Here is a 144,179-nt window from a genome sequence, read left to right as displayed (position 1 = left end):
AAATCTGTTTCACAATGACCCTGATGAGTTGATATGGTTCCTCAAAAAATGACTTTGTTGGTGTCTCATATATTTTCTAAGCCAATAAAACAGTACTTGGTGTTAAACTCTTTTTTAGAACTGTTCCTGAACCAATAATTTTACAGTTTGCTTTCTACATTTATGACTGAGATAAATCAAAGTCATGTGTTGCATACACACAAGTGAAAAAGATTATATATTAATGGAACCAGGGATTATATATTAATGGAAGCAAAGAGATTGCCTGAACTTGAAAGCAATGTACCATTAAGGGCAGAATTAGGACCCTGATTTCATGCATGTACTTTGTGCAGTTTTAAGAATTCATTCAGTGTTTATGCCAAGACCTTGAGAATGATTAATAGTTTATTTGCTTTCTGTCATGCCAATAATTTTGTATTAATAGTAATTTTGATACCTTGAAAGACCCTTTTTTTGGAGATGCAGGTCCATGAAAGTGTATAAGCCTGGGACTCTGTATGACTGTCAGGCACATGTATATTTTGTATAAATCAGGAAGTGAACGGCCTAATTTTATAGTTTCTGTGACAAAATTGGATATATTTCCTCAATAGGATATACCTAGGATATATATATACACTATACTATAGGATAATAAGATATATATATATATACACTATGCTATATACATAGAATAGGATATATTACCTCAATGTTGCATATTTTATCCATTTATCTGTTCTCTACATGAACACTTTTATACAGATAGCTCTCTATGTTATCTTTTCCTTATAAAAATACTCTCTTTTGCACATGAAATTTTCCATATATTTTTCAGGGGTTTTTAATAAATCTTGAGTAGTTCTCATTACTTGAGAATTGGCAACTTTGATTCTTGCTCACTAGACTGTCAGAGTACAACAGTAGAACCCAGGCTAGCAGCAGAGACTGTTGTTTCTTACCTGAAACGTGACTCAAAAAGACTTTACCAGTGAAAAGGCAGAAAATGGAAAGTTGCATTGGAAATCTTCTTCCATAAATAGAATAATATATACTTCATTAATGGGATAAGCATCCAGAGCAGTTGCTCTCTTTGTTTCTCTTAGGAGACCCACAGGAAGAGGAAGATGACTTTGTTATGTGACAGTACAATTCACTCAGTATCCAACCAGAAGGAAAGAAATATACACACTCCTATTTTTTTCCCACAAATTCATCCCTCTTGTACCACCCCTTTATTTTCGCTAGAAGCCTTTGTGGAAAATTGCATTTGAAATTCTTTCTCAAGCATAAAATTGAGATAGTTGGAGGTTCTGCTCAACAGAATATGCCCTAGACTTCAAAAAGTTAGGATCAGTGATACTGTTGTTTTCATGCACGTGTAGTACAGAAACACAATTAATTTATCCCAAGCAGATCAGTGGTCTGATGATGGAGGGTGTTGGGAAAAAGCTCCCCTATTGCTTCTTGATGGATCAGAGTAGCTATAGAAATATAATCCTCCTGAGACCTAATATGGGGTCAGTACTGGGAAAGAGAGAAGGATTTAGTAGATTTATAGCTCCTGTTTCTCAAAACACTGCTCTCTTGGAGAGTTTTTAAAGGATGCACATAATATAATCAATCCCTTCCCCTACCATGTGCTTCAGGTCATTGGTTCTTTGCTCAAGGCCATGCTAAAAGTCACAGCCTTACCCTCAGTAAACTTCAAAATAGATTGCTCTAATAGGAATGTAGTCTTCCTTTCTAAGAAACCATTCTAAAATTCAGGAGAATGTCCTTCAGGTCTGAAAAGCTTCCTTTGTGAAGATTTTTCTGCTTTGTTATGGTATGCTGAGGAATATGAGTGGGAGGTTCAGGCTGTAGAACAGAAGTTTCCAAGCTCCTAGTAGATTAAAACCTGATTTGCAGTAAATATGTCCAGAAAGGAAGGGGAAAGAAAAACAAACTAAACAAAACAGTATAAACTATTTTTAAACACAAAAGTAAATAGAAATAATAACTCCTCAGAAGCTGTGTACAGTTTCATCTTCCATTTGCTCAGAATTTCTGTATAATCACTAAGACTGCTAAGCACTGGAAACCTCATTTGCAGGAGCACAGTTGTGAAGGAGATAGCAAGAAAAGGAGAGCTTAAAAGACAGTAGAGTTTGTGCTTGAAACTTTCACTTCCAGTTGGCTTCCTGGGTCACTTTACCTCTGTCTAGTATTCAGGTCACAATATGTTAATGGTGATAGCAGCAAAAAAACCCTCCTTTGTTCTTGAGGATTATTTCTTTGCAAACAAGCTATTTTGCATCTGTACCAGCGAGGAAAAACATGCCAAAGAAGCAGAAAGCTAACTGACAACCAAATAGGCTAATTTGAGTATGGGGTAATCATATAGCATTATGCTGTTTACTCCTTGCTTGCTGATTATGCAGAACTCTACAAACAAGAAGACTGAAGTTGCCCTTCTCTTCTGCTAGGACCCACACCTCAATGCCTTAATTCCTTATCTGACCTAATTCTGTAGAAGTATATCACCTAAAAGAAACTGAAAAGGATGGTTTTCATATGGGTCAAGTAACTCCCTAGACTCTCATTTCTAAAGGCAAAGAGTCTCTTGAACTTGCCTATTTAAAATAAATAATAGGATATCTGATATTGTTTTAATGAGGTATATTACAGAGCTGGATAATAAGTGTATCTTTGATCAAGATGTACCTGAGCCAGATAGAAGGGTTATATCACTATATTTAGTAGAAATAGTACACATTTTCCTCAAAAAGCCTTGCATTCATCATTCCCTCCCAAAGGAGGGATGTGACCACAGCTCTTTTTCATTGTGACTTGACAGAAAATGGAATAGTGAGGAAAATTCTTATTCTATATTCTTTTCTGAAATAGTTGTGACTCTTAAACACAGCTCTAACCTGAGTGTATGTGTCCACAGGTCTTCAAGGAACAATCTTGAATCTTTCACTGAGTTTATCCAGTCTCACTTATTCTAATCCTTCCTCATCCCCTGAAAATCAGCCATGAATGAAATGCCTTTGTAAAAGTACTTTCCCTATAGATTGAATTAGATTGGTGTTTTACTGGTCTGAGAAATAGTAAATATAGACAGAAATCAACATACACATTCCATCAGGCATCCAGATATTTTGTATCACTAATGAAGTTTGGTTTATAATGTTCATCATTGGCACAGTCATGCTCATCATCTTTGATGCTCATCAAAGGCACTGTCTGCCCTGATCCTGTTTAGAGGGAGTGTATATGACACATTTTAATCTAGAGACTACAAATTTTTAACCTAAATAATTTTATGATTCTGTACATCTATGATTTTGAATCAGACATGCACATATGTAATTTGATGGCAACTGATCCAGGATTTTTCAAGTGGTTAAAAACCTTCCTGTCAAACACATATGAGATAATTTGATTGTTTTATCTCAATAAATACAAAATAAATCAGAAAAAAAAATATATGTCTGATAGGACTTTAGAAACATTAATGATTTGCATTTGGACTTTTACAACATGAGGCACATTCTCTCCATCAATGTAAATCTCTAATGCCTCCTTAACTATTAAATCCCACGGTAACAAGTCAAATGCAAGTTCACATACACAAGCTGAGTACTAGTGGGAACTGAAAGAAAATGGCAGGGGAAAGGAAGGAAGGAAGGAAGGAAGGAAGGAAGGAAGGAAGGAAGGAAGGAAGGAAGGAAGGAAGGAAGGAAGGAAGGAAGGAAGGAAGGACCATCATCACACATCCTTCATTAGTTAATATCTATTTATCAAATAAATCAATAAAATATTACTGTAAAAATATTTTCATGATCACCCTTTTTGTTATATATTAGACCTGAAAGGCAATAATTATTTACAAAAAAATTAAAATGAGTTCCATAGCTTGTGCTAGTTGGCTGAACTTCTTAAAGAAGAAAATTAATATTCTAATGTAGTTATTAAAAGTACTCTGTGGTCTGATAGTCTTTCTCTACTTCAGAGGCAAATCTTCAAGTCTTGTTTTAGTCAGGAGAGCTTTTTGGAGTTACACAAAGTACAGACACACGTAATGTATTGCACATAATGTGTTGCAAATAATGTATTTTTAGTAATAAATAAGCTTTTTAAAATTCAATAAAGGAAAAATAAATTAAATGAAAACTGAAGAGATGAAAAACAGAAGTAGTTACAACAGTTGAAAGCAGCCTTTGTTATATTTTTGGAATTTTGTGATAACTTTAAAAAGAATGATATATTTGGCCAGAATAACTCCAAAATGTCTGTGTATCTGCTTACCAGTTATTTAAAACCATTACATGTTTTTAAAATTGCTTCTACCTACAAATATGCTAAGTGGTGTTGGACACAGTAGTAGAATCTGAAGAGAAGCAGATTGACATACAGCCAAACACTAAAATAAGACTCTGCTTCCAGGGAAAATATGTATCTTTTGATGCTTATTCAAGTCTTTTATGTTCTCATACTAGTGAAAAAAAATTAATTACCAAACATTTTCTTATCTTAGACACACACCTCAGGTTTAAAATGCTTAAAATATAAACAGGAAAATAAGACATGCTGCATATTACAAAAATATTTTACCCAGTAGCAAAACATGGTGGATGTAGCCAGAAGCCTGAAAAAAAGATAAAAAAGGCAGAATGTAAAATAAAATAAATTATTTTTCTGTCATCTTCCTGTGTATGGTATCAGTGTTTTATCATGACAAAGTTTTGGTTTGTGGTCCTAGTTCTCACGTTTAACTTCAGCTAGGATTTAAAGTCCAATGCTGTTATCCTGTCAGTGATGAAGGCCAGCAGCATGCTGGCTTGTGTCTGCATGGGCACAGCCAGTGTATTGAGGCAGGGCTTGCCCTTCCTGTCCTTGCCACTTAGACCACACTTGGGAGCTGGCTTGGGCCCCAGTTCAAGAAGGTCACTGAAAAACTGGAGAATAACAAAGAGCACCAAGATGTTTGGTAGTCTGGAGCACTTATCCTGTGAGGACAGTCTGAGAGGTGGACTTGTACAGCCTGGAGCAGAGAGAGACTTCAGGGGACCTAAGTGGAGCTACCCAGCAGCAACAGGGAAGATATCAAGAAGGCAAGTATTTAGTAGTCTGTGTAGCAGGAAAACAAGAATCAATTATTATAAACTGAAATAAGGGGAAGTTCTGAGAGTAAATACAGAAAAACATTCACTATGAGTATGTTTAGATAAGGGACCAGGCAACCCAAGGAGCTCTGGGATGTCTGCTCCCAGAGGTCTCCAGGACATGGCTAAAAAAAGCTCTAGGGAGCATAGTCTTAATTTGGTGCTGGTCTTGACTTGAGGAAACACTTGAACTAGTTGAGTTCCCAGTGTCCCCTACAACATGAATTGTCCTCCGTCTGTTTCTAGATCTGCTACATCTTTCATGATTGCTGTAAAATATGGCGCTGCATTTTACATAATACTTCCCTAATACATTAAGTCCCTGGAGTAAGAAACATAATTCAGATTTCCCCCAGTCCCTTGAGGCTGCTTTGTATTCTTGAGGGAATGGGACAGTTATCCCAAAAGACATATTAAGATAACTACATAATTAAAGTCAGTGACATAATGCAGGCTTTGACATGGATCTCCATAAAAAAATCATGGTTCTTCTTGAGTTCCTATTGTGTTATTTTAACATTCCTATTTAATCTCACCTTTTTGTATTCAATTTCTATGTTGTTGAAGCAGAAAAGCCTAAGACCAGATATTATGGAATACCCTGAGTGAACTGTGATTTTGCAAGAAGCCATCAGCCTCCTAGCACAGCCCTTTTTCATTTCAGGCAGTCAGAAGGGTGGTTTTGGTGTCAGCCACAAGGAAGTAGTGACACAGGTTTCACCATTGGGTTTTGCAGGACTTCACTGAGAGCAAGCAAACAATGACACTTGGAACAGCAGCAAACCTCACATTTGGAAAATGCGAAATCCATATGCCAGAAAAGTGGCAGCTTTATCTTAATGAGGATATGATTTTCACAGCCTAACAGGGGTTTGAATACTGGATGTCCTCAGCTTCTGTTTTGGAAACAGTGGTATTCTTTTGTTGAAAGCTTTCAGTAGCCCTGTTTTTGAGGCTCCATGGGAAATCTTTGACTACTCCAAGTGCAAAAAGTAAGAACCAAATCCCAGGATTTTACAATGGGAAATTTTAGACAGTATTAGCAGTACTGACTCCACCTTCAATGTAAAATGCTGAAGAGAAAATGTGCAAAAATATGGCAAAACTTATGTGCAATACTGTTTCAGAGTCTTGTGCCAGTTAAATATCTTCATGGAAACTGTACAAGAATTCTCCACTGTGGGTTTTACAACTGCTTCTGACAATTTTCATTGTTAATGTTAATTATAATTTGTCTTTTTACTGACAATCTAAGCCTATACTGTATTAGGACTTGGTTATGATAGGTGTTTTACATTGCCCAAATAATGCATTAGGTGAGAGCAAGTGAGAATAAGGGGGAGTAGAGCAGGAGCGGATAACAATAGAATGTGAACATTTCTTTTAGTGACTGCCTCACCAGAGAGATATATACAGTCTCAGTGGATGAATTTTAGCCCTAATTAGGACATTGTCAGTGGAATAGTTACTGTCCTAATCAGGAACTGTGGCAGACAAGTGGTTTGTTAGACAGGTTGTAAAAGATAGACAATGCATAATAAAGTCACCAGAGACCAGACAAGGTATTGATGATGATCCCAGTGCTCTTTCCAATGCTGCTCTTTGCATTGAAATTTTGGGCTTATTCCTCTGATAAATGTCCTCTTTGCTGTATGACTTTGACCTTTGAATGCCTTTGTTAACGTACAACACACATTTGATGCCAGGATAGTACAAAGAGCCTTACAGGAAGACTGGTGTTATTATTTTTTGTCATCTGCAGAATAATCATGCAAGTGTGCCAATGACTGTAATTGTTGAGTGGTTTATAGCCTGACCACTTGGACTCAGTTTTACAAGCGGTTTTGTGCTGTATTTCAATTTAGGAAGCATGTAGGAATCTCACAGTAACAGAAAAAAACCAAGAAAACAAACAATCAAACCCCAAAAATCAAATTGTTCCAATGCCCATGGCAATAGTATTTCTTACCAAGTTTCCTTAGGCAGAACTGTTTAAGTCTGGGCGCACCAAGATTCTGGGAAGTATTTGTCTTCTAGTTAAGGCTGCCTGACATTTTTCAAGTAGATCATACAGCTGAGCTCTGTAATGGCCTAATGTACTCAGAGCTTGCTTAACAACCTGAGGGTAGGAAAGCTCTACAGACAGACCCAGGCAGACTCCATCAGTGGGCTGAGGACAACTGCAGGAGGTTCAATAAGGGGAAGACTCCCACACTTGGGTCATAACAACCCCTAGCTATGCTACAGGCTGGGGGAGGAGTGGCTTGAGAACTGTTCGGCAGAAAGGACCTGGGGGTGATGGCTGAACATGAGCCAGTGTGGGCCTTGGTGGGCAAAAGGGCAATGCCATCTTGGCCTGGACTGAGAGCAGTGTAACCAGCAGGACCAAGGAAGTGGTCATCCCCCTGTACTTGGCATTATGAGGCTACACTGCATTCAGTTTTAGGTCACACACTTCCAAAGGGGTATTGAGGTACTGGAACATGTCCCGAGAAGGGCAGCAAGGCTCGTGAAAGGACTAGAGAACATGTCCTGTGAGGAACAGCTGAGGGAGCTGGTTTTCTTTAGTCTTGAGAAGAGGAGGCTCAGGGGGGACCATCACTGTCTACAACTCCCTGAGAAGAGGCTACAGTGAGGTGGGGGTTGGTCTCTTCTGCTGTGCCTGCAGTGAGAGGACAAGAGGAAATTACATTAAGCTGACATAGGGGAGATTCAAATTAGTTATTAGAAAAGAAATGTCACTATTGGAGTGATCAGGCATAGGAACAGATTGCCCAGGGAGGTGGTAGAGTAACCATCCCTGGAGGTGTTTAAGAGGTGCCTGGATCTGGCACTGGGCGATGTGTTTTTGTGCTTCAGGGGTTAAAATGGTTGTGCTGGGTTGATGGACTTGATGATCTTAAAGGTGACTTGCAACTTAGACAGTCCTATGATTCTAACATACAATAACAATGGTAATTTCAGCAATTGTAGTGGTGAGAAAATTAGTAATATGCGCCAAGGAAAGTGGGTTCATGCCCTTTTTCATGCCAAATACAATTATCCTGCAGCTACCTGAAACAGAAACAGAGGAAATTATCTGGGTAAAAAAAATGCCAGAGGAAATACTTTTTATCCTGATAGAATTGCCATGAACATTTCCCGTCTTGCCCTCTGCACATAGAAGGGTTGTGTACTTATTCGGAAGGCAGAATTTAGGTTAGGAAGTTTGTGGCCTTTAAGGCGTGCAGCTCATGGAGACTGGACTCCCATATCTCATCTTGTGACTTACTACTCATCATATAAGGACATTTCAGGATCTTACACATTTAATTGGTAACGGTAAAACACATGAAAAATACTATTTCAGGCAGGGTCATTCATCATAACTGGGAATATGGTCACATGGAATGTTGACATTGTCTGAACAAGAATGAATATATTAATTAAGGTGGACTTTTTAAATTCATCAGAATCCAAGAACATTGATCTACTTTGCCTTGCTTTATTTTGAAATTATGTCTCAATTTATGAAATGATTTCCTGTTTTCCTTATTTTTTAGTTGCTTCTTTCCCCCTTTTCTCTGCACGGCATTAATAAAACTGCTGCTTGACCTTCTGTCTTGATGTTCAGACCTGTGGGAAATCAGTAAATTGCCTAGCATGACAGCAGACCATCCACTAACATAGAGGAAATCCTAGATGAAATAAATTCAGCTTCTGATACCTGACTTGGCTCACATCCATCAAAAATTATGTGCAGAGAGTGTGGTCTTTCAGACAGATGAATCCAAGGTGGTGGAATAATTTTAGAAACAATTCTTCTGAGATAAATTACACCAAGGGCTGAATGAGAAACCATATGTTGTTAGGATTATGGAAGGCCGACATGGAACTGGGAGTTACTTTTCCAGTCTTGAGACTTATACTTCTAGCAGCTGGGAGCTGAGAAATATGAAGTGGAAGTTAGTAGATTGTCTTTCTGAGATTGATATCATCAAAGGTATTAGTGTGGATGTGTCCAGAACTCATGGTCCAAGTCCAGCATCCACACAAGGAAAAGTGCACAGATTGATTTTCACACTGAGATGGATTCAGAAAAGGCTACAAGGATTATCTGGAACCTAGAAAACTTGTCTTTACTGTGAGAAATTGAGGAAGACAACTGTATTTAATTTATCCTCTTGTGTTTTGAAAAATAACTTACTAAGGGTCCACAAATTTCCTCTTGCTTTGCAAGTATTCTGCCCTGGAAATCAAAAGTGTTTGTGTCTAAGAAGATTAAAGGTTTCTGATATAGGACATATTTTTAAAACAGGATAGTGAAAGAGCCAAGTCTGACATCTGGCTATCTGACACTAGAACAAATTCAAACTGAAGTAACTTCAAGCTTGTTGACATTGGGAAAGCAATATTTTTCAATCAAGGTTGACTCAGTAAATTTCTTAAGATTCTGTTCTAAGTTAAACACAATTAATTCAGACTCTGTAGGCGAAATCCTAGATAGTTAAAGAATGATGGTAAAGTCAGTATTACAAATATATAATTTATAAATAATTAATCTGCTAATTTCAATTTACTAGCTGAAAATAAAAAGTAGTAGAAGTAGATAGCTGCCAGCCTGCCCCTGCCTACCAACCTCCCACAGGTGGTCCCATGAAATCCTCTCATTAATACCTCCTTCAGGTATTATTTAAAAAAGCAGTGTAGAGATCCAGTGGAGAAACAAATAAGTCCTGCATTATCTCCAGAGTTAATGGTCAAACAGATCTTATCATGGAAGGTGACAGCCTCACCACTGTGAGTGACAGACTGTTGTTATTTACATACAGCTCATTTCTGCCTGGTGAAAAATCTGACATGGTGGTGAAGGTCTTCTAGTGGTTCAGTTGCTAAGAGATAGGAGGATTTGCTTTGATGCAGATAATAAACAGCTGTTTACACAGCATGTTTGCACATGCTTTAATAGGATCACTTTGCTTATTTGGATTTTTTCCTTACTGGTTGCACTGTGTTAGCATCTGTCAAACAACAAATAGCATTACCTGAAATGTATTAATATTAATGAATATGCTATTTTCATCATGGGAAGGACATGAAAGTAAATCTCATTTTAAAAAATATTTTAATATCTTTTCTCATTTGATGAAGTTTGCCTTTTCCTCACATGATTTCTTCACCCATATGTGTTTATTAGTGATTTTATCCCTTAACTCTAAATCAGACTAAGCATGAATAACTTGTAAATGGCTTCATGATTTCTTAAGCCTTGAGGCCACAGGGTATGATTGTGCTGGACGCAAGCCACACAATTTCATTAATTAGTTCATGGAATTGACATATTTATGTCTTTTGAGTGATCTAAAGCTATCTTTTGAGAATGGTACAGCCATTCTGGTATGAAAGGTCTTAAGTGAGAAAGAAAACACTGTATCTATAAGAAGTTGTTCCTGTGCTTATTCACACTTCAAATTTTAAAATGTACCTCTTGACTGTAGTATTAATTTAGCTTTGGTTTCAGACACTGAACACATTTTAGTGCCTTGATCTGACAAGTTAGAGCACGTGGTATGTGGCAATACAGTTGGAGGTGCACCATCTTGGTGCAGCTTTCTGGCATTGTTTAGGAAGTTTTAGAATTATAAGAACTATAATGACCCCTGTGGACAGTGGGTCACCGAATTTCTGGATGTCTTATCTTTGCTTCACCATCACCATTTTGGCAGTATTATTTCTCCTGGATACTGTGGTTATCAGCCTCTGGCCAATATTTATTTGTTGTATGTCAAGTAGAAATGTGCACTTGACTGCAATAGCTTTTGCCCATTTGGAGCTTTACATGAGCAGTTTAACAATACTCCTGCTTCAATGACTTTAATATAAAAGCCTGACTCTGTAATTCTCTGCTTCTAATGGCTACAAAAAAGCAATGTGTGTTATCTTGAAAAGAGCTATCAGTAGTAATTTAATATTGTACACAGTAAAAGATAAATTTTTTAGTGTTCTATAATATTAATAGTTTCCAGAGCTGACAGACCTAAAGTAAGTAAAACAACAGCTCTTTCCAGTTTTCATATGAAAGCTTCAGCTTTTAATTCCCATAGTCTATTTACATTATTGTTTTTAGCACAAAATAATCGGTTTGAAGCATACCAGTTTTTTCCCATAAACCTACTAAACTGTAATTCATGCATACTTACTACAGACAAGTTGATCCTTTTATTTTTTTAATTCAAAAGAAAATTTGATGTCAATAAGAAGGATTTTTTATAATTGAAAAGAATGCACGTATATATACACACTTTTCTATAAATGGATAAAAAAATTCTCAGTCTTTCCTCAGTCCCATAACTTAGTTTTCTGATAAAGATCACTGGAATTTTTAAAGGACTATTGGAGATTATAATTAATACTGTTTTCATGAGCACATCTCTTAACTGTATGCTTATTAGCCCTGAAATAAGCATTTCTGTTCTCTTTGCCCCTACTGATTCCCAGACATCCAGACTGTGATCCTTACAAGCTAGTCATTTCCAACTAAGAGACTTGACATCTCAGCAGTTTCCAGAAGTTAAATGCATCTTTTATTCCAATACACTTATCAAAAATATATGAAGTTGGGTTTTGGTTTAGCTTTTTTTTTTAATATCCATGTTCCAGTGTAAGAAGTTCCATATATTGCTGTAGGTAATTTTACATATTGCTATACAACAATTCATGAGCATTGTCATGAATTTATTATGCAGGAATAGAGATTTTCTATACTTGAAAGTTAGTTTAAGTTAATTTTTGGTGTAGGGTAAGGTATCAATTGCAAGTGTGATAACTATTTCTGTCCATGTGCTGAACAGTGAGAGTATGAGGGGGCTGGATATTTGAACACAGTATTTCCTTCAAAAGGTTTTATAATAGCAGGATGATGGTATGTAAAGATCTTATAAAAATGTCTGTAACTTGAATCAGTATCAAGACTGTTATTGTCTGTTTTAATTTTAAAAAAACATGTTATTGCTAAAAGAAAGTGATATGAACATCATGTTGTTGCAAGATGAATGTGTTTGACAGTACATTTAGCTAATGTCTGTGTCCTGTAACAAATACAGTGTACAGTTAGAATTACCTATATCTTATAGTTATCATTCTGAAATAAACCATAAATCAGCATGGAAATGATGCACAAAGAAAAGCAAAAATCTTTTTTTTTTTTTTTAATATCAAAAGAGGTAGCAAAGAGATGTGTTGCAGGACATGCTTAAACATATTATGATGGTGCAGCTTTACCCTACTTAGCAGGGTGGGATTGAAGCTTGTGGACTTGAAAACCTCATATATCTAGGCTCAGTACAAAGGTCAGGCAATATGATAGGGACCTAGAGCAGACTTGCATCAGAAGTACTGCTTTTAACTGTTTGATTGCCAGTGAATTTTTCAGCTTTATTAGCTGATCTCTGGAAATATAGCTCAACAATTCATGGCTTTGGATCTTTACTTTCTCACTGCTGAGGATGTGTGATAGCTTCAAAGAATACATTATAATTGCAAGAATTTCGAATTTTCTGCTGTCTCTAAACAGTAATGCGACCTGGGCTAATCAATGAGACGTAAAATGGCTTTCAGGAAAAACTTCAGTGAGCACCATTTTGTGTTCAAAGCAGGGTCTGACTCCAGCTTCAGCAGAGTTTGGCAGGAGGTGAGAGCAAATCAGAAGTGCCTTGCAGCTTTGAGTTACCAGCTCTGGCAAGTCCATTACCAATGCCAGAACAGAGCTGCCTCCCCTCCTTGCTGAGCTTGCTGGCTAAGGGAGAACATCATCAGCAAGGAGAGAGGGTGGCTGCTGAGGTCCTGCATTCTGCTGGGTATCTGCCAGCATCCAAACGCAAAGATTTTACTCTGTGACTGCAGAACGTGTCTCTGGATTTCCAGTGAGTTCAAAGTAATTGGGATGCAGTACTGAAAACCTGGCCTGGTAGAGAGCAAAGGCACTGCTGGCTGCAGATATAGCCTGCATTTTTGGAGAACAGCACACATGGAGACAGAGGCATCATAGTGCAGTGGGAATAACTGTATAAGGGACCTGATATGTTTTCCCTGAGTTTGTCTAGCTCCCTGCTCCAGGCCCCTGCCTCAGGGGTAATGCAATCTGTTTTTATACAGCAGTAGTATTCACCTAAATAAAAACCTTCTCAGAAATCACAGCAAATGTTCAAAAATTATAGCAAAAACTACCAGACTGTCTTGCAGAGAGGTTCTTCCACGTCTTGGTGTTAGACTTAGCTTCTTGTGAAAATGTTGCAAAAAAAAAAAAAAAATTGGCACTAATTTCTGAGTCTCAGCTGCAGTCAGGCTATGTGCCTGAAGCTGACACTTTCTTGTATCTAGTGTTTTGAGGTGTCTTCATTAAAGGTATATTTGGCTGTTGCATGCATGAAATGAGTTATACTGGCTGTGTCTATGCAATATGCCCTGAGCAAAGATGAATCCAGGGAGAAAAATGTCTTTCCTAGTTTCTAGAAGCTAAAGAACAATAAACCAGCATAATCTTCTTGCTCATTTCAATGAAAAGGAAAGTTGAAAGCAGTAAGCAGAGCCTACCTGCTTCTCCTGTGACACCATCAAAAGTGTTTGAAGACTGCATCCATTTACTCTCTTTTACTGGGGTGAGACTAGGCAGGGACTTGGCAGAGAATTGACTGCTTTCCTTTTGTTACCTTGGTGCTGAAATGAATGTCACAAGCTGGCATCTATTCTATTTGGGATATAACATTGTAATAAGCACACAAATGATGCATCTCTAAAATTATGTACAAAGAATTTACTCTGGTTAAATGCCTTTATTTGGTATTATGTGTCAACTTTAATTGTGTTGCTCTTGTCTTTGCCTAAATTGACTAAAATTGCTTTAACTGATATTATATAATAAATTTCAAAATAATCACATTTTGCTACAGCATTTAGTACAAAGTACTTTTCTGCACAGTGCAGCCTCTGTTTTTGTAAAAGCTATTTTCCCAGCCACCTGGCAGCTCATTCTCAGTTCATGCGCATTTAGTTACAGCTGGCACAAAAAGCAGAGTTTTCCAAGGACACTCTGCCGACTTGTCCAGTGGAAATTATAACCCCTATAAAATTTTTCGTGATCAAATTTTGTTTTCTCGGGCCTGTTTTGTCAGATCGTGGTCTTGGGTAGAAGTACTGGAGTCACTGATCTACTAGGGTGGCATGTCTAACTAGAATTACATTGAAGGTAAGCAAACAGCTTTTAAATAGCAGAGACTTTTCCTTCTGTTGATTCCATTGCACGGTCAGCATTAAGGACATTCAGATATTCTCATTGAGAGAAGCTGCCCACCTCTCAGCTTTTGTTTTTAAACTTCTAAATTTTTTGTGGTGTTTTGGAATTTGCTGGTTTTGTTGGGATTTTTTACCATTGCAGAGGTTTTAATGACATTTAGGATTTATCTGAGGGGTATATCCAGAGACTTCAACTCTCGAGAGTGTGCCTGAAAATTAGGAAAAGTGTTAAACCAGTACAGAATATCAACCTCAAAAATAGCATATACAATGAGGTTAAAAATAATGACTATAGCTTTAAAAAAAAAAAATACCTTATAGCTTTAGAATATGTCCTTGTCACATTTAGTAATATTTTTCTTCAGGCATGTGATTGCAGTAATTCTGTCAGGCTGCCACAAGGGTGGAACTGTTGCCCAGGAAGGTAACATGATTTGTATAGACCAGTCTGGGAGAACAGTGGCATCAGAAGAAACAGACTAGAGGCCATCAGAGCTCCAGGTAAATGTCTGAGCAATTCAGTGACAGATTTTCCACAGTCCTTCTGATCCTCACAGGAGCACTCAAGGAGGTAAGAACATGTGCAGTGCAAACACATTAGTGGAGTCCTCATTGATTACCTAAACATATTGACAAACATCTACCATGTTCTGCCACAAGTATCTTTTTACAATATTCTGACTTAAAACAACTGATATTTTAAAGTTTGGATTATTTGTACTGTTTCATATGTTAAAATATATAATTTGAGATGGTAATTGTGTGCATATGGAGTTGGATAATATGGATATACAATCCATCAGTCAGAAAGTTCTCAGGTTGTACAAACTGGTTCAGCTGCTGGGTCCAAGGCATTGTTTTGTTCATGCAGGTATTTAGAGATTCTTAAGTGAACAGCTTGATTCCTAAGTGAACAGAAATTGAACTCACAGTAGTGGTTTGCAGTCAAGTAGGGAGTGTAAGTTTGTGTTCCTCACTTGCCAGACTGTATAAGTAGTGAAAAAGGCTGCATTCCCAAAGAGAGGTGCAAGAAAGTTGTTAGGGCCCTATAAATCAGGCAATAGAATCAAACAAAATTAATGGAATCAGGAAACTCCCACTCCTTTGGTTTCTCTGATCATGATACAGTATTATAGTCATCACAACAGAAGAAGTAATGGCAACTTTATACAAAGGAAAATTAAAATGAAAATCTGCAATGGAATGTATTTTTTAAAAGGGGCCTATTTTAAATTGCAAAATCAGCCTGAAGTCTGAAGATGAACAAGTGATACCTTAAGTTTTAGCTTTCATATTTTTCAGATTCTGTATTACATTGGTGTGTAACTTGAGCTTCATATGAAGTGTAAGTCCTCCTCACAGTTTAGTCAGACAAAACAATCCTTTTCCAGCCTGAGAACCATCGCAGGTTCAGTCTCCAAAAAGTATTTACAAAAGCAAAACTAGGAGAATGTGACTTAATTACCTGAAGCTGTAATTGGACAATTAACCCCGATATGCAAATGAACCAAACCTATGAAAGTGTGAAAACTTGTGACCCCATCCTCCATCTTGGGTGCAGCCCTGGCTGGGCTCTTGTACTGCCCAAGGTGTATCCTTTGGAGGCCTTTTTAATAATTACCTACTTTATTCCTTTAACTCTGTCTAGCCTCTGTTCTAGGTAACTTCTCTAGACATCACAAGGAAAGGTAAGATTTCCTGCAAATACCTTGCAGGGCGCTTCTGCCATGCTGGGACTATTCTAAAAATCATATAATGTTATGCTATAGTGGTTTGCTTTGTGCTTCTGTATAATGAGCCTCAAATTAATAAACCCCCAAATTAGTAAAAAATAACCATTCAGAGCAAATAGAAATTAGAATATATTTTCAGTTGGGTGTTGGATTTTTTTCAAACTTGAAATGATGAATTAATATATTGCATTGCTAAAACTTCTCTCAATGACTGCATATGAAAACACTCAATTTATGTGATTTTTTTTATACCCAGTACTTCTTAGATATTATTTTAAAAACTATCTCCATCTCAGTTTCTCTACTTGGTTGCATAGATGTAAACCAGAAGTAACGCAGCTGAAATTAACAAAGCTCCAATTCTGTAAAACCAGCCTAGAAGACAGAAGAATTAACTTTTGGAGCCTCTTTCTCTTCCATTTCATGAGAGAGTAAAACCACTGCAAAACTATTGGATTAACTGGAAGTCTACATCATTTACATTAATATGACTAGAGAGCAGAAAATTTAGTTTTATTTTCAATAGCTGTGATAACTGTAGCCTTATGTCTTACTATATAAAACATATGCTCTCCATAACTCCTGTCCATACAGAACTGGAGTACATAAATTGCAGATTACAGTTCCAGTAGAACTGAACCTCTATTGCATAGGTACTACTACAGACCCAAGGCCATGATTTGCAATCAGATTCTTAAATTTAAGGACTGACATGTACATACTACACGCTTGAATTCTTATGCAGTTATTTTAAAACTATTCAAGATGATCGGTGGATTCTAAAGAATTATTCAGCTTATCAGCCATCAGATATAAATTTCAAAATGAGAAAAACTACTTTTCTAGTCTGTGTTAGATCTCCACTGAGAAATTTAGGGCTGTGTGTGCCAATATAACAGGATGGTTCAGTAACATCAAAGTGAAGCGTTTCAGAGACGTGAGGCAGCACTGCCTCCTCCTGTTCCACCCAGCACCAGTCTGGATGAAAAGGCCATTTGAAAAAGTAGATAGGTATTGGAGCTCATATACATTCTTTTCTCCCTCTTACACAGATTACTAATTTTTTATTAGTTTACCCTCACCTTGTCCATCTGCCTTAAAAAGAATGAAGTGTAGAATTCAGAGAGAAGGAGCAGAAAGGGAGAAAGAGGCTTTCAAGAAACTTCTCAGAAATCAAGTAAATCTAGCTAACATAGTCCCATACATTCTTTAGTCTCTCAAATGAATGATAGTAACTGTCCCCATACCAGGAATGTTGAGAAATTATTCTCTTTCATGTGATAGCAAATACGGATGAAATGGAATTGGAGCCACCCTGGATAAATCACTTCCAAATCACTTTGGAATAAACAGTCTTAACATTAAGGGATCCTTTGTACATAACACTAATAATGTATAGGGATATTAATAAAATCAAAAATTCCTGCTTGAGATTCCAAAAAATATATGGAATAAAAATATTTCATAGCTTATAAATTAAATTGTAATGCATAAGAAATGTAGAAATTATAGTATGAGAAGGACTCAAAAAACCTGAGTGTGTTTATTCAAATTGCCTATCCCACAAACCTTCAGATTGAAGTGATTACTTATTAGTCCATTTATTTTTAATGTGATTAGTTATTCTTGGTTGGGGTTCCTCATCCATTTCTTCATGAGCCAGTACTGAATATTTTTCTTCCAACAGCATTTAAAAAATGTCTGTATATGAAGTGACAGTGCTATTTTTTTTTTTAATTTTTTTCCCACAATTCTAAGGAAAAAAGCTTTGATTTGTGATTTACTGATGTAGTTATTTTTATGATGTAGTTTACTGATGTAGTTCACTATTTTAGGTTTCATATGTCATCCCACTTTCAAAATGTAACATTTTCTGTACATGTTATCAATGAGTTTTCAGTGCTTTTCTTCCAAAATATTTTCTATTTATCTTTATAAGGAGGTTTCTCAAGACTGTGATCTAAAGTCACACTACCAATAGAAAAAAAAATACGTTTACCTTCTCAGTGTTTATAAAAATTCTGCATTACTAAATCTAAGTGTTTAGGTTTATTCTTTTCTGAATGGCTGTTTACTAACTTAATCCTTTAGGTTCATCTGCTTTTCTTCAAGATATAATTTAGCAAGCAGAGCAACACTCTGCTCTCCACCAAACTGCAGAGTTCACCAAGGAAACTGTACAACATCCAGTGTAATTGCTTTCTCTAAGACCATTTCAAAGGATGAGAGAACATGCTGGAAACTTTAGGTCGTGTCTTATCCTGCTATCAGCAGCATGCAGACCCCAGGAACAGAACAGCCTTACTGGCCATAGCTATTTGATAAAGCCTAATCTCAGTCTATGATATTAGAGGTCTACTTATTTGATGCTTCACTCTTCCCAGACTGTGGTGATGGATGCCACACTGCATGACGAATTTGTTTCAGATTTCTGAAGAATCAACGGTTGTGTCTTCTACCTAAAGCTGATTCTACCTGCCAGGGCTTTCTACATAAATGTTCTGTATCACCTTGGTGACACTAAGATTCAATTTATCAGGAAAGTGGAAAATAAGGTCTTTTGTACTCTGAACATCTTTAAAGCCAATGGATACTTTCCATGGCTCTGACAATGTTTATATTTCGCATTTAGAGAATATCCTTCACAAGGATCATCTCAGCAGGCACTTTAAAAGAACTGCACATTATCACCACAGAGGCTCCATTCAGTCCACCTTGTTTGGGTTTAATCCTAACTGTGTCAACCATTCAGTTCTAACTGATCCAAGACTATATCGTGGTTTGTGTCTCCTGATGTGAAAGGATATGAAAAATCTCATCCATATCTTTCTGTGTCAGAATTAAGATATAGATTTCAGAAGAGGTGAAAATTTGTTCAAATATTGTACAGACGCTTCCCCTTGTTTTCAACACTGTCACAATCCCGGTGTCTCTTTTGTTTGCCTTCAGATTAGCTTCATTTTATAAATAAAGCTGTTCTGTATATAAAAGAAACTGATTTGCTGCACCAATATTATGTGGTTTTAATTGTATTAGGCTACAAAGTCAGAGAAAATAATGGCTGTGTTGTTCAGATTTGAGATTAAAGTTCTCTTTCCTTTCTTATGATAAACCCAATGACATGGATATTTTGTGAATGTATTTGCCCTCAGCAATTTCCTATTTTAAATTAATAAATACAGTGTACTGTATAAGAAAAACAAAACAAAACAAAAAACCCACTAACTTGTCCCTGTGACATATAGTACATATATAATACACAGGGTTCTCTGGAGGTCACCTGAAGTGCATGACCCATTTTGAATTCCTTCAGTCTGTATGATTTTGTCAGGCTTAAGCTGATGATTCTGACAATATTTCTCAGCTTCCTAAGCTGAACATTTAAAACTGGCTTCCTACTGCTTTTCATACTGATGCTAGCTTTCAACTTGATGAAGTGAAGTCATAATTAAACAAAAAACATCCCATAGATAATTATAAAAGTATCTCTCAGCCTATCATTTTAGCCGCCTGCAGGCATTTTAGATGCTTGTTTTTATTTGTGTTATGTAGCTTTTCTATAATAGTAATGGCTTTATTTTTCCTGTACATCTTTCTTTAATTCTTCTCAGATGATGTCAGTTTATGAGACTAGCTTAATTCTCTTAGATGTCTTTCCAGGACTCAGTGACCTCACTCTGCAGGATTGGACATTTGGAATGTGCAAGTGTGCAGTAAACTTCCTGCCTCTTGGTATCAGCTCTCCCGAGGTGCTTTCTGCAAGTCCAAGTCTGTGAGTGAAGAAACTGCAATGATGCCAGAAAGCTAATCTGAAGTGCTGACGATTCTCAGAAGCTATTTTTCTTGTGGGGTCATTCAATTATGGCTGAAATCAGTTCAGTGAATAATTCTGGTTTGCAAGTATAAAAATAGAAAATATTTCAAAATTGAGGGTTGTACTCAAACTGTAATTTGAATACATTGAAGAATGGTTCCAATTGTGGATCCGGGGGCTTTTCCATTTTTACCCAAATGCTGAGACTGCAGACTTATGTCAAGACCTCCCTGCTGAAAACTTCAAAGGCATTCCTTCCAGGCAGAGAGTTTATTCAAGAAGAGTAGAAGTTCCTCCCTGAGTTTCAAAGTGTCATTGCTAGAAAATCCATTATCTGTAGGGACTAGTGACTTGAGTAAAAATCTGAAAAATACTATTAATATTGTCCATGCTCATAAAGTTACAGGATGTGGGCATTAGTCAAGAAATTGAATAAGGGGTAGAAAATTTTTGGGGGGAGGAAGAGGGAGTGGGATGAGATGTGTGAATGTGCTTACAGTATAAAGAAAGAGATTTTTCAAGTATGGCAAAAATTTTTTATTCAAAGCATCTAAACTTGATCTCAAAGCCAAACCAAGACTGATATCAAAATTGTTTTTAAAGAGCTATCAAGGAATGAGGGAAGACTCCGTGTGGTTCAGAAAAAATTTAGAAGTGGTGGAAAGTCATCCAAGTATATATTCACTAAACTTTCTTTTTCTTGTACTCAGAAGCACTTATGTCAAAAGATCCATTAAAGTTATAGCGTAATTAACTTTGTTTGTTGGGTACCCCCACATACAGCTCCAGAACACAGAACAGTGAGACCATAACTTTCTTCTGCAAAATAGAAAACTTTCTCAGTCGTTGATACCATCTGACAGCAAGGCACAGAATGACTCGCACTGACCCAGCAATCTTTTTTCTCATGCATATTATATCCTTAACACATATCAGAAAATGAATGAATATATAAAAGTAAACAAACAAACAAACAAATTGAAAAAGCCTATCCCACCCTATTTCTCACAGACAAGGATAAGAAAGGAAAAATTCGGCAGCCATCAATCACAGTGCCTGTTCCTTAAGTCACTTGGTGGAAGTGAAACCTGTGAGAACCTCTGGAGTTCAGCACCTGTGAATGCCCAGGCCATATCTTTTCTCACAGAGCTACCTATCAGTGCTAAGTCTAGGGCACAGGTTATAATGACAGGCAGTCAGAATACTTAGCAAGTTTGTATGTACCTTAGAGAAGAACAATTTATGTCTATATTAGTCAGTTAAGCATTTCCAGGTACTCTTGTCAGTACAACAATATTTCTGGAATGACTGCTGACACTCTTTTGGCCTGAGTTTTTCCAGGCAACCTTTCCAGATTTTTTTTTTTTTTTTTTGCAAAATTTGAGAGTTAACATAGGGAAGGAAACATTCCCAAAAATCAGACTGGAGAGTGAGCAGAGACAGTTTGGTTCCCTTTAGTCTTGGGAAGACAGAATAGGTGCTGGCACTGTGTTAGTTAACTAGCAGAATGAGGTGTGTTATCTAAGTATGCTGATCTGTTAACCCACTACTGAGTCAGAAGGAAAAATATTGGCCATTGCATTTCTCGCACCTCCTATGTGGAAATGTGTATTTTTTGCACACTTGCTTTCTTCATGATCACAAAATGGTTGAAATGGTATTTTTTTCAGGTTTTTTTTCATTTTGTTTGAACCTGTTACTATATTCAATAATAAACAAAAGATGAAGAAAGATTATTGGCATATTTACATTTGTGTATGTATATAGTTCAGAATAAGTAAAGATGCAAATAAAACTGTCTCTTCAAGACCTTTGCTGTCAATGGAAAATGAAAGCTATAAGGTCATATTTCAAACTAATGAATATGAGGATTGTTTTTCTGGTTGTTATACCAGTAACAAGTAACTGGAGTACCAGTAACTACATGGGGATATATCATGTGGTTCAAGGATTTATGTTAGACCCTCATCATGATAGTATCACAATTTATTAAAAAAGAAATTAGATTGAAAATGTGATTTCTGATTGAAATTAATTTTAAATATAATTATTATCATCCATGGGAGACCAAAAGGGCTTCTCACCATTTACATTTTGAGTTGAGATGGAAACACTTTTCTTCCACTCAAGTTTTTTTTACATTCAACCCATATGAATGTAATTACACTCATGGGGATCCTTCAACTTCTATATTTTGTTCCCTCAACTGCAGCCATAATCTTGATATGATTTTAATAATATTTGTTCTATGTAATAGCTTGTAATAGGCTCCAAAATGATTTTACAATCTAAAATGTGCTCCTCCAAATGATCCAAAAGCAAAGTGCAACTATCTGCTACATGGAAAATAATTGCCATAGAGTCTAAAGCTTTTAAAGTTAATGCTATAATACTAAAATATCGGAGTATTTCACTTTATGACAGAAAAGCCTTTATCTATAGTATGCTAACACTGCAATTACTTTTAGTTAAATGATAATGGCTGCTGGTTGTCATTGTTTCTTGATTGAATTGTTATAGAATGTTATCCAATTTTTATGACTTTTTAAATTTATATTTCTCTTTCATGTACTAAAGAGCAAAAAGAAGTATAATCTAAAATCAACAAGTTAAAATAAATGCTCTATAACTCTAACTGAAATTGATTCTTAAAACTCAAATGTTTCCCAAGGGACTTGAAAAATTACTTGGAAAATGTAAATGGAATGTCCTGAGTATAAGACATAAATATTACCCACATATTTTTATTTTGAAGTTTGAAAGAGAAAATATTAAGGATTGCGTGGTATTGTCATAATCAAAGTCAATTTTTTCATGTTTTCCTTAGTTTGTATTTAATACACCAAACTTAATTCTCAGAATTCTTGAAATTTATTGTCAGTTGGATCTACACATAGATGAGAGTTAAAATTTTATATGTGGCATCTCAAGATTAATCTTGCTATGTCCTCACAGACGGCCATGCTTGGATTTTGGACTGGCAGGTTCAAGACATGTATAGTGTCATGGCATTGGCAGTCAGACCCTCACCCATGTGCTCTCTCACTGCCCCTCCTCAACAGGATGTTGGAGGTAGAAAGAAAGGTGAAAAAGCTCAAGGTTAGAGATAAATACAGAACAAATCACTTGCCAGTTACTACCACAGGCAAACCAGACACAATGTGGGGGCAGTTATGCTTATTGTGAAGTAAAAATGATTTGTACAATGAGAAACAAGGATAAACTAAATCAACATCTCCATCCCACCATTTTCTTTTCCCCTGTAAGGCTCAATCTCACTCCATTGCCAAGGCCTTTGCCTCTCCTAGCCCATGAGGTACAGGGGGATGGGGAAGGAGGATTATGCTAAGACCATAATAGCTCTGCTTGACACCGTGTTCACTCACACTTTTCCCCTGCCTCTGTGTGGATGCTTCCACAGCTGCCAGGAAACACGTCCTTCACCACGGTCTCTCCATGGGCTGCAGGGTGATCTCTGCTCCAGTCCATAGAACATCTTCTCCAGTTCTTTCTTCTCTCATCTTAGTGTTCCCAAAGTTGTTTCTTCCATTTTTTTCCCCTTGCTTCTCTCTGTCATCTGGTGATTTTGCCATTTCTTAAATATTTTCCCCAGTGCCACTCCCACCGTGTGTGTGGGGTTCTGCCGCGCCCTGTGGTGGGCGGTTGGATTTGGCTGGAACTGGCTGTATCTGGCTGGAATTGCCTGTATCTGGCTGTATCTGGCTGGAACCAGCTGGAATCAGCTGTATCTGGCTGGAACTGGCTGTGTCTGGCTGGGGCAGCCCCAGCTCCCCTCATGGAGCTGCCACTGCTGCCAGGGCCTGGATGGCTGCAACCCATGAAAATGTCCTGTGCTTTTAAATGATGAAGTTTAAATATTCATGAGGTTTTGTTTCTTAAAAATGTCTAGGTACAGTTGAATTTTCTTTTGCATTGTTATGAAAGAATGAAATATCTATATTTGTTATCTTTTTTTTTCACTTGTTAACTCTCTTTTTTTTTCTTAGAAGTTCATAAAGCCTCAGAAAAAAAGAGACATTATTTTTTCTCTAATTCAGCCTGGACATTCTGAATGATCACAGGATCCAGAAATGAATGGATGACACTGCAAGATGGTGTAGTGTCTTAAAACCAGAAATGTGATGCAGTCTATGATTCTATGACATTATAAAATAACTGTGTAAATATCAGCTGATTAGCCATGATGTTTCTAAAACTTTCCACCCTGAGAACTTCTGAATGAGTTTGAAATCCACAGGCACAACCAACACAAAACAGCAGAAAATTTTATTGAAAAGGGTATGATTATGAAGGTATTTATTGTGCATCCTCTATTTAAGTTTCAAAGAACTAAAGAAGTAATTCCATGCAGATACAGGGCTCAAAATTGCAATCACATGATACATTTCTATCTTTGATCACTAATTAAAGGGTTTTGTTTCTTTTCATTCAGCACTAGTTTCCTTCTCAATTTCCTGCAGTCATTCAGGTTAATCAATGATTTAATCATGTTATCCTTCCATCAGTTTAGTCTCAAATCCTTTTGTGTGATTTTTGCCGTTTAATAGAGCTAATTTTCAAGTTAGAAAGATCTGAAGAGATGGAGATTAAGATCTATCAAGAACCCACATAACTATCCACTATTGATTTGCAGTCTTGAATGTAAAATCTCTGACTTTCATTTGAGATCTTTCTGTCTGTTTTCATGACGCCTTCCCATTCTGTCTGAGAATGTTTAGGGAGATCAGTTTTCCCTTGCTTTATTTCTCATTTTCCATGACAATCTTCAGCATTGTAAGAGCAGGATCAGATGCCTAATGACATTCAGAAATTGCACTGAATTCTCAAAATTTCCAACTGCATCTGCACTATTAAAGGGCCCTGATAATCTCCTGTCTAAATGAAACAAGATGTAGGACTTTCAATTCACACCTATTTCTGCCACCCTTCCTTTAAACACTCTTCCTCAACAATAGATGATACATGGAATGTGACGTTCATACACTGATGCAATTATATGAAATAGAATGAAATAATTCTGAAATCATTTATTTGAGGCTCAACATTTTGACAGTAAGAGGCATTATTGGATAAATGACAACACAATCGTTACTTACCTTAGGATCAGACCTTGCATTTCCCAGTGTTGCAGAAAGCCACGTGGGGTTTGACAGTCATTTTGATATTTTACTGTGTTTTTTTAATCTTTCTCATGTCTTAATAGTGGGACAGGATAAATAGTTACATCTAATAAGAACTATGTATTTGTGTTATAAGCAGTGGTAATGATGTTTTCTTTTGACTTTCACTGTTTGCTTTCTGATAATCCCTAATATTTATTTATTATTATGTTTGTTTCATAGAACTATTTTCAATATTATTAGAATCTCATTTTTGAATGGGAATAGTAAGAGTAGAGCTCGTCAGTCTATATGTATATCAAAGCTTGTTTTACTCCTGTTATATTACTTTTACTCACCATTCATCACCATCCAGTTTTGGCTGTCAGATTATTGCCCAGTCACTCAATACTATAAGATATTCCTGCAAATTTCCACATATGACTTTTAGTTTTATCACCCTGAATAATACATAAATAAACTTAGTCACTTCACTATTTGTTCCTTTTCTGCTTCAGTATAATCAAAACCAAATCCAGGCATAGATGCCACTGGGGTCTAACTCGGACTTCTATTGACAAAACCTGTCATTGATTTCTATCTTTTGCTTTATCCTTCAACCAGGAATTAATTCAATTAGACGTTTGAAAAGACTGTTAATAAAATAATCTTCCACGATTTCAGGATTTGCTGCTGCTCACTGGATTATTTATTTCTTCCAAGAACACTTAACACACCTGCAACAAGTGATTCTCCATTACAGTATCCAAGCTATTTTTCCCCTCATCATATCATAGTTACCTAACATGTACTAATTCTACTAATTCTTATAATTTCAGTCATTTTATTTGGTATGGAAGTTTTACTTAGTTGATTTCTTGCTCCCTAGACATTACTTTACAATTTGACACCACATTTATTACCCTCCAATCACCACATACTAATGCTGTTTTAAGTGTTAATGTGCTCTGAAGAACTTAGTGCTTTGATGGTTTCTTCAAGTTTTTGGGTGACTTATGTTTTTTTTTTCTATTCTTCTTTTTTTTTAATTGAAAAAAAAAATTTGTTCCTTTTGCTGTTCTTCTGGCTAGCTTCATTTAGAAAACTATTGCAGTCTGGGAATCCTTCCTTATATCAAGGAATTAATTTAGATTTTCTAGTATGAGCCTGTATTTTCATTTAATTTAGTTTCAAATTACCATATATCTTGGTGTGCAATATATTTCAATTAAGTACAGATCACAGACTGCTTATGTATGTGTTAAACTGAACCTTCAAAAGATAAAATAAATTGCATAGATGTACTTAAATATTTAGCAGAGCTGGTAAAAAGTAATAAATACTTATGATAGGAAATTTCCTTCAAATCTAAAATCTGAAATGAAAACTACAGAATACATGATTAAATAAAGTAAATGCCAACCAAGTCTAGCTTATATATGAATTTTAGTTTTGAAAGAAAAAAACAACCTAAGCTTTTCAGGATGTTTCTTAAAGGATGGCAATTTCCTCTTTAAGCAAGCAATTACAAGCAATTCACTGACTTCAAGCAATTACACTGACTTTTGAGACACCTCTTAACAAAGTATTTCCCACAGGTATTTTACAGAACTGTAGGTTTTTCAGGCTGTTGCATTCGAGTTTTGCTCTGACTCCCTTAAGCTAAAAGCTCATGAATCATTATTGTACCCGCCTGCTGAGAAAGGCAAGAGGAACTGATTCCGTTTATGTGGGCTGATCCATCCTCTCCTTCCTTATTCCCTTTCCATAAATAGGCCCCAAAGTATTGTTTACTCTAATTTCTTCTCAAATTCTCCCCTATAATCCTGCAGATTTGCTCCTAGTAGAGGAGGAAATTGAAAGGGACAAGAGGTTGACTCATTGGGGTTTTTTTTACAAAAAAATAATAGAGGGGGGTTGCGCATGAAAGACTGAGTAGGAGGGGAGAAAAGCAAAGGATAATACTAGGAAATTTGAACCATGTGAATAGTGACAGAGATAGCTAGTGCCTACAGGTGGTTTTTATGCAAAACTTGAATGCTCCAGACAGCACAAGAGTGCCACGAAAAAAATAAAAAGGGAGGTGGGGGAGGAGGAGGAAAAAGGGGTCACTTAAAAGTAATTAAGAAAAATCTCTTTCTGGTTTCAGTGGAAAAGCCTAATTCTTTGCTGCATCCATACTGGTGTCGTCTCCATTTCACTTTGTTTCATGAACTTTTAAAACTGTATTTTGTTTTCTGTTCCTCAATTCAAACACACAGAGAGAGTGACTGCTAAATACATTGTGAAAGTTTTAATTGGCAATTAGAAGACAAATATGGACAGTTAGAATTAACACCTATTGGTTGTCAGTGTCTTTCTGTTAGTTTCTGTTGCGTATAACTTGATTTCCTGTCTTTACCTTCCTTAATATACATAAAAATCCCTCTTTTTGTCTTAAATATTTTTACATAAATATTCCATGTTTCATACAAATTATTATTCAAAGCCATAGTTTATTTCTTCCTGTGCAGTTAATGGACAAAGATTTCATCATTAACAGGTGCCTACAACTGTGCAATATTAATCCTCTTTCAACTCAGAGCAAGAAGACAAAATTCACTGACTTTTACAGATGCTAGTTTTGAAAGTGTGACACTTGGAGTGACACAGGTCTTTTAAACTGGCCTTACAAATGCTTTATCCTGCATCATGGTGTCAGAACAAATTATCTTGGGTTTTCATACAAATTACACAGTTGAGTAAGCTGAGAGTACATCAACAGTCTAATTTTTGTGTATCAATTAAAACCTGTTAGCTGGATTCAAATATGTTTGATTTTTTTTTAACTTTAAAGATGCATTAATGTAATAGATTTGTGCAGAACTAGTCGCATATATAACATTAGAAACCTCACACTGTTTTTTTTTCTTTCTAGGTTTTGCTTTGATGATGCTGAAGAAACAATTGATGAATGCAAATTTGTGCATCTTTTTCTGCATCTAATTAATTAAGCACATCCATTTCCCTTGAGAGCCAACTGTCAACGCTGATAAATAAATAATACACCAGATATTTCATGCTGTCCAGTATCTCTCATTTCTATGTATGTTTATAATCATATATGTATAAATATAATTTTCAAGTGCCAATTCCAGTTGCTAGGTTTTAAAAGTCCTATGAAGACAGCTACTAACTAATGTTTTTGTAGGAAAAACATGTTCTTTTCCATTTTCAAAACAATATAACCTGGGCATGCAGTGCTTCTCTTTTACACTTCTGAAAGATTTTATTCCATACACATATTTTTGTTCCATAGGAATTATTTTTAGAAAATATAAATGCCTTGAATATTTTGTGCACACTCTAGACCTATATTGTATTTGCATGGTCTGATTTTTGGCAGCAGGTGAAAAGTTGCTGGAAGCATCCACCATGTCCAGTAGAGCCAATCCCTGATGGCTCTGAAGATGAACATGCTGCTGGCCAAAAGTGGAGATGTTGGTAATGTCTCTGTGATGACATATTGAAGACGAATATCAAAACAGTCACACAGTGTTTCTTCTAGTCAGAGAAGAGGAGGAGGTGAGAACATGTGAGGGAAAACAATATGGAGACACCAAGGTCAGTGCAGAAGGAGGGGCAGGAGGTGCTCCAGGCGCTGGAGTTGAGATTCCCCTGCAGCCCATGGGGATCCACAGGGAATGCAGAGATCCACCCTCAGCCCGTGGGGGAGGTGCCCATGCCGGAGTGGGTTGATGCCTGGAGGAGGCTGTGACCCTGTGGGAAACCCAGTGGAGGGAGAGGGCCCTTGGTTCCAGGCTGGAGCAGCCTGTCCTTGGAGGACTGACCCCATGGAAGAGTGACCCACACTGCAGCAGCTGAGGAGGGCTGTGTGCCTGTGGGAGGGAGTTCATGTTGCAGCAGGTGTGGTTTGGCTGCTGCTCATGAGAGTGGACCATGCTGCAGAAGTTCACAGAGGACTGTCTCACATGGGGAGGGACCTCATGGTCTCACAGGGGAAGGACTCCTCTCCCTGAGCAGTGGAAGAAAATCTCAGTGATGAATTGACCAAACCCCCCTGCCCTGTCTCCCTGTGATGTCGGTGGCAAGGACAAAGGGGCTGGGGGGGGAGGGGGGGAAGAAGTGTTTTAAGGGCTTATTTTACTTCTCATTATCCTCCTCTGATTCTGTTAGTAATAAATTCACTTGCAACCTTATGTTGAGCCAGTTTTGCCCTTGAAATGTTTTCTCCCGGTCCTTAACTCATGAACCCTTCATTAATTTTTTTTTCTCCTCTACCCAGCTGTTGCAGGGGAAGGTGAATGAGCAACTCTTGTGGATGCCTAGTGTTGAGGCAGCGTCAAACCATGACAAGACCATACTGAAACTTTGTCACACTTATTTGCTAAACTTGGGACCTCACAAATTCAGAGAAACCCACTGAAAAAGAAAATATTTTCTGCTTTAAAAAGAAATATGTACCATATACTTTTACAGTATCTTTTCTGGTTTTAGTGCCTCTTGAATTTATTTCTCATAAATGACCTCATGAAACCTATCTGAGAATATTAATGATGAAAGCTATTTGAAACAGTGACACTCGTCATGTTCTCATCATCCTCCTATAAAAATGCTGTTGACACAAAAGTCTAAATAATTTCCTGTGCCCAATTTTCTGGAATATCCATTTTTCCCAAGGGCTAAGTCATATTCTAACTTTCTATTTTTAATGCTAAGAATAAAGGTCAGGTTGAAGTCAGTCTCCATAATTATATTTTAAACTGTACTTTAGAAACTGTAACTGAAATGGTTAGAAAGATTTGGTTTTGGTTTAACATGGGGGTAAAAGAGGACAACAAGTACTTGGAATTTTCTGTTTAAACTGTCCTAAGCACAATGTGTGATAGACACCGATGCAGAAAATGATCTTTCTATTTCTGCAGATGCAGATAGAATGTACCTAGAAAAATATACACAGATCTTCTGGAATTTCTAAGGCTCAGAAGGTTGTAATTTCAGGCTGTGCTTAAGGGGACTTCCTAGTGGAAAAATCTATAGCCTTGTAAAGATGTTTAATAGATGAGCTGCCCATCCTTGCTCCTTTGCAAAGCTGTTGTTTTAAAAATCTCTCACTTTGGTGCTAATCAGTTCTAGCTCTGCTGAGCTTAGTAGAAATAGTCTCCACCTCAAGGCTAACAGTGAGCTGAGAGGCAGAAACATATCTTGCTCTGTTAGTTGCATTTTCTGCAGGATGAAGGGGTCTCAGTTATGAGTAGTACATAGGAAGATTCACTGTTGAGGAAGGACTGCAGCACAGGGAGAATCAGGACCATTCCAAGCAGGCTGCCCTCAAAAAGTGTGTTCCAAGGATGTGTGGGAGAGAATGAGAGTATTTGGATGATGGCTGGTGTTGATCAGTTTATCCTGTGTGATGTTGATCATTTGTATGAGATGTTAAAGAAAATAGTCCCGTAATAGTCAATGTATCAAAGTGCTTATTCGGTATTTATATAGTGGGTGGGATTAGGAGTCCCTCCTGTCATATTTCCTAATGGTGTCTTTTTCTGTTTAACAGAAAACAACTTTATGTAAATAACCATTCTGTGTGAGAGAAGTGCATGAAGATCAAATTGCAATTTATAGAACAGAAACATATAACCACTAATATTGGAAAAGACTTCCAACATCATCAAGTCAAACCTTTGACTGAGCACCTCCATGTCAATTAAACCGCTACACTAAGTGCTACATCCAGTAATTTCTTGAACAATTCCACAGATGGTGACTCCACAGGTTGATGATTATTGTTTTCTGGGTTGGATTTTTTTTCCTCTCTGGGATTCTGTTTCCAGTAAACTGTTCTTAGGCCTGTCTGCCTCCTTAAATCTCTCTTCTGTCTGTCTGAGATGACTGTAAATCAGAGGAGACCTTGCCAGGGTATTGTGTATCACAACTCACACAATGAGGCAATTCCTGTTATTCAGCAAGGCTGTCCGAGAAGAGCGCTAGTCATGGCTTACAACTTCTCAGCCTTCCCAGATGCAGTGTCAGACAATTGGCCTTGCAGGGCACTGAGCCAACTTTTCTGTCAGCAGGGCTGTGTTCATGCCTAGGAGCAAGATGCAGAGATGAATCACCAGTGTGTCCTGGCAGCCAAGGGGGCAAACTGCACCCTGGAATGCATGAACACAGCATCACCAGCCTGTCAAAAGAGATGATTGTCCCTCTGCATTCAGCGTCGGTGCTGGAGTGCTGTGTCCAGGTCTGGAATTCATGTAATGCCCTGGTCCACTTGGTGGGTTATGGGGAAGCTTTTGGGGAGGCACTGAGGCGTTCTCCCTGGTATCCAGTGACAGGACAAATGGGATTGGTTCAGATCTGCCCCAAAGGATATTGCCATTATGAAACATTTCTTTGTTACAATGCTGAGCAAACACTGGAACAGGCTTCCTAGATAGGCGATTGGTGCCCTGAACCTGTCAGTGTTTAAGAGGCATTTGTACAGTGTTTAAGAGGCCTTTTTACAACATGGTTTAACTAATGGTCAGCCATGAAGTAGTGAAGCAGTTGGACTAGATGATCATCGTGGCTGCCTTCCAACTGAAATATTCTTTCTATTCTATTCTATTCTATTCTATTCTATTCTATTCTATTCTATTCTATTCTATTCTATTCTATTCTATTCTATTCTATTCTATTCTATTTACTAAATTCCAGGCAAAAGTCACATGCAGGTTTTAGTAAGTACAGCCTCGACTGAAGACTCCTGAAAAAATGCAACACTGTACCTCAACTCTGAGTGGTTTGTTACACATGTCAAGCTGCAGGTAAATTAGATATACATTTTTAGTCTGTTTCCTGTTTGATGGAAAGGTTTTGTTTTTTTTACCCAGCAGAGATTGAATGCTGAAAAGAACTATGTTAACAGCAGGAGTGAGTAATAGGAGTCTATCTTTTTTTTCGGCAATACCTACTTACTTTGGCCACAAATATCTTCCTGACCTTTTGATACAGCTCATCCAACTCTCAAAAATTAATGAAAATGTTCCCTAAGTTCTCTATCTTTTTATTGTCTGTTTCTAGTGAAAGCCAATAGATATTACACTGGTGGCTGAAGGATGCATGCTTTTCTCTAGGTTTTTAAAAAGAATTCACTGCTGTACCTAACAGTGTGGAAAACTGGGTGTATGCTGAAGCCTGCTGCTTCTTTTGGCATTCAGCAGACACCTAGATTCATATTTCCTTTATTGTCATCCTGTATACATGCTAGGGCATTTCTGAGTCCTTGCATATGAATTAATCCATCTTGTTTTCAGACGCTGGAAAGAACACAACACAAAACCCCCCTAAACATCAGAAATTTAAGTAGGAGGAGACATTCTGGAGGACATGAAATCCAGCCTCCTGCTCAAAGTGGGGCTAGCTTCACAATTAGGCTGGATTGCTCAAGTAGTTTTCCAAGTAAGTATTGAAAATCTCCAAAACAGAGATTCTGAAACTTCTCTTAGAATGCAGTGCTCAACCACTCTCATATAATATTTTTTTTCTTACATTTAATTGGAATTTCCACTGTTGTGACGTGTAACTCTTACACCTTGTTTTTACTTCTGATGATTTCCAAGCCCTCTACAGATGTCGCTTGAGCACCTTGGGGTGGAATAGGCTCTTCTATTTGGATAAAGTCATGAGTTAAATTACTTGTTCAAGACCAATCATCAAGTAAAAGTCAGAACCCAATGTCAAGCTGTGTAATTATCCATAGACAAATTGGCATTTCTCATTCTGTTTTAAAATAAAGAAATTAAAACAATAAAAACCCACAACATGAGTGACTTTTTTTTTCTTGAGACATCTGTGATTACTTATAGTAAGAGTTGCTCAAAGTGTAGTTGTCAAACCAAAAAAAAAAAAGATATTTCAGCTTTTCATTTTTTTCCCTCTGGAATAGTTTCCAAACTATTTCCATAAAGTGAGAATGTATTTGGTATTTGTAAGTATTTGCTAAGTCTTTTAGACTTTTCAGATTTAGCAAATTGGCCAGATTGCATTTTGTTTCTGAACTGTTCACCTCAACTTTTTACTTCTGTGAATGTCTGATTGTTTTTCTTTCTGAAGGCTGTCAAATTGCAGACAGTAAAATGACTGGCAATCTCACTATAGTGAATAGGAAGGAAGTGACATTCATTACGAATTCCTCAAAGTGTCAAGATTTACAAACATACTCATGAATACTCAGCTGTTATCTGAACATCTGCTAACTGTATATAGATTTATTCCATGAACCCACTAAACAGAAATTATTCTGGTTTTCTTGGTCAGTACCATTAATGTCACCAGCAGAGCATTCACCTGAGGCACTGGCTGATCTCAGACTTCTCCTAAACACAGCTGAGCCCAAGTTCCACCTAGGGTGAAAAAAAGGCTAGAAACTTTCTCCAGGAAGATGAGGCAAATATTTATAAATAACTTGCTCAAAAATATCCAAGAAGCATTTACCAAATCTGGAAACTTAATTCTACTGATCCCAGCACAGGGCTTTGCAAATAATTTCAGATGCAATTTGTGTTCACCCTAATTTTTAATAGCTTTCTCCCCAAAGGTAGACCATTTCTATTTGCAAAAATAGACACAATGTACAAGTTTCCTGTGGATTGTACCCAGCCTGCTGGATTTGTCAGACAATATGTCAGACTTGATACTACAAGCCAGCAGTTTCCAGTCATTCCCCCTACAGAAATAGTATTGTTGTTGTTGGGTCGTGGTGTGTTTGTTTGTTTTTACTAGGGAATGGGAAGGAAGCATTATAACTGCTGGGATAGAAGGACAGAGATCTGTGGTGAAACATTAAAGCTGCCAGGCAGGGTACTAAAAAGCAAACAAAGGTGCTTTTCAGTCTGTGGGATTGGAATCCAGTGTCATGTCTCAGAAGTCCCTCAGGGTGGGGCAGACATACTGCTGCAGAACCACACTTGCTGAACGCCATATACCACAGAGATGTTCACAGAAACTGAAAGAATAGGAAGTTTTTAAAAGTAATAAAAAATCCTACCTCTGCACAGTCATGCTTCAAATTGCTGCAGTGTCCTAAGCACAGCTGCATTTTGAAATTCTTTTCAGAATATTGCAGTAGCTGGAGAAAGTAAAAAAAATGCCAGGACTGCTTGTGTTTCTGTTAATTTCTTTCTGATAAATACTGCAATGTAATGATTCTGTCCTGCATTTGTGTACAGTGTAAAAGCCAACAGACTTTTGTTTAAGAGGCAACCTCATATTCCTTTGGGTGGAAAACCCAGGACACCTTCAGGTCCTGCTGCTGTCAATCTGCTGCAAGGGCCTAGAAGTTTAATTTTTATTATATCTGTATTAGTTCAAATTCTGAGACGAATTTAATTTGTGGTAATAGTTAATCTAATTCAGAATTCTATTTTAACTTCCTCAACAGACATGAACGCTACAATAAACTGAAGTGGAACTGGTTTACTTCATTTCATATAGGAGAGTTAAGTCCAAAACCAAACCAGAGGTCCAAGTGATGTCAAGCTTTGTCCACATAAAAATCCTAAATTATGGTTTTTAGAATATAAAAAGAATTTAATTTCATAATCATTAACTAGTAACATACTTTCGTGGCGGGAATACTATTTTTCCAGGTGCTCACATTTCTTTGACATTCTGCAAAGTCATCTGTATCACAGAAGGGATATTTGCTGTCTAGGTCACAAATATTTCCAGGTAGTAGCAGAACCCCAATTCCTCTACTGTATAAAAGCTACAGAAGCAAGCCCAAGCTAAAGGATGTTCCTAAATCAGCAGTATCAGTTATAGGTCACTTAACAGCTTCTGTTGTCAAAATGAAAGAGCTCTGAGTCACAGGCATGCATACACAAGCACAAGTGTCATGTCACCATAACCTCTTTATATGCTATGCCTGGAATGAAGAGCAAATGTATCCATACTTCATCCTCTTTTTCTTGAGAAAATCACAAAGGGACCAGAGATACTGTTGAGTGAGAAACTATTACAACTGCTAGGTAGATTTGACTTTATACTCCACATTTCTTTAATGTTAATTTAGTCCTATTACCGTAATTCTTCTCATTTGATGGCTTTTGCACCTCTCAAATATTTATAAATTTATTTCTCTGCTCAGCAGCCTGTAAGCCAACCTAAAGACACTTTAGAATTGTAATCATTCCTGTATGGAGACATGAGAAATGAGACACATCAAGCTGCCGTAGGTAAGGCTGCTCAGAGAGTACTGATGAATGGTGACCCACGTAGGGAAGGTCATCTAATGTACAACACCTGCACATTTCTGCTTATCATTTGAAACCAAAATGCCTGTGGTTTCCCCCTCTTCTACACCCTGTCTACAGCTCTATATTGCTGTGTTATTAAAGGAAAATACATTACACTTCTAGGTATTTTGAGCAGGATTTCTTTTGCTTTTAATAAATATTTCCACCCCTAAACAAAAGTGTTTCTCAAGGTAATCTGTGCTGTGTGTTTTCTCACTGATGAGGAGATGCCTTCAGCAAAGATGAAGCTTTGGAGGGGATACCATGCAAGAACAATTTTCCTGCAGACTATACTCACAATCTGGTAAAAAGGGGAGGATGGAATAAATTACTAGTAAGGGAAAAGCAAACCATCTCAGCTGCTTGTCTTTATCAACCTGGCTATCACAGCAGTGAGAAAGCATAAAAAGAATAACAAACAAAATTGAGCATGAGACATTGTTTGGAAGTGAGAGAGCTGGATGGCATGGGTAAAAGCCTTAGCATCCATCTGGCTGTTAGTCAAAGGTTAGGCATGTTGGCACCTGCAGCAGATCACCTAGTGGAAAAGAAAACCTATCACTCTACTTTGCATCTGGAGGAAATGTAGCAGGCACCATCAGGCTTTACATCATGGTGTCTGGAGCCCTGGTTTGGATCAGCCTCCTTGTCACTTGTGAGGAAGCATGCTGTTATCATTTTGTAATCCTGTGCTGTTATTTGTAACTCCTCTTGGGTCTGTTTTGTAGTCAAGTAACAAGCTCTGGGGTCATGACCTTGTTTCTATATATTTGTATATTTTCTGTACAGCACATGACAGTTTTTCAAGTGCTGCAAAACTGTGCAAAATGATTAAGAAATTATTGTTTGTAATGAAGAGTAAAACTAAATAAGGAGATAGAATCTCATTTTAGAATAATTTCACTGGTTGTGAAAGGTAGAATGTACCCATTCCTTAGCCTTGGGCCCTATTGCAGGCATTGGTGATGTTTCATAATATGCCACGGTTGAATAAGGCCTAGAGAACTACAAGATGCATATCTAATAGAAATCAGAAATATTTTCTTTCTTATTATCTGCATATGAAAAATGGCTGTTCCAAACAAAATCTTTATTAATTAATTCTTGGTGGCAAAATCACCATCCCCAGATAGCTGATTCCCACATCTGGATTTCAGTTGCAGCTGAGCAGTGAAAGTAACATAAGCCTCCTCATGTTATTTTGAAAGCTCTATTTCATGGTGCCATCCATTTTTTATAGTTTGGTTACTGGAAAAACAGATCTTTTTATTTAATTATTTTAATCTCTTGCATACACATCCAATTATCCATCCAGGATATTTTTCCTCTTGTTTAAGGTCTCTATCCAAGCAATTAAAATAGCTAGTGACTTTTACAGTATCCACAACTTACCCTGATTTTTTTCTTTTAGCTTGATGCACATCAGCTATTTCTTTACGATAGTGTTATGTTATAAAAGCTTAAAAAGTGCACTGGTTAGAATCATGTTCACTGTTGCATTGTAATCTCCATAGGACAAAACTATAATTTTCTTTTTGGGATCTGCTGCATGTTTATTTACATATGCTTTTTCAATTTTAAATTTTTGTTGCAATCAGATTAAAGTAGTGATGAATATAAGTGTACTGCCTAACATTACACTGGGCTTGTTTTTGGAAAAAGTACCAACTGAAAATATTTGCCAGCCTTTACTTGGAATACTTTATGTCATGCTACCTTCAAGTGTACATCTATGTCAGGTTTAATATGATATTCTGCATTCAAAGATCAGCAAAGAAGCTAATGGGTAGCAGAGAAGCATCCTCACGAAACATAAAAAGTAAAACTGGAGCAGAGAAAGAAGGTGAGCAAATAGTGAAAAAAAAAACCGAAACAACTAATTCTGAGGGCTTGGACACTCAAGCAAACTTGTGTGTCAGCAAGTTTATGGTAACTGTCCATGTGCGTGACCTAAGCTCCATCAAATGCAAGTACTGTCTCAGTAACAGAAGACTGAGCCAGCTTGAATTAACTTGAAGTTTTAGATCATTCACATGGATGATCAGCAAAGCTTAGGTGATGTACAGGATTTTTCTTCCTCCCTTCTTTACTTATTGGGGTTTTACCTCATCTACAAAGGTAAATGACACTGAGATGGCTTAAGAGTTTACCCTCTGCTGTTGTATGGATAGTTTAGCTGCTGCTGATCAGCTCCAGAAATACTGAAGTTTATGAGCTGACATGTTCTAGGTAAGATCAGTACTGGTTTACTTCAGGTTGTTCCTGCTTATGAGCTTTGTGCTGTGTGGGTGCTGTGTGAGGAGATGACTAAGCTCATCTAATGTCTTTTTCCTGGTAAAAGGGGCCTTTTCTTGTTCTCATCTATATACTCCTGCTACTTCATGCTGCTCTGGCACTGCCTGACCCTTTGACAAGCCAATTCATCTCACTGGGCTGGCAGAAAAAAAAACAAGCTGAAAGAATGGAATATTTTTTCTGTTGGCTTAATGAACAAAATTGAATCAAAATTAAGTAGATCTAGCGCAGCTGCAGAAAAGAACAGGATCATGCAATTAAGGAGAAGGGCAGGGGAGAGAAGGCAACGCTTTTTATTTGAGAAATCAACTCTGTCTTTTTGAATTGCATGATGAGTTGTCAAGGAGCATGACAAAAGAAAGGGAAAAAAACCCTCTTTTTGCTGTTACTTGTGGATATTGAAAGTGGAAAACTCAAAAACTGAGGCAAAGGAAATGCTTGTCTCCCAAAACTTGATTAGGAGCAATGCATAGTCTATGTTTGGTTTAACAGAATTGCAGCAAAGCACCAGTTCATCCTCACCCACTGGACTTTGTTTCCTGGTGGTCAATGAGGTAATCTTCTCCTACTAACAAACATAAACCATACAGCTTAACAGGTGATTGCTTTCCTAAAAATAATAGAAACTCTACAGATACATTTTAGGAAGTTTTTTTTTTAACTCTATTTAACTACTACAGTAGTCTGTTTCTTGAAGAGACAACTGCAAGGCTGAACAGATTACTTTTCTATTCCTGTCTTAATCTTCAACCACTTTTTTACTTTATCACAATTTCCTGAGAAGAAAGATCTGAGCTATTTTTCCACTAGCTGTTCCTGCTAGGGACATGGTGCAGTACCTCCTGTGCTGATCACACCAAATAGTTGTGCCTCCTGCCAGTCTTTACTCTCAGACACATTAGTAAACCCCTGTAACTCTGCTTTTGTTATTTTGGCCCTTGTAAATGTGCAGACAGCACTGAAACTAAGCACTTTTTCATCTCAAATTATGCTCATAAGTAGTTTCTTCTCCTACCTCTCTGATTATAGAATTCCTGTAAAGAAATGCTTCTCAGATCTTGCCAGAGACCTTGGCACAAATCCCTGACCCTTTTTTCTACTCTCTTCCAGGTGCTAACTTTTGGACCTTAATCTTCACCTTTGATTACACTTGCCCAGTTCCTCAGTAATATTTAGGGCATTGGTTGACCATAATGTCTATGCACTAGTTTACCATATAACTCTTCAACAGAAATGCCTCTCACATAATAGCACAGCATATCTAAATCAAGTTTGCTTCAGGCCTGGTGAGTGATACCTTCTATTTGTCTCTTCCTCACTCAACCAGATGTCAACAGGGAATTCACCTTTGTTTAACCTTCCCACCCCTCTGCTCTTCCTGAAGGGGTTTACTTTAGCTATCAGACTTTCCCCCTGAAAACACTTTGACTTTAGAAATCTTACATTACCTTGTGATTCTCCTTCTACAAATGAGATATGTGAATAGCTCTTGTTTCCAGTTTTGTTTGTTATTCTCTGGTTTGCACCATGAGAAGAAAATAGTGCAGATATAAGAGATGAGAAAATTAGCCACACATTTTTGCAAGGAGCACCTTCTTCTTATAAGCCAATTTTGAATAGAGTTTGTGGGCTTCAATTTCTGTTGTTCTGTGCAGGAGTAAAATTGGCCTGGAAATGGTATTTCAGTGCCCTGAACAGAAAAAAAGTTGGAGTTTCAAGTAAGAGCAAATGCAAAATAAAAATCACCCAGCTTTTGGAATCTGACAGGCACTCACCAAGGTGGACAAACTTGGACTTCTGAGTAGGCATACTCAGTAAACACAACATACAGCCTGTAAACATAATCAGTGGCATTCTTGGATGGCAGAACTTTGCCTGTATTTTGAATATGCTTCTCCTTTCCAATTTTTCATTAGGAAGTGTCTTTTTTTGACTAGCTTATGTGCAAATGACTTCTGTTACAGTAAGAGAAAATGTGTGGTACTTTTGGTCCTATTAAATGATATTCACACGTGTTTAGATGATGCTCTAAAAGATCAGACCTATGTAACTTTAAGCATTTAACTTTTGAGCTAATGAGCTTGTTGACTTAACAAAACTCCTCCTTTGGAGCTTGAAACTGAACTGGCTATATATACTCACAACTCAGAAGTGATAGTATTAAAGAGAAATATGCTTTGGCATGGTGCAAAACATGAACTAAAGCCAAAATAATCAGCACTATGTCCAGAAGAACTTCCTGTTATAGTGTCCTTTGATTTTACCTCAGCAATTAGTATCTCAGACTCCTTAAATAAAAAAATTACCTGGATTAGGAAATATCCAATTGCTATTTCCCTGCTTAAACTTCTAAGGACAAGTGGTTAATTTCCAATAATTTATGATTTTTTGTGTTGCTTAACTCAGGACTTCGCAGGTTCCATCAAAATGTTCTGAGCTAGCTCCTAAGGTGCTATAAATTTGCATCATATAACTGAGAGAAAAAAAAAATATGGCCATTACTGATTGATTACCTTCTCTTTTAACATACAGGTGATTATTGCCACAGATGTTTGATTAAGGGAATAAATTTGCTTCTAATTGATTTCACATTTAACCTGAACATCCTTATCTAATACAATAGCCAGTATAACCCCAGTCCACAACTAGATCTAACAGTGCTCGCTGTACTAATGACTGAAATCTCATCAGCTCTGATGAACTTGGAAATAGGCCCATGAAAATTAGTAGCTAATTTCTTAAATCATTGCCATTTTACTAAACAGGTACTTTTTATCCATTGTGCATTTGTGTCATGCAATTTTGTATCAAATATATCAAATTATTATAATTCTGCAGCACATTATTATTCTATTTTAAAAAAAGTCTACATTTTTCATCACTGGTTTCACTCTTTTGCTTAATAGAGTTAGAAGGTTGAGGCTGATGCAATGTCTCACAAAGGCCTTCCATCTTTTTTTATTTCGGTATTTGTTATGTATTTCTGGATCTCCTTCATTATTCCTCTTAAGAGTGGTGATTCATGCATCTCTTTGTCTGTTCCACCTCTTTATACTACTATTGCTACTGTGAATCTGAACTGGAAGGCTAACTCCTACTCCTGGCAAATGTTGACCTCAGGGCTAAGTATTTGAATTTGCAGCACTGAGTGTTAGAATGAGTGTGAGACCAACCTTCACGCTTCAGAAACTTGCCAGTTGGCAGGTTATACTGCCTGTCTGCTTCTCATTCTGTTGTGCCCTCTGCAGTCTGCCACCCTACATCCCACAGTCTTTTTTGTCAACAATTTGTCAACCTAATAGTTTGTACCTGAGAAATTGCCTTATGGCCCATCAACAAGTATTGAAATCCCCAGAACGGTTGTTCCAGTGAGACAAAAGCTTCCAGTGTTCTTGGCCAATGAAATATAATCAGAAATATTTGTTGTAGGTTACTAGACACTTATGAAAAAAGGAGTATGTGGGCATAGATTTGCTTTATGTAGTTCTGTGCTTTTGTTATGAGTCATTTTATAAAGCTCATGAAAATAAATTGAACATAAATTATTTAGTATCAAAGAAAAAAAAATTACTAGATTGCTTTAGGTTCTTCCAGGTCTACATCTTAATAATTTTGAGCAATAACCTCAGAAAGCTGAATCTTGGGGCATTAAACCTCTATTTATTGATACTTGCTTGTTTGCAGTATACTTCCAGAATCATGAACAGAAAAGATACTGTAGAGGCCTCTAAGTGTTGCTGTAAATTGAACAGCTGGAGAGTTTTGCTGGGTTTTTTTGTAGAGAGACAAATACATACATGTGTTGAACTCTGTTGGAGCTTGAAGAGTGAATCAGTTCACTTTGCATCAGAAGGTGAATCAGAAGATACCTTCTAACTCTTCAGCTGGTTCACTCAAGGTTCTTTTGGCTGTTGACTTCAACAGCTCTGATGGAGTTTTTTGTGGTGGGGGTGATAGAATGCTGGAGCAGGCTGTCAAGAGAGATTTCAGAGTTTCTACGCTTGGGGATATTCAAAGCCTGACTGGGCATGGTCCTAGGCAAACTTCTCTGGCAACTTCTACTCTGAGCAGTGGGAATGGGACTGGATGATCTCCACAGCTGCTGTCCAACTTAAGTCGTACTGTGGTTGTGTGGATCTACTCTACTTTGCCATACCCCTGTTTTGCGCCAACAAATGCTGAATGGTGAGTTTTAATACTACTGGGTTGATATGCAAAAAGCAGATTTGGGGAAGAATTTTTAATGATTTTCCCCAGGGTGAAAAATTGCAGTAGCACTGGAAATCCTGAGTAGCACCTGGAATAATTTCAGCTCAGCACTTCTGCCTGCCTGGCTGAAGAGAGCCCTTGGTGATTTACCAGGGTGTTCAGAGCTTTCTGTAATGGTTTTTCATTCTTACCCACAGCACCAGGGTTCATTAGCTACCACATTAATTTTTTTTTCAGATTCCTTTCCATGTTTATTGTTGGTTGATTTTTATTTTTCTCCAGAGGATACCCTGCAAGTAACCAGATCAGTTCTGCCTGTTCTGATCTGAGGGAGCATCTCATACTGTTTCTCTGTCAGGTAAGAGTCCTGAAGGTTTTAACAGGCAGATGAAGTTTCTGTGCTCTTCTAGCTTCTGTGACATTAACTGTAGAACTGCAAATGAAGTGAGGGCTCTTACAGAAAGATGGTTTCTGGGATGTCCTTCCAAATGCACCACATGCCAAAACTACATCTGCAAATACCAAAGCCAGAGAAAGAGACAAGAGTCACCATGGTCTTCAATAAGAATTTTTGTGCAGGGTTTCTAGCTTTAGGCAAAACTTCCTGAAGCCTTGAAGACATGTCCACAGTCATGAGAATATTTCAGTACAAAGTAGCTTGAACCAAGTCTGTTTCTCCCTCCCTGATCAGCTTCCCTTTTAGAAAAAGGCTTGGAAAAAAAAAATCTGAGTTATTGCATTCAGAGCAGGTGACACACCGGTTTCAGCCAGCTCCAGAAAATACCAACAATTCTTTTGTAAAAAGAGTCTATGATCTGAACCTTTCTCCTTCTGAAATTCTCTTCACAAAAGAAATTGAACAACAAAGAAAGGTGATTTCTTGTCCTTAATTAGTATATTTTGCAGCTGTGGCCCTTGTAACAGTGAAGTGTGCTGTCTGTGATGGGTGTACAGCTTTACTCAGGGAAGTTGGCTGAAAATACTTAAGCATTTTGCATGGGCAGATGGAATATGTGGCCATTTTTAAAACAGGAACAAATGCATGAATTTAATTACAAAGTGATTTGACAAGTACTTGTTCACTCAATGCATAATTTTATAAAGAAACTTGGAACAATTAATTGTTTCAGAGATGATGTTAAGTAGATTCAATAAATGTCTTTGTTATCATAAGTCTTATTAAAAACTTCATATAAAGGTTTTAAAGTGCTTTGATTTTTTTCTGCTATTATATGCTGATCACTTGACAGCCCTCAGATATACACATGTATTTAAAAACAAAAAGGGAAAAAAACCCACACCCAAAAACAATTTATTGTACATTTTACTCACTACTGGTATTTTGCCTAAATAGGGCTCACCGGTGAACAAACAGTCCAGACAATAATGAGACTCCTTGCCTTGATTGAAATTGCTGCATCTGTGAGATTTAGGTCAAAGTTACAATTTGAAGTGTCTGTAGTTAAAATCAGATTTTTTGAAGCTATTAATGTAGGTACATAAGCAAAATGGCTGCACTATTAAATTCATCATCCATTAACACCTTTTAGCGGCTATTAAGGGTACCTGAAACTTCCCAATTCTACAGTAAGCACTAAGAAATCAGAGAAGCTCTTCAAGAATTTCCTCTCACTGAAGTTGGTAGTTCTGGATATGTTTTTGTGTTTGATTTTAAAAACAAGACCTCAAAATGTATTCTGTTACATTTTGAAAGTGAAAAGGAACTCTTGTTTGTACCTTGCAAATAACAACATAATGCCTCTATTATTTGTCACTAAGACTTGGTGAGAGCTTGGCATTTATTTCCATATATGTATTAATTAATTTTAATATCTTTATCTTATTCTTTCTAAAGAAGTTGGTGGCAAAATACATCACAAATCTATTTTTAACTATATCTGGTCCATTATACTGACATTTGTTTTAATCCATTTTCTCTAACAGTGCATAATCAGGGGAAAAAGGGAATCTCCATAAATTTGTTCTTGTTCTATCAACATTTTGTTATCATCTTTAGCAATGCAGTAGCAATTTCAGTCTCATTGTATACTTCATACGTACTCAGTAATCTCATGAGTGAAATGAGACTTCCCTTTAACCACATATCAAACATAAAAAATTATTTTCCCATAGTCATATTTTGGCCATGTATGGAAATATTCCTGAACTGACTTTTCTCTAAACATTATTTTTTTTTAATCATCTCAATCTTGATGTAAGTAACAGCAAGAAGCTTTTAAGCCTCTGAGGGGAGGAGAGGGGAAGGGGAAAAGGGGAAAGAGAAAGGGAAGGGAAGGGAAGAAGGGAAGGGAAGGGAAGGGAAGGGAAGGGAAGGGAAGGGAAGGGAAGGGAAGGGAAGGGAAGGGAAGGGAAGGGAAGGGAAGGGAAGGGAAGGGAAGGGAAGGGAAGGTTATCTAGGGACATAAATAAGGTAATGAATGTGTACCTTCAAATCTGGAAATAATTTCATGTTAGATAAGGCAGAGCTTCTAATGTAGCAAATTCTTCAGCACAAAATTAATTCAGCTCCTCACTTCCTTTTTTTTTTTTTTTTGGACTTTTGGTGAGGAATTGAAAGGGTTGGGACCCTGAGAGCACCAAGTGGCCTTCACTGCTCTAACCAGCCCCAAACAGGTTACATGCACATACACAGATGCTGTGAAGTCCCCTTAGAGGATGGACAGACTACTGCAGGCACACCAGTGTGCCCTGCTGAGGACACAGGCAGGTTGGGGGCCAGGGCTCACTTCCTCCCAGTGGCTCACAGTGTAGGCAGAATAAATGTGTTATGGATTACCTTACAGTGCAAAATACTCTTGTTAAGCAGTTTTGCAAGTGGAATTAATCTGATTTTTTTAATGAAAGAAATTTCGCAAAGAAACTATTTTATAAATGTCCCATGAGCAAAGGCTGACTTTTCAATTACAATGGCTTTCTTTATTAAAAAAAAAAGTTTATTTATTAAATATGTTTTTAAATGAGGTAAGAAACAACTATTTTCTATTTCTGTGGCTGAATACCTAGAGAAACCTAATGATTTGAAGAGACACTTTTTTGACTCTTATTTAAGAAGAACCTTATTTCATAAATTTAATTATGAATAATTTAATTATGTAGATTCTGTTATAGTTTTTTCAACAAATAATAAAAAAATCTTACTTTTTTTCCTTTTTTTTTGCTTCCTAAGAAAGCTTTTTTTCAAAGCCAAGAATGAAAAAAGAGTGTTGTATCTGAAAACCTGGATATAGGATTCCCCCATGTGGGTGGTCATATGCATCACTCACTATCAAAGGGCTATTATTTTGGAAAACATAGAGTCTTGACCCTCACAGATATTTAGTTTGACATATTTTATAATGCAGGACATGTATTTTCCCCATATTCATTTTTGTGTGAACAAAGACATTCCTCATTGAAAAGAAACAATATGTATTTGATTGCAAATAAGATCTAAAACTAACATTACAGTAATGGAGAACTTCCAGAAATTAACATTGAACATTTTAAATTCTTATTTAAACAGTGCAAAGCAGCATAATTTCTTTTTTTGGAATAGGTAAGAATTTAATGTGACTCACAATTTCTACCTGCCTCCATTGAACCCTCACTAATTTTCTATTTTGATAAATCACTCCGGTGTCACGTTGTGGCAATAGTGACAAATAGGGAATGGGTCCATTTGTCTATTTGTGTCCTATTTATACAGTTGATGATCATGCTAGCTCTTTTGACTGCAGCATTTTGTGTAAGGATCTCATGTTCTGAATATAATTGGCTAAATCTCTAAAAGTCCTGCAATCCCATGTCAGGACAGGGTCCCTATCCTGTGTGTTTGACCTGCACACTCTGAGTGACCTCTCTTTTTTGTTTGTAGATGGATAACTTTACACTTGGTAGTAAATATGTCAAATGATAGCTAATCCATCACATCTCTAGGTAAACTGTTCTAATGATTGATTACTGCTGATGTTAAATTGTTTGGTTTATTTGCAATCTGATTTGATCTGCCCTCAGATTCCAGTCTCTATGGATTATGTCAGATAATAATTCAAAAGTGCTGTTAAATCATATCTTTTTTCTCTCATGAACAACTTGTAGATCATTTGAAAGACATCTTTGGACATTTTATTCATTTAAAAGAGTATTTAGTGAAGCATTTTTTGTCATAATCCTTTTTTTATCTCCTCATTTCTGCAGACTTTCTTGTTTGTCAATTGGTTTTTCAGGTACCTGATACTAGAGCTAAACACTGCATTCCACTAATGTTCTTGCTATATACAAAGGTGCCATAACTCTCAAATCCTGTATATAATTTCTCACTCACACTGAGGGATTGCAGTTGATTTTCTGTCTGAACGACTCCATTGCAGGGCCATGGTAAGTTTATTACCTGACATAACTCATAGAATCATTGCTTTCCAAAAGACAATCTACCAAATGGGGGAAACCTTTAATCCTTATTCCTACTTGTGGCAAATCACTGTATTAAACCTTATGAAGAAACTGAATGAAAGCTGGTTTTAAAACTGTTATAGGATCTTTCTATATGTGATTGCTTTTTGAAAATACTCCAGTGAGTTTCAACTCACTTAAAACCTGTTGTCTGATTTTTTCCTTGATTTTAAAATATTAAAATACTATGAGCTACTAATTTAAAAATCAGTGTTTATTAATCAACTTCTAGATTTCATTAAAGAGTTTGTATTTCCTGGTTAAAACCCACTTATTATAAAATAATTCACCATGTAAATATATTTTGTGCTCAGCTTCTAACCTGATGGCTTTAGCTTGAAAGTTAAGTTACTTGTTTCACAAGTGCATTGTGCACCTGTAAACCCATTTAATAATACCACCTTTTTGACATCTCATTGTCTGGTATTTCATGTGTTTGCAGCTTATGAAAGTCCTTTAACTTCATGGAGACCCCTTTTTCCTAGTTCTTCCTGAACTCTTGAGACTTATGACTAAGATATGCTGATTTTGAATGGAACCATTATTTCCTTTGTTGCAGAATCCATTTTTTGACTTAAAGACTCAGATCTTTACTGGCTTGGACATATGCCTGCTGCCAGTAAGACATGGTAACATAAGAGCTTTTCCTGACATTCTAATTCAGTATTAGCCTAGCCCTTGTGTCAATTAAGATAGGCTAGAGGGTAATTTATTTCATCCTAATAGTATGATTCCTTTCCTATCTTCCATGCATTTGGACTGCTTCCAGTGTATTTTCCCCTTACAGCATGTTAGAAAAGAAATGAAGACTAGAAGTTGAAATTATCCCCTCAGTAGGCAGTAAATCTCTATACAGTTTTTTGTTTTCTGTTTAAATGCCAGAGACTGATTCTTTCAAATGTCCTGACTACAGTGGGCAAATTGTCTGCCTGTATTACATTTAATGATTTACAATTTGACATGCCTTGTTGGATATCGACTTGAATGATATTAGACCTTGAAACTTGTGTACACAAAATATGTTCATCCCATGCTCTTCCAACAAGTACATGGATATCTCTTAGCAGGCAAACAGAAGTTTAAAACATGAAGTTAAGTACAAAGAAGAAGCATATTTTATCCACAGAATGAATGATAGAAGCATGATAGCGTTAAATGCGAAGATATGACAATAAAATGAAACTTCTGGTAGTGTTCATTCTCTCAGAATTAATCAGCAGTGTGAATTTGAAGTTGGCTGTCTGCAACCTGTCTGTTCTGCTGATTGTTTTAACTGCCTGTTGCCTAATGTGAGGAATCAAAGGGACATGAAGAGAGAAAATTCTGTAGTCAGGTGAGCAGTTTCCTTTTTATAATTTTGGTGACACATTGGAGTGAATGGTGATAAGTGATAGTGAAGTGACATATTAACATTTTTTCAATGTAACAATGACCCCAAGAAGGCTGTATTCATACACACTTTTGATGTCTCTTGTGTAAAGAAAATCTGTGCTATGTCTTAAGTGATGAGAAAGTTCAGTTTAGTGTTGTCTGGCATTACTGTTGCATTGCAGTGTGACTGAAATAGAGAAGTGAATGTGGCTCTGAGAGAGCATATTGCTACAGACACTTCAGGTGGACTGAATTGTGCTCCAAGACAGATTTTTATGCATCCTGATCTTGACTTATATCATATGCAGTTATCTACTCAAAAAAATTTCAGCAACAATCAAAGTTCAAGAAAATGTACTTCCCTCTGGTGCCCACAGTATTTGTACCTGGTTTATGCAAGTGTGACTACTTTAGTAGTCATTTCATGTCACATTTTTTTAGTTATTAATAAAAAAATTTAGAGCTTGAGTGTGGAGTTTGGAAAGGAGTCAGAACAAAGTATACATGAATTTGTCATAGTGGTTGTACAAAGAAGTGGTTGTGTCCCTTTCCAGATGAGAGTGAAATCTCATCAAATTGAGAAGGGTAACTCCTTGTACTCATGAAGATCTTGTTACTGCCCAGCTTCAGCTCTTATTGTTGCAGACCACCAGGAAGGGAGATCCAGCTCACTGTCCATTGGGCCCTTTGACCTCCTGCTGACTACAGGTGAGTCTGTGCTTTCTGCACGTGTGCATGTGCCTTTTATTAGATACCAGCACACTGGGAAATAAGTGGAGACTATGATATCCTTTTAGTTTTAGGAAGCATTGAGAGGAGAAATATGAGAAATAATTATCTAGATTAATTTCACACTTTGTTAAGCTTGATTTAAGAAAAGAAATCTGTGTTTAAAAAGCACGGTGATTTCTATTGGAAAATTATTGTAGTTCTCACAATCAGTCATTTTATTATCACTGTAAATAGCAAAGATAATTTTGAATAAAAAGTGTCAGAAATGGCAGATTAGGATTTCCTTTGACCAGAAGTCACATTGCCATCTTCTTTACAGCATTTTTGTTTTATGCACTACCTACGTAAAATTAGAATTTATATATGACAACATGGAAGTTAATTCTGGAATACATGAAAAATAATTAATAACCCAGGACAGTATCTGGAGTGAGGACAGTGAAGCAATGTCATTGCTATTGAGCTGAGAATCAGGCAGAAAACATCTACAGAAAAGTGTAATTTTTTAGATTGATCTTCTGCATATTTATGTCATTTCTGCACAAGTAAGAGTATTCATACCCATTTAGATTTAATCCTGTAGCCCTGTTAATCTGACTGAAGCTTATTTCTTTGTAGTAAGTTTAGTGAGGGTAAAAATATTAGTTAATTGTCCAATTAGTAGGCATTACTGCAATCACTGATAGCAGACTGAATAAAGGAAGATAGAAGAGAGATAGAAACTTAACCAAGGAAAGATTTTAAGGATTATATACCTTTGTATATATTTCTGTTATTCTTTCTTCAGTATACTCAATAATTTAAACATAAAATAACCTTTTGATGACAAATTTAACTAACTCTTTGTAAATTTTTGAAAAAGGTTCTCTAAGCTTTGCTTGCTTCTACAAAAAATGTGCAAGGAAACAGCAAGAATACTTTGCTGATCTCAATTTCATCAGTTTACAAAACTATATTAGGTGCTATTTATTTGCATGTCACACATAATTTTCAGTGAAATTTGATCTCCTTGCACCTAAAATTTTCAGTAAACATATTTTCAGTACATAGTTGATTTGACAAGTGCTATGGCATTGACTTGATGTGCCCTTCTGAACATTCTCAGGTGTTCCTACATGAAACTTATTTCAGGACACCTTTGCCAGACACCTGATATGTTAGTAGGCACTGCATCTAAGGAAGACTGGATTGCTAACACTTACTATTTTGCTAGGACCTAGAAAGTGCAGATCATAACTCTCTGTCTGGGTGTTTCTTGGTAAATAATAAAATCTCTGCCTGCAACTCTGCTTCTCCTAACTTAGGGTTTAATTGGGTTGACAAGTAGCAGGAGTAAAGATGAATTTGAAAATTACATTTTAGCTTTGCACTTGTCTCTATGTTTGACTAAATAATGAAAAGTTAAATTGGTTTTCCTTTAAAATCACAAATCAAATGTGGAAGTTACAGAAGAAACATTTATTGGTGTATCTGTAATGCACTAGTCCTGACTGAAACAATTGCCACTTCCACAAGAGACTGCTTTAAAATAAGTGTTACCTGTACAAGTTTAAAGCTGCAAACTGGGTAGAATAGTCACAGTGTAAAATACCAAAATATCAGTATTGAGTGTGAATGGTGTACATGTCCATTCAGTAATAATGGACTTGTACTAGTGTATTTGCACACGTGAACATTTCTATGACTGGAATCTGAAATTACCTGTTTGTGCTGTTGCTTAAGAGTGTAGCAATGAATGTGGTTTTTCTACTTATTTACAAAACAGAAGTTGTTTTCAATTATACTCTGTACTTTTCTACCAGAAACAGATGATACTAAGAACTTTTACTTCATTTTAAAAAGCAGTTTTGAACTGTTCGGAAGTTCACTCAGGAAAGAAAAGATTTTATCAATGCAACCTTATGAGGACCTTATGCTACATACAAATTGAAAGGTATTATGTTATCTTCACTTTGGAAAAGAAAAATTTTGTACATACTCAGCATTAAGGCCTCCAGAACTGTCTGACAGCAAAGCCCTCTGGCATTCAGAGCACAGAACTTTCCATTGTCTGACATCCCAGAAGCAGTGTGCTTGGGATGGAAACTCAAGTCCCCTTTAATTTCACAAACATTTGGTTTTGTCTTTTACTGTGTTCTGCAGATACTTTTCTGCCTTTCACCCTTGAAATTCCTCTAATTAATCATGGAATGGACAACTAAAAATCAGAATATAGTCCACAAGAGTTATTTCTATATCTTGAAATCCTCCCATAATATTTTACATTGTTCTCTTCCTCCACAAATCAATTGACTTTGGTGATAGTTTTACCTAATTAAGAGCTAAAAACCTTCTGAATAACGATCTCAATATCTTGTCTTAATTGCTTCTCTGCAAAAAAAAATGTTTAGTTTAATAATTTCTCAGTTCTGTCAGTACACACATATTTCTTATTAAGATGCTTCTTCTCTAGTGTTGTGCATGCAGCATTAACTGAAAGGTGAGTGGGCATTGTGCTCTCACCAGAGATTATGTGCCTGGTCAACTACTTATTCATTAAGAGGTCCTATTAGAAAGTAGAAGAGCTAACACTGGAGGGAGGGGTAAACTCTGAAAGATGCAAGCAAAACCAACTCATGGTATTTCTTTGCTTGTCAGTATTTTTTTTCAGAACTAGCATCATGAGACTTGGCAAGAATAACAGTTACCTAAATGCAATTCCTGCATGAATTAGAGGGCTGCTGCAAAGGAAGCAGCACCATCAAGGAGAAACTGCAAAGAATGGTAATTATAGATGTCCTTGACTAATGGCTAGGGGTGAGATAAATGGCTTTTTCTTGTCTCAATCTGTGCATATTCCTTTCTTCTGAAAGGGAATAGCTCTGCATGGCAGCCAAGGGTTACGGTGTGTTTTGCTTTTTGCAGGTGTAGGATCATTTCCATGATGAACATCTTCACTTGGAAATGCTATGGCAGTACCAGGTATTTGGCAATAGTCGGGCATGTGGATAGAAGAAAACTGAGCAAAATTGCTAGGACTTTGCCAGTGAAGAGGGAGCTTTCAACATTTAATTGTTACTTTTCTTACTCTCTTACATACAATCTCTGCAGGTTGTTTGCAGATCAATATTTGAATTTTACACTAACAGATGTATGAGAATTCATGCTGTATGCTGCTCCAGCCAGCTTACAGAAGATCTATGTTGCAGGTGTACTAAAGTCTCTATTAACTTTTAAGACCAGATTTTAAAGTGAAGTAGGATTTGAAAAGCTCTGTCTTGATTTAGGTAGTTCACATCCCTTCAGATACATAAAGGCTATATCACTATGAATGGTTTCAAATACTGATGACTATTGTAATCCTCAGATCCCAAGGGTACCTGAAAATCTGATACTTAATTCCTCAAGAATAATATATGCATCTGCCACTGGCATTGTTATTTTTTATGTTCATAACCTTTTTCAATAATATGGTGGCTCATTGTTTGCCTTCTTTAGGAATACAGGTTCCTTGTGCATAATTTATTGTATAAATAAATAAAGAATTGTGCTATGTTTATTTTAGCCAAGAGTTGTATGCAGCTGGATCTGTAATATAAGACAGATATTTAAGCCTTTTGCCTTTTGTTTAGGTTTTGTTTCTTTAGGTGGAAAAAATATCAAGTAAGTTTTAAATCCTTTCCTCTTTTAAAGCAATTAGACATGAAAATGCACAAAGAGGAGCTGAGACTACACTTAACCCTGTCTGATGGAAGGGGGATTGTATCATAGTTGCCTAAATGTGTATGTGTGAGCAACTGGGAAATACCAAAGCGTCAGCACTGCTTGAGATGTGGTGAAATAGATTAATATGGGAATATATCAAAGCAGTGGATGCAGAGAAGAGCAGGGGGGAAAGAAAAAAAACCCTACGGGAGCAGAAACCTTCAAAATACTGGAAAAAAAACATGGAAAATTCTGCATCCATGTTTTATATCCACTCTGTTGTGTGTCTCTTTAATGGAGGGTATTTAATGGACAGATGGGGCTGTTGAAAAGGCCAAAATACTTATGATTTTTTTTTCCTAGTAAATAAAGTGCTTCCCCTTTAGGCTTTTTTTTTTTATTCCAGTTTTAATGAGGCTCCCCTTCACTGGTGCCAAGAAGTGCCTGATTTGCATGTGCAAATTCGAGATTAATATGAGTGAACTTTGTTAGATTTAATAATCTGTTGTTGCCTATGAGGAACGTATTGCTTTTTTTTCCTTCTAGGATTTTGTGTTATATACTTAGATGACTTAAGTACACAGGATTTTTGTGTCAACTGCGATTATGTTTCTTTTGCAGGATTTTAAATCAAGTATTAAAATTAATTTTATTTTAAGAGAGTTTAGAAGCTTCCATGTTTTCCTTTATTTTTTTTCCTTCTGGGCTTAAAAAAAAAAGCAATGTAATTGTTTGTGTTCAATCAACACATAGTATTTCGAGACTCTGTCTCTCAAAATAGCTATTCAAATTGGAATCCTGTAGAATTTTATAATTGCTCTGGACCTCTGAGTCATCTGCAGAAATATTTTTAATGATCAATCGACCATAAAACTCATAACTTTTATTTGAGGTCCCTCAAGAACAAATTGATTCTGTGTTTCCATATGATTAAGGAAAATACCCATCTAGTTAGGGATTTGCATTAAAAGATGAAGAAATAGGGAAACAAAGAGCAATTCTGATTTGGAAGGGTGAAACATCCTACATTAATAGTGCAATAAAATTATTAAAACTGAATATTTGATTAAGTTTTAGTGTACCCTTCATACATATGATCACAGCTTCCACCTGAGAAAGTGAGGGGTAAAGCATTTTCTTCCCTTGCCTGCAATTCCCTCTTAGCACACGATTAAAGGCTTATAGAAAGAGGCAGGAGAAAATTCATTAACTTGGCAACCACACAGTTTTATCCAACGCTACTGATGCTGAAGCTGGAATATATGCATGTGTAACTTAGAAACAAATTTCACATTTTAGTATTAGTGGCAGGTGAGTTGCATTGGTAATGCCATCCACTGCAGCCTGTCTAAAATAACTATATGCAGCAATTCATGCATGTAATTCAGCTACCTGATTCATTAACATTTAAACAGTCTGTTAGGCAATGGCCATAAATTAGATGCCTTGCAGATCCTTGGCAAAAGTGTGTTTAACAGCCATCGATACACTAAAGCCTTGTCAAGAAAAAATTGCCTACATGCTATGCAGTAACAAACAGGAGTGTTTTGTGTCTGCCCTTTTAAGGATGGCATCTAATATCACTGGGGCCACAGAAAAATACTGCGGTTGTATGGAAAGAAGAAAAACACACTGCACCTAGTTACAGTGCTAGTGGGACTGTATGTGTCTGGAAAGAGACAGAGATGCAGGGTCTAATACAGAATACTTTAAAGCAATGGAAATGTTCCTATGGATGGAAGATAAAGGACTCCATCACCCCCCCACTGAAGGAAGTTCCTCTCCCTTGAAACATGTTTTTAGCACTGTTATGTTCCCATGGAACAGAGTAGTGGAGTGAGGAGGAATCTGGGAACACCTCATCCTGTTTTATCCCCCAAGGGCTGATATCCCCATTTCATATCAGCAAATTTAAGCTGTTTAGAATTCTGTGCTATGGCAGTGGGGGATAGACTAACTCCAAAGTGACCCATCTGTGGATATTCTCCCTTCTGTCACAGCTCCTTCACTACTGTGCCTCTACCATTGTGTCCTACTTCCCGCTTGGAACTCACCTTAGACAGGACCACCCCCATCACCTTCATCTTTCCCAGAGAATATGTTCAGTTCTGGCAACAAACCATAGCAGCAGGCTGAAGGGTACACAACTGGGCTTGTAAATGTCACAAAATCCTGCATGTGGGCTGCATACCCTGGGTTATGTCCTGTGCCATGAGGGCATGTGAAGGAGTTTAAGGACACAAAACCCTGATGAGACACTGATTAAAGTACGGCAGAGGGAGTCAGACATGGTACTGATACCGTACTACCAGCTACACTCAAAACCATACTGAAGGGCTTTTTGAACAAGAATTGGCATAATTCAGTTTCTTTCCAATATGGATGATGAGGGAAAGGGACCAAGTCCTTATACCAGAAACTAATTCAAATCTGGATACATGAAAACAATACTATGAAGATTTTCATATCTATATGCCCAGTGGGCTTTAATCAATTGATACAGTAACTACACACAGAGTTCTAGTTTAAAGGTAGAAATGAGGAAGAATTTCAGGGAAATAAGAACTTCTGTCATTCCTGTGTAATATGTATGACTATTTTTGGTGGCTTGCAACTGACAACAGAATTCCTGCACTTGTATCATCAGTTGCTACTGTGTTCCAGCTCTGGAAACTGTTTCCATTTGTTTCAGGACCTAATTATGATAACTAAAATTATAATTGTTTTGTTACCAATCACTGATTTGAATAGATTTTGGCCTATTTGTGTATTGTCATCCCACAAGAGAATTTACCTATTTTTTAAACCCAAAATTACCTTGTGAACTACTGGTAGGTCTGGCCTTTGGGTTGTTTCTTTAATACTGGAAGAGTTTGCCACACAGTTTTCCCATGATTGTGTTGGACAAGCTGAAGATCACTTTTCCAAATTACTGGATTAACTTTGCCTCTGGAAAGTTGGTTTTAGTCCTGGTCATGCAATGCACTCCCATCTTGAGATGGTCAGCCAGCAGATCAGTTATGGTCTAAATAAGCCAAGATCCAAGGGGCATTTCAAGTCAACATTTTTTAACTACTCAAAGAGCAAGCCTGAAAAAGTGTGTTAGGAACCCACCTGAGTGGCATCTTAATGCTCTGTTCTAACCTCATTAACAGCTCAATATATTGCTAATCAAGAGGAAAGACAGTGTGTTTCACAGGCCACATGCAAGACAATTTTTTTTTCCCTCAAGAAAGGCAGAACAGATAAAAATATGAGTTTTATACAACATTCAGCTGATCAAACCCATTGATTTTACTGATACCCAGAACAATATTTTATGGCAAACTCTTTGGGAAAGTGAGGCTCTATGGACTGGGGCTTGATTTAAATATATATTGTAGCACCCACATTTGGAGTTTACTTCTGCCTTTAAAACAGAAATGCAACTAGACTCTGGAGAAGTCCTTATTGTGTTTTTTATAAAGTTTTAGATGTCACAGATGTTTTAGACTTGGTAAAGTCTTAAGAATTTTTTCAGAGTGTTTTAATTCTTTATTACTACCACCATGAATTTCTATAGTTCTACTTTACTGAACTTTTTGGATATATTTCAAAATATTAAAAATTAAATATCTTTTTTAATTACTCTGATGTTATTGGACATTTCTATTGTCTCTATAGTTGTTTCATAAATAACTATACTACTTGTGGGGAAAATTTGCAGAAACAGAGACATGCTGACAATAACTTTTTGTGGCTTCTTTTCCTCTTTGCCTTCCCTCTCTATAGTAATTGGAGTATTGATTAGATCTGTATGACTAGTCAGTTTCTAAATGAACATAACCTGGTTTTACTGGTTAAATCAGCAATCAGGAAGTGTTTTTTGATTTCTTTAGTATTTTTTACTCTTTAGACAGTAATGTACACAAAAAGAATTTGTTACTTCTGTAGACATAATGAATGCATGAGTGATATCTTCTCAATTTAAACTTCTCCTTTCAGACAACTGATGTAGTTCAGTGAATTCTGGATTAGTCATCAGTTTCGGTTTTGACAGTTGATGAATACAATCCTTAAAAGGGATAAACACCAGAGACAATCTAGATCTTTGAGAAGATAATGTTGCCAGATTTTGTTAGATTCATTTTATATTAAACTTCAGTACTTTACTCGTCATCACAGACACGATCTCTGGTATTTAAAAAACCATTTTAACAGCTATTGCACTGCCATGTAATAGAGACACCCATCAATAAACATCCTTTATTTTCCAGCAATTTTCTACCATTTTTTAAATTCTCTGAAGGAGAATTGCACTTTTCTAGTGTGCATCTAACTTCTGATAGTTTTAGAACTGTTCCTATAAACAGTGCTTTCCTAGTAATGCTTTCAAATCTCTGAAATGAAACACATTTATTGCAAGAATAATTCTGCCTAGGCACAAGCTAGCATATTTCCAGTGAAATAAGTGGAACTTTGCAAAAATGTATCAAGCAAATTGCTTCATAATTTGCATTCCATAATGTTTATACAAATTCCTTTGTAATGAAATATTATACAATTTCTAAAATTATCACTCTTTCATGATGCAAAGCAAATATATTTTTCAGCTTATCCTTAGATGTGGGAAAAGAAAGGCATAGACTGCTTATTTATTACTGTATGTTCTTGTTAACTCTTAACATATTACATTTGTTATATTTATCATCACTGTGTTTAGAAATACATCATAATAGCCTCCATCTCCCATAAATAAAATATTATTTAAGCTATTGCAAGAAAATCATATGAGAATAAAGTACAGATATTTGTTGGATCTGAAGTTCATTCTGTGGGAATGCTTGGCTTTTTGCCTCATACATCCTAACTTCCTAGGTCTTTGGAGATTTTCCTTTCAGTTTATCATGTCAACCCAGAAGACCTTCCTCTGTCTTTCCTAGGTTTTTCTCAGTTTCTCGTGTTTACCCCTTGAGAAGTTACTGTGAGTTCAGTGTAGAGATGGGGACTGTACTTTGAACTGAGGAATGGCAGCACTGTCCTCAAAGGCTGCTGCCTGCCAGGTTCTCTGAGCTCTCTGTGTTTGCAGGAGCTGTAACTCAGAGCTGGGAACACATCTTGACCTACAAGTAGGACCACGTCAGCTGCTGGTAAGGAGCAGCCCTTCCACATATCTCTCTTCTATCTTTCATGCTCAAGGCAACCTGGAAATATTCAGTGAGTGTTCATTTAACTCTGGGTTGTGGGACAATACAAACAACAAAATAGTGTCCTATGACTAAGATCAGAAATCTGCTGTGGAAGGAGAACGGCAAGAAACAGGAGATCTGTGCAAGCAGGTCTGTGCAAGTAAGTGTGTGTTAAATACATAGGGAGAATAAAGGACAACAACAAGGGAACAAAAGTGAACTGATTTGACTATTTATCCACTGGAGCTTGATATTCCTCATCTAATAAGCTGGTTGTTTCCATAATTTATGTTTGAATAGACTGGAATTTGAAGTTTCTCTAGAAACTATCACATCCTCACTCCTTCCTCTTTGTGACATTGGGACTACATTGAAGTTTCTGACTAATACAGTCCTGATTTACATTTCAGTCCACAATCATCAACAGCTCTGTAGTTCATGGGGTTTTCAAGTAGCCTCCCGACCAGTCTGGGAAATGCTGTATGGGTTTTCTGTTGTTGTTTTCTGTTCTTTACTCCTGACTATATTTCAAGTTTCATATTTTAAAATGATTTGTTAATCAAAAGTTACTTCCAAATTTGTTCTAGTTTTTAAGCAAAAATGATTTTTCCCTGCAAAAGTAAATGAATTAAAAGTGTATTCATGCTTATATCTCTTTGTGCAATGCCTAAATTAGCAAATCAAGGTGTATTCAGTTCACACACTGAAATTAGGAAAGTTGTTGGCTTTTTTTCCTTGACCTCTTCCCCTTTTTTAGCTTCAGATATTTTTCAAATCTACAATAAATGATTTTGTACAATGGCTGAGTCTTAATTTATTCCATTTAAATTATTTAGCATTCATTTATACAATATTGGAACATTTTATTTCAGGATATAACATTTATCATAGATTTTTTTTTTCAAGAAGAAGCACATAACTCTCAAGATGAAGTTGTTTGTTACATTTTTTTTCCATATTTAGCTTGTTAAATCAGACATTAGTGGTTCTCAGTTATAGGAACACAGGCTGCAGAGGCCCTGCATTATCAGATACCTTTGAGTTCTGTCAAAGCTCGTGGTGTGCAAAGGAATCCTACACAGACTGTAAAAGTAAGGTCATTGTGCTGCCTATATTGGGCATTCACTACAGGAGAACCCAAGCATCACAGAACAGATGCTCTGAGTGAGAATGACACCGTGTGTCTGCAAAGGTAAGGCTTCCTTTTGCCTTTAGACATTTCTTGAGACACGGGAATTTATTGAAATGCATATTGTTTCAAATGGCTAGGAAGGGAGATCAGCTGTTATGGTGGAAAAAAGACAAATACTGAAACAGATAAAAAAGGGGGCAGGTATATCTTTAGGAAAAAAGGAAAAGCAAGTCATATCTTTATAACTAAAAAGGTGGAAACCAGTTATAGAACCTGACTGCTGTATTCATGTAGCTCAAGGCAACGGAGGGAGAGATGGGACTGAACTTGTCCCACACTGGTGAGCAAATCAAACCCTGGTGCATTTTCATCAACTGTCAGAAACAGACAGATATTTCTTTGGGGCTAGGCAGGAAATTAGGCTATTAAGTTACAGCTTTTTCACAGAGCTCTTGTCATTCTCTTCTCCTATTCTACAGATGTTCTATCAAAGCAAGTCATTGTGACCATTTATCTTTCCAAACGTAAAATACTTTTTCCAGAGCTAATTTTTTCCCTCAGTAGTTGAGGTCTTTGTAGTCTGTGTCTTGCTTCCCTGATCTTGTATGGATCTAAGATTAATTTGCACTAGCAAGGAGTTCAACAACAAAATCAATTTCAATTGGGTCAGGTGAGGTCACTCCCAGCTCAGCAGTGTGAGGAAAAAAAAAGATTATTATCATTCTGGGAACACTACTACTTTAGTGTGGAGGGGAAAAAATATGTCTATTAAAGACCTTTACAATAATTTTCATAACATTGGAAACTATTAATTTTTGTTTACTTTCTGCAACTTTGGTATAGTCATCTATATGCAAATAATTTGTGTTACTGAATGCTTTTGTATTCCTTAAGGAGAATTGAACAGAATTTGTTAGCTGACTGATAGCAATTCACAAAAAATGTGGCACTGTCAAGCTGATACAGAAATACCTTTGATAGATCTTTTTATATCCTTGGCACAGAGACAGTGTAAATTAAATAGTAACATTTTGTCTGTTAGGTATTCCATGCCCCATATCACAAATAGGTAGTTTTAAAGGAAATTTAATTTACCGCTTAAGGGAAATACTTTAGACAAAAAAAAAAGTTCAGATGTTTAAAACTTAATTTACAAGGAAAGAAACCTCAACCTGTTTACAGAATCTGTTCTTTAGTGCTTATTTTATATCATAGCTTTGAAAGAAAAAAAAAAAAAAAAGCAGCATCAGCTTAAATGCTTATCAAGCATTAGTGTTTAATGTTCACTGGATCTTAATTATTTGTTCCATGAGGTAGAGATTACAGTTAAGAAAATGCACATGTGCCATTTCATTCACACAGCATCAGATTTTCAGGTGAATTAGAGCTGTGTGTTTCCTTTAGGACAGCTGTGCAAACTGGTGCTAACTAAAGACCTGCTGCACACAGGCTAAGAGGAAGGAAAAGCTGCTTAGCTGAAATTGCTGGGCCATGTCTTTGTTTCTGCTTTGTGCATCTTAAATTTTTGTGTAATCTATGTTGAAGAGTGACAAATACCTTAGTATTTTTAAGTTAAAATCTGTATTTTGATGTCTGGGAAATAACATACTTTGGATTGAAAAGTTGTGTACATTTATGTCCAATAGAAAAAAAAATGAGTGAAGTACACTAGGAGATTACTTTATGGAAATGCAATTGTCTTAAAAAATAAAAGGAAGATATTGGAATAATTTCAGTTGTGCTGTAGCAGTCCTGACTTCAGGTGTTGACCTTAATCACTTTCATTATATGCAAAAAGATTCAGATTTTTCTGGGTCAAATTCTCCCTAAGTGTATTTTTCCTGAATTTTCAGGAAAATGGATGTGGCCTGCTGATCTCAAATTTCTTCCATTTCCTTTTTGTGTGATCAAAACATGTAAAATGAAATAATGCTACTAACAATTCTTAGAGAAAAAGATACTAGACATGTTTCTTTATTCTAAGAGTTTGAGCTTAATCCTCTGTCTATACATACATATATATATAATTATATTCTTTGTACAAGCTTAGATGATTAACTATCTGAACATCATTGAAAAATAAAAAAACCCCTAACATAAAAATTCTATAGCCAAAGTTTATTTTATTAAAAAAAAAAAAATCCTTTCTTCCCCTAATCATGAACAGAGTTTTTAAACAAATGTTAAATTAGCTCTTGAATGACTGTGTACTGGTAACAGACAAGGTTTAGTACAAACAAATTTGCCTTCATTGTCATGGATTCAGTGTTTAAATAGATACTTCCGTTTCAAAATATCACTGATGGCTACTCAAAGTATTGCACTTCAGAGAGCATTGAAAAAGTATCCCTAAATGTTGGTAATATTTGAAAGCAACCCATTTGAGGCTTTACGCTTCCATTGGAGTTAAACTTTCAAAGGGCTGAGTGAAGACTCCCTGATCATTTTCTCATCACTGAACTAATAATAGTTCAGGATTAATATCTCAATATTATAGATATTGATATATATAGATATATAGATACAGTATATAATATAGATTTAAAAAGGGACCCAAAGAGTGTCAAAGCTGGATCTGTACACATAATGGCCAAATTACCCTTTCAGGTCAAAACTATTATTCCAATGATACATAATGCAAGATATTCTGCTGTAAAATTATACAGGTCTTTAAAGTAAAATCTTGCCCCTACATGTGTTAGTGTGAACACTTTGTAGATGTATAAAATTGAGACAAGTGTATATCCCTACTTCCAGAGAACAGTTTATAGCTAGCTGTTACCTCAGGGTTTCCTAAGAAAGCTTTAAATAGTCTTTATAATGTATTCTTATAAAGGTAGTTTTAAAAAAATTTATGCATTTTTATATAATTTATATTTTATAGTATCTTTATGATTTATAAACTAAAATAATTTAAAACTTACATAATTTATAGAAAATGTGATTTCAATTTTAGGCTGCACTGGATTTGCACACTAGCATTTGTACTAAATTTAGATTAAGTAATATCTTGAATTGTGCCATTTTTCCTTTGGGGCTTCATACAAAGTCCATTTGAAGTTAGTTTGCTTTGGCTTAGACACAGGAGAGATCATTGCATCTCCCACTATAGTTAAAAAAAAGGATCCTCAGATTTTATTAGCTGTTAGAGAACATCTACAAAAAAGTATTTCACATAACAAGCTTCTGAGGTAGGATACTGATGGCAGAACTACTAGACTTTTTTATAGGAAAATAAAGACTTTTTAGAGGACCAATTTTAGCTGAAAGTCAATGTTTAGTCTAGGTTCTGAAAATAATCAGACTGGAGTCTGATGAGCATGAAGACAGGAATGTAAAGTGAAATTTCTGAATAGGTCAGGAGGTTGTTATGATAATCCCAACTATTTGAGTGATGGGTACACTTACATACCTGCTTTTCACAGCAGAGACCTGTGCTAGAGACAGAAACTCAGTGGGATCTCTGGGTCTTGCTTGATTTTACATTGCTGGAATGCAACTGGGTTAAATGAGCATATTCCTTATTTACAGCAGCGATCACAGATCAGATGGGCCTTGTGTTTTCCAGCAAGTCATGAAACTGTGGACTCCATTATTTGTGAGCAAAGTAGTATTTGGATGGATAAGCATGCTTACTAACAGCTGGGCTAAAATACCTGAACATAGATGAGATAAATGCCATTCTGCTTGCTTAACTCCTGCTGTTTCAATTAGATCTGTTGTTTTTCTCACTCTGTCTCAACCCATTCTATTATTTTTCCTATTTGTATCACACTGCATCACTGAGCAGGTTACACAGCTATCAGTTTCTCTACTGTAAATGAGAACATTGCAAAAGATGATGGAGATGACTTAATATTAGGCTGATAAAGTATAGAAAACCCTTGCACTAAATGACCTGGAGGGTTAATAGTAACTGTAAATTTTTCAAGATATCAGGTCTACTAAAAATGTTGAATAAACAAGGTCTACTAAAAATGTTGACTAAACAACTGTACACAATGTTCATGAATTAATATTTCCATGTAGTGAAGAAAGTTATGTTTCCATTTTAATACACTGGGAAAGTGACACTTATTTCTTTGAAAATAAATTGCTTAGCCTAATCCATCAATTACCATTTCCAGAAAAAAGAATACTTTTGCATTTTTATTAAAAGATTTTTCTCCCCAGCAGACATTTGTATTGCCAAAGTATTATTTTATTTTCAGAGTACAGGTTTACAAACTGAAGACAAAATTTCACAGAAGGATAACATGAAGACAAGGAAGACAAGTTTAGGGGAATGATATGATAAAACAGAGCACATCCTGAGGGAAATACACTTTAGGGACAATTTTACTAAAATTTGACCCCAGGCACAGCAATATAAACAGATTAATCTACATAAAAGTAATCAAATCCATGCACAATAGTGTGTATTTTAGAAGAACTGAAAGTGGATGTTTCTGATGATGGCAATGATATCTACTCAGATTTGAATTCATTGCATATTTTTTAAGGATTAATATTTTATGGCTATTTAGCACATACCATTTATAGTATTTCTTACTCTACCTTCTCTATTTTGTTTCATTTTGATTTTCAATTTGATTGACAAATTATTGCACTTTTTATTGATACCATATTTTTCACCAACTTAAGCTACTCTTGCTTTAGTCTAACATCACTGAATTCTGAGAGTAAACAATTCATGTCACAGATCTCTTGTTGCTATTGCTCTAGTCTGTGTTTTCACTTCACTTCAGTAGTATTGAGTAATCTTCCAAAGACACCAAAGTTACAATTTCCATTAACTATTCTAGAATTCATAGAGATTGATGCATTCTAGGAAATGTTAAACTCATTGATCTGCATGGTTGAAGTTTATGTATTTATACAAAGACAATGAAAATGGATAAAAAATGGGCATACCCTGGCTATGAATGATACAAAGTAAGAACTTAGGGGAAAAGTGGGTACAGACCTTATATGCATAAAAAATTATAAACTGTAATTTCAAAGAGATAGGTAAAATCTATACTTTTTCAACTAAATATGTTAATGCTTTAAGTTGCTTTCAAAACTTTGCTTTCTGGAGAAACCACTGAGTAAGAAGCTGCCGTAATTTAATGTTTGAGCTACTATCACTTCAGAATGTCAGGATTAGAAGTATCATTTCATATGTAGTTGGTAATGAACACTTTTCCATACCCATGATAATGAAATTATGACAAGATTTCTTGGATGAATGGGAAGATACTTATAGATGAAAATTAGAGTGATGAATAGCACGAACTTTTAATGTACTTTCACATCTTATATTTTATTCTGGCTATGTATGAAGCAAACTAGTGATGAAAGCAGTAATGTTAAAATAAATAGTCTCACATAAATGTTATGAAAAATGGGTACAAAATATTAATATTAGTTTAATTTTAGATGTAAAAATAATTTGGATGTAATAAAATTACTGTTACATCTTTTTCCTGTCCATGTGTTTGAAATAGCCAGTTTTGAAGGTAAATTTGGAAACAGGGATGTTTCTCTCCCTTCAAATATTATGTTTTTTGAAGGTGAACTCAGACAGCTGACTTCTGTTGATGTGAATGTCAATTCTTATCAATGATATTCAGTAGCATTTCCTTAGCTAGCTAAGCACTGACTCCAATCTCCCAACTGTGAATTCACCTCCAATTCATCTGTTTCATGTCACACCAATGGACTTTGAATGACCTTCTTAGGACTCTTATCCTTACAAAGCACTTGGCCAGCCATTTCCTATGCTAATTTTCATCAATTTCCATTTCTTTTTTTTTTTATTAGCAACTTCCAGAAGTGTTCTTCTCAGCTGATCCATGAAATCTCAGTGCAGCCACTGACACTTGATGTATTATAATGCATTAGAGACAACCCTAGTGATAAAATCATTGTGATAGGCTAAACAAAAAGTTGAGAAATAACAATTGTTTAGCTAGAACCTTGCTGATTAGATCTAGTCAAAGGGACAGAAGACTTTCAATTGAGAATACTGTTTATAATTTAACCAATTTAAATTTGTTATTTTTTTGTTCAAGTTAATGATGTTAAGATTATTATTGTGCATTGGTACCTTATTTTTACATTAAAGATATTAGATCTTTTCATCTTAGCATGTTGCTAATGGAAAATTATTTTCCTGTAGGTATAAAATTAATGCAAAAGGACAAGGTAAAATTTATTTTGTCTTATGCTGGATTGTTTTCTAGAATCATTTACTTTTATTTATGGAAATAAATAAAAGTGACAGAGCATATTAATTGGTCACAACTATTTTCCCTTCTAAGACTCAAAAGAGCAGCTTAAGATGTAATTATTGCCATTTAGGTTTTATAACCTTTGTTTCTCATTTACAGTTTTCTCTGGTTTGGCAAATAAAGAAAAACAAGCATTTCAATATGCTTTGGATATTTGTGATTTCTGCTTTCTTTTTCTAAATCTTTCAGAAAGAGTAATTGTTAATAACTTTATTCTAGGGTCAGAATTCACCTTTCCTTGACTCTTGAACCTTAAATGATGACTTTTATTTAGAAGAAAAAAAAACTAACCCCAAATCTGGGTCTGGGTCCAACTTGCTCTAGGTGGTATCTTAAAAAAACCTAAAAAACCTTAATGTCTGGTTTAAGACAAGTCTGATATTCAGACTGTTTTGTTGACTTTCCCAGCTAGCTTGTTCATTCCTGCCAAAAATGTCTCTTCACTCTTGCTGTGGCTGGACACAATGTGGGGGTACTCAGTTTTCCCTTTTCCTCATTTAATGAAAAGCTTCAGGGTCAGGGCCAGTTCCCACCAAAGATGCAGCTAATTGTGAAGTATATGAAAGCAAAGTAAGAACTTACATAAACCACCACTGCCTTCTTAACTCTATTTCACAAGAAGTTAATAAGCTATAAGTCCAGTGCTCTTGAATGTTTGAAAAATGCCTAGCGAAAGTCTTCACAGAATTTCAATGGACTGTTGTGTAACTGAGCTCTGAAAACCACAGCAAAGCCTGATTCCTTCAGGAAAGGGAGGACAGGATCTTCTTTCCACCAGAAATTCATCCAGGGCAGCTCTCTACCCCTTCAGGAACAGGGGACTTTGAAAAGTCACGACTTCTTTTCACCTTAGTTTTGCGTAATGAGTGGGGCACTGCAATGAAAGGAAAAGGCAAACTATGCTGTGCCATCCTAGGCTGAGTGAGTGTTTCTGCAGCCTTAATTAACCATTAAACCTTGACTCTGAGATATTTACATTACTTGATCTTCAGCTATCTGTCCCTGTATGTTACAGGGGAGTAGTGATAAACAGAAGTCAATACTGTCAGACCTAAATATTACACAAAACATATTGAGCAGCCAACTTAAACTTCAGTCTCTAGGTGTATCTAGTTCCCTCTGAACACAGAGACATGCTTAGTCTTGTTGCATTCATAGTTGCATTTATAGTTGCATTTATACTGTATTTCATGAAATGGTTCACTCAGTTTTTCCTACTGTAGGTCCTGAACTGAGACAGGACATTACTGCCATCACATGAATAACTATGAACAATAAAGGAGAACATGGACTCAATCTACCAAGGAGGACAAGAAAAGACTGCTAATGTGTCAGCCTTAAGCGGATTCTGGAATGCTCAACTAAATGTGCCTTCTAAATTTCCACCTTTGTTTGCTACCCAAGGATTTTTACCTTGTGTGCTTTAGACTAATGCCTTGGTTCTGGTGATGTGGAGACATTTCCTTGTCAAGATATGTGTTCAGAATTTATTAACAGTAAACCAGTATTGTTTCTTCCTCTCAAACATTGAACCCGTTATGCAGCCAAGTTCAGCTGTGTATATGTATTTGCCGTTTTCGTAAACAGGAAACATTTCTGTTAAAAAGTTAATCTGCAAGAAAAATACTGGAGCTTGTTCACTGTTATAGAGTTCAGCTGAAGGCAAATAATCCAATATATGTGTGTTGGGGAAGTGAAAGGGGAGGATAAGGAGGGAGAAACCTATCTTTCACTGGAAAAGAAATAAAAATGGCAACAAATGTTATCATTTTCAGATTGTTACTAGCAACAGGGAGATGTGATCCAAACAACAAGTGAATGGCTGCATACACTGGTGCAAGATAAAGACCACAGGTAGGAATTTGATTAAGTTTTATTATCAGTCACCGCAGAGAGAATGGCTGTCAGTCAGCAGAGCATTCACTTTTCTGTGCCTCTCTGTCTCTTGCAGACTGCTCTTGCAGGTTGACATAAAAGTAACCTGGAGATCAGATTGCATGGCAGATAGCAGTCATCATTTTCTCCATGCAGGGTCTCCTTAAACATTACTCACCTTGTTGCAGACACAGAATCAGTGTCTGGCAGCTTGAACTGTTCTGCTTTTTTGTTTTTTTATATTCTTAGATTCTTGATTATTACTATTCTTCCACCTAAATGTTGAGATTTACAGACTGCGTAAACTGTGTGACCTTTCTGCCACAAAAAAGGAAAAATACTCATGTTGGTGTAAGAAAACACAAATAGTGCCTCTCCACTATCCATTAGGTTTTTGGGGTTTTTTTGACTATTTTTTTAATTGGGAACAGTATTTTGAATTATCAATAGAATTTTAAATTATTTGCACTCTTTCTCCAATGCAGATAAAATGGGAAGGGGTAAAAATGTTGAATATATCAGTCTGTGTTTCCTCCACTTTCCAATGCATATATTTGTACATATTCTAGAAACAGAGTTTGGAAAGACAAAAGCAAACTGCTTTCATCCTGGAAAAAGTCGATAGAGTACTCTAGGCTTTGCTTTGGGATTATTAAGAGCTACTTAGCTCTTGTTCTTCATTTGTTTAAATCCTGCCACCATAATATTTACAGGATATATACAGCATCTGGAATCAAAGATAGCATAAATTCCTATGAATATGACATATGAAAACTAGAAAGAGTAAGAAGACACTGGAACTGTGAGAACGAGCATTGTGCAGACATCTGCCCAGAATATGGCCAGCTCCAGGAATTTTCTGTCCACGCTCCATCTTGTGACAAAGCGTTCTATGAACAACTATCGGACAGTGATGCAAATGAATGTTCTAAAGTAACCTAATATCATCACTAAACTAACAATGATGATTGCCCTTTGACAGAGATTGCTTCTACTTACCTACTTGAGGGAAATTAAATGCAATGCAGAGAGTTGCAAGAGGAATCTAATAAATTCTGACACATGTTGTTCGTGGGTCTGAGGTGGAACACAAGACAGACCTCCTGTTGTTTGTCAGCCAAACAGTCTGTTTTGTTGCTCGGAGCTTGCTTTTATGGGCAATTCAAAGCTCCCGGCTCTAAACAATCATTGGTCTGATATCCACACCTCCCAGACTCTGAACCAGTCACATGCTTCTAATTTAGGAGAGTTGTTATTGGTTGAAACCTGTGTCAGTCAGCCCAGAGGCTGGTTTATGAAACTAGGCTGGGATTCGTATTTATAACTGGATTAACGTTTGGTACAAATAAGCTTGTACTGCTACAAATTCTATTACATTACATAACTGAAACGTGTCTGATGTATGTTTTTCCCCAGAATTCTATCTGTACAGACACATACTGTCCTGGTTTAGGGCAAATTTAGGGAGGGAATTTCCAAAGAGATTATTCCCTAAAGGGCAATATTCTGTGGCCCTTTCCCCCACCTGTTTGGGAGATAAACCTCCTTTGAGCAAAGTGGAAAAAACTGTTAATTTAACAAGCAAAGTAGCCACAGGTATAAAAAATGAATAATATTAAACAATAAACCCTCTCACTGTTCTGAAGAGATGGCAAATTCAGAAGACCCTTCTGTAGTCCAGAGAGAGAGAGTCCTCTGTGCTTGTTCATTGGCTCACTGAGTGTCTCTCACTCCCTCCAGCACTGGAATGCCACGTCCCAGGCCCAGTGGCCCTCAGGCATGAGCTCCAGGTGTTTTTTCTGGGTTTTCAGTCCAAAGCAGAGCTGATCAGCCTTAATAGCCATCATAAACAGAACAGATAATTGGGGATACAGTATCAATTCTTGCTTGATCAATTCAAATTAAAAGGGTTGTATTAATTTAGCCATGTGCTCTTGAAAACAAAAAACAGGAGAGCCAGTTTAAATCCATTTCTGAGCCTAGTTCTGGGTCATTAAATTGCACCTTTTTCATAGAAGATGGAAATGTGCAATACAAGAAGACAAAGTATTTGATTATCTTAGTTGGATGCAGGTTCATTGGAGAGAGACTTAGTTTTGACTGTGTTTGGTTATTGACTGTTCTTTTCACAGGATCACAGAATGGGTCAGGTTGGAAGGGACACCAGTGAGCCATCTGGTTCAGCCTCTGCTCAAACAGGGTTGTCCTAGACCATATTGCACAGGATGATGTCCAGACAGTTCTCTACCACCTCTCTGTACAATCTGTCCCAGTGCTCAGTCACCCACACAGTAAAATTATTCCTCATGTTCAGGGAAAACTTTCTGTGCATCAGTTTCTGCCCCTTGCCACCAAGCAGAGCCTGGCTCCATTCTCTTGTTCACCTCCCTTCAGATGCTTAGACATTGATGTGGGACTGTTTCTGTTGTCTCTTTTTCGGGCTGAAAGGCCCAGCTCCCTCAGCCTTTCCTCCTAAGAGGGATGGTCCAATTCCTTAATCAGGTCTGTTGTCTTCTGCTAAACCCACTCCAGGTGCTCCACATCTCTCTTGTCCTGAGGAGCCCAGAACTGGACACAGCATTCCAGATGTGCCTCACCAGGGCTGAGTAGAAGGACAGGATCACCACCTGTGACCTGCTGGCAATGCTCTTCCCAAAGCACCCCAGGATACCTTTGGCCTTCTTGGCCACAAGGACACACCGCTGGTTCGTGAGCAGCTTGTTGGCCGCCAGGACCCCCAGGTCCTTCTTCACGGAGATGCATTGAGCAGATCAGCCCCCAGCTTCTACAGATCCATGGAGTATTTCTTCCCAGGTGAAGGATCCTTCATTTGCCATTGTTGAATTTTGGAAGAGTCTTCTTTGCCCATTTGTCCAACCTATCAAAGTCCGGGCCATTCCTCGCTGTTCTATGCCAGTTAACACCTTACATAGATGTTCCTGTTAACACCTTACACACCTGTTCCAGGCACTAGGGGAAGCTTCTGAGTGAGAAGATACTGTTTATTTTCAGAAAAAAACATCCCATGTTGTCTGCACAGTATGTGCTATTGCTGTATTTTATGCAGTTCTGATATATTCACAGATATCAACTTGCATTTCAACACTGTAAAAGCACAGTGGAGACCAATTCAGAAATCAGTGGGTCATCAAACTAATGTAGCTCAATAATTTTTGTTTTGCTTTTCTTTCAGCCTAATGGGCACACATTTTGTTTAAGAGGATTTATCACTTGTCACAACATTTGTGATAATTGTATTATTCTTGGAGAAAATTTCATGTAGCTGTTGAAAGTCGTTCTTTTCCTTGAGACCGAACCACCAGCTTCTGGCACAAAAGTTCTGCAAATAACACTCTTACTAGTGTCTCAGAATGTTGCCCAGATGCTTTTAAAATGCTTTTTAAAAGGAGTCTTCAGAAGTTGTTTTAATTAGTAGGATTGATAAGTCCAAAAATTATCCTGTGTGTAAATTTTATTTTGTCATCTTGCTATGTGTGCATGCCATTCTGTACTGGATAACCAGTCAGAGTTAAGTTGTTTCAGAATATGGGAATCAAGTATCTTGGGACCTGGATGCATAATGTCCATATATAATTACAGGGGTTTTTTTCGCTTAAAATGTTATTAACCTTGAGTCCATGAAAAAGTACTTGTTTTCTGTCACAGAAAAATTTCAAAAAGGAAAAAATAATTGCCGTAGTGTCTTTACTAAATATCAAACTTGGTAAATGTATTGCATGTTTCTAGAACCCTGCTCTTAGAATTGAAATTTACCAGTATTCCTTGCATTGTTCCATAGACTTGTATTACGATTTGTATGGCTTTGAGTATTTTAATCATCCTTATATTTCAGCCCCAGTGCCTAAATTCCAGTATTGAAAGGAAAAATCTGCAAAATTATTTCCCCCTCTTTCTTGATATGCATATTTCTGTGTATAACTAGATAGTATTTTTTAATAAGGGGAAAGTTATTAAGTGTTGGGGTGTGTGTTGTTTTATGTCGTTTTACTGCTTTGATGTTGAGTTTTACAAGTTTTATATTTTATTCTCATTAAGTTCTATTGATCCAATATGGCGACTTGAGCAAGGGGATTTCCAGAGTTCCCTCCCCACCCTCAGTGTCCGTTAAGTGTCAGTCAGCCGGGCCCTCCTATTTTCATGTTAATTTCTTTGTCCATCAATGTTTCCCCTCCTCCGTTTCCCTGGCAACCCCCTGTCCATCACCCCCACCCCACTCCCAAGGTCCAGAAAGTTCCTCGGGGTTCGGGTGGTGATTGGGCTGGGGGGGAAAGCCACTCCTTTGAGTTCTGTTAATTGGTTGTCTAATGTCTCCTGATTTGAGGTAATGTCTCATGATTGGTTATGTGTCGATTCTCCCTCCCCCTGGGGTCGGCTTTATAAGGCCTGACCAGGGGGAGGATCATTGTCAGTTCGTCGTGACCCCTCACCCTTGTGTACCTTCTCTGCTCCTAATAAACCCTACTCCTACCACGGCAAGCTGACCGGCTCGCGTCTTCCTTCACCCGCTCCACCGCTCTCGTGATTGCCGCTGCCAAGGGCTTCACATCTCTCCTCTCTGGGTCGCCACCTGTGACTACACCGTCCAGGGGACCCAGGTCGCCGGGGGATTGGCTCTGTCTTGTGACAGCCTGCCATCCACTGGCCAGGACAGACTGTGGCCGCTCAGACTCTCCTTTCGGAGTCTCCGCTCTGTGGAGCAGCCGGGCCACTTTCAGCAGAGTGACCGCAATTAAGTCATGATTATTTTGATCAAGAAAAGGAATAAAATTGATGGAACCATGAAGAAGATCAACAAGGAGAAAAGACAGCAGCTTACTGAATGAGCAAGATTATTTTTGGTGGGTTCTGACAGCAGATCACAAAGGAGCTTTATTACACTTTCACTGCAAATTGACCTAATTCTCTGTCATAATCTACTTAAACTGATGAGGTTTCCACCTATCTTCAGGCATAAAATGCAGTCATTCCTTTCTAGGTGATGAGCAGCATGTTTATTACTCATTCCTGTAGCTTAAAGACAGTATTTTCAGAAACAGTCCCGCATTACTAAATCATCAGTGATTCTGGAATAGCAAGAGGATAACCTGAGTCTTTGCTATGGGAGCAGTTTAACAAATCTAAAAGTGTTAATCATGTTCAGGGCATTGTCACTTCCAGGGAACAGCGATTACTTTCAGTGACGTGCCCAGAAGCAATCTATTTAGTTTTCTTTTCATATAAAATTGAGAAATAATGAAGGTTTTATTAAGTGAAACTTAATTCACCACAATAGGGACTTCAGATGTACCTGTTCCCACTACCAAGGGATGAAGTATAATTTAATAACAGTCTCTTTAGATTAGCTCTGTCTATTTGAATGTCGCATTATTAACTGACTCCATGTCATGGTGTGCAGATTCCAGAGACTGCTGTTTCAGGCTTTTTTCATTTTTTTAAAAAGAATCCTACATTGATGGTTTGTAAACTACATTATTACTATAACAAACCCGTTGGATAAGAACGTCAAAAATGGTGATCTAAGCTTTTTGGCTGTCGTCCAAAGCACTAAGAATTAGTACATTGCTAATGCTGTCTAGCAATGGTGTGTTTTTCCTGCCACAATGACAGCTGCTGAGAGATTTTCTGTTATTATCTTACTATTTTTTTAAACACTAAAGTGTAATGATTTACTAGCCTATAATGTGATAGCAATGCGTGAATTACTGTGGCTCCATTTGTATACTCAGCAACATCTGTTTTACAGGTGTGAATATATTGATTTTGCTAATTAATACCTGGTGGCACAGTTTCTGAGTGAGGGTATAAAATGGAAAGAGAGAAAATTCCTTATCTATACAATGTTATTTCAAGTCCCTGGGAAATAAAAAGCGGCAATGCAAACTAGGATTATTTTTATTGCTGTTTTTGTTGGCTACTTATTTGATTAGTTTTATTTTACCATCTGTATAATGTCTCCTAGTACCTAGCCAGGAGATATTTTGCTGAGGAGTGTTATAAAGAAGTAGCTTTCAGTCATACATGACAGCAAAGCTGTTTGTTTTTAAATAAAAATTTCAGTTTACAATTTCAAGCCCATAGTTAAGTAGCACAATAATGAATGACCACTTATCAGCTGAGTTCCTCTCTGGGTCCATGTTCATGTTCTCACTCTGGCCAGTATGCAGGACTTGGTGAACCCCTCTAACCTTGAGGATGAGAACCATTACCAGACCGTTTCATAGTCTGGTCCCTAGTGATCAAGTGAGCCTCCTTTTCTCATTTTGATGCTCTAACCCCTTTGGTAAACAATGTTTAAGTTTTAAAAACAGGACTCTGGAGTGATAGGGCAGGATGAGGAAACTGGACATGGAAAATGGACCAAGAAAGAAACACTGTCTTACGTTCTTCCCTTGTGATTAAACTCCTGCACTCTATTGAAGAAAATATATCAAACCTTTTCCTTCCTTCCTTCCTTCCTTCCTTCCTTCCTTCCTTCCTTCCTTCCTTCCTTCCTTCCTTCCTTCCTTCCTTCCTTCCTTCCTTCCTTCCTTCCTTCCTTCCTTCCTTCCTTCCTTCCTTCCTTCCTTCCTTCCTTCCTTCCTTCCTTCCTTCCTTCCTTCCTTCCTTCCTTCCTTCCTTCCTTCCTTCCTTCCTTCCTTCCTTCCTTCCTTCCTTCCTTCCTTCCTTCCTTCCTTCCCTTTCATTTTTCCCCCTGTCCCTGTAAAACTCAATGAAGTTGAAGATTTTTTATGGTATACCTTTGTGGAATGATTTAGAAAAGCCATACAACTCTCTGCTAAAAAAAAAAAATCTATGCCTTTTAAGCACACTCCATTTAGTTATATAGGTTTAGTCTATATTCAATTCTGTGAAGCAATATTCTTCAGTTCACTATTTCTGAAGCTATGAACAGTGACCTTACACCATAGACAATATTTCTGGGATTTATAGATATTAAAGGTCTAAACCAGGAAAGCCATTGTCCAGAGAGACCTGTATTTTACTGCTTCCAGAAGATTAGCCTGTCTGCATCACACTGGATCAAGAAATTCAGTTGAAAAAGTCAAATTGATTTCTTCAGACAGAACTCAGATCATAGGCTCACAGGACAGTTAGTTTAGAAGGAGTGCCATGGGATCGTAGAATCATAGAATGGTTTGAGTTGGAAGGGGCCTTTCAAAGTCATCTAGCCCAACCTCCTATAATGAGCAGGGACACTTTAACTGCATTGAGTTTTCCAGAGCCCCATCCAATCAGACCTTGAATATCTGCAGGGATGGGGTGTCTACCACTTCTCTGGGAAATGTGTTCCAGAGTTTTACCACCCTCACTGTAAAAAAACTATTTCTAATTGCTCATTTAAATTGACCATCCTTCAGTTGAAATATTTATGTCTTTTCCTGTTGCAATAGGCCCCACAAAATTCTCTGGCCCCATCTTTCTAGATCCCCTTTGGGTACCAGACAGCTGCAGTTAGGTCACCCTGAAGCCTTCTCTTCTCCAGACTGAACAATCCCAATTCTCTCAGCCTTTCTTCATAGGAGGAAATCTTTGTCGTCTCCTCTGGACCCTCCAAGAGGTTGATGTCCATTTTGTCCTGGGGGACCCCAGAGTTGGACACAATAATCTAGAGGGGTTTCATGAGAGCAGAGAGTTAAAATCACCTCCTTTGACTTTCTGGGATGCCCAAACCCTTCTCAAAGGAGTACTAGTTTAAGTTTAGGCTCCCTATGACACTGTTCAGGCAAGTTTTGACTCTCTCTAAGGATGGAGAGGTGAAGCAAAATGGACAACCTGTTCAAGTATTTTATCAGATGTGAATTTTTTTCCCCTAGGCTCTGCACCATAGTAAAGGTAAAATAAATATTTAATTTATTAAAAAACAACATTATTTATTATAAACAGTCAGTATTTAAGAATAGGAGAAGAAACATATTTTCAGAATCTGAAATCAAATAATTCTGTCGTGTCATTTTGCAAATACAATCTAGTAAACAAATTTACCAAAATAATCAATGTAAGAAACACCTATCTGAGCCCAAATTAGTAATAGTTTCAGTAGAGTGAAATGTGACATGCAAAGAAGACACAAGAGAACTGAACAGCAAAAAAAAAAAAAAACAATTTTTAGTTACATATTTATGGTATTCTCCTCCGGGTTGGTAGCTGTTCCTCATTGTCAGGAAACCAATGAGAAGACAACCTTGAAAATAAGAGAGTTTTTCCTAAGACATGTTTAATACTCATGAGATTTCAGGAGAGCTTTCACAATTTGTTAAAATGAGTCAAGAGAGAGGAACATGAAAGGTGATGGGGAAGATAGTGCTTTACACTTCCCAATTTATCCTTGATAGTAGAGATGAAACTTAATCTAAACATTTCATTATAAGTTGCAAAGGAAAGAGGACTTGTTCATTAGAAAACTCTTTAGGCTGAATTCTTAAACAACCTCTAACATTTTGAAATCTTAGTGCCCCATAATTTGTACAGAGAAGACAAAAATTATGTCCTTGGGGTTTTTTGTCTAAATCTCACATAACTTGTGATTCCAGTAAGAATCTAAATGTCTTTGAATAGCTGACCTGAAAAAATGTACCTGATATCAAACATGATGCTCATAAAAACTAATTCCTTATAATCAGAACTTTACCTGGAAATGGTGATCCAGACACAGACATTGTAGAGCTGTGATTGTTACACAATCAGCCTCCATCACTGCTATTGAAGCTGGCCCACGTCTTTCAAGGAATGGAAAATTTATATTCCAGGAATTCAGGCAGTGAACATGCAAGAAGAAACTTGATTAACACACCACATCAAAGAAATTAGTTGACTAGGACAGAAGGAAGGTAAGAGGAATATTTGCTCCAGAGTCTGTTTATGCATTTTATATGGTAAAGGAAAGAATGCCTGAGGTGGTGCAAAAACAGCAGAAACAGAGACAAGAACCCAGGGCTATCATTATCTGTGGGAAGAGAACTAATGCAAACGTGAAACTTTTTTTCCTGTTACTGTCTTGGCTATGCAGTGTTTCAGGCTGTGGAAATGGAAAACCTAATTCTAGTTTAAATGCCTCAGTGAGGGTTATAAATTCTACTTTAACAGCTAAAAGCTTAGATTCTGTCTCATGCTATACTCAGTGCATCACCCTTTTAGAGTTTGGGGTTTGCTGATTTTGTCTAAATTCTGCTTTTATTAACAGTATTAAGTCCACTAACTATACTTCCTTCCTTCCTTCCTTCCTTCCTTCCTTCCTTCCTTCCTTCCTTCCTTCCTTCCTTCCTTCCTTCCTTCCTTCCTTCCTTCCTTCCTTCCTTCCTTCCTTCCTTCCTTTTTAAGGAATCAAAATCCAGGAATAAACTTAGCGTATCTGTTATTGCTATTACTGTAAATGCCAGAAAGAACCTGTAGCAAAGAACCAATTATTTATATTCTAGGATGTATTAGAATTTATATTTAACGTACTGACACATTCAATATATATTTCAGATTATTAGAGCAGATATTAACTGTTTTCTCTCTTCTGAACAAGCTAAATCTTACTCTTACCTCAAATTAAGTTTTACAAACAGAGAGGTTGGTGCTGCAGGGTTGTACACACACTCCCCCTCCCGCCCCAGATATTTAGCACTATTCTTGGCAGGTTTCTCTTGTGAAAAATGGCCCAGTGCTCAGAACCTCTGACTGAGGATAGAGCCACATGACAGTGAGGCTACCTGGGAAGCAGCAAAGGACAGGGTTGATGGAGACGACATAATATTTTGGCTCTGTAATATAAGGAAAAGCTCCAAAGGTGTAAGGCAAGAAGAAAAGACAGGATATTTTAGCACTGAAGAACCCTCAGCACTATCAATCTTCTTTTAAGGTTTTTGTATTTTAAAAAGCCTTAAAGGAGGAATTTTAAAAATTCACTTCAATCCTGGATATAGAGGATTAAGGATGAAGGAACTTGTCATTTTGGAAAGGCAAGTGATAACTAAGTGTCCTGAGAGATAGAGGGTTTCCTAAGTTATTCAGTGGTGTCAGTCAATCAGCTCATAATCATTAAATTCAATATGAAGTAATGGTTTAGATCAATTCCTCAGAAAACTTTGTCAGCCGAAAATTACTTCTATCTCATCTACATTTATTTTGTATGAATCTTTTGCAGACAAATTTTAATCATATGGTTCTGTGAAGGAGGCATAAAACTAACAATTACCTGCATTGCTGTTGACAGCAAAATTAATGGCTTATTATTTTCTGAATAGAGTTAATCTGTTTTTTGAATAGGATGAGAGAATGCTACTGAAAATGAGGTAAGCACTACTAGGACAGAGAAGTGATTCCTCATCAAGCCTTCCAGAGGTTATTTCAGGGGGAAGATTTGAACAATATGCTGATTATCTTACAGTTGCCAGTACTGAGACTTCTGTACTAAACTCATTGCTTTGCTCTCTATTTTAATTAAATGGTAAGGCTTTTGCTGTACAAACTCTGATTTAGAAGGGTGGTGGGGGGAAGGTTTCCATGTTTATTCTTTGGAACTTTTGTAATGGAGAACATTGAACTGCAGCAAAAGATAACACCTCCTTCAGAGTAGGCTGCAGAAAATCTCACTGCACAATTTTGAAGAGTAGATTGCAGCAAAAATTTGTGATGAACCAACACGACAGAATCCAATCCTAACTTCAAAATCATGATGGCACTTTTTTACAATGAATCACATCTAATTTGATTTATTTGTTATGTAAAATTATACCTTTGAACTTTCCTTATTGCCTATAGAGGCCTGTGTGGTTTTCTAGAGAGAGTTCACCTAAATCCCACTTTGCATGTACCTGGTTTGTACCAGTCTGCAAAGTGTGTAATCAGTTCTTGTATACTAGGTCTTGCAAGTTGTAGCATTCTCACTCTGTACAGATCAGTTGCTGCAGCTGTAGGATCATGTTGAGAAAATGGTACCTTGTATAGCATCTCACTTATTAGCAGGGAAAAGCTAATTAAAATATTTGAATATTCTAATAACATTTTAATATATATAACGAAACAAGTTTGTAAAAGGTTCCACAGACTGCCCAGGGCTTGATAAGTGAGAAATAAGAGATTGATATTTTATAAGAAAAACTTGTCCATATATTTCATTGTCACCATTGTGTTCCAGTCTGAATCCATTTTGGCTCGTACAACAGTTTGAAACAAAAGCTAATGGTTTACTTGAGGTATTCCTGATAAATCTGTATTTTTAAACCTAATAATATCTTTTTTGTTGTTTTTCCAGAAAACATGAGTGAAACTAAGGAAAGGCAACAGAGAGGAAAGGCACAAAAACATCAGTGCAATGAACAATTCCACAAAGCAAATTCAATTCAGGGCAATAATAGATTGACCTGCTAGGTGACCTGCCTTGTGAAGAAAACAGACATGCTGTCAGGTACCTACAAAACAGGCAGAAATACACAATTCATCCAAAATGGGAAAGTATTTCTATCTGCAGATCCTAGATAGTTGTCATTGCTGGTAACATCTCTCCTTAATTTTCTGCAGTCTCCTGAGAAGAACTGAAAAAGCAATATGAGACAGAGAATATTAGAAAAGTTGATAATACTTTTAAAGATTAGGTAATGCAGAGAAACTTCCATAGAAAACATGATGCCAGAAATTAACAGAATAATAAGTGGACTCAATACAAATTTTAAAAATCTAAATTTGTATGATTTTAGTAATGAAATCAACCAAAAAGATTAAAATTAAGCATAACAGAGAAGGAAATTTTTAGGCATGTATTTTCAGATTTGAGAAACCACAGCTATTCTATTGGTTCCCTCTGATTAAAATATGAGAAAAAGACCAAACCTCACTTTTCACACATTAAATCTCATGTGGAAAAAGACAGACCCTTTGGAAAGTATTTGTAATACTAAGAGCTAACCCCTGCCAAGATTAAAAAAGTGAAGCTGAGAAGTCCATATTTTTTTTTAGCTTTCAAAATACATGGATAGAATCTCATTTTACAGCCTATTTAAAGCTAGATGGAAGAAAGGAAGAAAAATTTTGCTGCACTAATGATCACATAGATCTTTCCCACCTCTGGTTGTATGACTAGATGATTTATCATAATGAAGTAATGATAAATGAGAAAGAAAAGTAGGAAATATAGTAGTTAAATGTCAGCTGCATAGAGTGAGCCCAATAATGCAGTATGCTAGTATGAAACTATTTTCCTGAGAATTTTGGTTGTTGCCAGAAACATAGCACTGCTATTTAGTAGGTGCCATAAGAAAAGAAAACTTTTTTGAGTATTTGACACTAATGAAAAATTATTTTCTAAGAATATGAAATAAAATAATCACTTTTTTTCTCTTGGAAATAGGAATGGACACTGGATTGCACAGTGATATTTCTACTGAACCATGGCACTGGAAATTGTTCACCAGCAGTCAGCTTTCTTGGATGTGAAGCCCCACCAGAGTAGCACAGTCCTGATTGCTATAGGACATAGAAAAAGAAGAAAGCAAGAATCAGGAACAGAAAGATATTGACCTGGGTCTGATCCACTGTTGGTATTGTGGCTCCCTGGATAAGCATATTTGCTTATAAATGTACACATTTATGGATGTGTCTATATAAACATGCAGACCAACTCTAAGGTTTGGCAATATTTTGCAGGTGAATAAAGACCTCAGATTTTTTGTGTTAAGGAAACAATTTATTCCCCAGAGTCGTAAAAAAATATTTCTAAAGAAATATTTTTATTGTTTTTTGCACATTCCTACAGCTCAATAATAGAAGTTGCATTATTCCTGGCATTTTAACAATACCAGCATAGGATTTAATAGCAGTAAGCTTTTACAGAAGACAGAAGGTAACCTCTGTCTTACAGTATCTGAGTTATGAAATCATTCGAATCAAGATTCACTTTCTAGAAAGTGGAGAGTCCATTAAAGGATTGAGTTTATTGCCAATTCCATACATAATACAGTATTTCAGCTGAAAAACAAAGTAATTTTAGGGTGGGGCAAATCAATAACTTTTTCCCATGTCTTGTGTCATGTTTCATTGAAAAAATAATGGAATTTGGATAAGTAGACAAAGAATCTGGCTCTCTGAGGTCAGCTGAAAGACTTAAATTAAATCAGTGTCTTCACTAATTTTGAGTATTGACTAAAATAATCTTCTTCTTGATATTTACAGGAACTAATAATACTATATGAGATACTGAGCAGAGAGGTTCCTCTTGTGATTTTTTGTGAGAACTGAGCAGAGGTGTTCATATCAAAGAAATCCTGCCAGTTCAGCAAGGGCCAGCAGATGGATACACGAACAGACAACATGCTTTTGAAATTATTTTGGGTGCAAAATATCAAATCCAATCACAAAGCAGAAATGAAAATCACAAGCACCCAAAAGAAACCCGCAAAAATCCCAACAAACCAGAAAAGCCATCCTTTCTTCGCTGATTCTGTAATTAATGACTAACTTTGAAAATTGAGCAAAGTTATTGCGATGCTTTCCATTCTAAAACAGATTTTGGCTTATTTTGCATATCCTGTGGCATAGCAACATGAATATGAGTCAGCACATTTAATTGTCCTTGAAGAGTAACCTCTGGTAATAGAAATTATTCCTACTCTCAGATACTTTTCCCTTTACTTCATTTGGGCTACTGCACATATGACAAAATCCCAGTGTGCCACTCCCTTACATTTCCTTAACATCTGACCTCACACAGCTGTTTATTATTAAGACACATTTGCCACTGCTGTGCATGTTGCCATACACTGTCTTTACAGTCGGGATATTTTTATCCCAAATACTTGAATTTACAAATAAGCTAGAAATGAATGCCTTGCATCAGCTTTAATTTTAAAATGCAGTGACCCATTCTACCACTGTGTAATAACAGGTCCCACTGTGACAATTAAAACAAATCACCCTACAGAGTATGTCATTAGATACATTCATGCCTCATCAGTAACTGAATTGTCTTTTATGATATATTTCAAAAAAAGGTGTATAACTTCAGCCTGGCTTCCCCAAAGAATAAAATGATTTATAAAAAACCTCGCAACTCCTTGATTTATTATGAGAATGAAATAGGCATGAAATGAAATAAAAACTTTAATTAAAAATAAAAGGACTGTTGGCCACTAAATAAAACACAAGTGTGTAGATGATTTTGAACCACTAACAATGGATCTAATATGAAACTAAGTTCCCAGGCATCACTGCACCTATTTTGTCTTCTATTTTGAAGAAACTCAAACTAGAAAGGAGTAAATGGAAAAATGAGTTTTGCTAGCTTATGTTGCAAGCTGATAATTTTTCCTAATGTGAGAACCTCTTTTCCAATGCATTAGGTCTAAACCCATAGGGGGATGATGTTACTGTGACTGTCAGAATGGCACATACTTCCCCCAAGCCTCATCCCATCTCCATGACTGGTGCTGTACTTGTGGCAACAGTGCTACAGGAGCAGCAACACTACTGTCAACCTGTCAGTGCTCTCTAAGAGCAGCTGAACTATTTTTCTGACAGATCTTTACAGTCTCACTTCTGGGAACACTTGGAATTAGTGTTGTAACTGAACAACATTTTCATTCATATGTTTATTAAGATGCTACCAAACTCCTTTTCTATTCCTGAGTGGGTAGGGCACTTATGGTTGAGATTCATCTCATTAACTTTAGACATTTTCATTGTAGCCATCTACATCTGAGCTAGTCACTTGAGACTTACTTTGTAGTCAACAGAGAGATATAAACGCTTTTAAAAAGGGATTCAACTGACCTATTTGAGTCACTTGGTAGCAAGGCATCCATTAAAAGAACCAGTTCATGATCAGATGAGCATATTTAGGTATCTCTGCTTGGTCAGATTAATCCCTCTGGGAGTTCAAACCCTATATCTAGGTGCTTATATAAATTTGTCAGTGGGGAGAGGAAGTGATGTTTTGTTTCCCTGCATCCTGTAACTTGCAAAACTCAAGTTGTGCACTGTATCTTTTGGCTTGTTTTGTTTGTCAGAAACCCATACCATGCCAGTAAGTAATCATGTGCTTGCCCAATGGAATGGTCCCTGGAGTGACTCACAGATAAGTTTGCCTATTGCCTTCACAGGGCAATATCAAAGCCTGACAGCATTTTCCTGGCATGCCTTTTATTGTTCCACGAGGTGGTTCCTGACAATAGTTTCATTTACAGACAAGGAAGTACAGGCTGGAGTCACACCCGTATTTCCTCACAGTCTAAATGCTTTTGACTTGAACATGTAACATAAAGCCAAATAATCATATAATGGCTTTAGTTTGAAGGGACTTTATAGATCATCTAGTTTCAACTCCCCTGCCATGGGTAGGGACACCTTCCACTATACCAGGTGGCTCAAAGCCCCATCCAACCTGGCCTTGAACACTTCCAGGAATGTGGCATACGCACCTTCTCTGGGCAACCTGTGTCATTGCCTGACTACCTTCACAGTCATGAATTTCTTCCTAATATTTGGCTAAACCTACTCTCTTTTGTTTTAAAACCATTCCTTCTTCTCCTGTCACTATATGGTCTTGCAAATAGTCCCTCTCCTCCTTTCTGTAGTCTGACTTTAGGTACCGACAGTCTGCTGTAAGGCCACCTCTCTTCTCTGTGGAGCAGCTCTAGCTCTCTCAGCCTGTGAGAGAGGAGATGCTTCAGGCGTTCATAGGTGCTTCAGCCCTCCTCTGATCATCTTTCTAGCCTCCTCTGGACTTGGCCTGCAGGTCCACATCCTTGTGCTGGGGCTGCAGAGGTGGATGCTGCACTGCAGATGGGGTCTCACAGAAGCAGAGTAGAGAGGAACAATCTCCTCCCTCAACCTGCTGGCCATGCCTCTTCTGATGCAGCCCAGGATATGATTTGTTTTCTGGGCTGCTAGAGCACATTGCTGACTCATGTCCAGCCTCATCCCCCACCATCCCCAAATCCTTAACAGCAGGGGTGCTCTCAATCTCTTCTCTGCCCAGCCTGTGGCTGTGCTTGGCTGAGCAAGTCATGAACTCCCAGACCACATCCCTTTCAATTCTTGACCCTGTCTCATCTGTCTCATCCAGAGTTCATGTCCCTACTGTCCTATGTAAAAAACCTGTCTGGCTCTCATTACTGCTCTTCAATGATGTGTACTGCAGGAAAAGGGAAGATGGAGGACAGAACTGGGGTAAATATATTACGTCTTAATTGGAGTTACTGAATCACATAATCCACAACCAATGTCACTACCTGTCTCGCTTGCGGCTGCTCCAATGGATATGACAGGTCTCCTGAAAAAACACTCACACTGAAGTAAAATGGCATTACAGTCTTTGTCTTTAATTGGGCTTTTCCCACTGGGTTGGATTTCCTTTCTGAGTACAAAGCACAACACACCATGCTGCAAAGACTGAAAGTAAGTCAAAACTGTGACACTTTTCCCCTTTCACATCTGTGCATCTCTTACTCTTCCTGAAAAAAAGCAAACTAATGGGTAGTCTAATGCTGTCAAATGGCCTAACTAATAACTGGATTTACATTTCTGTACCTTTGGATAGATTAATTTAGATCCTTTTAAAACTCTGATTCTTACTGCAGATAAACCATCAGTGTGCTTAGCAGGATCTTAAAAGTAGAAAGCAAATGTAGAATAGGAGGTTCATTAGACAACACTTTTTCCAAATGTGGAAGCTGAACACCAGATGCCGTTTTGCATAATAAAAGCAGTCAATGATTAGCCCTTAGAGGTCTGTGATCCCTGAATAATAACCCATTTTTCAACCTTGTCTGTTCTTTTTCTCTCTTACACTAAATTTTCAGCTTTAGAACCAGTCCATTTAAATATTCACATAAACAAAATGTGACTTGTAATTCCTTTTACTCTTTTAAAATTGGGATTTTCCAGCAGTTATTCAAAAGGGGGAAAATCCTACACTAGAAAATTACTTTTAGAGTAATAAAAACATTGGACACATTGAAAAAAATAAAAAATAGGAATAAAGTTCCTAAGTGAAAGGAAAACACTTGGATGTTGGGCTACCCCATCTGGTATAAATCCAGCATGAATTAAGAATACACAATCAGTGTCAGGTTCTCTTGACACTTAACTCTTGGCTTTGAGTTGAAGCAAAGAAAAATGGAGAATACAGTTTTTTATCTCCAGGAAAGATGTTGTAATCATTATCCTCCTCAAGTTCAAAATTAAGAGTTTGGGCTCATGGACCTATATGAAGAATGGTGGCTTTCTAACTTGTTCCATCAGCTTTGAGCCTGGGAGTAGGAAATAGCAAACATTGCATGATCAAACTTGGATGATTTGACTCTTAGCACTTATATCAGCTGCTGAGCCTCCCCAGGGCCATCTGTTGATTGTAGATGCTTATTCCACAGCAGATCTCAATCTGACTCTCCTTCTGCATGAGAACTAAAGTGACACTTCCCATCATAGGTGGGGAAATGGTGCCTGTCCTCAAAAAGAGCAAAGCAATAGAGTGAGTGCAGGGGGACAATGCAACAGAAGTCAGGCAAAACCCCAGCCTTCAGGACATGGAAGTTGCTGGGATACCTCTATGAAGAACTTATATTTTAAAGTCAATTTGTCTTGTCTGCCACTTCTAATGAGCATTGCTCACTTTAGACTGGTGCCATGCAAGACAAACAGTGTACAAACAAAGACAGCAGAGCACAAACTCATGGCCCTGGAGAACCCTATTATGATAACTTTTCAAGCTTCTGCAATTACAAGAACTAAAGGTTCAGTGCAATTATGGACAAACAGAAACATACTGCAGCAACAGATTTGGTACAATCATTCAAAAGCCAATAAGTATTTTGATTTTAGTGACAGCTATCTGTAGTCTGTGGTGTCTGCAAGTTGGTAGCAAGACACAAGAACAAACTTACCAGCCCATCTGGTGCCTAGAATGAATTATTTTTGTGCTTCATGTTATTACAGAGAAGGTTGAAAACAAGAAAACCTCTTGGGGTTCAGATGATGCTTCCATGTGGAGTCAATAGGTTTGTTGAGTTAGCAGGAGTTTTAGTACCTTTTTAGTGGCTGATGTTAATTTCTTGCACATGTTTTGTGTGTGTGCCTGTGTATGTAGATATACATACAATAAACATATAAGTGAAACATAAATCCAGAGTAATTGACTTGAGAAGGAAATCACCTTTGCAAGAGGAAATTTATAAAATTAGATTTTATAAGTAATGGGTTTTTTTTATGCTATAGTGTTAGGCTATTCCCTGGCTTGGGATGATTTATACTGAAGGTACTAGAGCATGATAGTTAGCTAAAGCCTGAGTTTTCAGCAGATACTAAGCTTTTGCTGAACTTGTTCACAATGTGATTTCCCTCTGGAACACTTTGCCAGTACCTCTGTTTGAGTTGCACACAAACACCTATACGATTTTGAATTGGGAGTTAGATATTAGGGCCTGTAGTGAAGATATTACAGATACTAGGAATAAGACAAAATATAATTTTGGTATAATAGTTCTATCTATAATTTACACAGTCTCAGAGATTTTACTGTATGTTTTCAGTCCAATCTAATAGCAATTCTTTCTCGGAATAATTAACAATTAAACACAATCTCAGTGTGAAGCATAGTCAAGCACAGTCAAAATAAAATGCAAGAGGCAGTTGTAGTGGAGTACAAGGGCTGAAACAATGTATCATTCTATAGTTAATGTCATAAAACAGGTTGATCCCTATTAATTCTTTGGCAGGATTTTTTCAGTCCATGTTAAAGCTTTTATTTTGGCAGGTAGCACCAGGTGGCACTGTTACATAATCGTCTACTTTTTTTTTTTTAATTATTATTTAATTTTTTTTTTGAGCAGAACAAGGTTCCAGTGTTGGGAAGACACGCTTCAACTAGGGGGACAGTGCTAGGCTTTATAGACGGAAAAGCTAAGGCAGGCGGCAAAGAATCTTGTTTTGTATCCACACTTCCCTTTCACTGCAATTTTTATAATCAGATTTACCCCCAGGCAATAACAGCAAATCAAGATTCCCAGAAAAGAACATTTCCAGTTTGCTGTTTGTAAGTAAACCTGTTCAAGGAATTGTGCATGATTTACTTAGTGCTTACTAGGTTACCTCATCACAGCATTCTGCATTTATAGTCAGTTTTTCCAAAGCCCCAGGTATTTTATAGTGCTCAACAGAAAGATGAGAAGTGGAATAGAGGTGTAGAAGGAATGTCACAATGCGATTATGGGATTAAATCTGTCACTTGGAGACATGTGAGCACCAGAGTGTTTTGTGGTACTGGGTACTGTGACACTGAATAATTTCAGCTCCCCATTCCTGAGGATTGTCACAGCTCCAGTGTGACAGTTTTGCCACTTGCACTTACATCACTTTTATCACAGATTTCAGTCAGTAAATATAAACAAAAATTCCTTTTAAAAAGTTTAATGCAAATAACATCTTTCCTAACATTAGAAAAGAGCAGGGCTTAAGGTAATAGATATTTACTAATATTTATCTCTCCCACAAGGGTAGAAAGAAAAGCTCTCTGTCTTTCTATTATCTGTTTCATAAATCCTTCAGGTGCTCTTACAGATATTCAGTTCTTATGCAAATTTTTCACCTTAGAGAAGGCTTCAGTCTTATCTTTAAATCCTGGGTAGTTTTTTCTTTCTCCTTTTTCTTTTTCTTTCTTTTTCTTTTTCTTTTTCTTTTTCTTTTTCTTTTTCTTTTTCTTTTTCTTTTTCTTTTTCTTTTCTTTTTCTTTTCTTTTTCTTTTTCTTTTTCTTTTTCTTTTTCTTTTTTTTTTTCTTTTTCTTTTTTTTTCTTTTTCTACAGTTTTATTTCCATCTTGTCTTAATAGATGTTAGTTTCATAACCATGGTCTACCATTTAGCCTTATGCAGACCATTACAAATGGTGAATGGTGGCGAGTCTCTTCACATGCAGAATTTTTCTTTTCCTTCAACACCCATAGCCTACAACAACAAGCTATGCAGCTGTGGGATTTATATAATCCATACCTGATCTTAGCCCCTGCATGAGAGTGTATATTGTAATATTTATGGGTTTGAGTTGGTATTGACTTTGGGGAGCCAAGGCTAAACATCTCTTCCATTAGACTATGACAGGGATACCATGCCTCAAATGTAAAGTAGGTATGTCATATTCTCATATCCTCTTTACTTTGTACATGCTTTAATAAAGTCCTGTAAATTTTTGGAACATTTACCTTGAAATTCACATTTTTTCATTAAATATTAAAATAATGAATTTAGGAAATCAAATAATACAACATAAATAATAACATGACATTTGCTTGAGTCAACCACTTAACCAAAATGACAGCTCAGAAAAGGGAAGAATACAGGTGTCGTAGCTGCCTGCCAATGTGTTTCTGAGACCCTGATAGGTACAGGGTAGTGATGGTCAAATTAATAACATGCAAATAATTTTTTCCCCTTCTTTAATGATGTGAGATTCATCAGCTTTAAGGAAATGATGTAAACATGCAAGTGCTACTCAGGCTGGAGAAAATACAGTCAGCCAGTCAGGGTTTTTCAACTTTTCATTTCCATCAGCAGAACCAAGGCTTGTCTTCACTGCATTCTAGATTTACAATGGCACTATTAAAGCCAAGAAGTTGGGCTAGTGGGGCATGCATGAGTTGCAAGAAAAAGTTTGGTGTTTAAAATACCTTCTAGTTGTTTATAACAGCGTCTGTGACTGAGTTTATTGATCTGAAGGCAAAGCTAGTGGAAAAAAAAAGATGTGAATATTTCTCAGATGCCTTTCAATCCCCTGGTAAAACTTAAGCCTTATGTTAATGTTAAATAGATATTCAAAGTTGGATTCATGGCAGTCTTTTAATTAATTTGTTGCAGTTTTCCAGCACTACTGTATTTCTGAAAGAATCTATGACCTGATAGAATGTATAACACACAAAAACAATGATGGAGAGAAATTGGGGAACACACAAAAAAACCCAACAAACAAACAAACAAACAAAAAACCAAGCAAACAAGCAAAAAAAAAAAAATCCAAACCAAAGCAAGCCAAACCAGGCCAAAAAAAAAAAAAAAAAAACACAAAAAACCCCAAAACCAAAAACACACATACAAAATAAAACCAAACAAACAAATAAAAAACAACAAACAAAAAAAAGAAACATGAAGGCAAAGAAAAATCACAGTTAATGATTCCAGGAAGAATCCCAGTCCAAGAAATTGAATACCTCATATCCTTCCCATGGCTTCAGACCAAGGTTTCTGAGAACTTTTCTGCTTGTCAGACATAATCACCCCTTTAAAATATAAACAGACATCATCACTGTTTGCCACACTGGAAAAACACTGATATCATTAAAAGTCTCTTTTCTAATATTCAATGTAGGAATGCAGCATAAAAATGTAAATAATGCTACAGATATTTAATCTTCTTTCCCTTTGCCCAAAGCTGGAATTCACTTCATGAACTCTCAGTTGTTAATATTCTGCTAAATTTGATCATGGTGTAGGAAGTCTAGACTGATATGTAAATTCATTACAAGTTGTACAAGATGAAAGGGTGGATTGCTGTCAGAATCTTCTCTTTACAGAATGGGTGTATTATGCAGTTACACAACAAATGCATGACAGGACCCATGGGTATCTGTCCTTGGTCACCCTTTCCTGATTTTTCCTTTCCTGATGTATCTCCAAACAGGCAGAATGGGCAAAATTGTGAGAGAAGCTGATACTTTTTGATTTCAAGTCTGCTGGCCTGTCTCCTAGATCCTAGCACTGAAGCTGTTATATACCTTTATTACTGTAATGCCATTGAAAGTATTGAGTGGCTGGGAGGGAAAGCTGCATATGGGAAGCGTTGCACTGGCAAATGTCACCAGTCAAGAGGAGGAATAACCGTTTCCTGCAGTACCTGTTATTCCTTAGAGCTCTCTCATACATGCTTAGCACATAAAATCTGACAAGATTAAAACCTCAGGTGGTATGGCTTCAGGCAAAGCAGAAATTCAGTTACCTGTCAGTAGTAATAATAAAGAGATGACTGAAACCATCACAACACTATCTTTCCCCTGGATTACCTCTGTTTTAAGTTGCCTGCATTGAGCAGTTATTCCCCATGTCTACTGATGAAAGAATAAGTTAATGTTGTGCAGAGAAAGAGCAAGCCTTAAATCTATTTCATGGGTTGACTGTTTCTTTGAGTATTTTTATGACATTTTTACTTTTCTGTTTGCTCTTTTTTAAACTGATATAAAAAACGAACAGCTTCCAATGTCATTAGCAGGTATGTGATACTTAAATGCACTCCTTACTTTTCTTTTGAGGCACATTCATCTTATGAGGCAAATTAAAGATTTCAGCTGAACCATAAATATGGCCCACTTCATGGCTCCCACCAAAATCAGTCTCATTATCATCAGTTATTCCTACATCAATATCTATTTCCTTTTAATAGAGACTGTAGTCTACTTTTCTGATACAGTGTGCTGAAAGTGTGTGACAGCTATCACTTTCAAAAAAGTTCACACACAATTAAGGGAGTGCAGATAACTATATTAGTACTATATATTTTAAACTCCTTTTGCACTGTGTCTTCAGATTAAATTATTTTTTGATTTTCCCAATTAAATACTCTCTGCATGTTCTGATTCTTACCTAGTTAGCTGTGAAACACATCCTTTCCCATCAAATGAATCAGAATTTTTCTCTGAAGTAAGAACAGTAGAAAGTAGATTTTCTCCTGTAGATGGCTTGATTATCCTAAAAATTAAAAACAGAATTTTCAATCTTTTGGAATAGCAGTATCTTCGTGTTACAGAGTTTATTGTGATTTTATTTTCTGTATGCCTATAATGCATCACTGACTGACAGTCAAGGAATTGAAAATGCAACAGCCATATGACTGCTAGAGTTCATTTACAAACCCTTTGAAATGAAAGTTGTTTTGCAAAATCTGGGGAGAAAGATTTAAAGCCAGAGATCCATTTAACATGTCCCTACAGGAGGCGAAAGGATTCCTCCAGGTGGAATTTGACACATATCCAGTCAAGTTTTTAAATGGTAAGTCTGGTCACTTGCATAGCAAATACACAAAGATAAATAGGACACATCTTTGATGTAGGCCTTTAAAAAAAAAGACAGCTTGTGGGCCACTTAACCAGATGCCACAGGGTCTACACAAGGCCTCTGTAATCTTGTTTTTTTAACTGCTGCATCTATTAAAAAACGAACAGAGGCCAGAATGCTTGTAAATGAGAACATCGTCTTCTCAACACAGCCTCCCTTTTGGAAGCTTTCCATTTGCTTGTTAGTGAGTGATATCCCTCAGTCATCAGTACATTACATTTTACCAAGGTTTTTTTTCAGTTTCAGGTTTTTTTCAGTTTTTTAGTTTAAAAGCTCTTTTTTTTTTTCTTTTGTGCTTTCTTGTTGGATCCCAGCTAGATATTTATGCTATTTCTTCTCCCTGGAGTACAAGTAAAGTCTTTGATTCTGTGGCCTTAAGAGCCATGTGAAAAAATGTGAGTGCATTGTACAGCATTTTGGTGGTAGACCTTCTAATAGTGTTAGATGAACATAGGTGAGAAATCCTGTTGACATTTAGACTAACATTACAATAAGTAGTTGTGCTGTGCAAAGCCTTGGCTAAACACTTCTTCAAATGTATTGAATCGTGGCAAAACTGTTTTGCAACTGTGTTAAACTAATTTGTAGAAGTCAGCAGAATTTTAAAATACACCTGGTTTAGCTTGTAGGCTATATGGGTTTCTTCGTCTCCTCAATGAAATCACAATTTAGCTTTATATATAGCCATTTGGGGTTACAAAACTCAATAAATAAATAGTTATATGTGTGTGTGTGTGTGTCCATATGTGTGTATATATATATATTACAGATTGATAGGATTCATGCTAGTAATGAGAGACTGCTGAAACATTGTCTGCTTTCCACAACTGCTGCAGTACAGTCTTGGCATGGCTTCCACTGTCATTATTAATCAGACATGATGGTAGATTACATCATTCAGAGTGGATTTCTTCCCTAAACATGACTTAAACTGTAACACCTATCAGTTTTGCCATTTATTTTTCATCATGGGAATTGAAGGGACTTTTCCACTTCCAAAATATAATAAAAGATTGATTCTCTTCACCATTTATGTGTGGCAGCTGCTTTCTCAAAAGAATTTTCATGAAACCTTCATTACTAAGTTAAGCCTGTGGTTCATGTTTGTGGAAACTCAGCCATCAAGTAAGGTACCTAAACAATATCTCAAATTTACTTTGCTAACCTTTCTAGGATATGGGGTAAGTTCAGTTGTTCATTTGTTGGGATCTTTGACTATGAAGTACCCCTAAAGCTATTGTACATTTAGGCAAGGGCTAAAAATGTGACTTTTTTTTTTTATTTGAAGCCAATGGCAGAAGAACTAACTACTCAGGATCTTACTTAATTCACATGTTCTTGAACAATTAAAGAAGCCATATGGTCCAAAGATGAGAACCTTTGGCTGCACTTAAATGAAATCAAGTGCTCCAGGAGACACCAAGACTGGGATGCAGTAACTGATGTAAGTGCATAATCAGTATAGAAAAGTCATCAGGCATTATGTTAATGACATTGGCTCCCTGAAAAATCTCTAGATAAATGAAGGTGTGCATTAATGTGATTGACAGAAGCCAGGAAGCACAGCAGGGATCACCTGAGCTAAGCAGGAAGAAACACTGAAGGAGGGTGTCTGTGTCACTACCACCCAGAAACTTTATGTCAGAAATGACAGCTTAAAGATTAAATAATACTTGAGTTGGGATGCAGAAGTCCTAAATTTGAATCTAAAGAAACTTAAACCAGTTGTCATTCAAACGACTCACTATAAAATTATAACTCAAGACTTTATGAATGCTTCTTTCTATTAATTGCATGGGGAATCACACCTGTCAACCGCAGAAGCAGATGATTAAGAAGTCATGTATGCTACTATTCTGAAGTCCACTAACAGGATAAATCTGGGAAAATTGCCCAATAGTGTTTACTTACTGCACATGTGTTTGGTACAGAGTAACTCAATTCTTTCTGGGGGAAACTAAATTGGAAACTGCTTGGAAGGTGCCTACAAAACACATTGTCAATCCTTAAAAAGGCCTGATCCACTGTTTGGTCCTCTGGAGAGTTTCAAATCACATGTATGATGGAGATGTTAGATTCAGGTCACTACACTAATTCTCTTCTAGGTAAATGAAGAAAGATAACTCAGCACTGACTATTGGTGTGCTGGTGTAGTCCTGTTGCTAAAAAACGTTTTGTCGTAAACTTTGCTCTTCTTGGCTCCCTTGAGTTGTATTGCCACAGTAAGTTAAAAAAAAAATTGTCAGGCTTTGTGAATGGTCTAACTGCATTCTCAAAATCCTTGTTTTTAAATCTAGTCCATAGTGAGTACTATTGGAGAGGATGCTGCTCACAGATACTTCAGTGATATTCAGGGACTTAGCTAATAAGGTGAGTGGGCAAAGAGGGCAGATTCTCTTGTTTTGTTCTTAGTGAAAAAGAAGAAAATACTGTTGCCTCTCATGTACGAACAATTCAAAGGGCTTGGTTAAATCAGAAAGCCCTAACGCTGGTGCTGCCATTAATGCTTTGTGCAGTTCTTGTAAAGCAGCCTGGCACTCAGACATCCACACCAATTGTCTCCTCTTGAGCTTCATAAAGAAGCTTCACTAAAAATCTGTAGCTTAAAATCCACAACCTGCACAACCCAACCATTCCTAGAAAGCCTTGCAATTCTTGGACACTGTGTGGTTCCCAAGAAACAAACCACTGCACAGTCTAAATGCATCTCTTTTTTCTACTTACATGTAAGGTTTATTTTCTTCTCTACAAGTGTTTCACCAATTACTTCATAGACAAAAACAGATTTGTATCTTTTTCTAAATTATTTGCTGGATAAAGTTCTTTCTTTATCAAAGGCAAAAATAACATGAAATGTCTCATTTTCAGATACTTTCCAATAAAAAAAAAAAAAAAAAAACTGAACCAAACCGAAATTCAGGGGAAAGCTCCTATCTAACATAACCAGCCTTCAGTTTTACATGTGTGTAAGAATAAGCCATAAAAACTATAGCTGAAAGATTTCCAGGTGTTATTTAAGTAGATAAAAAATAGTCAGGTATTATCCTTATTCAGTGTCCTGTGTTGCCTAAGAATGAAATAACTAGGGCAGAAGTACAGGCTATTTTTTCTGACCACTCTTTTGCTTGGAATTGGGAACACAAATTAGTGCTAATTTTTAATAGTAGCTCTTGTAATTTGCACATCACTTTAATTGGTCTGAACTAAGATTTTTAAGTTTGTGGAGAATCTTATTCTTCATACCGCAGAATCTTTCAGACAATTCATATTTGAGCTTTATTTCATCCTGTGGTATTTCAATTCTTGTTTTTCATTTGTGTTAGAAAGATAATAAGTCTCTTTCCACTTTTAAAGGCTCTAAAAATGTTCTGAGGTGTTCATATTTTCACTCTATGTATTATTTTTATTGTTTGCTACAATCAGACTGTCTTCTCAACTACAGAAAAAAAAAACCCAACCCTGGAGTGATATGCTTTGAACAGCTTTTACAGTAAATGAGGCAGAGAAATCAGCAGGGAGGGTATTACAGGAGAATGAATAGCTGCAACTTTCTGTTTGAATTGTGTTCATGCTAAATTTCTCCCCAGGATTGGATTTGACCCTTTTCATGGTCAGCTTGAATATGTTTTTATAGAATATAGAATAATTTCATTTGGAAAAGGCCTCTAAGGTCATCAAGTCCGACTGTTAACCCAGCAGTGCCAAGTCCAGCACTAAACCATGTCCCCAAGGGCCACATCTATATCTCTTTTAAATACCTCCAGGGACAGTGACTTCACCACTTCCCTGGGCAGCCTGTTCTAATGCTTGACAACCCTTTCAGCTAAGAAATTTTTCCCAATATCCAATCTAAACTTCCTGCCTGATGCAACTTGAGGCCATTTCCTTTTGTCCAACTGTTGGTCACTTGCGAGAAGAGATCAACCCCGACCTTGCTACAATTTCCTTTCAGGCAGCTGTAGGGAATAATAAGGTCCCCCGACCAGGTTCCTCCTGGCTGAACAAGCTCAACTCCCTCAGCTGCTCCTCGGAGGATGTATGATCCAGACATTGCCTCAAATTTTTGCCCTGTTCTGGACTCGCTCCATCCCCTCAATGTACTTGCAGTAAGGAACCCAAAAATGAAACACAAGATTTGAGGTGCAGCCCCACTAGTACAGAGGGATGATCACTGCCTTAGCCCTGCTGGCCACACTATTTTTATACAAGCCACAATGCCACTGGCCTTTTTGGCCACCTGGGCCCTTTGCTTGCTTATGTTTAGCTGCTGTCAAAAATGTCCCCAGGCCATTTTCTGCTGGGCAGCTTTCCAGCTGCTCTTTCCCAAGCCTGCAGCACTGTGTGGGTTTGTTGTGACTCAATTGCAGGCCCTGGCACTTTGCCTTATAATGTATCTGCCATTGTGGTTGAAGTCTAAGGTCTCTGTATAACTTCACCTTACAAAGCCTGGCTATTCCAAATACATTTGTCATCCTAGTCACAGGTAGGGTCTTTATGCTTGTATCCATTAACAAGGCATTCTGTATTTCTCCCATTTTTTGGTCATAGGTAAGACCGCTGCCACAAATCATAATGGAAAGCCAGCCTTTTAGGATTGCTTTCAGATCATGAAACATGGATTTTCCCTGTCATCAAGGCTAATTCTTGCTTTCTGATTATATTGGTAGTGGTGTTGTTCCATTTGAACTGAGCAGTGTCTACTGAGTCTTGTCGTGTTTCTTGCCAGAACCTTATTCAGTCTCCCTGGCCAGTCTCCTTTAACTGTCCTGTGGAAATACATATTTTAAAAAAGAAAAAAAAAAAAAAAAAAAAGGAAAAATAGTTACTTTCTCATTATCCCAATAGAATTTGCATACCATTCATCCCAGTTGCATAAGGGCTTACTAGCCTTTACTTACCCTGAGTGTAGCCTTGGCTTTGCTGCTTCTCCCTCTGCTAGGCTCAGCAGGCAGGCAGTGATTCCTCTCAATGCCTGCTGTAGCCAGCTGTCTCCTGCCCTTTGGCATGCACAGGCTTTACCTCTCCTCCCCAGAGCTTCGGGCCACCGAGCCCTGGGCAGTGCTTCTCTTTCAATTGACCAAGCTGCTTGGGGAGTCATGTCAGAGCTTCAAAAAGCTTCCCACAGCTTTATCACAGTGACGCTACTGCTTGGCTTGGCTTTCTCCAAGCGGCTGCTTCACGGCTCCATTTCTGCAGCTGTCCATGCCCTACTGAGGCACAGCTTGCAGCCTTCTCTTCCTCTAGGTTGTCTGCTTTGTGATACTGCTCCCAGCTGTGTTTTTCTTCTTCTGACGGCTGAGGTCACAGGAAAAAGCATTCTTTTCAGATGTGGTTTTATTTTTTAATGCTTCCAACTGAATACACAGTTAGTCTCTCTGAAAATACAGTGTGAAAGTAACTGAAATTGCATACAAATTTCTTAGGAATAATTGTGCAAAAGTGTAGTTAGAACACAGGTCTTCTACGGCTGCAGGGAGAAAACACTGAACAAAACTGCCACAAGGAATAAAGTCTGACAGCCGCCAATGATCCCAGCATGGAATGTAAAAAAAAAAGAGGCTTTCTTGTGCCTCTGTGTTAAAGATCTAGGCACTATTAAGACAGCAGGATTTATTTTAAAATACTTTTTTTTAGTTTTCCCTTGTTTCTGCTAAATGCTTAAAGGAAATTCTACATTCATTTTCAGTTTCACTCCTTACCAAATTAAATTAAATCAGTTATATACTGACCAATAACAAAGCATTTCTGCTTAGGATCAGCACATTTGTTCACTGATGTTTTTCATAGGTGGATGAATGTGACTTTGTTGCATGGAATTTTTAATTTGTGTTTGACCTGGACATAGCTGGACTATTGCCCAGTTCATTTTGAGTATGGCTAGACTAAAGTTTTGGTTTATTAAAACAAACAAACATGACCCAGAATAAAATATTTTAGCTATTTCTATTAAGATCTTTTCTCTCTGTAATGTGCCAGATTACAGATGTGCATTAATGTTATAAATTCATGTACCACTATATATATTCTGGTTTGTCCATATGATGGACAGTACCTTCAATTTCAAATCAAGGATCAGATTTATGATGCTTGCTGAGTTACTGCTAAACAAAAATGCAGCTAATGTGTGCTTTTTGGGATTATGTGTGAGAGTCCTTACTGTTAATTTTTTTATTTCCTGACATGGCTTTGGCCTCTGCTAGCCAAGCACTCTTGCAGGAGATGCAAGGTAGATTCAAGGCAGGCAGTCTGGACAAAAGCAAGCTGGGCACAGCTTTCAAAGCAATTCAGATCTATTAAAATTAAAGAAAAAAACACAAACAAAAAAAATCCTGACTCAACCAAACAAAACCAAACTTACAAAGAGCGTTCTCTTCCCACACTATCAGAAGTTTTGTCTCAGATACCTACTCACTGTGGATGAGAGTTTGTGACAAAAAGGTATCAATGATCTTGTCATTAACAAGTTGTTGTAGACAGAGTATTTTTAAGAAATAAATTTTAAATTAAACAGATACTAATTTTACCTGTATTTTTCCATTTCAAGGCTATTTAAACACAGTCAAGAGCCTGTTAAAAATACTGTAATTAATGGAAGTAGATATAGGAGAAAGGAGTTTGTGCACAAATGAGGAGGGAACTGAGGGATGGAAACTATTATACAAGCCACAGTAATCCCTCTTGCCTTGTAAATGGAAACCTGGCCAAAGAGTTTGTGAACAAGATGTTTGTGCTATATGCAATGCAAATTGTTTGATACTTGGTTTTATTTAATCTGGCAACAAATCACTTCTCTTAGGAAATGTCTGGGATTTATTTATTACTACTTTCCATTTACCTGAAATTATTACGGTAACAGTCTGAGATCAGCACCAGCCTTGCATCTCTTTGGCAAGCCCAGAAATTACTGGTTACTTGTGTTAAATTCAGAGACTACATTGGGCATCCCACTTGGATGTAGACTACTTTGAATAAACAAAGTTCATGCTTTCTATATCTCCACAATCAGTCACTTTTTACAATTACTTACGTCAGTATAAAGTTGTAGAAAACTATCAGAACTTCCTCTATATGTTTTGTTGTGGCTGAATTAACAATTTAAAGTGGAAGAAAACTGCATTTGCTCTGTAGAGAAAAAGCTTATTGTAGATTATAATTAGTGTGTTCTATTTTAGGACTCAAAATGAAACACTCAAAAGCAAAGACAACAAAGCTAAATGAAATACCTAGCAAAACCACTATTTTGTTGATTTCAAAGACAAATAATTATAGAAGTAATATATTTAGAAGGTTCTTGTTCATTTTTTTTCCCCATCCACGTATTCAGGCACTGTACAAATTACAGTTCTTTTTTGTCAGTAGCACTTTTTTGCTATCATTTTGCCAGCTAGGAAATTTCACAGAGTGATGAAAAGGACTTGCTTTGTTACACCCTTAGTCACAACCCCTGAGTTATAGTTGTCAGCTGTGTCCCCCATTCTACTTCTATAGAACTGCTGCTTGTTCCACTATTCCCTGTCCTACTTGCACGGTTACTCTTGAAGTACAAAGTTTTCATTTCTGCATGTGAAACTTCATCCTGGTTTTTGCTTCTTTCTACAGCATGTCAGGGTAGATGAACTTCTAACCTGGCAGCTCTTCACAATATGACATATTTTTCACTTCATGCAGTATTTGTAGTCTACTCAGTCATCTAATGAAAATAGTGACTAAAACCAGACCAAGCTTAGACCCCACATGCCACATCTGTTGGCTTGCAGCAGTGATAACTGCTCTGCAACAGCTCCCAACAACTGTGCATTCACTTTACAGTAGATTGTTTTCTAAACTACATTTTTTCTGCTTTTATGAGTGTATTGTCTGAAAGAGTGTAAAGCCTGAGACACTAATGTATGACATCTGCTGGCTTTCTCCTGTCCATGAGACTTGTTATCCTGTCTTAAAAGTAAATTGGCTTGTTCTGACATGTGCTTTTGACAAGACCACCCTCGATGCTATTTACTTCCTTGTGGTCTTTTAGTAATTTCTTTTTTTCTCTCTGTTGAAAAGTTCCTGGCTTTTTCCAGGAACTGAAGTTAGGATAACTGTTCTACAATTTCCTGGCCTAGCAGTCTTTTGAATTTCTTCTGTCTTCCACAACTTCTCAGAAAAAAAGTTTTACTAATGGCTCTGAAATTACTTCAGCCAGTCCTCTAAGTATGCTGGAATGAATATCCATGAGTGATCCCATTATGAAATAATTCAATTTATCTAAGACTTGAATTTTTTCTTTTCTTTTTTTTGCCTTGAATTGTCACCATACTTTAGCTTTCTGTAGTGCATTAGAGGAAGAATGTACATGAAAGAACAGGTTTCTGAAGACTAGATTCTGCCAATTTTAATATGCTTAGTTTTACCCATGGAAGGCTGTTCCTTAATACAGTGTACCTTCTTTCAAAATAAGGAAAGAAAACCTTTGAAAGAGGTGGAGGGACAAGGACAATGACACAGATAGCATTTGCAGGGGTACACCAAGCCAAACAATCAATAAACATACTTCAGTGGTAAAATATGAAATAAGGTTATAAGGATACATGTGAGAGAGCACAGATCCTTTGCAATACCTGGTTTAATTAAAAGTGCCATTACTCTTGATTCATGCAGAGGTACACCAAGTCAAACACAGAAGGACTCATTTGTACACATGAATATAAACACTTGAAAGAGTGAGGAAAAAAAGTAGTTGCCTGTAAAAGAACACAAAACCCAGGTGAAAGGACAGAAAAATGTGTGCAGTCTACACGTTATAGATTACTTTATCCTGACTGGCTAGTTTGTACCACTGAGTATTTGAAGAACTTCCCATAATGACACATTTTCTTTGAGCATCATCAGGGAGACAGAAATTTAGTCTTACCTGAATTTAGGCATTTTTTAAGGCAAATATTGATCCTTGACACTGTTCCCTTAAGCTTCCTTTTAGGCAATGGGAACAAATACTTATGGGACTGGTACTGTGCTTCTGTTTTAGCCATCATTTTAGTGTTCAGGTGAGGTGAATCATGTTCATCCGTCTGGAGATGGGGAGGCTGAGGCTTCCTCACCCAAGCCACCAGTTAGCCAGATAGAGAGCAAATCTCCCTCTTCTGCAGCAGCACAGGGCTAAAGGCCATTCTCCTCCTATGTTACACACACACACCCCTATATGTAAATGGATATACAAATGTCTTATTGTGTTTAAAGAATTACTTTCCTCAAACAGGCATACGTATACTGCTCTTAGCGATGGAAAGTACTCTCCCTCTGTCTGTATAAGAGCTTCTGCTTCCATCAAGCCTCCTGTCAGCACAACAGAACAGGGAAATCCTCAGCTTCAGGAGTCAGAATTATTTTCTTCCACAGTGACTTTTTCCACACTGTCAGGGGTTCCTTATTTAATTTTACATGGATTCAATGTTATTGATATTTTACTGGGAATTTCAAGTTTTAAACATAGGCTTAGTCAAATCCTTTCCAAAACATATATGGTAAACATTCCCATTTATGTTTTTGGGGGGGATATTTTCTTCATTCCCCTCTCCTCTCAATTTCTTCATATTAAACCAAAAATTGGCTCAGATTAATCTTGTAATATCATGTGTTTTGATTAAAGTTTCTACTTGTAACAGACATGAAATCTAACAAAATATTCCTAGAATCTGTCCTGATATAGATACTTTATGACTTTGAAATAGATGAGCTTTGCCTCTTGCTTCAAATAAGCTTAAAAATATTACCAAATGTGTTTGTTGCTCATATTATTAAATACAGTCTATAAGTCCTATTAAACCTGTCAGGGGAAGATACCTCAAAATCAAAGAATATCTGCTCATCAAATTCACTAACGAGCAACAGAATTGCAGAGCTTTGTCCGCTTCAGTCTTAGTCCAAGCTGAAACATCTCTTTGAAATTATTCCCGAAGAAACTACTTCATATCAGCATGCTTTTAATAACATTAAGTGAAACCTTATCCATGTTCAACTTCAATGCATTAGAATCAAGAGTAATGCCACTTTTAATTAAACTAGGTATTGCAAAGGATCTGTGCTCTCTTACATTTATCCTTATAATCTTATTTCATATTTTCCCACTGAAGTATGTTTATTAATAGTGGTATAGAGATTTTGGCAGCAGGGCTTCTTAGATCTTCTAATAACCTTTTGAGCCTAAGATTGCTTCCTTTCATACTCAAGCAAATCCTCTACCTTTAAGGAATGTTTCACTTTATTCAAAGCCTTTCTTTTTTCTTTGACTACCCTTTAATAATTCTTCTCCTAAAAAGTACTGATGAATTGCTTTGCTCCACACACAATCAAGAAATAGTCGAAACAGGCCACAGTCATACCTAGAGAAAAAGCTTCTTTGTATTGTCAGTGGCAGTTTCCATAAATTCTTTAAAATAGAGAGAGTGAAAGGAGATCCAGACAACCTTTTGAACTCTATCTTTTCTCTACTGCTGTATCAATTTAGAAGGCAGCTGTAGATGAATAAACATTGGAAAATGGTCACTCCATCTCTGGTAAAATCGATTTTATACTGTAAAACCAACCTCTACTATTTACTTTCAACTTTCTGTGAATTTGTGTGATGCATGAGTGCTTAGCAGTCAAACTGTTAAAACTACCCCCTACTCACCATTTCAAGTGGATCATATAAATAACCGTCCACTATGGTTTTTCCCTCAGAACTTTTTTCCTATGGATACTTTTGCACACAAGCAAGAATTTCTATCTAAATTTCTCACCCTAGCTGCCTGTTGTGACTTGTATTTATACATTTAGAGATACGTTTATCCTGTGTGTAAATTAAATTTATTTCTAAGGATTTGCCCTCTTAATAGACAGCTTCTCAATTTGAATTTGCTTCAATGTAATCAAACAATAATTTCAATAATGTTTTAATATTTCATAATGTACATCAAAATAATTAAATATATTTGTAACAAGTATTGAAGGTATTGACTTATCAGTATCTATTTATAACAATATCTTTATTAAAGTATGATTTTTTTTAATCTAGTCTTTTCCCATTATAAAAATTCTACAAAATGCCAATTTACCATCTGTTAAGCATTAAAATCTCAAATAATTATATTTAAAAACTTAGATGAGCAAAATCATGAGCAACCTGGTCTGATTTAAAGGCTATCCCTGCTTTGAGCACTGGTTTGAAGTAAAAGGTATTCAAAGGTCCATTTCAGCATAAATTATTCTATTATTCCATGATCTTATAACTTAGACATTTGTATGCTAGTATCCAGAAATACCTCCACTAACCATAGCATAGGAGTGCCATCCCTGGATTTTGTAATATTATATTTCTATTAACAAATGGTTCATGCAGCTACTCTCTGTTTCATAGCAGCATCATAATTCATTTTTTACTCTTCTTTCAAACCAGCCATGCCCTGACTCCTGGGAGAACAAGAAAAAGGTATAAAACTTATCCAAAAGAAGACAAAGTACAAGATTGTTACTTGAACTGAGAATCTCTAACTTGTCTCTTTCTGGGGTTTAGAAGTATTACTGAGATGTTCCTAGAAAAACTGAGGGAATTTTCCACTCTCACAAAATTATTTCTAGGCTCATCTGGCAAGATATTATTCTCCTGTGTATTCTAATTTTTTTTTTCATAACATTGAGGTCCTGGCTTTAGCTGAAATGAGAAACACTTATTCACCTTCCAAACAACTGAGTAATGACTCCCTGAAGGAATCTCTCCAGGATAATTTCAGCACGAACAACATGTTGGTCATGTTGTACAAGTTTCTGAGCTCACCAGATATGAAGATCCCTGACCCTGTAGTTGATCTCTTCTTAAGTAAATGAAGATAATTTGATATGTGTTTGGTGGGTTTTTTTTAAGTTTTATAACAAGATATGTTAAAAAATGGGATTTCAGAAGAAACCTTATTTTAGGCCATTAAAAAGTTCATTAGTTTTTATGCCAGTAATACAGTTATCCCTTTTACAGGAAATTGGATCCTTGTTTCCTTGAACTTTCTTTACCACTTATTATTTTTTTAAATCCTCATTCTCAGAATAGCTGCATTGCAGCAGAATCTATAAAGGTGCTGATTCATACACAGGATTTTTATCTCTTCTTTCTGGAGAGTAAAATAGGAAAAGGGAAAACATCCTGAAGTATGTTTTAAATACGAAAGTTTTCAAAGATAAGAATGTAGAGTGCAGAAGTCACGAAAATATCATGTCATCCACCAGCTGCTCAGATGTCTTAAAACTTCTGAAGCTCTTGGCTTCAGGGCTTGGAAAAGCCAGCCCAGTCTCCAAGTTATTTTACTCAATAGAGAAACACAATATTACCCAACTTCAGGGCAGAGAGTCAAGGATCAGGTCTGTCTAAGGCATGATCTGTTGCATCACTTTCCAGCTTTTTGTGGCTCCATAAACCTTCCAAACTTTGGTCCTTTTTTACTGGGAGCTTGTCAGTACGAAGATGGTAACCTGCTATCATTCTTCCCAGTGCCTGGCTTAGTAGGGCACTGATTTCAGCTGGGTTTTCTTGACACCACCGTTCAATGGTAGTAGGAATGGTAGTTACACTGCTTGGCAAATAAGTTTCACATGTGTAGAAATGTGCCCATCCAGCTCTTTTATCCCACTGCTCCACTATCAGTTGAACAATGTCTGAGCACACGGCAGAGGATAGTATAACACAGGAAAAAAATGTGTGCATAAAATGTACCCTGACAGGCTTCTTACACTGGTTTAGGAAGGAAGAATGAGGAGCTTGAATTCGATTTGAGGAGGAGATGATTAAGGAATCAGTAGGGTTAATGTAAAAGTGAATGAATGAAAAAATAAAATCAGGAAAGGTAAGTGAACATTTGCAGCAAAGTAGAATGAGGACTTGTCATTCATATAGCACTGACAAGTGCCAAGGCCATTGGTTATGGCAAGGAGCATTCATTTAGAAAAGAAATTTTGTTTGGCCTTGATATTCCTAATGAGTAAGTAAGAAATATTAGAGGAGATTATGATGGTAGGAGAACTCTTAAGAAGGAAAAAAAGACTGCATAGATTCCTACTGTATTTATATGCTTTATATTCCATGTGAAACCATGAGCATGCAAATTTGATTATTCATATAATAGTCAGGTGAATTGAACAATCTTAAGACTTTTAATGAGTTACTTCCCAGTATAGTAAGCCTGGGAAGTACCTCTTACTTTTAATTTCTGCAGGGAAGGTAGCTGAGAACAACTTCTACAAATCACTGATATCATGTCAGCCTGTCAGAACTTGTCTATGTGGGAAATTAGTTCTCAGGAAGTACAGGTGAGAATTTACTGGAAACTGGCTACACTGAACTAATCTCTGTATTTGTGTTTGGGCACTTGTGCAGTGTGGAACATGCAAGATATCCCTGCTTCCAAAGAAGGATAAGGTAATTCACCAAAAATCTGTCCATCTATGCTAGTGTAGAAGATTTAGACCAATCCGTCCTGAAGGAGTGAGATACAGACTGGAAATCTTGGGCAATTGTTTTAAAAATAGAGTAAATATATCTACTAGAAAAGTAATATAAAGGGTATAAAATTATTTTAGGAGAAGAATTTATGTTTCTTCTCTAGTTATCCTGTTTCTACTATGAGAATTCCAGTCGGAGACATCTGCAGGCTAGAACTTGTGTATAAATTCACAATGCAGATTCAGGATCAAACTCGTGTCTTAACTCAGTGAAAACACTGTGGTTTTGATGTCCTGTTGTCTTTGATACTTAGGAAATGAAATTCAGCAGTCAAAGAATGAAGACTCTTTTGCTGTTTGCAAAAAAAAGAGGCAGAAACTGCAAATAAAAAATAAGAAATAAGCAATTGGAAGAATCTAAATGACAACACAAAGATGAAAATGTAAATATGAGCTCTACTCAGCTCTTTTATAATGTCCTGTGTAGAAGAGATTTATTTTAATAGTATATTGTTGCATGTATATAACTTTAATATTGGTTAATAGAAAATTGCTCTATTTAGTTACAAGATCATCAGCATTTTTGGCACATAAAAATAGGCTATTGCAAATGTATATATGAGACTTCATCAGCTGTGTATTCTGAATATGCATTCACTTCTCTAGGCAGATATTAGCACTCTGTACTTCATTGCAAAAATCAAATACACTTGAAACTGAGACATGAAGCTACATCAGGCCGAAAGAGAAAGCAAATTTTGTTCTATAAAGACATCTAAAATAAATTTTGCCTGATTTTTTTTTAAATTGGGATGGTAGAGCAATTGAAATTTTTATTTAATTTGAAATATTTCTACTGTATTTGAAAGTAGCAATCTAAGTGGAGGTTTGTTTTTTTCCTAAAACTGAAATTTTTAAAATTGTCATTTAATTAAATGTCAATTAATTAAACTATTTTTAAATTCATTGTCCAGTAAATATTTTTATATGGCATTTTCACAGTAAATGCCAGATTTTTATGGATTTCTGCATAGTGGGTCGATGTTTGGATACACAAAGGAAAGAAAACCTGTTATATACATCTATAAATATTGCCTAGAATGATATTATTAGTACAAATATAGTACTTCAGATTATACAGCTCCACTACCTTATTCCTAAAAAATTCTTAATTATGGCTGCAAGGAAATTCTGGGCATTTGAGATCAAAGAACATGGAATCATAATGGAGTTTCCAGAGATCAGAATGGGATTTCAGTGAGATCTACCTGCCAAGGTTATTTATTTTTAGGTGATACCTCGAGCACACTGGCTGTGCCTCCAGGACCAGGATCCCACTGAAAAAAGTGCAGGGCTTTCATGTGATAAGAAACAGTAAATTATTTGGAAACAGTTAGTTATTTTACCTCCCTATTTTTTCTTCTGCTTAGCAAAAAAAGAAATTACACAAAGAGAATGGAAAACTTTGCTTTTCTAAAAATGTGGATCGGTGGTACAAGTAACTGTGGTTGGTTGCTTTGTTTTTATTTCTAATTCTTCAAAATGATCTAATAAAGATGTAAGATAATGTGGCATTACACTTGCTATGAAAAGAATAGTTTTTCTACTGTAGTTTGCATTAGGCCTGTAGAAACTGAGAAAAAAAATATTATCTTAGTCTGTATTATTATTCTGTTCCTTTAGGGGAACTGGTCTGTGTTTAAAATATCATATTTATTTGGAAATTGCCTTAATGGTCATCGTGAAATAAGTACTTTTAGAAGGAGACAGTGAAAATTATTATCTATATGTGTATGTATGAATCTAAATGTACACAGTGTTTCTAAAATAACCTATTTGTGACTAGAATTTGGATGCTGGATGCTAGTGTGTGTTCAAACTATAGTAGATAGATTCTCTTTTACCTAATTGTAAAATGCTCCCATTTTTAACTGTGTGATGTTTTCAAGCCCATCTACTTTTAGGCTGATTTTTGCTCTGAAGCCCTCAGGTCTATATCTCATCTAAAAATCATTTTACTCTCTCTAGTGGAATCATGAATGTTCTCATTATCTGTATAAATACTGAATGCAATTCAAAGCCTGCAATGCTTCTGGCCTCTGCAATTTAAAACCATAACACAATTAATGAGAAAGTTACTCACTTCCTTTGAAATCGTTGATCAGCTGGGTATTCTTTGAGTGTGGTGGGTTATGTAGACACAATCATTTTCTTTTTTTTTCCTTCAGATGGCAATATTTTGGTGGTAATTATATTCTGTGTAGTTTATTATTGACTGACTTTACTTACTTTTGATATACTAATTTTACTACAGGGTACTTTTATCTGTTCAGAAGTTTATTCATTATTTATTGTTATATAGTAGCATGGTTGGAATTACATTAATTAAATTCTATGGTTCTTATAATAAATTCAAAGTTTTATAATAGAAAGAGGAAACACATAGCAGTAAAGCATTCCACTAGACTAGGAGAGTTAAAATTAAACTGAAAGTACATTGTTCCTTAGTGTCTAATCTGATGAATCTTTAAGGTTTGGGGTTCTTTTTCCAGACAGTTTGGTTAAAACTTAATCCATTAAAAGAGGTGTACTTCAGAAACTTACCATTAGGCAGGATACTGGTGTTAGTATATACTTATTATTTTTTGCAGTTGCTCTGTTTAAAGCTCCATTTACTTCTTGGACAGAGTCTCAGATAAGAATGCAAACATCAATAACTGATAGAGTTATGGTTTCAACAATAATTGAATATGGTTTCAACAATTTTCAACAATAATTTATTGGAAAAGAGGAATATTAATAGACATATGAGGATGTTAAATATTACCACAAAGTTAATAAAATCAATCACAGCTTTCCAGCTCCCAGTTTCTTTGTATAATTAAAACTTTCAAGACACGTGCTCACTCTTTGTCTCAGTGGGCACAGACAAAAAACCCAAAGAAGGAAAAAAGTATCTTGTTTTGATTTCTTTGCTAAATGATTGCTTCATTCAGTGCAGGAATGTGGAGATCTAGGACCAGCTGGAAGATGTTGCATGGGGAATTCCTTTCTCAGGCTCTCCTCCCTTAGAGAGCCTGTCACAGTAAGTTCTCTCACAAGTATTTCTCCCCATGACACTTGGTTCAGTAGTTGCCTGCAAATGGGTGAGAGCTGGTGTGTAAGGCCAAGTTGTGGCAATAGAAGGGCAGTGTCCAAGCAGATTTAGCAGCATAAAACCACATCTGTACCTGGTCCTACAAACCAGAGTAACTCCTGCATGTATCAGGCAGCAGCAGCATGGCTCTGCTGGTATGGTGCTGTGCCTGAGAGGGTGAACCTTACCCCTTACCTGCTGCCAGAAATGCACTGAGTTTACTTTCAAATCTGACTGTTATACCCAGAATAAATTTGTGTCACCCTAAAAATGGCCTAGTAGCTGTATCTTACTGAAAGCTTTTGGCCTGTTGGAGCTCTGGAGATTAGAACATTTCAAGAAAATCGGATGTATGCTTTTGTACTAGTGGAATGTGGTGAAATAGATTTGTGACCTTGTTAATAGCACTTAAGTTCAAATCCAGTTATATGATGGTAGATGTTATTTTTAATAATAAATGTCTGGTTTAGTTTGAGACTTGAGTGTGTAAGCTCATTTTAGAAGCCTCAATTAAGTAGTTAATAGTAAAGATGATATTTTTCTCTCCTCACTTGTGACTATGGGGCATAATGAATGCAATTATGTTTTTCCAATGAAAAATGCATGCTTACATGTTTTGAAGTCCAGGATTCTTGTCAAAATCATAACTGGTATATTTCAGTTAGTATTGCACAACTACAAGCAGTGTTTGTATTCAAGATGGGTACTGTCTATTAAATTAAGACTGTGATAAATCTGAAAGCTAGATACTTGATATCAAAAGTGTGCTTGATGCAAGAAAGAAAGAAAGATAAAATTCACTGAGTTGAGAAGACTTCAATGGTTGCATATATAAATGTATATATTATATAAAATGAAATTCTGCTGATTTGATGGCAGTTTTAAAAAGGACAGATTTAATTAATTTTTTTTAAATGCTTTTCTCTTTCTAATGACTTTTATTGTCTTAGGTTATATTTTGCATTGTTGATATAATAAACTCTATCTCCAGTTTAAAGCGGAGCTTTTAGTAAGCAGTAAGGATCCAATATATCAATTTTTCTTCCTGGAAAACGAGGAATTTGGGATTCCAAAAGTTTTCCTTACTTGAAAAAATAAGAAATATTTATGGATTCTTTTTAAACTATAGTTTTAATTATCTAACTCCGTTCATAATAGCCACTGTTTCCAGCAGAAAATCTGCTTTGAAGCCTACTCTGAAAGGTGATAATGAATACCTGATCCCAAAATGAAATGTTGTGTTTGATTGCATCACAACATTGTGGTTTCATTATACTCAGAGAAGAAACAGGGTGCAGTGGCATACAACATCAAATGAGAGCTAGCGGTGTTTTTCTCACTTCTCCCTATACTAGGTTAGGTCTGTGGTACTGTTGTAGTCAGAATAACTTCAGGAATCACCGGTTCCAATCCTTTTCTCAGGGACAGAACTAAAGCAGAGAGTCAGCTGTGTGCCCACAGTGCCCACGTTGTGGTGACTCTGCGACGAGAAGTCCAGCAGTGCCCTCGGGTTTGGCATACACTCAGCAGGGTCTCACTACTCATGGTCACCCTCACTGCATGACAAAGATGCCTTTGAATTAGAGAGCCATATACATATTTTATTAAAATACCTCCTCTGCAATTATAGAAGACAATAATCATGACATCTGACGACGGATTTCAGATTTTTATGTGCATTTATAGCATTAGCCTCTTCAGCGTTTTTAAGAAGGCTTCTTGTCTTTTGTACAGGACACAATCTGATTCAGGAAGATACCATGATTTTATACAATAATCTACTTAGATCCCATTGGAAAAAGAGCTATGCTGTCAGTTGAAATTTACAGTTTATTTAAAGGCTTACTGCAAAATCTTAGGGAAAGGAAAAACTTCAAACTTATTTCTTTTCTGCTGCCTTCCATTGCTAAAATAGAGAGAGTAAAGTGAATTGACAGCAGAAAACTGTATTTGACTGAAGCATTTTATGGGATTTGATTATCTGTTTAATCCTGGCACTTTCTTGCAAAGCTCAATCTAGAAGACTTGATCTTTCACATTGTAATACAGTTTTGTGGAGGAAAAGTTTAGTAGAGGTCATGGATTCTCAGATATGCACTTCTGAGGAGACAGAGTCAGAGAAGAGATGGTATAAACTACTAAAGGTGTTACAAAGAGTATGCTTCATTATATTCTATGAAACTAACTGAACATTGAGGGCACACATCTCTCAGCAATGGAGAAGAGTCTCCCTCCTTCTGTGGGCAATACTTTGATGGCAGAAATTTATCTCAAGTGACAATTTGATTTTTTGAGTGACTGATTAAACATGCTTTGCCCACTGAAATGTTCTAAAAGGTGGGTTAGCTATACTCTCCCCATTTGACTGACTCATAAACTGAACAGCTCTGGGATTAAATCTGTGCTCAAAAATCTTCATTTTACAGACCCTAAAGCTCAAAACTCAGCTGAATTTCAATTCTCCACAGAATGTATTAAGCTCCTTAGAACAAGAGAAACATTGTCCCTGTAAGCAGAAATACTCCTCAGGACAAAATATAGCATGAACTCAGAATAAATTTTATACTTGTCAGCAGATCAATTTTGGCTTTGATTATCATTTGTCTTTCATCTTCATTGTACAGTTACAGATAGTTGTGCCTGATACACCAGTGAGGCAGTCACACTCCTGTGGAGCACTCAGCAGATTGCTCCAAGTATCTATTTCCCATGGCATAAATATGGGCGAGGAGCTAGACTGGTACAGTGTTTTGAGGCAATAGCACACTGATCAAACACACTGATAAAACATCTGGGGGTATAGACAGAAAAGGACCTTACTAGGAGATGCTGTGGTTTAGATGTGCATGGATGAATTCTGGGTCTGACTACCAGGCAGAAGAAGATGCTGAGGAAAGCATACAGGTTATTTGACAAGACTGAGTAGTCAGCTTCTCTCTCTGGGTCACTATCCCTGTTTATTTATGGATACACTCCAGATGATACATTCTCAAGCTTTGCTATACCAGAATAATCACCAGTTAGGGAGAAAAATTATTGAAGATAAGGGATACTTCTGGTGCAGGAGCAATGGGTATGAAAATATTGCACTGTCAACCAGAAAAATAAGAAGCAAGTCCCTAACTAGTACAAGAGTGATGTGCCAAGACAACTTGGTTCCTCCCACGGGAGGAGAAGGAAAAACCTAACTCTGTGTTTAACTAAACTTGACAAGTTTATGAAGAGACTACATGATGCAAGAGCTGGGCACTGAGTTTAGCTCTATCCAAACTCACTTCCAGTCCTGTGTTCATGTTATAGACCTGAGCTACAATACTGTCACCAATCATCAAGAGAGCAAAGAAAAATTTAGCTCTGGTTTCTGATTTAGTTCTTAATTCTTCATTAGACAACAACAAGAGAGAAGGAAGATCTGTGAAACCAAATGATAGGGAAAGTTCATACTAGCCAGTATAAATTGCATTTTAGCAGTCCTCTGACTTTGGTTCTTGAGGCTTCTTATAATTTGTAAGCTTGATGCCATGTGTTGTTTTCAAATACTGCAAAAACACCTTTTTTGCTCTAAAATTATCTGTTATGTCAGCTACAACATAAGAGATAAAAGGACCATCTGATTGAGTGCCCTTTCTTTGATACCAGAACTCCCTTTAAAATATATTAGGAAAATGGATACTAAAATCTTGTCTGGCGTGAAAGAATCTTAGAGACTTCTTTTTCTTGGCTTATATTTGAAATTAAGGTTATTTTTCCTTTAGTGTTTATTTTAAAGACAGACAGAGCTTTGATTTAATGAAATACATAAAGTATTTTCATAAGATTGTTGTAGAAAAAAGTCTAAGTAGCAGTGAAACACAAATAAAATTATAAAATATTCAGGATATTGAATTTCTGTAGAGGATTATCAGCCCTAGAAAAGACCTGGTTTCCAAGTGCTGGAAGATTGCAAGATGCTAGAACCAGCTCTCCAGAGATGAATTTTCAACACATTTGACTCACAAATTACTATTGAATTAGACTGCCAATCCCTGCAGCAACTGAAAATTACATTAGCAGTATTAAAGAAGGCAAAATTATACCTTTAAAAATAATTCTGTACACACAGCCTTAGGTTATTGCCATGTGACACCTTGAATTGCTCTATAAATCTATGCCAAACTGATTTCTATGTGTATTCAGGAGATTGATGTATCTGAGAAACTACTGCCATGTAATGCTATAAGCAAGGAGGTCCAAAAGCAAAAGTGAGGATAAATGACCAGAGGTTGAAGAGTTTGTGAGAGTTTAAAGACATTGCTTCACAAAGGTGAGTAAACTAGGCCTCTGCCTTGGAGGATGTCATCAGGCAAGACAGGACCTGCTCAGATTGCCCTTGTTTCCAGAACTACTCAGATTCAGCAATTGCCCCAGGCTATTTTAAGGCATATAGAAGAAACTCAGCTTTTTTTGCTGCTGTGAAGAGAAGGAAGTCCTCACTAATTTGCTGTATTTGTAGATTTCATATTAAGAAAAATCTTTCTAAATTCTTCTAAATATAATTTCCAACTAAAAGCCATATTTTCTTTTTGTACAGATTGTGGAGTGAATTCTTATCATCGATTGGTGTAGCCAATTTGGAGAGGAAAATATTAAATTAACACTTGGACCATTAAAAGCTTTTTTTTTTTTTTTAAGTGGCCCATTGCTCCAAAGTGAATGATTTTAAGCATGTAATGGTATTCAAGGGAATTAAATGAATTATCTTCAGAGGTTATGTTTTAAATATATATATATACCGGATAAAGAATTCAGGGAACACCATTCTGTATTTAATATAACTGTACTTACTATACAAAAGGAAGTTCCTACTAAATCAGATGTAGTCTTTTTGATAACTTCAGTCATAACAACATTTTGCCTGCATTCTCTAAGCTGATAGGTTTATGGACAATAAAATAATAAGAAATAACACACTGTCCTTCTTATTCTAGTGCCTACTGTCTTCACAAGATAAATCTCACCTCTATATAAAATTATTGCAGGAGTGACATATTGAGATACATACCAGAAAGATGGTTAAAGTTTCACCAGCATAAGACAGAAAACCAATGGAACTGCAATTTGAATTTGTGTTAACCAAGTTGATGATAATAAAGAGATTTTTTTTTAATTGTTGAGCAAGGCTTACACAGAACCAAGGCCTTTTCTGCTTTTCATATTGCCACAGTGGTGAGGGGGCTGGGGGGGGTGCATGGGAGGTTGGGAGAAGACACAGCCTGGACAGGTGATGTGGTATAAAGTCCGTAGCAAAACTGAGGCTAACACTGGGGAAACTAGAAGCCCAGACATACATCTTGAGCTATTTAATCACAAGCGTATTCCTACATCCTGTGTTCCTGACTATGGAAGTGAAGAGCATTGTTGAGGGCTAGCTGATGAATACTCTGTCACAGCTAGAGATGGCAAAAAGCTGCCAGCAAGAATTTTTGACAGCAAGAATTTAGGGAATGTTTATTGTTCAGGTCTGAGAAAGTTGATTTGTTTCAGATATTGGAGGGGCGACATTTGAGCAAATAGTTTGTGTAGATACATCTTTTAGCCACTTTGATTTTGGTGTTTCCTGTTAGTCCCAGCCATCCCACTGGTTTCTGTGTGACACTACTCGCTGAAGAGCTGATGCTGCCTTGGTTCCTGTCTCTTGTGGATGACAGTTGTCATCACACACCACATCACACAACAGCTTGCAAACATACAACACACCTTTTTCTGTGCCCTTAAAGGGAAGGTAGAGAGTAATCCCATTTTCTCAATCCTTCCTCAATTTTATAATCTCCTACAACAAAGAAAAACAGTATTCAAGGGTCAGACCTCAAAAGCATTGTCAGAGGGCTAACAGTGACTAATCATCACTTTCACCTACAGAAAAACTTCTACTGCCTGTGTGATTGCCAAGTGATTTTGAAACCTTAAAACATTTTTATTTTAATTTCTAGTGGGAGAGTAGGATTTATGTTAGACCCGAAAGCTCTGGTGATAGTTTTATGGAATGATACAGACCCATTTACTTTTGTAAGTTAGAAGCCGAGCCTCTGTGCTGCCTCTGTACCCAGAATGTGGCAGGAAGATGTGTTAATGTGATGGCTGATTGGGTAGCTACAACCCATCCTGAGTCTTGCAAATTTAGAAACGTCTGTAAGCAAACCAAAAACTGTACTACAGAATAATCCCACATGTAAGGTACTGATAATTAAACCCCTCTGACAATTGCATCACACGTTATCAGGATTAGCCAGATCCATTACTCATCACTGGTGCCCTGAACAAAACAAAGCTGGTTCACTGGAGACTGGCAGCTGAGCACATGCTCCTGTGGAAGAAAGCAGCCAAGCACTGTTTATGTAATATGAGCTGCAGCATGCTGCAGAAAGATATTGCTTCAGCTTGCACAGTGTTCCTGGAGTTTAGAAACTAGAAAAGGCAAAAATCTGAAAGCACCATATTGACTATACCATATTTGAATACCAATTTATTTGCATATTCTGCTCTCTGCTATAATTATGCTTTGATTAAACTTTTTTTTGTGTACATAAAGCACACATCTTTGCATTTCTCCTGTTTATAAAAATTAAAGGCAATAATCCACAGAACACAGAGGAAAAAAGATAAGTGTTTTAGGCATTATAAAAGAATACTATTTAATTGCAGGAGTTTATATGAAAGACTGGAGTTAAAAATAAAATGTATAGAAATATTTTTGCAAGGGCTTTGGTGTTGGGGTGCTTTTTTTGTTTGGTTAGTTTTTGGGAGTTTGGGCGTTTCTTTGTTTGTTTGTTGTTTTTGTTTGGGTTTTGTTTGTTTTATTTTGGTGTTGTTTTTTGTTTTGGTTTTTCTAAATTGACAAAAAAATTCCAAAATGGGGTTTCCTGCAGATAGAAGTTCTTTTCCTCACCCAGCTCCCACTACCAGTTTCTTGCCCATGTAAAAATGTGGAAGGCAAAAGTCTGTGCATAATAAGAATATCCTGTTTTCATAGTGTTTACCTGGTGGTAATTGCCCTAAGAGGTTTTCATTTTCTGAAACAAAATATTTTATCTGAATGCTTGGTGAGGACTATGACCAGCTGAGGAGTGCTCTTCAGAGGCTAACAGCATTTAAGCATCCATATTTAGAGATGATATCTTTTTCTGTCCCAGAATGATGAGACTGCAATTCTCTTCACAGAGTAATTGAGGGCTTCAGAAGAAGTGTGTGTGTAGTGAGGGTGGCCTTTTGGGTTTGGCTTGGTTTTTTTATTTAAAGCAGTTTTCAGATACCCTTAGTCCTTTGGGCTTCAAAAAAGTTCCAGAGATATGTAGATATGCTGGTGGGAAGTCTTGATATACATTAAGGTGCAAGCTAAGGAAATTGGGATTTATCAGAAAAATTTATCATTGGACACTGGGAGTTTCAGGGTATATTCTCTCTTAAAATTTGAAAGATATTTCAATTGGAAACTTTTCAATAAAGGTGTGTCCAGGACTATAGTGTGTAAATCTTTTAATTCTGATTCACGTGTTCCTTTTAAACTTTATTCTTTTGTTTTCTATGGTGTGGTGGTGATAATTGCCACTGGCATGTGCCCCAGGAGTGACACTAAAAAAGTCTGAGTAGTCTGGAATGTGGGCTTCAGTTAGTGATTTCTGCCAGTCTAAAGCCTCTTCATCCTGTGCTGGAATAAAGCTGAGAAGCTTTCAGGTGCTGCAGTTCTCAGCCTGGAGTCTTTAATGGAAAACCATCTTAAATCTGTATGTTAAACTGGCACACTGTGAACTGTGTTGGGTGGAGTGCAGCTTCATGCTTTATTTCATCTCCACTTCTCTGAGGGTGATAATCACTGGTAGAAACACGGGGTAAGGAAATGGACACAGTTTTGCCCTTAACCATTGTGCTTTGGCAAAGAGCTGCATTTACAAAACCTCAATTCTTCTATTATTGAAACATGCTTTTCAGTCATCCACTGTCTGACAATTACTATGGAGCTTTCTCCCTGCTTACAGATGAAGTCACCATGCTCTTAAAGCTAAAGGAAGCAGATGGAACATGATCAAGTACTTCACTAAGTATAGTGATATTTTGTATTCATGATTGCAGGGCCTTTATTAACTTGTTGACAAGATTATTGTATTATTGTAAGGTAAGTATTATGCAACAGTGTGCTTATACTGCTTTGCTTTAAATAATCTGTTAACAATAATACAAAAGAATAAGGCAAAAGAAGGAAATTTGCTTTGTCACTCCATAATGAGTCATGTTATCTGTTTGGTCTTTTTGGTGGTTATTTTGATTACATTAATTCTGGCTGTAAAATATTTACAGATACCCAGGACCATAATCATGTAGGATCTGATCGAGGATGAGTGCTCATAGCCAGAAGTTTATAATTGTAGCTATTCAGCTTTTTTGGGTTTTTTTTTGCTTACCCAAATTAACCTTAGTTCTTTTCCTGCATAAGCTGTGCTCTATTTCCATTTAGGGTTCTGGATATATGCCTGGGAATCAGTTACACTAATGTTTCACAAGATCCTGCTGTACATCAACACTGGCCCTATGATTTCACACTCTTCTTTGTTTTCATAGTGAGAAAATGCAAATATAGAGACTGTAGAAGGATGCTCTGTCATGTGTTTCAGATACAACTTCAGATGAACCATTGATGACCACAGACCTGACTCATGAAGGAGAACAGCACACAAGCTGAGTTTACAAGCTGAATACATTGAGCAGATCAAATAAAAGCAGAATAATTTCAGCTGGTTTATGCCAGGTGTGCCAGCCAAATTCCATGTTTACACTGGCAAGAGGAAAGCCTCTGCAGAAAGTGATTCTGGCATTCTAGAGTAGGATTCCAAACAGCAAGAACAAGACACTCTCCTGTATGTGCCCCATTCACTTCACTGACCAGAGATAAGTTTAGATGATGAACTTAAACCAGACAAATAACTTTAAAACCACTGTTAGGTGGGGTAAACCATCTGCAAATTATTGTGTTGTTGTGGAAAGGTAGCACAAAAGAAACGAGGCACTTCTGAATAGTAAGCTACCCTGTTGACTTAACTACAAACCTTCAAGGATTTGGTCCTCGAAGGCCATTTTGTGTTTTGAATCCCACTTTGCAGATAAGGATACAGAGGCCTGACGTAATTCTGGCACCCAGGAATATTCTTTATGAGACTGCTCTTAAATTTTAAGACCACTCTTTTTCAGAATTGGGAATGAATATTCAGTGAGCCCACAGAGCCAATAAAAGCAGCAGCATTGCTGCTGAGAAGCTGGCTGCCCTGAGTTCCCTGGCTCACTCTGGGAAGTGGCACCTGACACCTCCCGTGTGCCAAGGGCAGCCTGCAAGCTGAGGGATGTCTAGAGAAGTAACACACTCTTCCTTTGTGTCCTCAGCTTGTTCTGTTGCTTCCTTTGTGATTTCTAGCTTGATAGAAAGAAGGATTTTTAAAAGGTAAGTATAGTTCACATAGATTTCCTGGGGCATCTTTCCATTCAAGCATGACTGCTGTGCTGTGTATTCACATGCAGCGTGAGTTTATAGGCTCATTACTCAGCACAAGCTATGAATAAAGTCAGCTTAACCAATAGGTGTGGGAAGAAATGCATTTTGAACCCTTGCTCTTGCTATGGTGGCATCCCCTGAGGAAGAATCAAATTGTTGTGTTTTTGGGAAGAACAAAGACAGAAAGCATTCCCCTGGCTGTTGGAGGTACTCCCATGCCAATGTGTGGCAGTAAATGGCACCAGCCGACTGTAAAAAGGGTCTTGGCATCAGCAGAGCTCTCCCAGAGAGGGTTCCCCTGTGCTCTGCACCTCAGCTCACCTAGGGCTGTGCTTACCAGACAGTCAAGCCCAATTAAAAACATGACTGGAGGGTGTTGCCAGAAAGAGCAGTTTAGTGACTGCAATTAAACTGGTTGCTAATTATGGGGTAGGATTTCTGTTTTTTCCCCTAAATGGATAATTTGTTTCACAGAATGTAGACTATGAGCACGTGTGGATGCTTCTGTGTGTGTAAAGAGAAAATACTTCTCTAAAAATACTTTCTTTGTTTATTAGCTATTTCTTTTCCCTCCTTCCTTCTCTTAGTTTTCAAACTGTAAGTTATACTTATTCAACAGCTCCATCACAACTCAAACTTACACCAACATTGCTCACCAAATTTTTAATTTCTTGCACCAGGACTGCTTTAATCTTCTAGTGCTCATCTGTGGAGGTCACTGAGGGCCTCACAGTCATTTAGCTGCATGTTAATCTTGAATCCTTCAGCAGACTCTGGACTGCTATGGATAATTTTCTTTTTATTGTTGTTTTTTAATTAAACAGAAAATGATAAATTGTTTATGTCTATTGTGCAGTCTACAAATACTGGCTTCTTGGTTCATTACCATTATTATATGACATATGAAAAGAATGGAATGGGGTAGATTAATGAAGCTGCATGCTGATCACAGTTTTGCTCAGAAAGCTCAGATATCTTCAATCTGACAGCTATTTAGAGAGTGCTATCTGGCCTGATCAGATGTCTCTAGGCTGGACCAAAATCCAGTGGCTTATTTCTTTTAACATGCTTTTCAAAATTATGCATTAAAGATATTGGCAATTGCTGTGCAAAACATAATGAATTAAAAAGTCTACTTGATTCTAGTAATGTGAAAAAGACAATAAAATGCAGAATGAGATATTTTTAAAAAGACAGAAAACCAAACTGCCTTCTACAAAGCACACTAAACATTAGTCAGAAGAACTGCAGCCACCACCTGAAATTCTACTTTTTCTGATATAGGAAGAATGTGGGGAGCAGCAGTGATTGCTGGACATTTGGGGCTCTTTGAAGGTGATTTCCACAGTCAGAAAACTTAACTGCATCCACTTACCCACTTTTTATTCTACTTTTAATTTTTTGCCTTCACTTCTATCAAGCATACTCTGAGCCTTTTTTTTTTATCTGTGGATGAACTCCTGTTGCTTAGTTTGCTCTGACTATTGAATCACTAAAGTATATACATAATTTTAAAGGGAATATAAATGTTACTTTATGACGAAAAACTTGATCATGCTTGTTTCATCCTTGTGCAAATGACAAAAACGGAAAACTTTTGCAAAATTAGGATTTTTAATGGGAATAGCATATATGTGCAATGACACATGCTTTACTATCACGGGCAGTGACCTGCTTTTCTTTCATCCTTTCTCTGTTTTATAAAAGTATTTTCATCACTAATGTGCCCCTGTTTCAGGGCCTGCCAGTGGCAAATCCAAACAGTCCATTAACTGTGAAGTCAGTTGTCACTTCTTCTCTCCTGCCCCCGTTTTGGCACACTTCTGAGTGACTGGCTTCATTGATTGCACAGTGATTCTGCACTGCAGAAATAAACCTTGGGTCACATATCTTGAGGTTGATTCAAACTGCATAATAGCTTCTGTCTGATAAGTTGGCATATTTATTCAATAGAAGCAAACTTGTAGCATACACTAAATTACAATTTGCTTTAATAGCAAATGTCCAGATCTAGGTTTAAACTGCAATGGGCAAAATAAAGGTTAGTATTATGCAGAAGGGCATATGCATTCAATGTGTTATTTTGATCTTAAGGGACCATGATTGTTGGATAGGCATGTGATTTTGTTGTGCAATTGGAAGATATAATATGGTATATTTGATTCCATTTTGTGGCTGTTTAGTGTTTATGGGAATGATTCTTGTTCCTTCCCTTACATCTTCTCTACACAGATCCATGGTGCAGAGCAGCACTGTTTCTTACATTTATAGTAGCTTACTTGAGAGAATTGACCCCTTCTCTAGAGTTGGTAGAAAAACAAAGGTAGTATTTGCTATCAGCGGACTCCACAGTGATTTTTTCCTTTAGAGGGTAGTTCCTTCAACTTACTGATTTTGCACTGCTTTTAAACTTCTTGTCTTTCTACATATTTTGAAAGTGCATCTGTATAGGTAGGATGAGTCTTCTCTTCTTTTTTTTTTTTAATGATTTGTAAGGTTATTGCATATTTTCCTCAGTGCAGCACAGAAGAGACGGAATTCTTTCCTGGTGAAAAATGATTCCTATGTACGCTTTGTCCTGCAATTCATTATTTTTTGTTCAGTTTGGCTTGTTTTGCACTCTAAGCTACTGTACTCTTGATTGCTTCAAGCTTGCGAATTACTCAGTTCTCAAAATCCACACTAAGTGAACAAAGAAATAAAGACAAGTAAAGTCAGGTATGGCATAAGGGCTGGGCAGAAAGATTTGTTCCCTGATAATGGTTAACAGAGATACTTTTCAATAATCAGATCAGGATTTGATATTGCCTGGACTGTCTGTAAATCAGTTTGCATTGCCTAGTTTTCTCAAAAACTTTTAACATAAAATACTGAACTTTAAGTGTTATGATCTTCTCCCAACATGTGTGGGAAAGCATATGGAAATCTTTGAAAAGCTGAAAGATTTTTGTATTTATAGCTTCTATGATAAGTACAGAAGACATAGTTATTATGAGAAAAATATTCACATTAAAACAAACAGACAAGAATACTTTTCCTCTATCAGTTATTTTTACTTCATTTCAAGTACTTGTATAAACATAAAGAAATAAGCAAAGAAATAAGCAATCTCTTCCACTTTTAATTAGAAATTTTAAATATTATTGTTATGGTTATGTATTTTATATACAATAGCAGCAATGGCAGCCTGTTTAGACTGCTGTGGTTATTCTTCTCATGTTCATGTGTCATGAGGAAAATGTGCTCTAATTTAGTTGGGAAAAATCTCTTTTCCCTCTTTTCTGATGATAGCAAGATTTTGGAAAATGTCAAGTAGTTAAGAAGAGAAAATTCACTCATTGCTCAAAAGAATATTTCAGTCCTCTCCCATGGACTTTCCTGTTATTCCTACTCTGTCTTCCCACAGGATATTCCTGTCTCAAAGACTTACTTTAAAATAAATAAATAAGCATTATTGTTAATCTTCATTTGAAAAAGAATCCATGGAATACAAAAATGCATATTTATTTAACAAGACTCAGCAGCGCACTTCAGGTTATTTTGATCCTGCATACAAATTTTGTCATTAGCAGGGACACTCAGATCATGGAGGTGTCACTGCACAGTGCTGTGCACAATTGATTACATAAATCTGCTTTTGAAAGTTAATACAATTCATCTACCTGTAAGCATTGCTCAATGATCTACAGACAGAATCACTATAGTTAAAAAAAAAATACACCTCTTAATAAAATAAATTATTTTGATGTGTCTTTCTGTACCAAATTTTTGTCTGCTTTAGAAAGGCTGTTATAACCCAAGATATTAATGGGTAACTGAGATACAGAGAATGTCACACCCAAAGGTGCACCTCTAAAGGGTTTCCTTAGGTGCTTTTCCATTTTCATTTCAGGTAAATTGCTATATAGTTACTCCAGAACTAAAATAAAAACTGGTGGAGAGAGGGTTCCAGACATCTATTCTTAATTCAGGATGTATTTAACCCAGGTGAATATATGCAGCATAGTTTAGAGGAAGACAAAGAAGATATGTTTTTTCCTTTGGATTCAATAATTGAAGATTTAGGAACTAAAAAAAAACCAAAACAAACAAACAAACAAAAAAAAAACACCAAAAAAATCCCTCCAAAAACAAAACAAACAAAAAAAAGTGAAAAAATCTCCTCTCCTATTTATTGCTTTTTATTATGAATGCAAATTTCCCTTTCAATATGCCTGAAAGGTGAAATTATGAAGCAGAGTCCCTGATGAAGACAGAAGTATACCTGGAAAACAGTGGTCCTGTAAATGATAAGGATGTCTTCATCTTTTCTGTGAAGATAAATTTGCACCTTTTTTGTTTCCCATGGCCCCTTGTTTTATTCAAAATTATGTGTCTTGCTCCCGGAGTCAGAATTTTCCTTGTGGGAATATATTGAAAAAGCTAAATGGAATAGTGATTTCTTTTTGTCATTACACTTAAACGGACATTTTTCTCCAGAGTTTTGAGAAGTCCTATTTATATTTCTTCTCCAAACAATTTGATTATTTTGCTCTGCTATTATTTTATACATAATCCATTTTTTCTCCTCTAAAACACTGATCCATCACCTTAGAAGAAAACAATCTAAACCCTCTGCAGGGAACATAGAAAGCAAATGACCAGTTTTTCTGTTATTGTCATGATAGAATAATCTTATCACACATGGTTTTGCTAATGCAGAAAAATTGCAGAATATGAGATAATAATGCAAATATGTTGTGTGAGAATTACCCATACTCTAAATTTTCTGAACAATAATATAATTTAATTTAGTTATAATTAGATACACTCAAGAAAATAGCACTATCAATGGAGTAGATAGCTTTTGCTGCATCTTCATGAATTTTCAGAAAATTTTATTAGAAGAGTTTATTCTTGCCTGACAGCACAGTTCTGGCGCTGATACATAGTTTATCTACATATGTAATTTATTTTGTATAGGTGTGATTCTAGGTTATGGTAATATATGCAAAATTAGTTCTAACTAATTAGGTACAAAGATGTAGTGTTCACATGTGATGACCGTAGGTTCAGATTCTGGTCTCCATTATAGTTGCTGACATATTAATTTTAATGAAGATAACTAGGTATAACTGAGGATAGAATTTGTCTTCCTTTTTTTTTTTTTTTTTTTTTACATTTTCAAACACTAAGATATCTATTAAAATATAGCTAAGCTTATTAGTGCAAGGCTATATGCAGTGTACTTCAGATAAAGCATGGGGGGAGATGCAAAGGAATAAATCATGGTTTTTTCTACATGACCTGGCACCTGCAGGTTTCAAACCTGGTTAAAAGGTTTAACCTGTTTTATACCAGAGAGTATTGTGTAGGTCCACTGTGGTCACCTACAGTGACATCTCCTATAATCATAGAATCCATGAATTAATCTTCTTTCTGTCTGAATACTGTCTCTAAAACTAGCCAAACGTCTAGCCTCAATTTTTCTTAATAATCTCATTTTGAGGTAGTTTTATAGATTCAGGAGTCTTCTTTTAAACTTCTGCTCTACATGAACAACAGAAAATTAATAAGGTATATAGAATGTGACCAAGGCTTTATCTTTCAGTTCTTTAAGTCAGACTGATCATCTTTTGATTTTGCAATGAAACATTTCCCTTTTTAATGTGTTCTTGAAATTTTCCTGTGGGATCTTTGAGACCTGTAACATCTCTGAAATGTGCTCAGACGAAAGGAGCTAGCATTCCAATGCTAACTGCTGCCAAATGGAGATGCAATCTGACCTCCCTCCGCTGCTTCACCTTCTGTAATTATACACCCAAGGATCACCTTTTTGACCCTTCACTTGCAATTGCCTCTACCATCAGCAATTCCTTTTCAAAGGCTACATCTAAGTTTAACTGCAAGGGAACACCAGGAGATACCCCAGATCCTGCTTGCTCCTTGTATAACGAGATCGTGTGCTTAGATTTCACCTGCACAGAGACAGGGATGTGGGAAATGGCTGCTGGCTTTCTAGATAGCAAGCTAATGGAAAGCCAGGATGAAGCAGGGGTCAGCGCCTGTAGCTGGGAATTCAGAAATACTCCTGGACTGTAGATTACAGAGATAATCAAAAAAGTTTCTTCCTGCTGGTGCCTCTTACATTTTTTGGTTCTGAGTATATTTCCTGAACAACAAGGTCTGGAGTTTGTTCTCTGCATTATTTACTTTTATGCTGTGTTACTGTTTACCAACGGAGATTTTCTGTTATAACTTCAAAAATTTCTCTGAAATGCAAATATATAAATAAAATACTCATATTTAGTAGGAATTAGGTAGCATGGCTCAAAATGTAACAGAGTGTAGGTTTTAATCTTGTTTTTTTTTGTATTGCCTTGCCAATTTCATATTTCTTTAAAATGATCAAAAGATCCAGCATTGCTAAGTGAGATGCTGGCAGAAGCACCAATACATATGCATTTAATAACATAACTTTTAATCTTTTAGACAAAACCAGCAAGTAAGTTAAACAAGAGTTACTTGTATAAACCTTTGTGAATTTTCATTAATTGCCTTCCAAATCTTTAAATTTTTTATTACCCTGGTACCTTTTAATTTATCAGATTATTTTGCCTGCTTGTTTCTGTCTTACAGCCTGATAAGTAACTTAGGTTTTACCACCTAATTAGTGGCACATTTTATCTTTTTATAGTTTTTCAGAGCTTTCAAAGAAGTACTAAAAATGAGCACTGATGGTCCAGAGAGCTCCTTTGTACAATATTTCTTTAGAAGTTCTTTTGCATTGATTTTCCAGACCTGCTGATCCTACATGTTTTTTTAAATTAGTGTTCTATGTTTGGTTATTAATGACTGAAATAAAACTCGCTATCAATGTTTTCCCAAGGGCACAAGAGATGTATTTACTGACCACTTCTGGCCTCCCTAAGATCTCATCATTATTAATAAGAATTCTACCAGCTCTAATAATGAATTAATGCCACTATTGGAATTATTTTTGTTTCTAAAATGTCCCCTCCATAGTCTCACTCTTATCTCTGCTGACTATAGATTTTTTCATTAATTATTTTCTTTCCTTTACCCATTTTCTACAAATCCAGTTTTCTGATTTGCATTTGCTACTAGTATTTTTGTTTTTTTCATTTTGTTAATGTTTAAAGCTATTGTTAATCCTCTTTATATTAGATTGTGTTAATATTTTTTTAAGTTTTCCTTTGTCTTCTGAGTGTTTAATAAAGATCCAGCCATCATTCACGCATTTCTGATTATTTTCCATCCTGTCTAATGATGGTCCACATATTTGTTTTAAGACCATGTTATTTATTTTATGTAGAATGGCAAACTTGAGTATTACTGATAAGGGCTGGTGTCTTCATGTGATTATGACAAGAACACAGTACTGAAGATATTACTGCTCTTTAATTTCGTGAATTTTTGAGCTGTTATCTAAGCCAAGGCAGTTTAAATAGTGTTATTCCATGGCTTGTTTAGGAAGTCATCAATATTGTCTGTGGTATGTCTAGAAACAATGGTTAAATATAGATCCAGCATGTGCCATGCTAACGTGCCATCCTAAGGTACTGTGTGCTCCTGGAATCTTATTCAGGACTGACACAGCACTCAAAGGTCCCGTGGCCACAAGGAGCTTGCATGGGTTCGAGAGAATCTCCTGAGAGCAAAACAGGTGAATATTGGGAAGGTGGTGAATTGGCACATAGGCTTGTTCTGATTTTATTCTCCTGTATTTATTCATTAATCCACAAGAGAAATGGACCCTTTATTGCTGGATCCTTACAACAGTGTAGGTCTCTTCGATTATGTCTTAGAGGTGGTGAGGACAACAATCAGTATCTTTGTTTCATGTCATCACTAATTCCTATCTCTCATATGAGAATTCATGGTAAAAATCTGACTTAATTTCACCTTGATCCTACACATATTTCTTGAAAGAGCACATCTTAAGTATTTGCCAGCTCTCTTGAAAATGCAAATACATTACACAGTGGACATAGAAGAGGTGCTCTTCTCAATGTGCTCCATCTCTGGGGAGTGATGCATTAATTCTTTGTGGCCAAAGGAAAACTAAGTCCCATATCCATATATCTTCCTGCCAGTATTTCTGGTTTTGTGTGCATGTAGGACATGTACTTGCGTGGATATGAATGCACACATCACTTGTCAAAATGGGACTTTTTTTTGCCCATATTTAAGAAGTCTTTAGAAAATCACTGCAATTTCACACATTTCCAATGCACTACTTGAGGAGTAAGAACTACTTAATGTCATGCAGATTAATAGACCTGAGCTTTGTAATGAGCCCATGTTAATAAGAAGGGAATCAGCGAGACCCATTATTCTGTGATTATGAATAAAAAGCTGTTCAGGACTAGAAAAATAGTTTATTTTACAGTTTTCCTTTACCATCTTTAGAATAAAATAGGCATGTAGGAAATGTTGTTACTATTGACCAGAAAAGTCACTTACCTGGAAGATTTCCTTTTTGGAATTTCTGCCCTGCAGAAACTTGTTTCCTTGTCAAGTGGCACATCTCAAACGAGTTCCTCATCTCCTATAGCAAATTTCTATATGTACTGGAAATAGATCTAGATTGGTACAATAGAAAGTGAGATGCCAGCAACGACCCAATTGACCAGATCAATCTACCTGCTCCAAAACTGCAAAACGTTATGGAGTTGTTAAAAGAGAAGTCTCCAGGAAGTAACTAACCTCTTCCTTCTTCTCCCATTTGCACTCGCTTTCTTAAATGTTTCTTGTCTAACTGATGTCAGAAAGGTCATAATACTGTTATTAGAAGCTTTCCCTTAAAAGGAAAAAATATATATATTATCTATGAAAATTACAGCAATTTATATTGGTCTTTCTGAACTGTTCAAAAATTGTAAGTTAACTATTTCCAGTGTTCTGTGTCTATGATTAACACCTCAAGGAATACTAATTTTGATGACTCTTTTCCAAAAATAATCACTTGATATTTAACCATAGTAAATTGGAGCATGTCTTTATGGGAGGAAAATGAAAACATTCACACAAGCTTCCTGAATTCTTCTGTTCAGTGCTGTAATATGGATTGGAGATTTGTGATATGCTTGTACACAAACAGAACACACTCACAGAAATCATCACAGGCATGTCCCTCTTTTCTTTACATGCGTGTACACACAGGAGCTCCTGCCATGCTTCACAACTCTGCCCTTCTCTTTGAAAGTTCAGACTGAATGGCGATGTACTGATCCAAGGCTAACGTGAAGGGATTAATATCTTTCCTGAGTTTTGACAGGGAGAAGGAAAATCTATGTTCATAATAAGCTAAACCATATATTTTACTGGAAATGACAAATGTAGAATGATTTTATAAAAATGAGTCTGCCATTCTTTTCTGATGAAGATCACTATCACAAGGCATCAAATTAATCTTTTGTAAATATGTGTTTGTGGCATTGACTTATAATGATTTGTGGTTGTTTTCTTACAATGAAGTAAACTCCTGTGAAACAGAGAAATGACCACGAGTGTTACCACCACAGAGTCTAAAAAAGTTCTGCTGCTTGGGACTGACAGTCTCACCCTCGGGTGATTCTTCTGGGTCAATTAAACTGTGTTGGCAGTCATTCTTTCACTGCCATGTGTCTGCTGACAGCTAACACTGATTGAATCGGTTGCACCTAAAGGAAGCCCATCAATGTGAGTCCAGAAACTCAGATGCTCAATGGGAAACCTCTCTACAAGGAAGCAGAGAATCCTCTTAAGAACATATTTTCATTTCTCCATCCCTCTTGAAGTCTTATGGACTTTCACTTGGAGCAATGAAAGAGATTAAATATCTGTTTCCTCAGAAAGACTTGAATAACACACCACCTTTATATTTACATTGTAAGTCTAAATTTGGGTATTCTTGTTTGGCAGTTTGTGTATTATTCTCTATTATTGGCCTCTCCATAGGACAGCTATTCCATCACCTCTTGTGACAATCCTCACTGGGAGAGTGTCCTTGAGAGGATGACAGAACCTGAACTCCACCAACTCCACAGAGCCATGCAAAGATAGTAATATCACGAACAGGTAAGATAGTTTGTAAAGGTTGTTTAACTTTTTTGCAATAAAGAGGTTTCTACTCTTCTGCTAAATCATCTCCCTTCTGCCCAGACACAGACAATTCCTTGTGAAGGGAAAAGCAGGAGGGTAGGAAGCAGAGGCATCAGGAGCTCTTAAGTTTTCAGGATGGCACTTACACAGCACAAAGCAAAATGCTTGTCTTCTGGTTTTGTGCAGGACATGGATTCTTCTTTCCCACTTTCAAGATCTGCTGAGTGCAAAACAAGGGAACCCTGCTTTGGCCAGGACAGGGTTAACTTTCTGCAGTAGCTGGAAGAGGGCATGCCCTGATGGTATTTGTTACCATCTCACATCATAGTCAGGGCAGGACAGGAAACATGGCAGGGAGTTTTCTGTGCAAATTGTTTCTTTATATATAGATATATATAATCATGTACCTTTTGCTATTAATATTTTTTCTGTTACTGTTGTTTTCTTATCTCATTGCTGTTTCTAGTAAATTGGTATTATCTCAACTTATGATCTTTGCCTTTTGTGCCTCCCATTAGTGGGAGAGTGGCGTGTGGTCCTTTTAATATGAGTTCTAAATTGGAGAATACCATACCTGAACCAGGACAATACAATCATCTTATCAAGGAAATATCCTAGGGTACCCCTTTGTAAGAGGTAGCTTCTACCCCTATAAAAGCAAAAGGCCTCCTATTCCTGTTAAGTGAGTGTATTCTTAGTCTGTGGACCTCTGTTTTCAGGGAAGGAGAAGCAAATGGACTTGCTGTCAATGCTGTTCTTCTACATCCTCAATGCCTTGTTTGCACTCTAACTGAAATCTATGCCCTGACTGATATTCAGAAAGATCAAGAGTGGCTTCCTTAATAGTTTTTCTCCCCTAAACACTAGGGTGGTAATTTTCCTATTCAGTCACTGTCCAAATTGGACTCACTTCTGGTTTTTTAGCTAAACATTGCAGTTCAAAATCAAAAAGGTTGAAGGGCTAAATTTTTTCTGTTTCCTCAGAAGTGTTATTCTTTTAACTCAATAAAATATTTCAAATGTTATGCTGCAACAGTTATTAGTAAAAAAAAAATCTTTACACAAGTATCTTGTTTTTCTAGATAAAATCAAGTGTTATGACATTAAAAAATAACAGGTTTGTCTCAAAAAATTGATATAGAGTTTTGTCGTTTTAACAGTGATTCAGAGTATTCTTTTAGCCCTATTCAAAAGTAATTTTTAATGCATTTAGTAATCCTTCCCACAATACTTACAATCAGTTTTAAAACTGCTAATTCCAACAGTTTTGGAAACCTAATGTAAAGTGCTCGAAGGACAGATTAACAGCACTAATCATATAAATCATGCAAGGACTAAATGGTGCATATTACTGCAAACTGTACTTACAAACGATATCCTCATCTGACATAACCGATAGCGTTATGATCACTGTCATATCATATATCCCCCATCCATTGCCTTCTTACAATTTATCATTTCATTCTCTAGCCTGGCATCCCACCTCATCAGTACTGACTTCCTTCTGGCTGCATGAGTGAATTCCTTGCACATGGTATCTTTGCCCACAGACCAAGTCCTATCCCTTCAAGGAAGTGTGTTGATCAAGCCACAAAGTTCAACAGACACCTTTGAGCTCAGACTGTGCAGATGGGGAAGATACCAGAAAAAGATAACTCCTTCCAAATTGAGGGCCAAATCTTCATCTTGCCATTTAAAAAATATTTATATTTGTTTTTCCAGAGAAAGTATGCATTTGAGCCTGACTGATATCTGTGATTTTATACTATTTGATTATCATTGTACTCACAAGGCAGGGTTTTGACTTATGTCAGCTGGCATTTTCCTAGGTTACGGCCAGAAGTGACACAAGGACTCTACTCGCAGGAGGCAATATGAACAACATTGCCCTTCTTTGAAGGGTGAAGGAAAGGGGCGTTTCCTATGCTACTTTTTTTTGCAGGGTTTGCCTCCTCCTCTTTCTTTGCTGGCATGGGGGTAGTTGGCACCCAGATAAGTCTTTCTGCACAGCTCTCTACCCTACAGTGTTCAACAAAGGCAACAGAAGAAGAAGCAATTTTCTGCTAGGTTGAACAGGAGAGGAAACAATTTGCTACTCATGCCATCAGCCTTTTCTGGAGCAAAAATGTAGTGGGATTATGCTTGAGGCCTCCTGCTGCATAGAATAGATCATGCTGGGTGTGCACAAACTTCATGTAACAACTATCTATCTTCTTGCATTGTGTGGGCTTCCATTTTTTTCCTTATTGTTGTTTTATTTTGTATAATTTTATTTAACTTTACATAATTGTGTCTGATTAACCCCTTTGTGCCACATGAAAGACATAAATCAGACATTTCGATACAAGACGGGAAAATTCATAATTGTATTTCATATATTACATACATGTGAATACTTATGTTGTAAAGCTGCTATATTTACATTGTATTTTAATTAAAGGTTACTTTTTAAGTTATTTAAACAGATATCCATACATGCTTCCTCTTGAGATTACTTACTTTTATTATTTTAAGCATGTTGTAGGGCCAATTTATAAAAGAACCCAGTGTTTGGCTTCTTTCTATTCCCTTTGCAATCCTGGTTTTGAAAGTCATTATTAAAGAACTGTTCAGCTTAGTGCCTTTACAGTAAAAATAACAGTGCTGTTGAGAGAATAAGAGATTTATTGGAACCACACTATAAATAAAATATTATTGCCACATTTGGTGTTTTTCTAAAAGCTTTGTCTATACTTGTTGTCATTATATTGCAAGAGCTCCATTGTCATTACATCGCAAGGGTTCCATATTGCTAGAGTTTTGTACCTCCTTGATGTTTCTCGTAGGCAGCTCCTCCAGGCACTGACCCTTCCTTGTCCCCACAGCAGCCAACTGACTCCAGTTCCCCTCAACCAACCAATCCACTCTTTTATAACACTCTTCTGATTGGCTACAGCTGTGGCTTGTTAAAATCAGGCCTGCTCCTAATCCTTAATAATTGGCTCAGCTGCAACTCTTTAGGGGGTAAGATTACTTTTTATACGACCTTTATTTACTTGTATTCTATCCCCCTACATATACTAGTAAATAAAATGGTCCAAAGATTATTCTCTGTCCCTGAGGACAAATGATACAGCGCAACCCACATTTATACAGCTAAACTCTCCTAATTCTCAAAACAAGGGAACTACATCCATACTATCCATACTACCTATTGGGAGCAATCCTTGGAGTGCGCCACCCTCCACATCATGGTCCAGGACTGTTTGTGATGGTGTTAATTGGTTTACATCCAAAAGTCTGCCAGGAGCTAATCTGACAGGGTGGATGCTTCTGTTCATGCACAGACTCTGTTGCTTATTAGTGTAGTCATGGCTATATTTCTACAGAACACTGATCTCACAGTGATTGAGGGCTGTGGTTACCATTTGTGGCACTGGTTCAAGTTGCAGCTCAGTACTAGGACTTTTAAATCAGAACAAAAAGATGTTGTATTTGAATACTGATATTCAAAACAAAACAATTCCTTGGTTTACAGAATGTCTTTGGACAAAGTGAATTCATTTTATGTAGCTTGAAGATGAGCTGTCTTCAAAAGATGACTAAAAGCAATGGATAAAGAGAAATTAAAAACTACTGGGCTCTAACCTTACTAAAGGAACATCTTACTAAAGGAAAACTTTTATTTTTATATTCTAAACACTCTTAAGGTAGTCTGTGAAATCTAAGGCTTTTAAATGCAGCATGGCTTTCATTGCCCTTTAACCCTTAAACAGGAGACGAATCTGGTTGGAGCTCCTGCTGAGGCAAATGGCCCTTTGTGCACTTGTTGAGAGCTAGCTGAGGTGTTTCTGCAATATGGTGAGCTGTGCAGCACACATGAACAAGACATAAATACTTCCCTTCTCACCCTTAACTTCAGGCAATAAGCAACTTTGGTAGCATCAGCCTTGACTCTGTCTGGCAGGCTGAGCCAGGGCACGCTGAAACATCGAGGAATGAAGGTCAGGGAATGCCCTTTGTCTCAGAGCTCAGGTGACCAGGGTGCCAGGTGTCACATTCACAAAAACAAGACAATTTATAGGGAAGATCATTGCCTGCAACTCAGGAAAGCGCTGAGCATGTGATCAGTGTTCAGCATGTTTGCAGCTGGCTGTATGAAACACAATTTCAGTGGTTTCTTGAGTTCTGAATGTGCAGAGTAAGAAAGATCTCTTGAGAAGGAAACATAAATGCACCAGGGCAACAGTAAGAGGACAGCTATGCCAGCTTTTATTTTAAAACACTGGGCTATAAATGTGAACAAGAGCAAAATGGAAAAGCATTTCAGAACACTGGAACAGGCAGGCAGCCAAAAGATTTGTCTGAAAAAGCAGCTTCCTTGGTACTCTTGGGCTAAAATGGCTTGTGTTTGTACCTTGCTCTGAATGATGGTTGACTTGAACAGGATTTTGCTTCTGCAGCAAAAGCAGCCAAGACCTAGTGGATATAGTACATTTTTTGCCACCTTCTGTTAAAAAAATATGTGGCAGTTTAACACTGCAAATTCACATTTTGGCAAATTAAAGGCAAAATAGTCTGTCTCTACAGTATTTCTGATGGATATGGATTTTGTTGTTATGCTGGAGTTTTTCACAGAGAAAATTTAAACTTTTGTTCTGTACATTTTTATTTAAATTGGGTATGGATCTATTCAGATGTTTTTTCAGAGAGCTAGTCCAGCAGAAAATCTTCAGAGTCTTTCCAGATCTGGACAGACAGACAGGGATTGTGAAAAGAGTGGCAGCCACAAAGCCTGAAGCTAGCAAAAGCTGTTGACTTTGATGCTGGCTACAGCCCTGTCTGGTGCCTCTTGGAGCTATTGCTAGGACTGCTGATGAGTACTTGTTCTCCCAGTGGTGAAGAAGACATTTTGCCACAGCAATTAGCAAATTAGCTGGACATGGACTTTCATCTGTGGAGTAAACAAAAAGGTTACATGTTGGCCACATGTTGAAATGAAATTCCAACTCTATACATACAAAAAAGTGTCAGGAGGCAGTACAGCCTCTGTCTTTTAAGATTGTTTAAACTTGATGGGGCAACACTCTTCATTTAGCTTTGAAGTTGGCCTGTTCTGGGCAGTAACTTGGACTTACATATATCCCTTCAGACCTAAATTATACTCAGGTTCTAATTTTATTATTCCATAGAAACTTAGCAAAGAAATGTAAAAATTACTAGATGTCATCTATACCTTTCTAATCTACTTTATTTTTAATAAATATTATCTTCATTTAGAAACAAAAATCCTGGTATTGATACTTCAATATCTACATAATTTCTAGAAGTCATGCAGATATGGACATAGCTAGATGCAACAATCTTCAATTAGCATTTTACTGGCTCCAGAATCTATTTAATATTTTGTGTATTTTTTGTGGAAGATTCACACAACCATGCTTTCTAAATTGCCTACATTACAAGGTAAATTACACCTAAAATGTTGGGAAATTATGCTGGACCTCAGAGAGTTCCAGTAGTTTTTATACCACAAACTAGACAAACTATGAATTTCTTTTTCAGCTTGAAGCTTTGAGCTTCAGGTTTCAGCAAACTCAAAATTCAAAGGAAGATTAAGGAAAATTACAATGTTTTCTCTGCTTCTTAGTCAAAACCATTAATGCCACAGATGTTTTCATGGCTACCACGGTACAACAGCTTCTGCACCAAAAAAAAATTTATGAAATCAATGAAAAAGTAAAGACAGACCATGAAAGGAAAGGGTTCTTCTTTAACAGATTTGCAATATAAATATTAAGATGAAAGAGAACCACACATATACAGGCAGAAAGCAGGCTGAGTTTGTAGCACAGCAAGGCATTTCTGAGCAGCTTCATTATCAATTGCACTTCATTTAAATGGTGTCGCATCCTCTCAAAGCAGTATGGAGAAGTTCAAGTTTAAAGGTGGCCCTAGAAGATGGTGAAGATTTCTTACGGCGAAAAATGAAAAGAAAATCACGGTGATTAGGGCAGGCATTTATTCATCAGGCAAATGGGGGGACTTACAAGTTCCCAGGCTGTTTTTAGCATGGCAACAGCACAGGACTCACACTACAGCATCACCCAGGCTGTGGGGACAGAAAATATTTTGGCTGAGTTTTGTGAAGGAATCCAGTCCTTAATCATGAACAGTCTTGACACTTTCTGTAAGCAAAAAATTGTCTTTCCTGGGACCATGTAAACATTTAAGCAGGCTCTGAAATGTAAATAAGTGAGTGAATGTGTCTATGTATGATAAAGGTACAGAAAAAGTACATTCAAGGGAGAGAATGTATCTAATTGGATTAAAGTATTTTAGGTTACTGGGTAAGTGCGTATACATATATATGTATGTATGTATGTATGTATACACACACACATACATATATATATAATCTTTTATCATTGCACAGTCATTTTTTGCTGAAACCCAACATGCAGATCTGGGCTTCTATTACTATTATAACAGCTTTGTGTGTAGTATTTCTAATTTGGCTATTTATGCCTGCTAAAAATATGACCCTTATTATTTTAATGTTAAAATTTCAGAAGAATTTCCTCTGCTCATTTTTACATTTAAATGATGACAAATATATTTCTTTTTTTCTTCTCTCCTTTCTATAGAGCAAGGTCAGCTTTCTGCATGGTTCATGGCAAGCCAGCATTGAAAGGCACTATCATCCATCATTAAGCTGTGTTTCCTCAAAAGCTGCTTGGGTATGGATGTTGTTGGCTTATACTTATCCCTGAAAACTTCACCAGGTGAGGTTGGCCTGTCTGATTCTGCCCTCCTAAGTTTCACCCTCACTTGAGGAAATAAGAAATATTTACATTGCTAGAAAATATTAATATTTTACCTTTAAACACAATCTTTATGCTCAGCACATGCTGCCAGTCGTAACTAAAGAAATTCACAAAAATTATGTTTCTTGCTCAACGCTTTTGAGGGCTGATACAAAGTGAGTGACACTCTACACTGGCATCTTGTTCAGTGAGTCCTCTGGTTTTGGCAGTATTAAGCTGTTTCAGAAAGATTCAATGGTCTTTCTCAATTGCTTTAGTGTAAACACAAAATAATTTTTAAAAATAGTAATAAATAATGACATTTTGATTTTTCATCTGGAAATATATTTATTGCTATTACTAATTAATTTAATTTTCTTTTAATTTCATTTTGATTTTATTTTTAAAACTTAAATGCCAGTTTCTCACATTCAAGGTAAACATTGTGGTTCAGGTACAGGAAAAGATTATTTTCAAGAATCTAGTTCCTAGGAAGTATTTTCAGCTATCTTATTTTAAAGTATTTTTTAAAGCTATTAAATCTACTTTTATTTTCCTTAAATAAAAAAAAAGAAGCTAGCAGCGCAGCTTTAATCTTAACAGGGTCTTTAGTAATAAGGGCAGCTGCTCGTTAGATAAATGACTTTCATTTATTCACTCATTTCATCTTGGACACCTGATGTGATTGACAAATGTGTCTATTCAGGTTTTTCACTTGTTCTGACATCCTAGTGCTGGCAGAACTTCATTGAATTACTTGAGAAAATCAAACTGTTGCCACAAATCAACAGGTGCAAATTTATGAATGTCTTTTGCACCAAACACTGCAGAAATAATCTCAAGAGAATAATTGTGGGAGAAGTGATGATGGGTCTTTCTAATAGAGAGCCAGCAGACAAGCATGTATAGTTTGCAATGAATTGCTGAAATCTGACTGTCTGCTCAAAGCCAGTGATGGAGCGTGATAATTCTGCAATGTCTCTGATACTCAGACTTGAATGGATCATTTAATTTACTCAGACTGAGTTGATTAGGTTCCTTAATTCTCAGGCTCTGAGCACCTTTCTGGTGCAGTACTTCAGGGCAGTTTGGTCAGATAGCCTGTTAGTGTTTCCTCCCTGACCACTGGCAATAGTCCTGATGATGTCCAAAACCTACGGATTGGTAATCCATGGAGTGAAAGAATGTAAGTCTGAGTATTTAACTGTAAAATTTTAACCACACAATTATAGTTCTATTTTCACAAAAATTTCTTTCTACAAAGTAATTTCAACAGATCAGTCATGCATTTTTCTTTATCCAGGATATTTGGGGCCCCTTGTATTCCCTATAGCATTATATTTCACAAGCCATCTGCTGAGAATCAAGGAAAACCTTTATGCTTCCATCATTCTACCCTTCCTCTTGCAGGATAACACAGGCACAGTAATAGCTGAAAAACCCTGGATAAAATCTCCCTGTTTTCTGTTCCTCTTCAACTCTTTTATGACCCAGACCTCTTCTGATACTTGACAATACATTCATGAGCTACATTCTAAAACAAAAATAGGTGACTAGTCAGGCAGCTAAAGTGGTTCCCCTTTTTTGTATAAGAGGTTTTACTCCTAGAGATTGTACACTCCCAGTATAGAAGTTGTAAGAATTAATTTGACAGAACTCTTACACTAGGCTATTGAAAAATACAGAACTATCAGTAAAGGAGCAATTACTGAATGGTGTAACTAATGACAAAATATTTTTTTATTTTCTTATTACTAAATATTTTTTTCCATACTTGATCTAAAAATCATATAATCGCTGATGTTGGAAAATATCTCCAAAATTGAGACCAACTGTTAGTCTAGCACTTCCAAGTCCACCACTAAATCATCCATGTCCTTAAATGGATCCATATTTCCCATTCAGTGCTCTCCTACATTGTATTTCTGCTTCTCTTGATTTTCATGGGAAGTCTCTCATCTGCTCACCAGACAGACCTGATAGCAGGAAATTTCTATCCTCACCATTGTGGGAGTACTTAGACAAAGTCTATGAGCTTGAAAAACGTAGACATTGCAGAAGGTGTTATCAGTGATAGACAGTGCCAGAGATGACAAAAGCATTTAAACCAGTGGAGAGGATGAAAGTGTGGGAATCTGTGTTTATATAGTGACATTAGTTTTTTAGGAAGTAGATGAAGCAGGAAAGAAGAAACAAGAGACATTAATCAGAGTACCAGAGCAGTCACCACACCTTGCTGAGGATAAGATTAAGCCCTCCATCTGTGCCTGTTAAGGAAACGCATACACTGCGTGATGTACATGCTTGTCTGCAGGAAAATGTCTTAACAAGATCTGTAGGTTTTCACTGATTTCTGGAAGGAATGAAAAAAAAATCACTTGTTCTGAGTAGCAGAGAACTACCTTTACTGAGTGGTTATGGACTGGCAAAGCCTGGAAATAAATTATAAATGCAGCCATGGAAAGAGTCCATATAGTGTTGCAAAGAAATGGTCAGGTGTCTGTATAATTGCTTGCTTGAATTAAGTCTAGTGAGCTGTATTTCTTACAAAATCAAGCCACAAGGTAAATGAATAAAGCAAAGGTGTCCTTAAAATTACTAGTGTCAATGTTGAGGTTTTGTGCATCATATATACAACTTATGTAAACAGTATAAAAAGGACTGTCTCTAGGACAAGTCATTTATATCATGCATATTAAGCATTTTCTCCTTATTCAGCTTGCTATCAAAGATATTATTCAATTTTAAACCATAATGTTTAAGTAATTACTTATTCTAATTACTTTAGGCAATGAAATATATTTATACCTTTTTAACAGCCTTTTCTTAATTTGCATATTTTCATTAATTTAAAAAATTGAATCATGTAGAAGCACAGTAACAGATGAGTTACACTAAAAGACATTTTTTCTGTGAAGAACAGTTTACCCATTTTTCCCATATATAGCACTGGGCAGCAGCCCAAGAGCTTTGGTGTCTACACTGTGGAAACCAAAGGGCTGCAACATCCTTCAGTTGGCTCCTTTGCTGTGGATCTGTTAATAAAACAACTTCTGCTGTTTCCAGATTACCCCAGCTATGGCTGATCAAGGCCTGGTGCAAGTGAGAAAAGCCTCAAGGCTGCTCTAAATTATGAATGTCATATGGTCCCCAAAGAAACCCATTACACAGGGTAATGTCTCATTTGCAAGGAGCCAGAGCTCTGTGAGGCTGTGGATGCCCTCTCCCACCTTTTTCTTCACTGAACACAAGGGTGGCATGTTCAGATCTAGGCCAGGTGGAAAAATCCAAATTCTGAATTTCATAGTCTTTGAGGTAGGTTTTGTTGCACTTACCACAGTGAAAGTATGTAGCAACTTGTGTTACTGAGCTGCTGGAGCACATTCAAAGAGGGGCTATGAAGGTGGTGGAGAGTCTGGAGCACACATCTGGTGAGGAGTGGCTGAGGGAACTGGGGGTGTTAGCCTGGAGAGGATCTTATCACTCTACAACTACCTGAAAGGGAGCTGTAGCCAGGTGGGGGTCAGTCTCCTCCCAAATAACAAACCATAAGACAAGAAGAAATGGCCTCAAGTTGTGCCAGGGGATGTTTAGATTGGATATTAGGAAAAATGTATTCACTGAAAAGTTGTTAAGCACTGAAATAGGCTGCTCAAGGAAGCAATTGACCCAGCATCCGTGGGGAGATTTAAAAGCTGTGTAGATGTGGCACTCAGGGGCATGATTCGCTTGGCAGTTCTGGGTTAATGGTTGGGATGCCTTAGGATTTTAGCTTTTATATTTTTCAAATCCTTACTGCTTTAGTGTATAAAATTCCACATAGAGTGTTAGCTACTATCTTCATCTTGTCAGGCAAAACAATTCATCTAGGCCTAAAGCTCAAGGACACCTTACTGTCTCAGGCTCTGAAAGTATAAACAAAAGTGAGTTGGGGGCAGGAGAGCAAACTGGGGATATATGATTTCATTACCTGAAGCTGTAATTGCAGGATTAACCCCTGATATGTAAATGGACCAAACTTACAACTGTGGGGAAAACTCAAGACCATTGTCCATCTTGGGTGTACCCCTTAGTGGCTTCTGACTGCCCAAGGTGTGCCTATTGAAGGCCTCCAAAAAACACCCCCTTTTATTCTCTTAATTTTGTCTAGCCTCTGTTTCAGGTGGCCATTCCAAGGCATCAGCTGGATTTGATAATCCTAGAGGACTTCAGGGGGAAAAAGTCAAAATAGAGAAAACAAGACTGTTTTGACCTCATATACATGATAAAACAATCTTGTGACAGGTTTGGCCACTTGTGGAAAGTTTAGAGATTCATAAATAGAACATATCTGGGTGATAGCATGTCCTGGTATGGAGCATGGCGTACAGTTCTCTGCAGAATTAGTGCTTTCATTATCAACCACACATCTGCTGAGCACTGTACTGGAGTTAATTCCGGGATTTCTACTCCACACTCCTCTGCATAGCATAAACCATTGCTCCGAGTCTAAAGCAGCAGTTAAGCACTGTTTAGATCAAACAAATGACAGGATTCAGCCCATAAATACACACATACTGTTGCGTAGTATGTGTTATCCTTAAATCTGTTATCTCTACGTTTTAGTTGTAAATCATATTCCATTTCAAGAAAATGGATACTCCACATGCTTGACATGATAGTTCCATAGGAAAGAATGAGAGTACTGTGAACACACAGCAGGATCTTTTATAACCAATGCCAGAGAGAAATCAGTGCACATTTATGCCATCTAAAAAGCCAGCCTATAAAATTTTATGAAATAAAAAATTAAGAAAATTGGAAACATAAGGGTACAGGTTCTGATTAAACTGTTCTATTGATAGTCTTGCAGAATGTCATTGTTCTTGATTTCTCATTTGTATAGTTTTAAATAACCAGGATACATCATTGACCCAAAATTACTGCAGATTTACCCATGTATTTTTGGAACTGGGAGTAAAATAAAATTGGAGTTCATGTAGATCTGCAAGGATCAAACTGAAATACTCTGATTCAGCAAAGGCTATTCTTTTTTGCAAATAAACTCCAGATAGAGTATTTTATATGCTGAGATTGTCACACAGTCAGTGCAGCTGCTTGCTCAGGCAAGAAAAGTGTTGCTGTTAAAACATCAACAGTGAGATGCTGTGTATTGGAATAGAAATGTTGTAGTTGAAAGAGCTTTATCACCTCCAGGACTGGTATTACATAAAATTACAAAGTTCCTTGACTGCTGCAGTTGCATGCAAGCTGCCAAAAGTGTTTTGAGTGGGTCATTTAACTCAGAGAGGTTTCTTAGCAAGGACTCCATATTGTAGGCAAACCTTCTGAAGCTTTCTTTGTGTCACTGGTCAGTTGGTCAGTGTAAAGTATCATAGGGAAAAGATGAGAAGAGTAAAAATTATTGCTCTTCCGCACTCTAGACACTGAACTGCTTCTGGAAACCCAAAAAGCAAGTACTTAGGACAAGAGGGCACGCATTTTTCTCTCAATTGTAGTTCAAAGTTAGTGAATAGACAAAATGGATTATGTTTGGATTTAATGGAAAAGTAGCTTCCAGACAAGGAAAGTGGATGCAGAGATCTTCTTCTCCACCCCAACCAGTGAAATACCTAAACAAGAAAATCAATTTTGGTCCAGAAACTCCTCAAGCCAACAGTTTAAAGATATTAAGTCAAGAGCTTGGTCTATCTCCATTACAGGAGAAAAAATAATTTATGTAACATAAAGAGAAAAAAAAATCGTCAGATTTCTTTAAAATGACATCTGTTCATCATGCATTATATTTGGTGACAGAAAGAACAAGCTGTAAAGCACCAAATGATAAAACAGAGGAAGCATGGCTTCCAGTTTTGGTACCCTTTGGGTCCTGCATCCAAGTCATTTAAGGAGCTATTGGAGAGCACAGGATCGAGGATGGAGTCCTGCAGAACCCCACTAGTGATGGGTCACCAGTGTGATGTCACTCCATTCACTGTAACCCTTTGTGCCCAACCCATGAGCCAGTTGCTCACCATCACATGATGTGTTTTGATGTGTTTATCCAGCTGTGTGAAGGATATTTTATCCTGCAAGGTATAGTGAGAGACAGTATTGAGAGCTTTACTGCACTGGTAATTAACAGAAGTGGCTTGTTGATTGTCATCACATTCTCCTGTAGGTCTTATGAACCTGTGATGTCCAGCAGTTACAACATCTTCATGTAGCAGAATATATTACAACATTATTTGTTTCCTGTTACCAAAACTGTGATAGTACTGTCACAGGACTCAACCATAATAAAAGGTATCTATGACTCTATTATTACTAGAATCATAGAATCACAGGTTGGAAGGGACCTTAAAGATCATCCAGTTCCAATCCCCCTGCCATAGGCAGGTAGTCTTTTCACTAAATCAGGTTGCTTAGAGCCCCATCCAACCTGGCCTCGGACACTCCCAGGGACACAGTGTCCAGAACTTCTCTGGGTAACTTGTTCCAGTGCTTCACCACTCTGACACTAAAGAATTTCTTCCTAATATCTAATCTAAACTCAGTGTTTGAAGCAGGCTTAATGGCTACTGTTTTAAGGCATTCCTGCTTGTCCGGTTGCTACATGTCGCTACATGCCCTTATCAGTATTTTCTCTCCATCTTTCTTGCAGGCTTCCATCAGGTACTGGAAGGCTGCAATTAGATCACCTCTAAGTCTTCTCTTTTCTAGGCGGAACAATCCAAAATCTCTCAGCCTTTCCCCATAGGAGCAGTGCTCCATGTCTAATTACCATGGTGGACCCACTCAAACAAATCGATGTGCTTCCTGTGCTGAAGACCCCTTTAAAATGTTTATTTTCTAAATTATAAACAAAATAGTGTCAAGCTGTTTGCATTATTTGATGGAAGACTATTCTTAATAACTTGTGGATGCAAGGAGAAATTCTTATCTGTCATTCATTGTGGTGCAATGTGCACAGTAGTTTATTAGTACGGGTAAGATTTTTCTCCAACAGTTTTCACAGAAATTTGCAATTCTCCTTGCCATTTACATCTGTTAATGAAAAATTATAAAATAAGGAAATGATAGGGGGAAACTTAAAAGAATTTTGAAATAAATATGGATTCTTAATTGACTTATTCTTTCTTTGCATGTTTTGTTGAGTTTTTCAGTTCTCCTTGAGATCCCTGTTTGGGTGCTTATTTTCCTGGTTGGTTCCAGGGTGGATCCCTGTATACATCACATTACTCCTCTCCTAAAGCAAGGAGCATTCTTGGCACTTCTGGTTAATTGTACATTTTAGAAGTGTGTCTAGCAGAGCACCAAAACCATTGACATAACTGCAACATAAAGCTCTTCACTACAGGTCTTACCGACTGCCAATATTTCTGTTTTCAAAGGTTTATAGCAAATTCTGAAATGAACACTTACTTCAAATAAACGTGGAATCATAGTCTTCTGTTTTCAGACAGAGGTGTCCCACTTTGCTAAGCCACTGACCACTTGTACTAAGAGATGTTCCTAGTCACACAAAAACTGGTGTGTTTCCTACATGCCATTGTCTTGTTTGGGCTCATGAACCCAGCTCCAGTGGTTAAGATGCTCATTCTTTGGCTTAGAACTGATTATCAGACACTTGGTTATCAGACAGAGAAGTCAAACAGGCTGACTTGCAGGGCAGACCACAGAGGTCCAAAAATACACCATTGTTTTTAAGGAATAAAAGAAGGCAAGCCACTCTGGTACAAAGTAAAAAGATCTTCCCTCCCCTCTTTGAAAACCTGGGGTCCCAGTGTCCCTAACTTATTAACTGGGCCAGAAAAACTGACAAAATACTCTAGCTGCATTTTTCCCTCAGCTATATTTCACAGCTATATTAAACAGCTATATTTCACAGATGCATTATTGCTCTCAACACAAGTGATACTTTTCTTTCATGAGAGGTTCTGTAAGCCATAAAGGCAATCAGCTGTCATTGTTTTCAGGTCTCTTTGAATCTGTCATGAATTTTACAACTCCAAAGTTCCTTGGTTTGCAAGAGAACATCTCAAATCATATCTCTATTTGATAAACATTCTGAAAAAAATAAAGCAAACATGGAAACATGTTCCAAGCTTTTACTCCAGTTTTCTGCTGGAGCTAAGAGGATATCCTTGCTCAGTCAGATAATAGGCACAAATTAACTGAAGCTTTACAGCAAGTACAGGGTTAATCATGCTCCTCATCCTTAGTCAGTGCAAACCAGGCCTTGGCATTGTAAAAGGGAATGTGTGAGAGAAGCTGCTCCTCTGCAGTGAAGGAAGAACATAGAAAAGGGAAAAGCTCTGGAGATAAAAGAGCAGGGTCTATCATGGCACATAGAGAAAAGAGCAGGAAAAGGAGGAAGCAGGTTTTAGATTTCAGTTGAAGTGCAGGATAGTTCAGTGATCTGTGAGAACATTTTAGTACTTTTCATGAGCCTGAGAATTTTTGCACTTTGTGTTTGCTGCTTTTACATCTCATTGGCATGCATGATGATCTCTGAGAAGCAAGAATATTCATCTTTCAGGACAAATGTTTTATGATTGGTTTTAAGGTAAGGGAACACTTGTTTATAGATTGCTTGTACAGTCTAGCCAGTTCGAGTGGTTTCTGGAGCAACTAAAGTAAATGATCTTATACATATAGAAAATCCAGGAAAAAAATATTAATGGCTTGCCTGGGAACAATCTTCATAAACATATACAGCACTATAGTTCTACCATCAAAATGCTTGGACCCATATGTTGCAGAGGATCCAGAAAGGCCTGTTGCAAAGGTTTTGTATCTGCAATGAAAGGTGTGTCTGCAAGTGTTTGTATGTTTATGTGTGTCTGTATATACAACTCAGGTTCTCAGTCCTAAAATTATTTCCATCTTAATATTTGTCCATTGACTACTGTATTTGTATCTCATTTTAAGCATTTGTCATGCTTCTCTTTAGTTCATCTTTTGTACTTCCTGGGAAAATGAAGTTCTAACCCTTGAGTAGCAAAAGAGCAGTGTGCCATGGTGCTTGCACCAGCAGGAAATTTTCCCCAAGACCACATGAGTTTAATGGAAATAATGTCAAATTTGAATGAATTTTTGAGAGCAAACATCAAGGCTGCAAAGCAGTTCTCAGAGCACTCATGGACAACTGACAGTGTAAGTGAAGCTCAAATGGCCTTCATTGGGAGAATTTAGCAGATCTTTCCTGTTCACCTCCAACACATAATCTTTTGAGATATATATGTCTTGCTTTTACAATATAATTTTTAAAGAAAGATTGTCATAACAGGTATCCAGACTGTAAAGGACCCATTTTACATAGGACTCATTAAGAGAGCTCCCTGATTGCAAGAGTACCTTTAGCATCAAATCTTCAGCAGCTTATAATTATGTGGATTCAAAGAGCAATCCAATTTGTTTATGCAAAAAATTATCTCCAGACTGTTGAAATGGCTTCAACTGTCCTTCTTTATTTTTTTTAAGACTGATAAACACCTTGTTCTGATATTTGAAAGTAATTTCTTTTTAGGCAATGGATAAAATAACCAACCAAGTACAAATACACCAAGAAACTAGCCCACCAAAATACCATGTTTTAATCTGGATAAAATCCGAGTCTTTTCAAAGGATGCAGAAAGTTGCTTTATTTGATTTTTTAAAATATATTTTCCCTTCTAGTTTGAAATGAAAACTTTCAATATATTAAAAGTGCATGCTATGTTTACAACAAATTTTCCTGAATAATTTACATTATTTCTGTTCTACTGGACAATTAATGTTCAGGTTAAACTAACATGCAACTGGTGTAAAGCCATAAACATAAGAGTTTCCAGCAGTATTTACCTATTTTGTGACTTATTTGGTTTAGGATGATAAGCATATGTTTTTTTCTCTGAGAGCAAGAGGGATCTGAGGATTAGGAAATATGAAAATTCTGCAAGGAGTTGCTGAGAAATTTTTCACCTGCTCTGAACTTTCTTGAATCCTAATCTTAGGGGAGGGAGGTGAATCCATCAGCTTTCTTGTTACCAACAAATCCTCTATACCTTTTATCTCTTTTGTGTTAGCTAAGGCTAGTCTAGCCAGCTATATATGCTGAAAATTAGTCTTTGCTTTAGGTCTGGGGTTTTTTAAGGAAAAGCAAATTTAACATTAGTTTGAAAACCAATGTGGCAAGGGTATAATGAGAGGGCAAATACAGAGGTCACACAGGAGCTACTTGGAATGCAATCTCTTTTATTTAAGCAGTGAATTTGCTCTGTAATTTAAAAACTTGCAAATTTACCAGTCACTAACCTGTATTCTTACTATTTGTGTTCTACGAATGTTCTTTACGATCTGCAAACATTTCTCTTCAGAAGTATGTTAGTTTCTACATGCTGCTTCTAAAATATTCAGGCTCTTATTAGGAATTGATGATGGTGTCACGTTGTGCCATGTTGTGCCTCACCACACCTGTGCCTGCTTGGATGTGACCTAAAGTAACGTCTTGTATTGTGCATGTGTCACGGCTGTGTTAGCTCAGTGTGACCAAGGCTAAATATTGAAACTTGGCTTGGCAAGTGCTTGTCCAGCTAACAACCATTTGCAGGTGACAAAGACACGGCATGAGGACACCCATTTCAGACCAGCTGTGATGTATGTTTGATGGGGCCACACGGGAAGGGTGAGCATGGCTCAGCCTTTGAGTGAAGGCAGGTACAGCCTTCGAGTGTCATCATTTGCCCTGATGGAGAGCAGAGGAAGGCTGAGGCAGACACCTTGCTGAGATGGCCCCCAGGACCAGTCTTGTGCCACTCCACCATCCTCCATATTTCTCCGTGCCTTCATTCAGTGCTCTGTTTATCAGGAGAATGATAAAATCTGCTGTGTCATAATTCTCTCAAATGCACTCTGGGGTTCTTCTGAAAAGCTCTGGGGTTCTTCTGCTCCACAAGCAGCAGAACTTCAGGCGTTTTACTGCCTGACTCTTTTCCATGTGGCTGCTCTTGTCTCAGACCTCACCTCTTCTTCAGTGAACACTCTAATTTGTCTGTCTCTATTTCCTCTATGGTACGGTATCTACTTTTAGGAACTAAGTAGGAGTTTAATACCCTTGAACTTTTCCCCTTCCTATCACAGTCTGTTGAAATTGGTGAAAAGGTCTGAAGCAAAGGACAAACTAAGAGATTGGCTTGAAGAGGTGTAATCACATATGCTTTTTTCCTAGAAACAGGTTAAAATAAGCTTTTTCATTTTGTTCAGAATAAGTTTTCAGTTCTTTTTAAGTTAAGGTGGTGAGAACATTCTTGAGGTACAAGATATTACTGAGGTCTAAATGCATCAGAAATTAAGTCTTAAATTGCAAGTACCTTTGATTCAGTCTTTATCATCAACAACAAAAAAGTATATTTTTTATTACAGAACATTAAAAGGAATTATTTTTTCCATTGTTTATGTATTGTGAAGAGTTTAATGTAAAGCAAGAGATAATAAAACCACAATAAAATCCGGTGTAACACATGCAGTGCCCTTCCAAGCACAGACAGCTGTCACTCACAAGTAATTGAGAAGTTTAATATATGATATTAAAATTGTCACTGGTGCTTTATT

This window comes from Camarhynchus parvulus, chromosome 3 (genome assembly GCF_901933205.1).
Source record: "Camarhynchus parvulus chromosome 3, STF_HiC, whole genome shotgun sequence".
NCBI classification, from domain to species: Eukaryota; Metazoa; Chordata; class Aves; order Passeriformes; family Thraupidae; genus Camarhynchus; species Camarhynchus parvulus.
This window is presented reverse-complemented; position numbering follows the sequence as displayed.